Genomic DNA, 144179 nt, shown 5'->3' on the forward strand with positions numbered 1-144179 from the left:
GCAACAAGGAAATACAGTAATACTGGAAAAACAAATGTGGCAAAGCAATTCACATTTTGTCCTGAATACAAAGTGTTATTTTTGGGGCAAATCTGATACAGCACATTACTGAGTACCACTCTCCATATTTTCAAGCAAGGCTGCATCATGTTATGGGTATGCTTGTAATCATTAAGGACTGGGGAGTTTGGAGCTAACCACAAACAAAATCCTAGAGGAAAACCTGGTTCAGTCTGCTTTCCACCAGACACTGGGAGATTAATTCACATTTCAGCTGGACAATAACCTAAAACACAAGGCCAAATTTTTCCACACTGGAGCTGTTTACCAAGAAGACAGTAAATGTTCCTGAATTGCAGAGTTACAGTTTTTACTTTAATCTGAAAATATATGGCAAGATGTGAAAATGGTTGTCTCTTAGAGACTTACACAAAAAGACTCACAGCTGTAATCACCGCTAAAGGTGATTCTAACATGTACTCAGGGGGTTGATACTGTATTTTAGTGTTTTATTTATCATTAAAAAAAATCATGAATATTTTGTGTAGATTGTTGACAAAAATTACAATTAAATCCATTTGAATCCCACTTTGTAACACAACAAAATGTGGAAAAAGTCAAGGGGTGTGAATACTTTCTGAAGGCACTGTAAGTGGAAAATTTGCCCAAACTAACATGAAAATGAACAAACTGAAAATGAATCTAGCCATTGATCTCTTATCTGAGGACATTTTGAATTGGCACCCTTTTGTAAGACCATTAGCATTTTTGTGACAGACAATTGCATGGCTGTAAAGCAGACAAGCTTGAGGGCAGAGATGTTCGGGGTTCAGAGAGAGTGTTTCCTTCTCCATGTGGCCTTGTATAGGGTCACTAGGCTGGGGTCAACCCTGTTCTGCTTTGATGCCTGTGACATGCTAAAAACTTCATGTTACTGGTCTCCCCCTTTGAGAAGGTGATCAATCACCCCAGCGAGGCGACAGGTGGGTGGACGTGACATACATGTACCTCTCTGCCCGCTGTCTGGGAGACACAGCAGCTGCGCTCTCATCTCAGAGGGAGCGGTGCAAAGGCCTGTCATATGGAGGATGAGGTGGGGAAGAGCCAGACAGATGCACAGGCTAGGGGTTAGCACATCTGCTATGGCAGCGGTGGCGTGGTCAAATATATTTCTCTGTACGGATGCTGGCAGAGGCAATCTGTTTTTTATGATTCACAGATTCATCACCGGCAGCCACTGAACAGAAGAGGTGCTGGTCAGGTGGTCTGTTTACAGATCTCTGGTACAGACTAGAGCAGAATATCATGGAAGACGAGCTGCTGCATTGCCCTTCTGGCATGAGAATATCTTACCTGAAAAGATGTGTTTACTTTTGCTTTCATTTTACATCAGTCATTTAGGAGATATGATGTTTTGTCTGAAGTAACATATTGTAGAATTCTTGTGAAGTAGGCTTGGGGGAAACGTTTTGGGGGACAGGCACATCATTATATGTTTTATTACTTACTGCCAACTAGAACATATGGTATATTATGCATTATAAAAATGTGTCTTTAATATTCCCAGATGGTACACACTACATCCTTAGTTGCTAAAAGTGCTTCACAAGTTTATAAATTTGTGTGTGATAAAATAGATGGAAATGTCATTCCAAATGTATTTTATTTTAATTTTGCTTGCTTACGTACCTAGTCATTTTAGAGACACTTGCTTTTGTGTTTTCGTATTTTGTAGACACAATTTGTTCCAAGAAAAGGACCCGGATCAACTTGATTCATTCATTATTCATAGAAGCTGTGGATTTGGCCTCTACATGTCTCTTTTTCAGCGTGTTGGGGTTTCTCATAGCCTCCAACAAACTGCAGAGGGTGCAGAACAGGTTGAGGTAGGTTGCATTCCTCTGAGAGAGGTTGATGAGAAGTAGGTTCCACACCCCTTACCACAGAAACATATAAATATGTCCCATTGTTGGACATTTCCTCATTTTCCACTTGCTTTCATATGAAAAACTCCCTCTAACAGAAGTCAAGCCCATTAGAAATAGATAAGAAAGGTACTATACATCAGATATCTATGCTGAATAGCAAACCTGCTTTGCTTAGCATTTTTCTCAGAAGGGTTGTGTATCTTGTACAAGCACAACAATATATCTATTTACAAGCCCGGGCTACTTCCTTCCATTCTGAGGCCTGTTATGTCTCCTCTGGTTTCTCCTCCCTCTCATGACTTTGGCAACACAGATTTAATTGGTAATCTAAATTAACTCACAACTTTTCCCCAGCCCATATCTGCACTGCCCCGAGCATTCAGAGAACTCGCTCTCTTTTAATTATGCATGCTCGTTTCTGCAGTAATCATTAAACGCTGATAAAACATCTGGATGATAAACGGAGGGTCTTTACCAAATCCAACTCGTGAATGCCCCCCTCATCGGTTCAACACATTGTTATGATCAATGTTTATAGACTACTGTAATGCATTTATATTCCTTTTTTTGTGGGGTTTTTTGTCAACATGATTGAATACAACAGGGAAACAAATAGAGTTCAGTTGGAGACACAGGTGAACAACAATCACATAAAATGTTTGCGAAAATGTTCGAGAAAACAAAGCTTAGTAGGTGGTTTCTTCTACTCTATTACAATGACGAACGCACGCACGCACACACACACACACACACACACACACACACACACACACACACACACACACACAGTCTACCCTGTCCTGCCAGCTGTGTGAGGGTGTTGTTTTTAACAGTAATCTTTTGAAGACATGTCCCTTGTGTCAGTAAATCCAGTTGTTAAAGAACCTTGACATATTCTAACAGGGACAGCCTAACTCAACCCTCCTCTCTTGACCTCTAGGTGAACCTGTCTGTCCATTCAGCACCCATCTTCGCAAGCACTCTGCACTTTCAAATGACTTTCAAATGACTTTCAAATGTAACGGCCATTAGGAAAAATGTTATTATTAGCAAGGACAATAGCGATACATACAATCTACTAACTTTACGGTAGGTTTCGTTTGTTAATCTGATTGGCCCGATTTACTCTTCGAACGGGTTGTTCAAAGGACAATTTAAGTGCTAAGGACATTAAAGTGTAACACTTGTTTTGGGAATGCAATTGGATATCAGTTCATGCAAACAAAACCAACGATGACGCAAAAACATGTGTCAACAATCTATTTTGCCTGATACCAAGAAAGAAAACGTAACTGTAACAAGGGAGTTTTCATTTTATTTGACGTAAATGTGAAAAGACCAGAAATCCATGTGAGACGAATGGACATTCAGTTTAACATGAAGCTCCTTTTTACCTGTCTTGCCCAATCATAAGCATGCATAGCTTTACAAAATATGTAACTGCAATCCTCTCATTGGAAGAATTAACATATTTCGGTTGCGTGGTATGATTGGGCTAATCTGTCCGGCTCTTCCACACAGCTCCCAGGCGGTTACTTCAATCACTCATCAGTCTTTTGAACTTCTACACAACCAGGACACTTCAATTGTAACTAACCTAAACTAGAAACAGTAATGTTCAACCTCTCTTACTTTCATGTAGGCTGTTTTTGCTTTGATCACATCAGAGGCTCTATTTTTATTCATCTGTGTTTTCGCTCTCCCGGTTTGCAAATGCTAGTGCAGATTGGAAATATTAATGTTTTTTTTGCTGAATATAAGACTAAAGACTACATCTAAAATAATATGATTGTAGATCTAATATGATTGTAGATCCTCATACTATGCATCCCGTACAGTCATTTGGGGCTGCACATTTACTAATATCTATGCAAAACAAATTGTATGTGCTCAAGTGGAAGTGCTAAGAAGAAGCGGTATTGACGTGGAGACCCTGTGTGTCGGTTATTCAGATGCTGTCACTTCAGGCAACACCTCCAACGATCAATAACCCACCCACCTGGGAAGTCTGCTGCTGCAAGAGAAGGCTACAGAGGGAGGGTGGAAGAAAGAGATGGATAGGGATCTTCCAGGAGAATGACGCATCTTTATTAAAGGCAATGGATACCTACTGTAATGGAAACCTTCTCTAATGGATACCTGCTGTAATGGATACGTCCTGTAATGGAAACCTTCTCTAATGGATCCCTACTGTAATGGAAACCTGCTGCAATGGATACCTGCTGCAATGGAAACCTGCTGCAATTGATACCTACTGTAATGGAAACCTTCTCCAATGGATACCTACTGTAATGGAAACCTTCTCCAATGGATACCTACTGTAATGGATACCTTCTCCAATGGATACCTACTGTAATGGATATGTCCTGTAATGGAAACCTTCTCTAATGGATACCTGCTGTAATAGAAACATTCTCTGATGGATACCTACTGTAATGGAAACCTTCTCTAATGAATACCTGCTGTAATAGAAACATTCTCTGATGGATACCTACTGTAATGGAAACCTTCTCTAATGAATACCTGCTGTAATGGAAACATTAACTGATGGATACCTACTGTAATGGAAACCTTCTCTAATGAATACCTGCTGTAATAGAAACACTCTCTGATGGATACCTACTGTAATGGAAACCTTCTCTAATGGATACCTGCTGTAATAGAAACACTCTCTGATGGATACCTACTGTAATGGAAACCTTCTCTAATGAATACCTGCTGTAATAGAAACATTCTCTGATGGATACCTACTGTAATGGAAACCTTCTCTAATGAATACCTGCTGTAATAGAAACATTCTCTGATGGTTACCTACTGTAATGGAAACCTTCTCTAATGAATACCTGCTGTAATAGAAACATTAACTGATGGATACCTACTGTAATGGAAACCTCTAATGGATACCTACTATGAGGTTTCGAGTGGATGCATCTTTGTTTGCATATGTGTTGTTGTTTACTTCAAAGGGAATAAAAGTGTATTTGTTATTATTGATAAGCACCGGAGGGGTAAAAATATGGCTACTGAAAAGCATAAATAACTACAGGAACCCAATAAGTGAATAAATCATTTAAGCCCAATTATTATTTTTTGACTAGGGTGTATAACACATGGAGGTGATGAGGCCTAGTGATCTCAGCCAGGAGTGCTGTGGCACAGGGTCTGCTACCATGGCATTTCAACACTGTGGCGCTTCCATCTCCACAAGGAAACAACTCTCCTTCACAGAGCTCTCTGAAATCATTTACAAAAACCTGTATGCAAAACATTTGGAGACTATGCAAAAAAAAATCTGATAATAGACACTCAAAGGGAGCTGTATACGTCAATCTTCCATCACCCAGCTTTAGTTCTGATATGAATCTTTTATAATCTGAGACTTCATAGTCTTACCAAAGCAGCATTCCAAGATTCTATATGATTGACACCTACGCTCACTCTTTTAGCTCACGTGTACAGAGAGCATAACTTTTAAGCAGGATTGAGTTACCGTATGTACCATGAGCATATTTTGATAAAGCCCTTCTAAAAAAAAAGTGTACAATTATTTTTCAATCATTTAATTGCCTTGTGTTATGCATGATGTGTATGCATGTTTATGTTTCATAACAATCATTCCTCACATGGTGGTGCATTATTACTATTATATATATATATATATATATTGTTTTATTATGAGGACATTAAGATGACGGAAAGCTGTGACAGATGCGTGCGGATAATTTAAATATTAGTCATGTAACTGCAAATTAAATGTAATTTTGATTTCCCACAGTGACCGCCACAGAACCAATATAGGCATAGGGGCAATGATCAAAACACAAGTTAAGCCATTCGCCAAGGGCCATGTCAGAGACCTCAGTTTCAGCACTCTCAGCATCCAAAAGATACTAATTAGTGAACCCTCTGCTTTCAAGATAAAACAGAATCAGATAATGCTCATTATTCTAGAACGGCTATTCCCAAGCAGGGGTACGCGTAATGTCGTCAGGGATGTGCCAAATAAAAATGGGATTCACATTTTCAAACAGTCCATTTAGATTTTCCAACAGGGCTATACATTTGGGTGATGTTTTTTTCTTGCCTGAGTAGCCTCGTTTCACTGCCAAAAATAAAATGAAACCCTCTAGTGTTTAGCGAAATAACAACACAATGTCAAATACGGGTAGCCCAGTCAAATAATTAACATCCAATCAAATTTACCGTTCCTCTCACGCAGGAATTCCACTAACGGTCTGTATCTAGCCAAACGTAGCTGCTGCTCATTCTGTTTGCTCGAAAATTGATAAATGGTTGAAAAAAGTAAGGCCTGCATCCACAGCTCTACTGTCACGCTGGTATAAAGGATTTGGAGACCGGCGTAGGAATGCATCATCTGTGTTTTTAATGCACCCAAAACAAACACGTATACAAGACACTGGGATGTACCCAAACAAAAGAGCGAGGGTAAACCTCGTAGAACGACACGGGACAAGATTGGTAATACACAAAGCACAAAACACGCAGCACAGGCTGAGAAAACGATAGGTACTCACACGACGGTGTCCACGTCCCAGACCACTGGCACGATGATGCAGAATGGAGGGACGATGGGGGTCTCTTCTCCCTGCCTCTCCACAGCATCATAGAGGCGAGACAGGGTGTCCGTCTTCACGTTCCTCGAGCCTGGCCTATAGGAAATCTTGAACTAGAACCTGGTGTAGAATAGAGCCCACCTGGCCTGTCTCTGGTTTAGCCTCTTCGCTGCCCTGATGTACTCCAGGTTGCGGTTTGGACCCCTCCAGCCAGTGCCTCCACACCTTCAGAGCCTTCTTGACCGCCAAGATTTCCCGGTCCTCTATGTCATAATTTCTCTGGGCGTGGCTCAGCTGTTTGGAGTGGAAAGAGCAGGACGGCAGCTTTGAAAGGGTTTTGTTGCGTTGGGATAACACTGCCCCGGCTCCTGCTTTGGAGGCATCCACCTTGACAATGAAAGGGAATGAGGGGTCGGGATGTGCCAACACAGGAGCAGTGTTGAAACATGCCTTCAGAGTCTCGAACGCTCTCTCCGCCTCCACCGTCCAACAAAGCCACTGGGAACCTCCTCTCAGCAGGGAGGTAAGGGGCGCGACCACTGTGCTGAAGCCCCGGATGAACCTCTGAAAATAGTTGGCAAACCCCAGGAATCGCTGGACTGCTTTTACGGCCATGACTTGACTGTGCTGACGCATTGCTCCTCCATCTCCACTCCCTCCGTGGAGATGAGACTCTCCTGTAGGTCTCCATGGCCTCGGTCTCCGCATAGGAGAGGGGATAGACATGTCTTCTTGGGAGTGCTGCATCAGACAACAGGTCACTTTGTTAGAGCAAGGCCCCTGTACTCTTGTGGGTTTGTTTATGCAATGATATGGGCATATATGCAATGATATGCAATGATATGGGACGCTTTTACAACATACAGAAGTACGCTGATTATCAAGGGGCAAAGTATTTACTTTTTTTTTCAAATTGAGAGACAAGCTTAAAGTTTTCTTTACTGACCATAATTGTCACTTGTCTGACTGCTTGCATGATGACAGGTTTCTTTTCTCGCCTGGATGATCTGAATCTAGGATTACACGGACTTTCTGCAACTATATTCAATGTGCGGGACAAAATTGAGGCTATGATTTAGAAGTTGGGGATCTTGTCTGTCTGCATTAACAAGGACCACACACAGGTCTTTCCATCATTGTATGATTTTTTTGTGTGCAAATGAACTCAAACTTACGGACAACGTCAAATGTGATATAGTGAAGCACCTGAGTGAGCTGGGTGCGCAATTGCACAGGTTCTTTCCCGAAACGGACGACACAAACAACTGCCTCCAGTCCACTTACCGATATCGGAACAAGAGAGCCTCATTGAAATTGCAACAAGCGGTTCTGTGAAAATTGCATTTAATCAGAAGCCACTGCCTTGGCAAATTGCGCTATTAAGACACTGATGCCATTTGCAACCACTTACTGTACCTATGTGAGAGTGGATTCTCGGCCCTCACTAGCATGAACTGTGTGGAAAATGATTTAAGACTTAGACTCTCTCCAATACAACCCAACATTGCAGAGTTATGTGCATCCTTTCAAGCACATCATTAACTTAACCTGTGGTGAGTTATTCACCATTTATGATGAACAAACAAGGTTTTATATGTAAGATGGTTAAATAAAGAGCAAAATTATTGATTATTATTATATTATTATTTGTGGCCTGGTCCTATAAGAGCTCTTCGTCACTTCCCACGAGCCGGGTTGTGACAAAACTCACACTCATTCTTATGTTTAATGCCTGTTTGCCCGAGGCTGATGCCGTGCAGGTGTTTGTACACATGCATATACATACACTCTCATTTAAATGCACACACCTGCACATACACCGACATGCACTCAAACATGTTCTGTTGGCCTTGCTGCTATGATTGTTGTTGTCCTTGGTGTTTTTTCTTTTTTGCATGGTTGTTTTCTGTTTTTCCTTTGTCTTTTTTGTCTTTTGTTTATTTTGTTGGTTGTTGGTGCATGGGAGGGGTTCTTGACAGTGGGGAATGGAATTATTTAATTCAAATTTTCCAGGGGGGACTGTGGGGGGGTGGGGGGGTCTCGGATGGGTGAGGGGAACTGTGGGAGGGATCTTGGAATGCTGGTGGCCTGGCGGTTGGGAGCCTGGGCCGGTGACTGATAGGTCGCTGGTACGGGTCCCCGTTTTTTGTGGGAGATCTGTCGACGTGCCCTTGAGTAGCGCGTTGACCCTGGTTGCTTCTGTGGGTCGCTCTGGATGGGAGTCTGTTAGATAGCTAAAATGTTTTAAAAAAATAAAAAAAAAGAGGTTGAGACCAACTTGACCAGTATCAGATTGTACTCTCTCTATGACATTTTCTTTTATTAATCACATATCCCATTTTCAAATCCCGCTTTCTGTAATGTATGCAGCATTATTTGCCTCTGCGGCATGCGGGGGCATATGGCATACTGCCATATTATGGAAAGTTTGTCAAATATCATGAAACAGTTGTCAAAGCAGAAAATCCATGCAGTCTGTCTCAGCAAGGTGTAGGCCTTTGTGTTCTTGTGTTTATGCTTATGCGTGCATGTGTTTGTGTGATTGAGCTTGGAAGAACTGATCCCACAGTGCCTGTCACTCACACCTCATAAATATCCTATCAGATGTGTTCCCTTGTCGGCTTGAACATGTTTTTTTTTTTCGCGTCGAACGTCACGGATTCGCAATGAGGCATTACACAAAAAGACAATTTTGTCTCGGCAGATTTGATGCTTACCACACTGAGATTACACTTTAAGATGAAAACAGATTTTGCCCCACTTAAAAGGGTTTCATATCATAAAGACAAGAACGTCATTGTACGAGACGAGCCATTGTTTTCCAAAGGCAGGAGAGCGCATACAGCAGCTCATAAGGGTTGCACTTACCTGAGCAACATGTGACACAGCACTTTGGGACGGGTTCCAAACCATTTTAACTTTCCAAAACCTGGCAGCAAGTGCATCAGCTTACCACTATGCAGTCACCAAAATAAAACTAAAGGCCCCCCGTCCCCCCGTCCCTCCCAACATATGTGTATAATGTGCAAAGCAAGACAACATCAACATTTTGCTCAATCACCCTCCAGCTAATTCAGCTGCATCCAATTAAAATGTCACTGGTGCACATTGTTTGAAGATGTTTTCCTCGCAAATAGTCACCTGTACAAATGTTGGACTGACATGGTTCTGACAGTGCCAACACGAGCTACAGAGGATCATTTGAGATGCATAGACTGTAGCTGAATCCAAATATACAGACAAAGACTGTCGACTGTCGCCCAAATATACAGACAATGAATGTATGCAAACAACACATTGCCAGGTGCCATACATACAGAGTATGGCGTGTGTGTATCACAGGAGGTTGGTGGCACCTTAATTGGGGAGGACAGGCTTGTGGTAACGGCTGGAACGAGTGGGATGGTATCAAGCACATCCAACAAATGGTTTCCATGCATTTGATGCCATTCCATTCGCTCCTTTCCAGCCATTATTATGAGTCGTCCTCCCCTAAGCAGCCTCCAACTGGTGTGTATGCCTGTACTGAGGACGGGATTGGAAAGTCCCAGGTATGTGTGCGTTATCTTTAGTTGGATGAATCACACGGCCAAAAGAATATGTGCTGATGTAAATGCTATGTCCCCTAAGGTAATGTGTAAAATGTCATTATCTTGTGATGAAGGAACATGCCCCACAGCTAATCTACTAATGCAGTGATTCTTCAATAAGCGTTTCTAATTCAGGAAATATTGTAATATTTTATTTTAAACTTAAAGATGGCAGGGGGGGGGGAGTTCACTCCAGCACTTTCCACTTTGATACTGCGTGAGTAATAATGAACCAATCAATAAGGTAATCCACTTCTCAGCAGGACGTATTTAAAAGTACTTGCTTTGCAAAAGTTATTTCAAAAAGTTAACTTGGATGTCTTTCTTTTGGGGGAAATAAATACCCCAGCCAGAACATATCCTCAATTTACCTAAGAGTATTACACAGGTGGTCGCCCAATCATATCTGTGATACATTTCAACTTATTCCCAATAGCATTGGCAAGGGTACCATTTCCTGTGAGCCGGCAGCAACATCAAAGTCCAATTAAGGTTATGTGGGTATAATGGTATGAAATGTGAGGGTCTTTTTCTATTCTCAAAACTCCCTCATTTGTTCCATTCTTTGTATTATATTTCATTATTCCATGGATGAATGGAGGGTTGTGCAGAGGGGCTTTTTCCAAGGTAGGTCAGGGAGAGGTTTCCACAGCAGGTGGAAACTCTCACTGTGCCTTTGGTGGAGGGGGGTGTAATTAGCGTTTGGTGAGTTATGTCTGAGGCACACAGCACATGCAGGAAAGGAGAGGCTGTTTGCAAATCCGCTTGCACCCTTAGCATAGTAACGAGGTTCAATGAAAACCTTTCTACACTGTACTCCTGACACACACACGCACACACACACACACGCACGCACACACACACACACACACTTAGGGGGGGGGGGGGTCCTGAGTCACAGAATGCATAAAATATGAACAATTCAGATATTTACATAACGTCTCTAACTCTCCTTGGCTATGCCTAGTGAGGAATAAGGTGTACAGGAGCATAACGACCCTAATAGTACTTCAAATAACAATACAAGGTGATTTTCCAAGGGATTAGTTTCCAATGGCTGATACTTCATCGTAACGTTGTTGTGCTCGTTGTATTAAAGCGTGTTTTGCAGTTGTACATTATAAATACATCCAACACATTTAATCGTCACTCTAATTGACCATTCCACTCCCTACAGCAATACGGTAATGAGAAGCATGAATACTACTAGAATAGAATGTAATTACGGTTGAGTTATTTTTGGTTTTACAGTAGTGATAATATGTGATACCACCAGATATGAGTTTTGCAATAGAATGTGGCTATTTAGAACAAGTATGCCTATCTCTACTCTTAGGGCTGAATTCAACCGTATCGCCGAAGAACTGTGGACCATCCGTATTAAAATGTAAAGGTAATTTCCAATTGAGGTGACATATGCAATGTTTACCGCAACTGCGAGAACATTGCCTTCAATTGTACTATCAATGGGATCTTCAGCGCTACGGATTGAATAGAGCCCTTACTGTGCTATCTGTTACTCATTATGTAATCTTTGACCACTGAAATGTGTGACAATGGGGTTAAGTAGAGCGTTTTGTTCTTTCAGAATCTCGGCAGATATCTGATGAAATCTTTTCAGGGGAAAAATCTATAGATGGACACTTGTTTAGGCCCGTTTAGAAAGATAGATCACTGTTCCTGATTTGGAAGAAGACCCTGTCTTCCTTTCACATTCTGCTTGCTTTTTTGTTGTTGTCACTCATTAAAGCAATTAGAGACTGTTTCCTTAAAAGCCAAATGCAAGCTGGATGACTCACACATTAGGAAACAAACTGCCTTGGTATGTCGTGCAGTGTCTAAGATGGCCTAATTGATGTAGGAATTACTTTGCAGTGCAATACCATTACCCCAGAGGCTGGTTTGCAGCAGGAGCATTTGAGGCATCTAACCATCCCCAGTGAAGTATCAGTAAATCCCAGTGTGAGCTCATCTATACTGTGTTAATACACTGTGTCTTTCCTTGACCCTGGGTCACACTGAGGTCAGTGTTACTGCTCCACAGGTCAGAGGTGAGGAAAAACTGCACTTATATAAAAAGAAACAATATTCCGACATTTCCAAGCATGACGCCTATTCCACACTGCTTAATCAATACCAACCTGTTTACTATCAGCATGGCTAATCTTTTTTTTTAATCACCATCACACCACTGTGAACATATAAAACAATTTAGTGGGAACTGAGACCTTTGGTAATAGAAAGCCATGCTTGATGGTATGACTGCTTTGTATACCACTGTGCATTCCTCCACATGGAAATTACACTGAATGGTTAATCATCATTATCCTGTGTGCTATGAATCAAAGTACTTTGAAAAGAACAGAATGAAGCCCCATGGTGGCTCACATCATTCAAAAAGCAGTTTTTTTCCTTCAAAATAATCATGGACTGGGCCAAAAACATTTTTAAGAATAGAAAGAACACCATTACAGTGAATCACACACAGCGAATAAAGATCTGAACATTTCTATAAAAGGTATGACGACTAAGTCACTTCTCCCATGAGGCCCCGTTAAGAGTGGCTAGGTGGGTCTTTCATTAATGCCATTCAAAGACAACAACGCTGGCAATCAGCTTAGTCAGGTGTCCACTGTGAAGCTTCTTTTGTGCACTGTGAATGCTGTTTTGTGCATACCACAGAATAAGAGTGAACCACACATCTCTGGCCTTTGTTGATTTGAAATACAATGTTTAATTCAGTGTTATCTGTAGCTGTTTTGTGTGTTATTGTGGTCCAGCCATGGTTCTGCTGTGACGTTCGCTCTCTGATGCATCCGTTCTCATCACCGTGACTCCACTCCACTTAGGGTGGCATACATAAAATAGCCAGGCCTTTGTGGACTCATGGGGAAAAGGGCTGTGTGGTTTTGATGCCCCTGCCACTGGGATAAACAGAAGCCCAAGGGGCCACACAGATCTCTTCCGAGCCTCAATATCCCCCAGCTTTTACTCTGCAGGGCCAGTTTTGAACAACAGGGGCTCAGATCTCCAGCCAGATGTTTACCAGCGAGCTAAGATTGATTTCATTAGTTAATGTAAATGATATCTTTAAGCCCATATGCATTTCCCAAGCCCCCACTGACCATCCGTATGCCTTCCGCAGGCCAGAACAACTCAGAATCAACAACAAAACAACGGGATGAAAAACATGAGGAAAAGAAACATAATGACAGATGGGTACATGGCAACTGCAGAATTCACACTGGCCGTTTCACCGCTCTCGGCAGAAGGCCCAGCTGAATGTTGACAGATTCTGGAGAAGTCAAAGACAGAATAACAACCGATGCCACGTACTCAGCAAGACCTTCTGAGTTCTGTAAAATAATACACGAGGACGCTGATGAAGGAGAACCTTAGGATCCCTCTCCTCTCCTCGCTCTCTCAGTATATCTACTGGCACATAATCATTCATTATGACCTTGATGTGTTACAACCACAAAGTTGAGATGGCAGATCAAACTGTAGTAACCGCCCACTGTTCATGTTTGGCCCAGATGAAGCACACTGTGATGTTCTTTATTGTCATGGTCGGGCAGTGGGAACTGCACGACACTCTCATTGATCAGTTGATCATAGATCTCATGCTATGGTGAGTCCTGATTTGTATTGTTGAAGCACAGAAAGTTGTATGGTTGTGAAACTCAAGATTAAACACTGATGCATTAATAATAGGCAGGGCAAATGTCATTTGGTGATTTCTGATATATCATCAAGATCAATCCATCACAGTTTTTACCTGATTAAGTGCAATACCACTAGCACAGCTGATAAAACACACGGCGTCTGGGAATAATATGTATATCGCTGGTAGAGGACAACTTGTAGAAGACAGCCAGCCACATTTTGAAGTGTTGCATTTTGATTGAAGTGGGTCGCCAACAAGGTAAGTGTAGCACAACACTGTTTTGCTCATCACTCATATAATACATATGATACAGGGCGAGACCCGGAGGCAGTCTCTGATATTTATTATAAAACAAGGGGCAGGCAAGAGATCATCAACCACGTCAGAGTCCAGGAAGTACAGAGTGGCAGACAGGCTCAATGTCAGAACCGGCAAGACAAGAAGAACAGCGACTTGGAAAAATCAGGAGCACGGAAAAACACGCTGGTTGACTTGACAAGACAAAACGAACTGGCAGCAGAAAACAGAGAACACAGGTATAAATACACCGAGGGTAAAAGGGAAGATGGGTGACACCCGGAGGGGGTGGAGACAATCACAAGGACAAGTGAAACAGATCGAGGTGTGACACATATAATTACACATTGAAATCAATAGAACGGGGGGGCAGAACGTTTGGGTTGTATGCTCTCTTTAAACATGGTCAAACCGTCAGCTTGTGTAATGTAGTAACACAAATTGTCCACATCAAGGACAGTAGCGTAACATAAATGAATTAGATATAGCAAAATTATTTGACATCTTAATTTAGGATGATAGTAAACGAAGCAAACTCACAGAGGTTTTCAATAATCAGATATTTCTCACTAGTTTAACCATTTCGAGAATATTTGTTGGTTGCTTATGCACAATTTAACCGGGTGCTCTACAAAGAGCTTCCATCGTGACTGCCCACTGGGCACACACTGGTTGAATCAACGTTGTTTCCACATCATCACAATGAAACCAACTAACCAACGTGGAATAGATGTTGAATTGACGTTTGTGCCCAGTGGGTGTGCAGCAGCTCATTCATTCGACTTTCTTATTAATAGGTCAAGCTTAGTACGGAGCAGAATTTAGGTTTTGTGTTTTGAACCAAACTACAAAGCAATCAGTTAAAATGACCCATATATTGAAACATTCTTAGCTACTGTTATATGCTAAAGAGCAATGCAAGACCATGCTAAACCATGCTAAAACATGGAGTGAACTCTGGGGTGTATCTTTATCCACAATCTCATTTCAAATGTAATCGAGATGATTCCAGTTGTAACGAAGCTCATGCTCTGGAGCCTGTCAGGCTAGGTTGCAGGTATAGGGTAAGATGACAGCTGTCGAGACTAATCTCTGGCTGCATTTCATACTTGCATCTGCTAATTTAATTTGAGCATTCTGTTTCCTTGTGCTCCCAATGGACATGAGCGGTTTGAATGGCCGTTCTCAAATAGCTTGTCACCATGGGAAATGGATGGGCAGAGCAATAAAATATAGATTTTTCAATATTCTTTAAATAAATAAAAAAAGTTGATCCTAATGACCATTGAAATATGTAGATGACATACATTATAATGTCAAGAGAAACCTATTAATAGGATTAGGCTATGAGGAGAATCATTTTAGTCAGTTAGGGCAAAGTTGTTGTCAAACAAAGTTTGTTGGAATAAAGCTAATGGATTCATTTTTTTGGCTGTGTGTGTCAGTTCTCAGGCAGTTCTCAGGTGGGTAGCCAAGGCAACACCCCTGGTTCACAGATACTGTAGTTTGGAGTTGGCATTTACATTAGGGTGGTAGGAAGAAACCTCTGGCACCAAACCTAGCCGTGCAAATACTGTCATCCTCCAGGAATACATTTACATCAAAAGCTCGACCCACTTCTATCAGTATGGATGTTTAGATGTACAATGATAATGGGAGGATGTGGAGATGGCCAGCCTTATGTAAAAAATTATGCTGTAAAGTAAATGTATGACTGAAGTCTGAACTCATGCATACGGCGATGATTTATGTATTTTGAAAGTCATATATCTTGAAAATTTGATTGGTGACAAACAAAACATGTTGGGAGTATGTCAACAATGGACTAATGAGTCCTGCCAGATCAGAGGCAGTAGGGATGACCAGGGATGTTCTCTTGATAAGTGATTGAATTGGATCATTTTCCTGTGCTGCTAATCATACAAAATGTTAAGAGTAGTTTTGGGTGTCAGGGAAAATGCATGGAGTAAAAAGTACATCATTGTTTTAGGAATATAGTGAAGTAAAAGTAAACGTTGTCAAACGCATAAATAGTAATGACAGATATCCCCCAAAAACTACTTTTAAGTAGTACTTTAAAGTATTTTTTACTTAAGTGCTTTACACCACTGCTTTATCCAGTTTAGGGTATTGTGTCTTACTAAGTTTAAATGTTTTATTTGAGTCTACAATCCCAAGTTGAAAAAAACAACAACAGGTAATTGCTGTTTTTTTGAGAGAACATTAAATTAGGTGATGTAATGTTACGCTGTAATCATGTTTTTTTATTTGACCTTTATTTAACTAGGCAAGTCAGTTAAGAACAAATTCTTATTTTCAAGACAGCCTAGGAACAGTGGGTTAATTGCATTGTTCAGGGGCAGAACAACAGAACCTTGTCAGCTCAGGGATTTAATCTTGCAACCTTTCGGTTACAAGTCCAACGCTCTAACCACTAGGTTACCTGCTGCCCCATGTGCTCCGTTTCCTTCTTAATATGACACAGGCTTAGCTTTTAAGACGATGTCAACCATGGACTAATGAAACTAATACCAAAATACAGTTTTAAGATGTAATATTATATTTTAGCAAATACTTTTGATACTTAACTAAATTTAAAAGCAAATCATTCTAGACTTTTACTCAAGTAGTATTTTACTGGGTGACTTTCACATTTACTTCTGAGTCATTTTCTATTATGGTATTATTACATTTACTCAAGTAAAAGTTGGTTACTTGGTTACTTTTTCCACCACTGCCCTCAAGTACAGAAATCATGTACACAGATTATTAGAACATTTAATTGGCTTGGTCTACATTACAAATAGGAAGAGGATATTTCATATATCAATATTTCATAATTTTTTTAAGCACACCGCTCACTTGATTTTTTCTGACAAAACAACAGATACTACATCAATTAATGTACAACCTCGGATGGCTTTATGATGCAAATAATTCTGACTTGATCAGTACTGAAGTGAATAAAGGTAACTTGTGTTTCTGCTGGACAGGTACATATTATTTTCACATGTCCCTTACCTTAGCCCTTACTCTGTAACCTGTGTTTTAGGATGTGGGTTGCTCATGAGACTCCAGTCTGCCCCTGCAGAGAAGCTTCTATTTTAGTTTAGCCCAGAGTGACAAGCAAAACAGAGATATAACCAGAGCTGATGTCAAGGCTATGTTGCTTTTCTTGCCATAAAGCCCACACTGTGATATCAGCCACACGTGACAAACAAGACATGCCCGTTATCAATGCTAGCAGCTGGGAGTCAGGGGAATATTTTTGCGAGATTATAGTTTCAGAGCTCAGGTTGGCTTCTACCCTCTCTTCCATCTCCCTCGGTAACTTGTAGTGTCGATCAAAAATGTAATCAGGAATTATGGGCGAGCTATGTGCGAGCATCCAAGGGATTGTTTCAACCTTTATGAAGTTCAAAAACGTATAGAGTTCGTGTATAGAGCCTTCAAATTCAAATCTGGTCCTCGAAGCCTGTTCAGTTGTTTTGTTTCCTTTAATTTCCCCCCCTCTAATCAACGACTGATTTAGACCTGGGACACCATGTGGGTGCAATTAATTATTAGGTAGAACAGAAAACCAGCAGGCTCTGGACCTCGTAGGGTAATATTTGAATACCCCTGATATACATGATACCAACAAATACAGATGCTGTATCTTAATTTGATCATCCTGTGTTGCAGGAATTTTCCTGCACAGCAGGAAATGCAAACTTGTAGTGTATCCAAGGTATAAAGAGGCTTCTAAAGTTTGTAATTTCCTCTTTAAATTGTCAGACTTGATTTGCCCTAACGAAAAAATACGAACCCTACAAAGAAAATGTCCATTAATTATAATCCACGTAACAATTCACATTTGCTGTTGCTGCGGGATTTATTTTCCTGCTGTGTGAAACTGGCTTAAATTAAGATATGGCATCTGTAATTGTAGTAATTGGCATGCCATGATTAATAATTTCTATAAATAGTGTGCTGCCAAAGCTGACTGTTACATTCTCATTAGATGTTTAATAGTTACTACAAACTTGACTCACTTTGATGAAAATTAAAGTTGACAAAACAGTTGGTGCTTGACCTTTCTGTTTCCCAAAGCTGTCTGGTGGTTTGCTATTTTATGTTTGAACTGTCATCATTTGCCATCACAATTAAATTGCCTAGAAATGTTTTAACACGTTATACAAAAAAAAATATCCAGGAATGAGTAGGTTTGTCCAAACGTTTGACAGATATTGTATATATATATATATATATATATATATATATAATTTTTTATATATATTTTTACAGTAGGCCAGTACAGTAGACAGTCATGCCTATTCCAAAATATTCCATTTCAAGACCGAACTAAACACTGAGATGTCTGCACTGTCTGCAAAGTCTCAAATTTTCTTAGATTGACGTTTATTGTCAGGATTCTTGTCCTGGAGGCAGAACCGAGCGATTTCCCCATAGATAGGCCAGCTGCAAAGTCAAAATAGACTATATTGTAAAAATGTATGAAAACAAAAATGTGCTTTTTGGTCATAATATAAGGTTAGGGTAAGGATTTAGGGTTAGCAGAGTGGTTAAAGGTAAGGTTAAGGTTTTGATGACTTTGTGGCTGTGCCAGCTACAGTAGAGACCACTTTGCAGACCTACCTGCAGAACAAGATTCATGACGAAAACTCTTGTACTGCCTACTTTACTTTTCATCTCTTACATGACCATGTGTATATAATAATCTATAATCAAAGGAACACATGAACAGCCGTCTTAGCATACAACCATCTGATTTGAACCGTGGAGCATTTGCTCCATACTATGGCTGACATTTCTCCTTACAATAGCTCAACAAAGCAGGAGACCTAACAGAAGGCAAGGATTATGTGCCAATAAAGTAAACATTACATACATACAGTGCCTTGCAAAAGTATTCTTCCCCCTTGGCGTTTTTCCTATTTTGTTGCATTACAATCTGTAATTTAAAAATATTTTTATTTGGATCTCATGTAATGAACATCCACAAAATAGTCCAAATTGGTGAAGACAAATGAAAAAAAAATGAAAAGTGGTGTGTTCATATGTATTCATCCCCTTTACTATGAAGCCTCTAAATAAGATCTGGTGCAACCAATTACCTTCAGAAGTCACATACTTGGTAAAATAAAGTCCACCTGTGCTCAATCTATGATCTCAGTATATATACACCTGTTCTGAAAGGCCCCAGAGTCTGCAACACCACTAAGCAAGGGGCACCACCAAGCAAGCGGCACCATGAAGACCAATGTGCTCTCCAAACAGGTCAAGGGACAAAGTTTTGGGGAAGTACAGATCAGGGTTGGGTTATAAAAAAAGATACGAAACTTTGAACATCCCATGGTACACCATTAAATACATTATTAAAAACATGGAAAGATTATTTCACCACAGCAAACCTGCCAAGAGAGGGCAGCCCACCAAAACTCACAGACCAGGCAAGGAGGGCATTAGAGAGGTAACAAAGAGACCAAAGATAACCCTGAAGGAGCTGCAAAGCGCCACAGCGGAGATTGAATTATCTGTCCATAGGACCACATTAAGCTGTACACTCCACAGAGATGAGCTTTACAGAAGAGCGGCCAGAAAAAGCCATTGCTTCAAGAAAATAATTGGTGTTCGCCAAAAGGCATATGGGAGACTCCTTAAACATATGGAAGAATGTACTCTGGCCAAAATTTAGTTTTTTGGCCATCAAGGAAAATGTCTAGCACAAACCCAACATCTCGCATCACCCCAAGAACACCATCCCCACAGTTAAGCATGGTGGTGGCAGCAACATGCTGTGGGGATGTTTTTCATCAGCAGGGACTTCAAAACTGTTCAGAATTGAAGGAATGATGGATGGCGCTAAATACAGGGAATTTCTTGAGGGAAACCTGTTTCAATCTTCCAGAGATTTGAGACTGGTACGGAGGTTCACCTTCCAGCAGGACAATGACCCTAAGCATTCTGCTAAAGCAACACTCAAGTGATTTAAGGGGAAACATTTACATGTCTTGGAATGGCCTATTCAAAGCCCAGACCTCAATCCAATTGAGAATCTGTGGTATGACTTAAAGATTGCTGTACACCAGGGGAACCCATCCAACTTGAAGGAGCGGGAGCAGTTTTGCCTTGAAGAGTGGGCAAAATTTCCAGTGGCCAGATGTGCCAAGCTTATAGAGACATACCCCAAGAGACTTGCAGCTGTAATTGCTGCAAAAGGTGGCTCTACAAAGTATTGATTTTGGGGTTCGTGAATAGTTATGCACGCTCAAGTTTTCTGTTTTTTTTGTCTTACTTCTTGTTTGTTTGACAAAAAATATATATTTAGCATCTTCAAAGTGATTGGCATGTTGTGTAAATCAAATGATACAAACACCCCAAAAATGTTTTTTAATTCCAGGTTGTAAGGCAACAAAATAGGAAAAAATGCCAAGGGGGTGAATACTTTTGCAAGCCACTGTAACTTTCCGTGTTTACACAGTACATCACAAATAGTTGTTTTCCACTGGGCAAAAACTGATTGAATCAACGTTGTTTCTACGTCTTTTTAACAAGAACATTCTATGCGATGACATTGAATCAAAATGGAAAACTGATTTGAATTGCAAAAAGTCGTTAATGTAAAAGAATTTCATCCTTTTTTCACCCAGCTTTGAACTTAAAACCAATGACGTCACATGGTGATTTTTTTTGTTGATTTCATGTTGAATTCACATTAGTTGACAACTCAACCAATGTAAATCAAAACTCAAAGTTGAACTGATGTCTTTGCCTAGCGGGTTGTTATTCAGTAAATTGATACGTCTTGCTGAAAGATAAGAAGTAGAAGTGGTACAAAATCTGTTGGGACTTCTGGCTCCAACCATTACTAATTGGTACATATTCATGAGATCCTTGATGTTGCAAACACATTAATAACATGTGTACTACAATCACAGGGGTGGCACCAATGGTGTTACTACTGGAACAAGATGTTATCAGCTATGACTATTTCCCGCTGCATTTCTGACAGATCATTGCACATCTGCTCTCTAATGTTATTGTAGAGGAAACAGATCAATAGCAATCTATTTCCAAAAGACATAGGTCTGATTACCACAGCCTGCCTGTGGCACACTCTCCAATTCCTCAGCAGAGGCAAGTTGCCATGGTTGCCTACTACAAAGAAAATAACATCTTAATCAAAGCAAGTTCGATGGAATCTTGGCCTCAACCACACCAAAGTTTTGATTGAAATTAAGCAGTGATGATTGGTGATTGACGTGGGTAGCTGACACTAAGAAAACCATAAAGTACTTCTACATTTTACAAGAGTAATTCTAAAAGTCACCTCGACATACACCACACATTATGCCCAAAACAATACTCATCTAGTTAAAGCCAGTGGTGGAAAAAGTATCAAATTGTCATACTTTAGTAAAAGTAACAGAAAATGACTCTAGTAAAAGTGAAAGTCACCCAGTACAATACTACTTGAGTAAAAGTAGTTGGTTTAAAATACGCTTAAGTATCAAAAGTAAATGTAATTGCTAAAAGTAAATGTATAAATCTTTTCAAATTCCCTATATTAAGCAAACCAGATGGCACAATGTTCTTGTTTTTTATTTAAGGATAGCCAGGGGCACTCGCTAACACTCAGACATAATTTGCAAACGAAGCATTTGTGTTTAGTGAGTCCACCAGATCAGAGGCAACAGTGCATGAATTTGACCATTTTCTTGTCCTGCTAGCCTTTCAAAAAAGTACTTTTGGGTGTCAAGGAAAATATATGGAGTAAAAAGTACACATTGGTCAACGTTATTCAGTCTGTGAGAGACCAAGTTTATATTCTGGAAACTAGTCAATGTGTTGGCAGTTAGTCGAGTAAGACCCCGTTGAAGAGTAACATAGAAACGTGTTCATAATGTTAGCAAATGTACCTTGCAAATCCTGATACAAATTCTATCCTTATTTTGTATCAAATTTATAATCAATATGTCATTTCTGCTGGACTGTGACCAGGTGCTCACTTATTTTGCTGCATTTATGTACCATGGCAATCGGCCCATTTGATTATTTACACCAAAAGGAAAATGCAATATTGAACAATAATGATGTTTAGGACCATTTTCGGCCAAATACTGTAGAATGATCTTCTATTATATTAATGTATCACTGTTACTTGAATATAGAGAGGGAAAGGAAATGTAATAAGTACATTTCACTACATTTCATCTTTACTTCATTGTCATAAAGAAATTAAAGTATTTCCTAAAGAGATGAAGTGCTGTGCAGATGGAGTGGAAGGGCTTAGCAAACACTAAACTTGGTAGAGGATTTCTTGATTAAGTGCAACAAGAGACCAGGTTGCCGCGATGATTGCATTGAAGGATGAGCAGAGATTTCACAGTTAAGATCTGAGGGTTATCCAAGGATACAAAGCAATGTCACACAAGTGAGGGATTCATGTAAATGTGTCACTTCCCAAAAATGTGTCACTTCCCAAAAGATGCATTTACCCACTTTTCATTTTGGGTCACGGCTTCCCGTGGGTTGGTTCTATATGTCCCCAAAATATTTTTAAATAGTTTTATTGGTTTGGGGAACACATTCAATCAACAACCAAAACCATATTGTCTTCATCCTTACCTTGATGATTGCAAAAATGATGAAAAATCTTCAGAAATAGCAGTAAAAAATTACAATTTCACTTGCAAAGTGGAGTATTAAACACTTGATTACCCTTTGCACTCTAAAAAAGGGATACACTGTAAGTGTTCCCTGAAACCTACTAGTTACAATGATATATAATATATTATACAACAAGTGAGTCTATTCCTGAATGCTGATTGGTTAAAACCGCATTCCAGCCGGTGTCTGTTCCACATGGCAATATCTATGACATTAAAATGTCTATTTACTCTGTTCCATCTGACTGCGCAATCCACTGTCTCTTCAGCCCAGCCAAGCAATTCATAAACTTGATCTCCTCTATAAAATGCATCTACACATTATCCCACATTTCTTTCAGACTAACATTTCATTTTCAACAGTGGGGATTTGTATAAACATGGCTGTCTGTCTCTCCAACATTTGGAACATTATTTCAGTATTCAAATTTGAACTCCATAGTAATGCAGGCACCATAGTAATGAACGTGTCGGGACAAGACAGACAGGCAGGCAGCGTTTCTCAACCAGTGGAAATAATGAATCGGCTGGCATCATTTTTATACAATATATATACAAAGTATATACATATATATACAAAGAAATGTCAATTGAAAAAAGGTCACAGCAGACTTGGACCAGCTCCGCAACGCCATCTCCTCCCAAGGATCCACCATTAGTAGGCATGAGGAGATGCTTCGCGGTCTGAGGGAAGGGTTCCAGGCAGGTGCCGAACGTCACGACCTAGCATTGGATGCATTGCGGGAGCAATTCTGTGGGTTGCCTACAAGGCAGCCTACCACAACGGTAACCTCCCAAACCCTGTAACCTGGCTGGTAGCAGTGCCGTCACCCCGGTTTCCTGGGAACCACGCTTATCTCCCCTGGAGCGCTCACTCCCAGTGCTCCCTCGTTTTCGGGCTGCAGCCTTCTTCGTTCCCCTCGGACCTCTCGGGGGCCGACGTGAGTCTCATGGACATTACCCTGGCGTCTGAGCTAGGCATGCCCACTCAACCCCTCTCCATTCTCATCGGTGTTAGAGCGCTGAACGGGCGCTCTGTAGGCCGGGTCATCCACCAGATGGGGCGGCAGGGTAGCCTAGTGGTTAGAGCGTTGGTCTAGTAACCGGAAGTTTGCAAGTTCAAACCCCCGAGCTGACAAGGTACAAATCTGTCGTTCTGCCCCTGAACAGGCAGTTAACCCACTGTTCCTAGGCCGTCATTGAAAATAAGAATTTGTTCTTAACTGACTTGGCTAGTTAAATAAAGGTAAAATAAATCAAAATAAAGACTACCCTGATCAACCTACGAGTGTCGGGGAACCACAGCGAGACGATGCAATTCCTGCAGGTTGAGTCTCCTCAGGTTCCTGTGGTATTGGGATTCTCTTGGCTCAAGCAACACAAACCCTCCATTGACTGAGCTACTGGTGCCATCGTGGGCTGGAGCCCGCACTGCCACAGTCATTGCCCAAAGTCAGCTCTGCCTGCCCCGGGACGTCTGCCTGGGGGCTCTTGAAAATTGCCCTGGACCTCTCTGCCAGCTCTGCAGAGTACCAGGAACTCTGGGAGGGGTTCAGTAAGGCCTGGGCCACTTCACAGCACCGACCGGTATCCAAGAAGGTCAAGTCTGATGCGCTGGCACGTTGCTATAATTCCGCAGCTCCAACCCCGGAAGCCGAGACCTTTTCCCCCCGTTCCAAGATTATTAACCCCTCTGCTGTTTGTCCTCTGTTACCCTGTACTCTCTGTATTGGTCCTACCTTTTCTGTGTCTAGAGTTAAAAACCATGTCTGACTGTCCCTTGTCTCCTGTTTCCAGGCCCACCCTTCTCCCCTGTCTCATTGATGGCCGACCGGCATACATGCTGAGACGTCTACTGAAGGTTCAACCTCGGGACAGGGGATAACAGTACCTGGTTGAATGGGAAGGTTATTGCCCAGAGGAGAGGGACTGGGTCTCCGATAGTGACATCCTGGACCCAGGCTTCATCTCTGAGTTCCAGCGCCGGCACACCGCTCAACCAGGTATGGGCCCAGGTAGGACGCCAGGTGGCATCCCTAGAGGGGTAGGGCACTGTCACGCCCTGATCTGCTTCACCTGTCCTTGTGCTTGTCTCCACCCCCCTCCAGGTGTCGCCCATCTTCCCCGCTTATCCACTTGGTGTTTATACCTGTGTTTTCTGTCTGTCCGTGCCAGTTTTTCTTGTTTGTCAAGTCAACCAACGTTTTTTTGTATCAGCTCCTGCTTTTTCCCAGTCCCTTTTCATGTCCTCCTGATTTTGACCCTTGCCTGTCCTGACCCTGAGCCCGCCCGCCTGACCACTCTGTCTGCCCCTGACCCTGAGCCTGCCTGCCTTCCTGTACCTTTGCCCAACCTCTGGATTACCGACCTCTGCCTGACCTGACCCTGAGCCTGTTGCTGTAATAAACATTGCTACTTCTACACGGTCTGCATCTGGTGCTTACCTTTATCCTGATAGTTAGGATAATTTTGTTAAGGTTAGGAAAATTGTCCCTGAAGTGACTTAAACATATCTCGCTACAACCAGGGCTGCCCAGAGAACAGCCTTGGTTTCCAGTGATGCGATGCTGTGCTTCCTGGGACCAAATTGGAGCAGTTTCAACTGGCCAAAACCGTTTCAGTGATAGGTATGATACAGCCCAATGATGTCTTAATGCTTGAGATGGTATGGAAGACCAAATTAAATGAAACTGGTATGCTACTTACTGCATATACCATACATGTTTTCAAAAATGCGGATATGAATCCGATTTTTTGTTGTAGACATTTTGACCTGTTAGTCGCGTTAACGGGGCAATCTGTCGTCCAAATAATAACACAGTTGACTCCATCAACTGTTTTGGTTAACGGCTGAGAGATGGGGCTGGAGAAATGTAACCACTCTCGAATTCATAGACAGACGCTATAAATACAAGAACTGACCAGCCATGATATCCAAATTATAGTTGTAACTACGTTTTGAGGATATACAGTGTGTGTTTACAATTACATTGAGTAAAACAAGTTTAGATTTTGGGTTATGTTGGGACAATACATTTGAATTAAGCTCATCAGGCATTTAAAACTGATTTGTTATCTTGTTATTTTATTAGGATCCCCATTACTCTTCCTGGGGTCCGCACAAAACTGTAAACTTGACCCAATACAGAACAATAATAGACAAGAACAGCTCAAGGACAGAACTAAATGCATTTTAAATAAGAATATAGAAATTTAAATTCTTCATTTATTTAAAAGTTAAAAATATATATGTACCCATTGCATTTAAGCCCTGCATATTGATCGCAAAAATATTGAGAGATACTTGTGGAGAAGAATGATCTACAACATGTTCCAAAACATTTCTTTCATATTAGCAATATGATAAATGTGGCTTTTCAAATATGTATCCCTGTTGATTTAAAAAGAATATACAGTGTGGGAGAAAATACTTACAATGTTGCAAAACATTTTGGGAAGCATTATACAGTGCCTTGCGAAAGTATTCGGCCCCCTTGAACTTTGCAACCTTTTGCCACATTTCAGGCTTCAAACATAAAGATATAAAACTGTATTTTTTTGTGAAGAATCAACAACAAGTGGGACACAATCATGAAGTGGAACGACATTTATTGGATATTTCAAACTTTTTTAACAAATCAAAAACTGAAAAATTGGGCGTGCAAAATTATTCAGCCCCTTTACTTTCAGTGCAGCAAACTCTCTCCAGAAGTTCAGTGAGGATCTCTGAATGATCCAATGTTGACCTAAATGACTAATGATGATAAATACAATCCACCTGTGTGTAATCAAGTCTCCGTATAAATGTACCTGCACTGTGATAGTCTTAGAGGTCCGTTATTAAAAGCGCAGAGAGCATCATGAAGAACAAGGAACACACCAGGCAGGTCCGAGATACTGTTGTGAAGAAGTTTAAAGCCGGATTTGGATACAAAAAGATTTCCCAAGCTTTAAACATCCCAAGGAGCACTGTGCAAGCGATAATATTGAAATGGAAGGAGTATCAGACCACTGCAAATCTACCAAGACCTGGCCGTCCCTCTAAACTTTCAGCTCATACAAGGAGAAGACTGATCAGAGATGCAGCCGAGAGCCCCATGTTCACTCTGGATGAACTGCAGAGATCTACAGCTGAGGTGGGAGACTCTGTCCATAGGACAACAATCAGTCGTATATTGCAAAAATCTGGCCTTTATGGAAGTGGCAAGAAGAAAGACATTTCTTAAAGATACCCATAAAAAGTGTTGTTTAAAGTTTGCCACAAGCCACCTGGGAGACACACCAAACATGTGGAAGAAGGTGCTCTGGTCAGATGAAACCAAAATTGAACTTTTTGGCAACAATGCAAAACGTTATGTTTGGCGTAAAAGCAACACAGCTCATCACCCTGACCACACCATCCCCACTGTCAAACATGGTGGTGGTGGCAGCATCATGGTTTGGGCCTGCTTTTCTTCAGCAGGGACAGGGAAGATGGTTAAAATTGATGGGAAGATGGATGGAGTCAAATACAGGACCATTCTGGAAGAAAACCTGATGGAGTCTGCAAAAGACTTGAGACTGGGATGGAGATTTGTCTTCCAACAAGACAATGATCCAAAACATAAAGCAAAATCTACAATGGAATGGTTCAAAAATAAACATATCCAGGTGTTAGAATGGCCAAGTCAAAGTCCAGACCTGATTCCAATCGAGAATCTGTGGAAAGAACTGAAAACTGCTGTTCACAAATGCTCTCCATCCAACCTCACTGAGCTCGAGCTGTTTTGCAAGGAGGAATGGGAAAAAATTTCAGTCTCTCGATGTGCAAAACTGATAGAGACATACCCCAAGCGACTTACAACTGTAATCGCAGCAAAAGGTGGCGATACAAAGTATTAACTTAAGGGGGCTGAATAATTTTGCACGCCCAATTTTTCGGTTTTTGATTTGTTAAAAAAGTTTGAAATATCCAATAAATGTCGTTCCACTTCATGATTGTGTCCCACTTGTTGTTGATTCTTCACAAAAAAATACAGTTTTATATCTTTATGTTTGAAGCCTGAAATGTGGCAAAAGGTCGCAAAGTTCAAGGGGGCCGAATACTTTCGCAAGGCACTGTATATCATTAAAATCCACACATATAATTTAACATTTTGAGATCACTATGAGAGGAAGGAATGTGATGTGTTAATGTGAGTATTTTTGTGAGTATTTAAAAAAAATGAATAGAATACCTGTTTCACTGTATTTGTTCTTCCCTCAAACATTAAGGCATTATTGGGATTTATACATTTTACTTATATTGTTTTGGCAAGGTGAAACCGCTCCTAATTCAGCCCATGGAGCTGGGAGGCAGCCATATTGGAAAACTCTGGGCCCTAGTTTGCGTCAGGTAAAATCTGCTGTAATTAGACATATCCTGTATTATTGTAATAGTTGTGTGGTCTCATCATAAAGGAATTTAGTTCAAATGGGTTACCTATCTCCCTGCTGGATGTAATGCATTCCTATGGGACTTTACCTAGAGTGATGTGTTCGGGGCAGGTTTGCTGTAACATTTCTTAAAGTGACACAGTATATAATGTCATACTGTATTATATGTCATTGTAACCAGTAGACTTCAGGTAACACTGTAAGTCTTTTAAATGTGAAACCATTTGAAACTAGGGTGAAAACATTCACAAAAAACAGTAGACTGGGTACATTTCAGAGGGGTGTTTCACCACTTTTTATTTGAGACATTTTACTGTGTTTTCAACACCAACTCAAACATTTTAAGCCATCATTGGGCATTATTTAGAAATCATTCACTGAAACACTGCCATGTGTTTCATGGCAGTGCTGGACTGGATGCATTCCTATGGGATTTTACATAGAGTGACATGTACAGGGCAGGTTTCTTGTAACTTTTCTTAAAAGTGACAGTATGTAATATCATATTATATATAATTGTAAGGAGTAGACTTCAGGGAATACATATCACTTTTTTATTCAACACACCACTTTGAAAGTGAAAATATTACAATTTTTATGGCAAATTCTGTTTTTTTCACTATTTTTAGGATCATAAAGGACAAAACAAAGGCCGTATGGCTTTGATTGTTGATTGAATTGGTTCCCCAAACCAATACAAACATTTGAAGCTATTGGGGGTACACAGGGGAAGCCATTACACAAAACGTCAATACAGGTACAGTGGGGCAAAAAAGTATTTAGTCAGCCACCAATTGTGCAAGTTCTCCCACTTAAAAAGATGAGAGAGGCTTGTAATTTTCATCATAGGTACACTTCAACTATGACAGACAAAATGAGAAAAAAAATCCAGAAAATGACATTGTAGGATTTTTTATGAATTTATTTGCAAATTATGGTGGAATTATGGTGGAAAATAAGTATTGATTTTTTTATTTCACTTGTGGGCATCAATTCTGGGACAATAAGCTTAAGTTATTCAATACATGCCACCACAACTTTTCTTTTCACTGACAAAACCTTTTGTGCCTTCAGAAAGTATTCATCACTCTGCTTGACTTCTTCCACATTTTGTTGTATCACTTCATTTTCTTTGTCATTGGCCATCACACAATTCCAAAGTGGAATTATGTTAATTGAAAGCTGATGTCTTGAGTCAGTAACTATTCAACCCCGTTGTTATTTTAAACCAGGTAAGTTGATTGAGAGCGCATTCTCATTTACAGCAACAACCTGGGTAATAGTTACAGGTGAGATTGTCACACCCTGATCTGTTTCACCTGTCCTTGTGTTTGTCTCCACCCCCTCCAGGTGTCACCCATTTTCCCCATTATCCCCTGGGTACTTATACCTGTGTTCTCTGTTGCCAGTTTGTTTTGTTTCGTCAAGCCTACCAGAGTTCTTCCTCTCTGTTCCTGTCTATAAATTGTTCCCTTTTTAATTGTTCCCTTTCCCTGTCTATTCATTGTTCCCTTTTTTCCTGTTTGACCCCTGCCTGCCTTGACCTGTTGTTTGCCTGCCTATGTTGCTGTAATAAACATTGTTACTTCAACACAGTTGCATTTGGGTCTTACCTGAAACGTGATAGAGATGAATGAGCCAATTGAAAGCTGGGGATGATTAGGTGGCCATGATGACCAGATGGGGCATTTAGCCAGGGCACCAGGGTTAACATCCCTACTCTTACAATAAGTGCCATGGGACCACAGAGTGTCAGGACACCCGTTTAACGGTCCATCCAAAAGACACAACCCTACACAGGGCAATGTCCCAAATCACTGCTCTGCGGCATTGGGATATTTTTTTTAGACCAGAGGAAAGAATGCTTCCTGCTGGCCCTCCAGCAGTATCTGGTCTCCCATCCAGGGACTGACCAGGACTAACCCTGCTTACAGTAGCTTCTGAGGAAAGCCAGTGGTGGGATACAGGGTGGTATGCTTCTTCCCATGCCTTGGTTATGATAAACCTAAATAAGTGCTTAAAATGTGCTTAAAAAGTCACATAACTTGCATGCTCTCACTCTGTGTTTATCATGATTCTGAATGACTACTTTATCTCTGTACCCCACACATACAATTATCTGTAAGGTCCTTCATCGAGCACTGAATTTCAAGTACAGATTTAACCACCAAGACCAGGGAGGTTTTCCAGTGCCTCGCAAAGAAGGGCACCTATAGTTAGATTGGTAAAAAGCAGATATTGAATATCCCTTTCAGCATGGTGAAGTTATTAATAACACTTTGGATAGTGTATCGATACACCCAGTCACTGCAAAGATGCAGGCGTCCTTCTAAACTCAGCTTCTGGAGAGGACGAAAAACGCTCAGGGATTTCACCATGAGGCCAAAGGTGACTCATTTACATGGCTGTGATAGGTGAAAAATGAGGAATGATCAACAACATTGTACTGTAGTTACTCCACAATATTAACCTAGTTGACAGAGTGAAAAGAAGGTAGCCTGAACAAAAAAAATATTCCAAAACGTGCTTTCTGTTTGCAACAAGGCACTAAAGTAATACTGCAAAGAAACATAGTGTTATGTTTGGGGTCAAATCAATACAACACGTTACTGAGCACCACTCTCCATATTTTCAAGCATAGAGTTTGCTTCATCAAGGACTGGGGATTTTTTTAAAGATAAAAAATAAACAGAATGGAGCTAAGCACAAGCAAATCTCTAAAGGATTATCTGGTTCAGTCTGCTTTACACCAGACACTGGGAGATGAATCCAGCTTTCAGCAGGACAATAACCTAAAACACAAGGCTAAATCCACACTGGAATTGCTTACCAAGAAGACAGTGAATGTTCCTGAGTGGATGTGTTACAGTTTTGACTTAAATCTACTTGAAAATCTATGGCAAGACCTAAAAATGGTTGTCTAGCAATGATCAACAACCAATGACAGAGCTTGAAGAATTTTTCTAAGAATAATGGGCAAATGTTACACAATACAGGTGTGGAAAGCTCTTAGAGACTTACCCACAAATATTCACAGCTGTAATCGCTGTCGAAGATTATTCTACAAGTATTGACTCGGGGATTTGAATACTTACAGTATGTAAATGTGATATTTCTGTATTTCATTTTCAAGAAATCTGCACACAAAAAAAAAACATGTTTTCACTTTGTCATTATGGGGTATTGTGTGTAGGTGGGTGAGCATTTGTTTTAAACATTTAATAAATGTTGAATTCAGGCTGTGACACAACAAAAAATGTGGAATTAGTCAAGTGGTATGAATAGTTTCTGAAGACACTGTAGGAAGTCTGTTTGATATTGCTTGACAATGCTGTCTACCTTCTGCATGGCTATGGGTTTTAGCATGAAGACAATGTAAGTGAACTGCAGAGAAGTGTGACTCGGCGAGTGCTTCGGCTTGGGAGTCTTTTGTTTAAAACACATTGTGCATCTCAAAGGAGATAGGTTCACTGAGCTTTAAGTCAGTCATTCATTACCCTCATCTGCCGGGAAATCCAGAGCCTCCAGCTATCTCTGAAGCCATGCTTATTTAAATGTATATGAAACCTCTTTGCATGCCAGGAAGCAATTTTGTCTTGCCATCTGTAGATTGATTACAAAATGATGTACTGAATGTAAGAAACAAAGAATATAGATTCGGCAGGATGCTATTTGCACATTTAGATGAGGACAGCATAGAGAGAACCAACTGAGTAGATATACAATGGGAGAGGATTTGTCATGAGAGTGTGTAGTAGCAAATCTATGGAGTGATGCAATTGGCCTCAGCACATTTAAAAAGCACAGGTACAAAAATAAGTTGTATAACGTAACACAGAAAGACAACTTGTTTAATACGTGAAAGCAACAACTTACCATGAACGATTACGACAGTAGATCTTTGAACATGTTAGCTGAGACAGACAGTGTACAAATTCCCTAGAGAATCCAAATCCTTCCGTTACTGTACGAATGCGTATGACCTGACAACTGCTACTGTTCCCTTTTCAACATGGCACCACTACTACAAAAATTCATGTTTTCCCATCACTCAAAATGATACACCAGTTTATACAAATTGCATTCTACTTCTACCTGAATTCTATTATGTTCCACTTCTTTGTTTTCTTCTTCAATTATAAACCTTGGGCAAAAACATCAATTATCCTTACCCCCTATTGCGTAATGAATTGCCGACGCCTCCAATCATGAAGGGTGGAAATAATAGCAACTGTCACTGGGTTCAGCTGCGACTGAGTCATCTGGACGGCGGTTAGGGCTTGGATGGGTAAAACTCTGTCCAGATCTGCCAGGCCCTGCCGCGCTGGGGTTACCCTCTGTGGGATAGGATCTGCACATATCATTAGGATGAGTCCAGACAGTTATGGTGCTTGTCCTTTGGCTAATGTACAGATATTAGTGGTCAGACGGGGACAAACGATCCAAACAAGTAATCATGACCAACCTGGCCACCAGTGAAAGAGCCAGCTTCCAAATTCACGACCCACAACATTTTTCACAAATGTGAAAATGAAGTTGAATATTGTCCAAGTTGAAATATATCAAAACAGATAATTGACTAGCTTTATACATGATATTTTGTAACAAACATATCTAGTCCACTGATTAGGACCGGAAGGCGCTGGCAGATTTGTCCTTATCAGTGGCCCGCTTAAACATAGTAGAGATTGCTTCCCAATGAGCTACTCCCTGCTTGATTCTTTAGGTATTTGCATTAAACACTTAATATCTAATGGGATATAAGGTTACACTCGAGCTCAGTCCTCAGAATGTGACGGCAAAGACAATGTTCCTGCAAGGGAGATGAGCATGATTTCTGCGACCTGTGATTGTTGAGCTGAAAATGTCAGTGAGCTTACTTTGCAAGGTGCCTGGAAGAGGAAGGCATGAAGAGCTCCTGTCAACGAATGACAGCAGGCTCCCTCGTACCTGAGGCTCAGCAGCCACTCATTCTGTCCCTTTCAGTCGCATCTGTATCACTGTGAGCTACATTCAGAGACATTTCAAATATTTCATTCCATGAATGACTAATTAGCCTTGTGCAGGAATAAAGATGTCATTCAATTAAACACCTGCAATGGCTCCATTAGTATTTCGTGCTATCGTTCACTGTTCTGTCTCGTGTCCAATAACACATAACAGCTGTGCTCACTAACAGTCATCTGGTACATGCACATTGTGTATAGGTACATGACGCACTGGTGTTTAACCACTTGTCGTGGCTTAAATCCCCTTGAAATGCAAAGTAAAACTCATCATCGAGAACTAAGGCAGAGAACAACACACCTGGCACATCTTATCCTTAGGTCAGACCCCAAATCTGACTGAAAATGGACTGGTATTAGAGGTGACAAGTTGGAGATGCCATGCCTGCAGATCACAGACGGGTGACAGCAGTCAGTCACCCCTCTCCCAGAGGAAACTGTCACCACTGATTCAGTTCATGACCATCCTCCCAACTGGCTTCCAAATGATATCAACTGCTCATTCACCTCAAGACAACTCTGCTCTACTTTTCAAGGTTAGCCCTCAGTGGATGGCAGGAATGGCCAGAAGTGTAGTACTTGAAGTTCAGTTCTCCCACAGAGTACCGGGGTGCCAAGCACACGCGAGCATAATGTGATTAAAGCTCAGCTTTATCGCATCGAAACCGTACCTACAAGCTGTTCCAGGACCAAGCAAATTCAGTGAAAACACCCAGCTTTTCTCGGGAATTGCATTACTGACAGTAGACGTTTGGTCTCAATTGGCATGGATGGAAGTGTTACGCTGTTGCTGTTTTCATCTGCTCCAGCTATCCAATAAACTCAAGAACAGCTCAGTCTGCCCTTGAACTTCTAAAGAAGTCAAGAGGGTTTGGTGTGAAGCACTAGTAACTGCTTAGATTTTCTTGGAAAAGGAGAATGCATAACGTGAAGGCATGATGAAGGAAATCCTGTTCTAGCCAACTTATTCGTTTAGTAGCGTGAGTAGAGTCTGAAGATTTGTGAAAGGTGCAAACCATAACATGTGCCATTCAAGCCAATGACATCTGCATACACACATAATGAATACAGATATAGTTACTTCTATGACACAGTGGATAAGGAATTCAATTCCATCGGAGCGATAGAATACAAAGGAAATCGTTATTTGAAGCTACAGGAAAGGTGTATCTTTTAACTATAGTCATTACAAATCGGTAAGGAGTCATGTGAGCCGATTCCAACTCCCTCCTGCATATGTGGAAGCTCGACACTGTCAGGAACTCGGAAGTATCAGTCGTTGATCTTTCTTCACAGCTCATGTCCCTAATCGATCGAACCAAGCTGTTTAAGTAGTACTTTAAAAGTATTTCTACTTATGCACTTCACACCACTGCTTGAGGGCCAGTTTGGGGAATTGTGTCTTAATAAGTTTTAGTAGCGAGATAAAGTAAGTCAAATGCTTACAAATGTTATCATACACGTAAAACCAAGAGACAAACCCACTGATTGTATTTATCTGTCTTTTTGTTATGGGGGCCTCTGTTGTTAACATAGGTCTATCTAATATCCTGCACCGATGCAATTATCTACAGTACACAACAGTGTAATAGATCGTGCATAAAGATGCCATGTTTACGTCTGGATGTCACACAAGGCGGACATCAGTTGACTTCAAGGAGATGCGTATGTAGTAGACTGTACAGACCGTTTCTGTTAAGGTTGTGAGATAAAAAAAAAAACACTAAAAAAAACGAGATAAACAGCATATATTCTCATCAAATACATGCTTGTGTGAAATGACTGTTTTCGATCTCAGCTAAATCACTTGGGGCCTACAGTATGGGACGCCAACAGCATGTCAGCCTCGACAAACATTTAATCTGCCTCGAGCTATACAGGCATTTCCATGACATTCCACGTGCATAATCACATGCATTTCCATGACATTCCACGTGCATAATCACATGCATTTATTATCTGACGTTTGAGATGCATCTGCTGTCCGAATCTGTGTCGGTTGGTAGTATTGTAACAGCACATACATGTAGACAACCTAACATTGAGAAGACTGATGTTTTTTCCCCCACAGAAATCTTCAAATAAATGTATCATAGATACAACATACACAGCAACAGGAACATACATGCAAATGTGACCAAAGCTGTGAGGCCTCCTCTACTTCCTTTTCTATGTCACCTGGTAGGAGGTCTTAGCCAGTTCAATAAATGAGTTGCGAGCTCCACGAAAAAGCTCTCCTCTCAAAAAGCATTCCAAGAATATGGTGCAGATGTTTAGTCATTCATATTTAAACACATTTCCATTTGAGATAGAACAAGAAATGTTTGTCCCGAGTGGTGCTTATTATAGAACAACAGTTGACGGCTCATCCTCCTGCTTTGAGTTGACTTGAGCTTTCATTTTTGAAGTGGTGCTGCAATGCAAATGATCTGTTGCATTAACATTTATGTAAGGGCAGCAGGAGCAGCAGTATAGATAGAGGGTTCTTTTATTAAAGAGCCCAGTTGAAACGGCAGACTGCGTCTGTAGAAATTACACAGGAGGTTGGCTGAGACATTTTCCAGTTGGATGGCAGTGAAAAGAGCACCTTGTACCCCCAAGCAGCAGTATGGATTGCAGGAGCAGGCGAGCGACTCCTACACCTGCCTTAAAAGCTTTTTGAAATCGATTTTTTCCCACTGAGGGGACACACTAACTTAATTTGGCCTGATACCAGAAAGATGCAAGGGCAAGGTGATTGGCCAGAAAGCTCTAAACGGATGCTGTTTTGAAGTCTTGTGGTCTGTGCCCATGTGTATGTATGTGTGTGCATTCATAGTTAAGTTTAAAATATGTATAGACCATTGTATTTTGAAATCAGAGTGAGCAGAAATACAACAAAAAATTGGACAGCCAATATTCCATTCAACAATCAACAAATGAAAAAAAAATGTTGGTGTCCATTTTATTGTTTTATAATTGGTGTTTGTGTTATAAAGGGACCTGGAACTCAAACCCTCTTTGCCAATTTAAGTTATGATGGTATGTAAACAACCTTTTAGCATCCTTCAAAATGGACTATTACCCCCCCCCCCCCTCTTTTCTCTTTTGTTATTACCAATGCAATGCAACATGAGATATTTCCAATGAATCTTAAACATGCCCAGAGCAGAGAGAAACATTTCCATTTGAACGGTGGCTCCTCGAAGCTGGGCCCCTGACAAGAGGAGAAAAATCTAGGATTGCTCATTATGGAGCTGAGGCTGTGGGCACTTCACCGCTTCTCAGAAGTTTTGCTTGACTGAAGTCATGAGGAGCACTTAGCGTAGGTCCAGAAAGGTTAATGACTATCCCCGCTTTTCTTTCTTTCATTTTTTTACCCAGCCCCTGAATGTATAATTTTTTTTTATTTCCTGTCACAACCAAGTTTGTTCTCAATAACGTATATTCAGCAACATTGTCTTTGAACTGTTCATGTAGATATCACATCTTATTGAATTTTGTTGTTTCATTATAGCACACAAGGAGATAAACCCATATTTGATCTGTACAAGAGAGACATTTGTACCATTTTAAGCCATGATATTGTCATAGTATTTAACATGTTTTACCGATCCTGAGAAAACCAATTAACTCACTGATTTGATTAAGTCAAATTTATATCCATTATCACAATTAAAAATCTAAGATGACACAACAATGAAAGGATATCCAATTTTCAAAGATGCACAATCTCTTGCCTGTTTTACAAGCAACAATGCAGCTTCACTTTTTATTTTATTATCTCAGGCACATCACAGAGATATGCAAAACACAACCATAATTCCACTAGATTTTTATTTGAAGCGATAGGATGCCGTGTATTCTGTATGCTCAGTGTTTGCGAGTGTGGAAAGGAGAGTCACATGAATCTCATTCATCAGCAGGAAGAATCCACTTGAGGCTTTTCCTTTCCATCCTCTTTCCCTCTGTGAGACTGACTGAACTCCAATGAAGGGGAGAGAGTCAGGAGTCATGCTTTATATAGAGTACTGCAATAGTAACACGACGGATGAAAAGAAGAGGAAATCTGCCAATAACAAAAGCACATAAAAGAGTCATCTTAGAAAGTTAAAATCCCTTGGATCGGTTTGTACATCCTCATCTATGGGTTTTACATGTATTGCACATTGAATAAGCATCGACTACACTATAGTAAAGCCTTTTTATGCATCTAGAGGGCGAAAAGGAACTTGAGCACACTAGATGAAGGAGATAGACACGGAAAGTCTACATGACATTTTCAATCGGCTGCCATTTTTTGTGACAATAAAACTCTGTAAAGGCCTAATCAATTCAAATGCAGGGTACAGTACAGGAGGGAACATTATGTTACTCTGCCTCAACTCAAGATATGCACACAGACACCCACACACACATGCAGTCAACGATCTATTAATCGATAAACATTCATTTTGGATATACCTACTATCTCTGAATGCAATGTAATGCCTGAATAGTGTACTGCACAGACCCACACGTTTTTTAGGCCTGTGTGGAGGATATACTGGATGTAAAACCAGTCTCCCTGAAATGACCACCTAGCAGCCCATTGATTGAATCAATAGTGACACATCATGTCCTGGTGAGTGTGCAATAATCTATGAGGGTCAACATGCGATAAGGTCTGCGATCTTCCTAAGTCAAGGAGATGAGCATCACTCCACTCCGTCAAGTGTCAATATGGCGATGCTGGGATTTCAATAAGGTGTGTGCTTTAAATGTTTACACTGTATGTGTGTGCTGAGAAGTGCAGAGTGAGATGAAGGCTGGCAGCTCATCTTCTTTCATGGACAGAAGTTTCAGGCAACCGTTTAGATACCCTCCCCTGTCTCTCTGTACAACTTTTCATTGTTGTTCTTTTTCCCAAAACGATGCAGAACAGCACTTCCCTCAGCTCAAAGGGACCATGCAGTGTTCACATACAGCCCCCTCGATGTGTTTGCATATGGTCCCCTTGAATGGGATTCACAATCTCAAACTAACAGCGTGGGAGGGGAGAGACATGCCTGCGGGGTGAGACAAAAGACAGATTTGTCAACTGGAGAGAGACGTGCAGAGTTCAATATCGTTATCGCTTTCGGCAGCCCCGTCTCTGTCACAAGCTTTTGCCACACGCAGAAAGCCACACTCAATCACAGAAACATACAAGCACATACAGTATCCACCACAGGAGGCTGGTGAGGGGAGGATGGCTCATAATAATGACTAGAATGGAGTGAATGGAATGGTATAAAACATAAGGAAACCATGTACTTGATGTGTCGATACCATTCCATGTATTCTATTCTAGCCATTACTATGAGCCCTGTCTTCCCCAATTAATGGTATGCACATAGGCCTACAGTGCCTTGCAAAAGTATCCATCCCCTTGGCGGTTTTCCTATTTTCTTGCATTGCAACCTGTAATTAAAATAGATTTAAATTTTAATTTATTGTAATGGACATACACAAAATAGTCCAAATTGGTGAAGTAAAATGAAAACAATTACTTGTTAAAAAAAAATCCAAAAAATTAAACGGAAAAGTGGTGCAACCAATTACCTTCAGAAGCCACATAATTAGTTCAAAAAAGTCCACCTGTGTGCACTCTAAGTCTCACATGAACTGTCACATGATCTCAGTATATATACACACCTGTTCTGAAAGGCCCCAGAGTCTGCAACACCACTAAGCAAGGGGCACCACCAAGCAAGTGGCACCATGAAGACCAAGGAGCTCTCCAAACAGGTAAGGGACAAAGTTGTGGAGAAGTACAGATAAGGGTTGTGTTATAAAAACATATCAGAAACTTTGAATATCCCACGGAGCACCATTAAATCCATTATTAAAAAATTGAAAGAATATGGCACAACAGCAAACCTGCCAAGAGAGGGCCACCCGCCAAAACTCACAGACCATGAACGGAAGGCATTAATCAGAGAGGCAACAAAGAGACCAAAGATAACCCCGAAGGAGCTGCAAAGCTCCACAGTGGAGATTGGAGTATCTGTCCAGAGGACCACTTTAATCCGTACATTCCACAGAGCTGGGATTTACAGAAGAGTGGCCAGAAAAAGCCATTGCTTAAAGAAAAAAAAATGGTGTTCGCCAAAAGGCATGTGGGAGACTCCCCAAACATATGGAAGAAGGTACTCTGGTCAGATGAGACTAAAATTGAGCTTTTTGGCCATCAAGGATAGCTATGTCTACATCTGGCGCAAACCCAACACCTCTCATCACCTGAGAACATCATCCTGGCAGCATCATGCTGTGGGGATGTTTTTCATCGGCAGGGACTGGGAAACTGGTCACAATTGAAGGAGTGATGGATGGTGCTAAATACAGGGAAATTCTTAAGGAAAACCTGATTCAGTCTTCCAGAGATTTGAGACTGGGACGGAGGTTCACCTTCCAGCAAGTCAATGACACTAAGCATTCTGCTAAAGTAACACTTGAGTGGTTTAAGGGGAAACATTAAATGTCTTGGAATGGCCTAGTCAAAACCCAGACCTCAATCCAATTGAGAATCTGTGGTATGACTTAAAGATTGCTGTACACCAGCGGAACCCATCCAACTTGAAGGAGCTGGAGCAATTTTGCCTTGAAGAATGGGCAAAAATTCCAGTGGCTAGATGTGCCAATCTTGTAGAGACATACCCAGAGAGACTTGCAGCTGTAATTGCTGCAAAAGGTGGCTCTACAAAGTTTTGACTTTGGGGGTGTGAATAGTTATGCACGCTCAAGTTTTCAGTTTTTTTGTCTTCTTGTTTTTTTCACAATAAAAAATATTTAGCATCTTCAAAGTGGTAGGCATGTTGTGTAAATCAAATGATACAATCCCCCCCCCCCCCCCAAAATCAATGCAATTCCAGGTTGTAAGGTAACAAAATAGGAAAAATGCCAAGGGGGTGAATACTTTCGCAAGCAACTGTACTCTCATTGCCGTCTCTTCTGTCTCAGTCTCTCTCTTTCTTTCTCTTTGTCTCTCGCTGTCACTCTCTGTCTCTCTCTGTCACCATCTCTGTCTCTGTTTCTCTATCTCCACAGAGCCTTTACTGTATAGTACATACAGTACATGGCTGTCTTAAATTATTCTAGTTAAAATATTTTTGTCGTGCAGAGAAGTGCCTTCTTATGTTTATGCATATATAGTTTTTGCTGAAGCTCTCAATTCTCAGGGTCATATACATTTTGATGCATACGCTTCAATCCATATCTCCTATCAAATGGATATGTCTACGCTGGGTATAATTTTGTAAAGATTTCTATTGCTTTCTCCAGATTTCCATATTTTCAATTTTCACTTTAGCTGCTCTTCAAACTTTCCCAACTTGAAAGAAAATGCATTCCTGACCTAGGAATGCGCTGCCACACATTCCAATCTATCACCTTTGTGTAAGCTACAAAAAGGTGGGACAGGATGACTTCCATCTCTCGGGCCAGGTGTCGGGGCGACGGGAGGGATTGTTGAGGGGCGGTGGAAATGAGGCTTGCAGACTCATCACACATTTTTGTTTTAAATAGCGAGAGAAAAATATATATATTTCACTGCGCTCACAGGATAAGCTCCACAGCCCTATGGCAACCAACAAACAATGCGTCTGGGAATGAATATGTGTTGAAGTGATACATTTTCTTCATAGCATGGGGCTTGCCATGTTGTTTTAGTCTCTGTCCATTTGTTAAGCGCTATCTGTGGAAAAAGTCCAAATCTCTTTCTCGCCCCTGTTACGGTAAATCCGTCCCAAGAAGCCAGTATTTCTCTTTTCTGCTTCAATATTTATTTATTTTACTCCCCATCTTGTACTGCTTGTGCATCGTAAAACTGTCATTATACTTCAAGTTGTTTGCAATGGGAACCAGCAGCTGGTGATCAACACAAGCACCCCAGCCCCCCCCCCCCCCCAATTCAGGGTTAATTCATTAGATTATGGGCTTCCCTCTCCGCTGCAGTGGATTTAATGGGGAATTGTGAAAGCGATAGCACTTCTTTCCCCTTATCGTTTCAGTCAAGATCAAGAGTTTCTGGACTTAGGGGTGTCTTGTTCAAGTGTTCATCATCTTCCATTTGGCTCCAGTTCAGACCACGTTTGAAACCACAGATGTTATTCTTTAGGGGTTTTATCTAACCTCCCACCACTTCCTCTGTGGATCTTATATACAGTATTATAAGAAGAGACAGTTTGCGTGATCAGGAAAAAAATATATGGCCCTATGCCATGTAACGCACACATCCCCAGCCCCTTATTGGCATCAGTGTTTGTAATGAGACAATGGATTCAAATAATCTAATCAAATCAAATGTATTTATATAGCCCTTCTTACTTATATAGCCCCGCAAACAGCAAGCAATACAGGTGTAGGAGCACGGTGGCTAGGAAAAACTCCCTAGAAAGGCCTAAACCTAGGAAGAAACCTAGAGAGGAACCAGGCTATGAGGGGTGGCCAGTCCTCTTCTGGCTGTGCCGGGTGGAGATTATAACAGAACATGGCCAAGATGTTCAAATGTTCATAAATGACCAGCATGGTCAAATAATAATAATCACAGTAGTTGTCGAGGGTGCAGTAGTCAGCACCTCAGGAGCAAATGTCAGCTGGCTTTTCATAGCCGATCATTAAGAGTATCTCTACCGCTCCTGCTGTCTCTAGAGAGTTGAAAACAGCAGGTCTGGGACAGGTAGCACGTCCGGTGAACAGGTCAGGGTTCCATAGCCGCATGCAGAACAGTTGAAACTGGAGGAGCAGCACGGCCAGGTGGACTGGGGACAGCAAGGAGTCATCATGCCAAGTAGTCCTGAGGCATGGTCCTAGGACTCAGGTCCTCCGAAAGAGAGAAAGAGAGAATTAGAGAGAGCATACTTAAATTCACACAGGAGACCGGATAAGACAGGAGAAGTACTCCAGATATAACAGACTGACCCTAGCCCCCCGACACAAACTACTGCAGCATAAATACTGGAGGCTGAGAGTGGAGCGGTCAGGAGACACTGTGGCCCCATCCGATGATACCCCCGGACAGGGCCAAACACTTTGCCAAAGCACATCCCCCACACCACTAGAGCGATATCTTCCACCACCAACTTACCATCCTGAGACAAGGCCGAGTATAGCCCACAAAGATCTCCGCCATGGCACAACCCAAGGGGGAGCGCCAACCCAGACAGGAAGATCACGTCAGTGACTCAACCCACTCAAGTGACGCACCCCTCCTTGGGACGGCATGGAATAGCACCAGTAAGCCAGTGACTCAGCCCCTGTAATGGGGTTAGAGGCAGAGATTCCCAGTGGAGAGAGGGGAACCGGCCAGGCAGAGACAGCAAGGGTGGTTGGTTGCTCCAGAGCTTTTCCGTTCAGCTTCACACTCCTGGGCCAGACTACATTCAATCATATGACCCACTGAAGAGATGAGTCTTCAGTAAAGACTTAAAGGTTGAGACCGAGTCTGCGTCTCTCACCTGGGTAGCCAGACCATTCCATAAAAATGGATCTCTATAGGAGAAAGCCCTGCCTGTTTGCTTAGAAATTCTAGGGACAATTAGGAGGCCTGCGTCTCGTGACCATAGCGTACGTGTAGGTATGTACGGCAGGACCAAATTGTAAAGATGGGTAGGAGCAATCCCATGTAATGCTTTGTAGGTTAGCAGCAAGACCTTGATATCAGCCCAGGAAGCCAGGGTAGGGACGCTAGCACTGGAGTAATATGATCACATTTTTGGGTTCTAGTCAGGATTCTAGCAGCCGTATTTAGCACTAACTGAAGTTTATTTGGTGCTTTATCCGGGTAGCCGGGAAGGTAGTCTAACCTAGAAGTATCAAAAGCATGGATTCATTTTTCTGCATAATTTCTGGACAGGAAGTTTCAGATTTTTGCAATGTTACGTAGATGGGAAAAAGCTGTCCTTGAAACAGTCTTGATATGTTTGTCAAAAGAGAGATCAGGGTCCAGAGTAACGCCGAGGTCCTTCACAGTTTTATTTTAGACGACTGTACAACCATCAAGATTAATTGTCAGATTCAACAGAAGATCTCTTTGTTTCTTGTGACCTAGAACAAGCATCTCTGTTTTGTCCGAGTTTAAAAGTAGAAAGTTTGCAGCCATCCACTTCCTTATGTCTGAAACACAGGCTTCTAGTGAGGGCAATTTGGGGGCTTCACCATGTTTCATTGAAATGTACAGCTGTGTGTCATCTGCATAGCAGTGAAAGTTAACATTATGTTTTCGAATGACATCCCCAAGAGGTAAAATATATACTGAAAACAACAGTTGTCCTAAAACGGAACCTTGAGGAAAACCGAAATTTACAGTTGATTTATCAGAGGAAAAACCATTCACAGAGACAAACTGATATCTTTCTGACAGATAAGATCTAAACCAGCTCAGAACTTGTCTGTGTAGAGTAATTTGGGTTTCCAATCTCTCCAAAAGAATGTGGTGATCGATGGTATCAAAAGCAACACTAAGGTCTAGGAGCATGAGGACAGATGCAGAGCCTCGGTCTGATGGCATTAAAAGGTAATTTACCACCTTCACAAGTGCAGTCTCAGTGCTATGATGGGGTCTAAAACCAGACTGAAGCATTTCGTATACATTGTTTGTCTTCAGGAAGGCAGTGAGTTGCTGCGCAACAGCTTTTTCTCAAATTTTTGAGAGGAATGGAAGATTTGATATAGGCTGATAGTTTTTTGTATTTTCTGGGTCAAGGTTTGGCTTTTTCAAGAGGGGCTTTATTACTGCCACTTTTAGTGAGTTTGGTACACATCCGGTGGATAGAGAGCCATTTATTATGTTCAACATAGGAGGGCCAAGCACAGGAAGCAGCTCTTTCAGTAGCTTAGTTGGAATAGGGTCCAGTATGCAGCTTGAAGGTTTAGAGGCCATGATTATTTTCATCATTGTGTCAAGAGATATAGTACTAAAACACTTGAGTGTCTCTCTTGATCCTAGGTCTTGGCAGAGTTGTGCAGACTCAGGACAACTGAGCTTTGGAGGAATACGCAGATTTAAAGAGGAGTCCGTAATTTGATTTCTAATGATCATGATCTTTTCCTCAAAGAAGTTCATAAATGTATTACTGCTGAAGTAAAAGTCATCCTCTCTTGGGGAATGCTGCTTTTTAGTTAGCTTGCGACAGTATTAAAAATACATTTCGGATTGTTCTTATTTTCCTCAATTAAGTTGGAAAAATAGGATGATCGAGCAGCAGTGAGGGCTCATCGATACTGCACGGTACTGTCTTTCCAAGCTAGTCGGAAGACTTCCAGTTTGGTGTGGCGCCATTTCCGTTCCAAATTTTCTGGAAGCTTGCTTCAGAGCTCGGGTATTTTCTGTATACCAGGGAGCTAGTTTCTTATGACAAATGTTTTTAGTTTTAAGGGGTGCAACTGCATCTAGGATATTGCGCAAGGTTAAATTGAGTTCCTCAGTTAGGTGGTTCACTGATTTTTGTCCTCTGACGTCCTTTGGTAGGCAGAGGGAGTCTGGAAGGGCATCAAGGAATCTTTGGGTTGTCTGAGAATTTATAGCATGACTTTTGATAATCCTTGGTTGGGGTCTGAGCAGATTATTTTTTTGCGATTGCAAACATAATAAAATGGTGGTCCGATTGTCCAGGATTATGAGGAAAAACATTAAGATCCATAACATTTATTCCATGAGACAAAACTAGGTCCAGAATATGACTGTGACAGTGTAGGTACAGAGACATGTTGGACAAAACCCACTGAGTCGATGATGGCTCCGAAAGCCTTTTGGAGTGGGTCTGTGGACTTTTCCATGTGAATATTAAAGTCACCAAAAATGTGAATATTATCTGCTATGACTACAAGGTCCGATATAAATTCAGGGAACTCAGTGAGGAACGCTGTATATGGCCCAGGAGGCCTGTAAACTGTAGCTATAAAAAGTGATTGAGTAATCTTCTTATCTTCCCTTGTTACCTTTGATTACCATGCTGGTAGCCATGATAAGAGGACTGTTTGATTTTGTCGATAAACAAAAAGAAAGAAAAATAATTGAATGTCTTTTGACTGATAGATTCAACATTCATATACAGTAGGTCATACAATACTCTGAAAAATACTGTATATATGTGGTATAACAGCCAGTACTGTTAATTGCTATATTATATTGTGCTTCATGGTGCTAGCAATTCAGGAAACAATATTATGGCACATCAATCCAGGGGTGTAACGCAAACATGAATCTCCTGCAAATGTCAAATGCCACGATAAACGTGTGCTTATGAAAGAAATAACCATGCCACGCTAACAATCTACTGTGGTTTCATGTGAACTTCAATGATCCACCATTTTGTTTGGAGCCACATTATTCTTCCTTACCATCTGCATGCTAACCTTTCCCTTCTCTAATGATAAATAAAATAAACGCTGAATTCGTTAAGGTTAGAAAAATGGATCTCAATCAAATGAGCACTGCATGATGGCCATTTGGAATTCTATTGGGTCGGGAGAAATGGAAAAACAACAGAAATCTCTAATTGGTCAATTAGATTATCAGATTAAGACCTAAATAGCTAATATACCCCATAGATACATCCCTCAGCAAAGGAGAGTGATATAAAACAGTATTGTCCTGAGGTAAAATTATACTTTGTTCCAATGTACAGAGGGTGAAGGGGCAAGACAAGATATTTAGGGGCCTTTGAACGGGGTATGGTAGTAGATGCTGGGTGCAGCTGTTTGAGTGTGTCAAGAACTGTAACACTGCTGGGTTTTTCACGCTCAACATTTTCCTGTGTATACAAAGAATGGTCCACCACCCAAATGACATTCAGCCAACTTGACACAGCTGTGGGAAGCTTTTGAGTCAACATGGGCCAGCATCCCTTTGGAACGTTTTCAACACCTTGTAGAGTCCATGCCCCAATGATTTGAGGCTGTTCTGAGGGCAAAAGGGGTGCAACTCAATATTAGGAAGGTGTTCCTACTGTTTTGTACACTCAGTGTATATAATTAGTGTCACACCCTGACCTTAGAGATCCTTATTTATTCTCTATGTTTGGTTAGGTCAGTGTGACTCGGGTGGGATAATCTATGTTTTCTATTTCTTTGTTGTTTTTGCCTAGTGTGGTTCCCAATCAGAGGCAGCTGTCTATCGTTGTCTCTGATTGGGGATCATATATAAGTTGTCATTTTCCGCTTGGGTTTTGTGGGGTGCTATTTTCCGTTTAGTATCTGTGCCTGACGGAACTATTTGCTTTCGTCATTTTTGTTTGAGTGATTCTTGACAGTAAAGATCATGAACACTTTCCACACTGCGCTTTGGTCCACTCTTCCTTCAAACGAGAGCCGTTACAATTAGGCTGTGGGATGTTGTACTTACAGACAGTATTTTATGAAATACTGCATGAATTACTAGAGTGTATGCACTTCTATAAAGCTAGACTATTAGTGGTTACCAGTTATCAACTCATCTTCCTGTCTCTGCACAAAGGAGAGAGCCACATATACATTTCTGGGCTATGAAAGTCATTGTATTTTCATGAGGGATGGGAAACGGCTTAATTAATCTTTCACTTTGAGTCTTTAGATGGTATTGGTTAGTTTCTTTTTGGCAGCTGAGAATATTTCGAATAGAAACTGATGGCCTTTGAACTTGAATGTGTACATTTGAATCATCTCATGGTAAGTATAAAGAGTTACTGAGATATTTAAGGGAGAGTGGATGCTTGTGCCATCATGATTACAAAGTGAAGTTAAAAAGTTAATCTCCCCCTATTCATCTAGCAGCAAGTAGCAATGCATACTGTAGTGTATTGCCTCAATGTGTCTGTACACTGATAGCGCTACCCTAGTTACCGGTTGAAGACAATAAGCCAATTAATTGTGTTGACTATCTCATCACTACTCTAGAATCAAATTAATTTGTAAGGATAATCACATTATAAGTGCTCTGTTGCTTTGTTGGATGACAACTGGACAAGGGGTCGCATGAGCACGTTACAAGGTGCTAAGCAGTTGTGCTTGACTTTTCCAAAATATTATATTCAAAATACAGTATATACATGTTTAAGAGTTGTAGAATCCCCTTGAATCCTTAATGGAAGTAGGCCTTTTCTATGCATTTTTGTCAACAGGCTTTTCTATGTGAATAATTTCTTCACATACAGTTTTTTTGCAGGAGCAATAATAATATAGTAAAACGAGAACTATATTTGGCCATATAATTTTGAAACAAGTGAAAGTAATTTATTGATTGAGTGCACACAGTCCTTTGGGCATAGTTTTACACCTCTCCTAACTTAAGTGTCATTCCTAAGCCTGCAGTTTGGGCTACGATGCTGATTTGAAACCATCATGGACACTGCGCAATACCCCATGTTCAAGTCATGTTGATTTGATGAGTAACTCGTTTGAGGTGTCCTGAACTGAACTTGTTCAAATACACATACCACCTCAATTGAGAGACTGTCAGTGGCTGACATAACAAGAGAAAAACCACTGATCCACATCCAAATGTCAAAATTCCATCTTGTGTATTCTATTATTCGAACTCTCAACAGTGAGTTGAGACCCCAACTGAGTTCCTTTTTTGGGGGGGTCCGGTGCCCCTAGCGGCCGTGGGCCCTAAGCAACTGCTTACTGCATGTTGCTTATGCATGGTGCCGGCCCTGATTCCAAGCTATGATTAAAAAGGACAGTTGAGTATATAATCATTGTGTTTCTGTCTGTTTTGACAAGGTCACGGACATTGTCCTCTCTAACTAATTGAACAGGTAAGTGTTGTGTGTATTAGCAGAAGCACAGGATGAAAAATATCATCCTGCAAAAGATGTCTTCTAGGCCAAAAGGAAAGGTGGCAAAAGTGTAAACAACATTTTATCATTTGCAATTAAGGCACAGCCACAGTAAATCATACCGGCTCTACATGTCACATGTATTAATGACTCCTGTTCCCTGTGCTGAAATGAATGATTTACTGTACGACCAGTGATTCAAATTCAATAGGAGTAAATTGGTTTCCAAGTTATATCCCAACTGAGTACACTTGATAATACTCACACCGGACATACTGTATTTTGAGTTGTATTTCATTTCATACTTTGCCCCAGTTTCTGAAAAATAGATATCCAGACTAAAAAAAAACAAAGATACTGATTGACTGCAAAAACATGTAGGATTGCCAGCCGTGTGGAGACGTTATATGGTATCACAGACACATTCATCAATTGAGATAACACCTTCAACCAAAGAGAGAAAGCTGTGAATTTGTCAAGATGTTTTCTTCTAGAGCAGTATGTATTTTTCCTTAGAGAAGGGGAGGCAACACGTTAGTAGATACACAACGCATTTTCAAAAGACAAGACACTATCTTCAGACACCAACGTCCTTTTAAAGTCAATGTCATTCTTATAAAGATACAAGTATCAACGGCAACACTACGTGACAAAACTTGTGACTTAATTCAGCAGACTGTAGAATTTTGCCTATGGGTTTGCCGAGACAGCACTTACATTTGTCATCATTACTTTCGTGGCCAAAGATATCCCAGCCAATATGTTTGCCTATTTTGCTCGATTAACAAGGGTTTCGGGACTTTGATTTATGGAGGCAGATGGGCAATTTATTGGCTTGCTCTTTTCTTTTTTATGGTCATTTTATGTGAGAATATAAATGGGCCTGGAGTGACAGTGGGCTGTTTTTTGGTGGGGGGGGTCTCTGTATCCTGGCCATACTTAATTTGTGTTTTACGGGAGAGGCTGTAAAGAAGGTGGATTTTACCAGACAAAAAATCCTCTCAGACGAAGTAGCTTTGACTGATGCGCTTATTGATTGTGCCCAGGGAAAACATGAGCTCTGTGCACGTTATGCATAACACCAAGTACGTATCTTGGCAAATCGAGGAAGATTTGATTTTCACATTTTCATAAAAATGTAAAGATAATTCAGGGCTCTACTTTCAATCTTATTTAAGTTGAAAAGTCTAAGGTGCTGTTGGGGAGACTAAGAGGAAAATGTGAAGGGAGATTGATATTTTGGTGGAGAAGAGGCTATACTCCAAGGCACATACCGGAGCTGCTCATTGAAATGTACTCTAACATGAACCCTCCATAAAGCTCCATTAGGTTGTTCTTTCAGATTCTTCTTTTAATATTATCCCCCAACTCTGTTTTTTTGTTGTTGTTTTTTTGCAATTTGTTTATCTGCTCTTAGATGACAGAATGCAGGACAACATTCACAAATATTCTTCCAAGTTGGTCCCAACACAACCACAATATCTATTATACACATCAATCAAATCAAAACAAATCACATTTTTATTTGTCACATGTGCCGAATACAACCTTACAGTGAAATGCTTATTTGCAAGTCCTTAACTAACCATGCAGTTTTAAGAAAAAGGGTGGCTGCAATGTAAATAGTCTGGGTAGCCAGACTACTTGCGGTCGGAGGATGAGCAGTTGCCATACCAGGCAGTGATCCAACCCGTCAGGATGCTCTCGATGCTGCAGCTGTAAAACCTTTTTGTTGTATTATGACAATAAGCAATAACTTAAAAAGGCAGTTGACAAGAATTACAGTATATTTAGGTTGATAGATGGCTAAGTCTGACAATATGTCTTCGCTATTTGTTCAGAGTAGATTGTGATGATGTCACACCCTGGCCATAGTTTACTTTGTATGTTTCTATGTTTTGTTTGGTCAGGGTGTGATCTGAGTGGGCATTCTATGTTGGATGTCTTGTTTGTCTATTTCTGTGTTTGGCCTGATATGGTTCTCAATCAGGGGCAAGTGTTAGTCATTGTCTCTGATTGGGAACCATATTTTGGTAGCCTGGGTTTCACTGTGTGTTTGTGGGTGATTGTTCCTGTCTCTGTGTTTTGCACCAGATAGTGCTGTTTAGGTTTTCGCACGTTTGTTATTTGTTAGTTTATTGTGTATAGTTTCTTTATTATAATAAAATGAATAACAACCACGCTGCATTTTGGTCCGCTCCTCCTTCTACAGACAAAAGCCGTGACAGAATCACCCACCACAACAGGACCAAGCGGCGTGGTAACAGGCAAAAGCAACAGCAGGAGCAACAAAGAGAGGAATGGACATGGGAGGACGAATTAGACGGAGAAGGACCCTGGGCTCAGCCTGGAGAATATCGCCGCCCCAAGGAAGAACTGGAGGCGATGAAAGCGGAGAGGCGCCGGTATAAGGAGGCAGCACGGCAAAGCAGATGGAAGCCCGAGAGTCAGCCCCAAAAATCTCTTGGGGGGGGGGCTCAGGGAGAGTGTGGCAGAGTCAGGAGTCAGACCTGAGCCCACTCTCCCTGTTTATCGTGAGGAGCCAAGGAGGAGACCAGAACCAGAGCCGGTGTTGGAGGTGAGCGAAACAGAGACTGTGAAGGAGTTAATGGGGAAATTGGAGGAGAGAGTAATGAGGGAGTTGCTATGTTGGTGCTTTAAGTATGGAATTCGCCCGACGGAGCGTGTCGGGGATTTGATGGCACCTGGGTCAGCGCTCCATACTCGTCCTGAGGTGCGTGTTAGTCGGCTGGTGAAGTTGGTGCCAGCCTCACGCACCAGGCCTCCTGTGCACCTCCCTAGCCTTGCATGTCCTGTGCCAGCACTGCTCTCAAGATCTCCAGTACGTCTTCACGGTCTAGCCCATCCTGTGCCACCTCCACACACCAGCCCTCCGATGGCAGCTCCCCGCACCAGGCTTCCTGTGCCTGTCCTCGGCCCAGTACCACCAGTGCCAGCACCACGCATCAGGCCTACAGTGCGCCCCGCCTCTTCAGCGCTGCCGGAGCCTTCCTCCTCTCCTGCGCTGCCGGAGTCTCCCGCCTGTTCAGCGCAGCCAGAGCCTTCCTCCTCTACAGCGCTGCCAGAGTCTCCCGCCTGTTCAGCGCTGCTAGAGCCTTCCGCCTCTACAGCGTTGCCGGAGTCTCCTACCTGTTTAGTGCAGCCAGAGCTGCCAGTCTGCATGGAGCAGCCAGAGCTTCCAGTCTGCATGCAGCAGCCAGAGCTGTCAGTCTTCATGGAACAGCCAGAGTTGTCAGTCTGCATGGAGCAGCCGGAGCTGCCAGTCTGCATGGAGCTGCCAGTCTGCATGAAGCTGCCAGTCTGCATGGAGCTGCCAGTCTGCATGGAGCTGCCAGTCTGCAAGGATCTGCCAGTCTGCAAGGACCTTCCAGATCTGCCAGTCAGCCAGACTCTTCCAGATCTGCCAGTCAGCCAGACTCTTCCAGATCTGCCAGTCAGCCAGACTCTTCCAGATCTGCCAGTCAACCAGACTCTTCCAGATCTGCCAGTCAACCAGACTCTTCCAGATCTGCCAGTCAGCCAGACTCTTCCAGATCTGCAGACTCTTCCAGATCTGCCAGTCAACCAGACTCTTCCAGATCTGCCAGTCAGCCAGATCTGCCAGTCAGCCAGACTCTTCCAGATCTGCCAGTCAGCCAGACTCTTCCAGATCTGCCAGTCAGCCAGACTCTTCCAGATCCGCCAGTCAGACAGACTCTTCCAGATCCGCCAGTCAGCCAGACTCTTCCAGATCCGCCAGTCAGCCAGACTCTTCCAGATCCGCCAGTCAGCCAGATTCTTCCAGATCCGCCAGTCAGCCAGGATCTGCCAGAGCCTTCCTCCTCTCCTGTGCTGCCGGAGTCTCCCGCCTGTCCGGCGCTGCTGCCGGGGTCTCCCGCCTGTCCGGCGCTGCTGCCGGGGTCTCCCGCCTGTCCGGCGCTGCTGCCGGAGTCTCCCGCCTGTCCGGCGCTGCTGCCGGAGTCTGAAGAGCCCCTCTGTCCCGAGCTGCCCCTCTGTCCCGTGTTGTTAAGTAGGGTTGCCGTGGCTGGGAGGTCACGGAAGCGGACAAGGTGGGGGAAGACTGCGGTGAAGTGGGGGCCACGTCCAGCACCAGATCCGCCACCGCGGACAGATGCCCACCCAGACCCTCCCCGATAAGTTCAGGTTTTGCGGCCGGAGTCCGCACCTTGGGGGGGGTACTGTCACGCCCTGGCCATAGTTTACTTTGTATGTTTCTATGTTTTGGTTGGTCAGGGTGTGATCTGAGTGGGCATTCTATGTTGGATGTCTTGTTTGTCTATTTCTGTGTTTGGCCTGATATGGTTCTCAATCAGGGGCAGGTGTTAGTCATTGTCTCTGATTGGGAACCATATTTAGGTAGCCTGGGTTTCACTGTGTGTTTGTGGGTGATTGTTCCTGTCTCTGTGTTTTGCACCAGATAGTGCGGTTTAGGTTTTCGCACGTTTGTTATTTTGTTAGTTTATCGTGTATAGTTTCTTTATTATAATAAAATGAGTAGCAACCACACTGCATTTTGGTCCGCTCCTCCTTCTAAAGACGAAAGCCGTGACAGATGAAGTGTGTGGCTAGTATATTTTAGCTTGCCTTAGAGGGTAGGAGCAATTGGGTGAACCAATAGAGCTTCCTCCTCTCTACCTCCAATTTGATGGGGAGTTCTTCTTGAATCGAATCTCCACGACTGGCCTTTCATTCATATGAAATTGCTATCCCCAAGCTCTATGATTGTCAACTCTTAGGGCCGTGGTACTGTGCATCTCAATCTGGTGCAAAATATGGTGCAATCAAAGGGAAATTATGAGATGAATCACAACTGGGGAACACACAGGGCATCAATCAGTGTTTCTATTCTTGAGAAAATGTATGATTACACCCAATGATGACAACTGTGACAGTGGGTTGATCTCGCTCCTTGACTTTGCATTTACTGCAGAAAAGCAAAAGCCATTTTATATTTGGATGCCTCCAAATTACAGCTCTCCACTCAGAGCCGGATTACCAAACGGGGACGCAGGGTATGTGAACCCCCCCTCCCCCAACCTCCAGGGGAATAACAGGAAATTTGCTTTAAAACTGCATAATTTTCTCTCAGCCTTGTGGCAAAATGTGAACAAAAGCATGAGATGAGCTATAAAACAGCAAATTGTTTTCCCTGCCCCATGGCAAAAAGTGTACAATTGCAGGAAATTAGGGTAACACTTTATTATTTTCTAATATATCAGGTGGACTGTTTCTGCATGCTGGGCAAAAGCTTTCCCAGCATGACTCTTACAGCAAAATAACAACGCAGCAACAGGATTTGAATGTTCAGTCCATAATGTTGCTTGATTGGTGGTCAGGCTGATTAGCTGGCCAAAAGGTAGTTGCATGAAAAGTGCAATAGTGTTGAACTGTGTGTTAGTGTGGATTTTCAGTGAATTTATGTCAAACACGGAAGCTCATCTGCATTAAAATGAAAATTCTCAGCAACAAAAGATTGATCAAAGTGAAACCACATGATTTCACATATGGAAAATCACATGATTCCAAGTGAAATGTCCATGTTTTGCACATGTAAAAAAATAAAAATAAAAAGTCAGTACTAAGTGATCATGTTAAATGTAATCATATTGTCATTGACTAAATATTTGTAAACTATTTTAGCTGAACAGTGTACCACTTACATTAAAACCCCCCATACCATTTCATAACTTTCCTTACAAAAGAAACACATTTCACAATACGCATTTTCACATGTTGAGCAGAAATTCTCCTGTGAGAACAAAAGAGACACGTGAGGTCCGTTGTTCCGTGGAACCATATGTTCACATACATTCAATAACACTAACAGACGTGTTTTCATCTCACATTCATGTGCATTTTCACATGTGAAAACATATATTTCACATATGGAAAAATGTTTGCACGTGAAAATCAGTAGGGGTTGGTTGGGGCTTTTTAACCTAGCTGTGTCCACTCCAAACCAGATCCACAGAGCCACAGGGGCTCTGGAACCCAGACATTAATTAGGGAGAGTGAATTTATGAGGCTCACTTAAATCCCCCTAATTACCTACTGTGTAAGTGTAGTAACTACCTAACAAAATGATGATTAGAACAGGAGGAAAATTACATAAACAGCTTTCATTACATCTTGAAGTTAAAAAAAAGTCTGTGCTCTCAGTGCTTTTGTTGGCCATCCACTTCTTCTATAGCTGGCAATAATTCAGGCAACATGTGGAGCTTCACGGATTGAAATCATTGTAGCTAATTAATAACCATGTGATATACTGGTGGCAAAGGAAAGTCATCATCGTGAGACGCTTTTATTTGCTCTCTACTGAGTCGTGGAGCCGAGCGCTACTGCTGCTGCTGGCTGGCTGCTCTGGTTCATGCACTCTCAAAGTAACACGGTTTAATATTCCATGGTCAATATGTAACCCAGGTAAGACTCCATGTGGACACCCAAGCCATATATTAGGCTGTGTATAAAGTTATTTGCCCAGAGTAATGAGTTGTATTGTAGCATCACACAGGCCATTATTGGGTTGAAGATGTTGTGGGCCAGCTAGTAAAGTTAGGAGAACTTTGAGATGTGCGGAGTTTAAATCTACGTTGGTGTATGATTCAGGGTCGGATATTGGAGTTATGGAATCAAGTTATTTGATAACAACTCATAAAATGCTGTCTCATTATTGTAGAGCTACTGGTTGAAGTATGAATGATTTCTGCACATCTGTCTTTTTGTCCCCTATTTATGTGCATAAAAATAACATAAAGATAGTAAATACACAGACCAAACAGGTTGAGTTTTGTGTTTCTGCCTATAATAAAGTCCTGATATTGTCCATGTAAAATATGAGGACAGAGTTGAAATGGAGAAGACAATGCATTAATGCCTTGACATTAAGTTGTCAATCACGGTAAGCCTCGCCATCATTGTTGTCTGATATAATTGATTCAACCAGATGTTTTAGGATATTTTCTTCAGGCGGACTCAAATTGGAAGGTGACGTGCTGTTCCAGTGGTCAGGGTTTTGACAGGACCTCAGGGATGTAGATTCCAGCAGGAAGGGGGGGGGCTGGGATGGAGTCCCAGCAGGTGCACCTGTCTGGGTGTCAAATAGAAACACAGCTAGGCTGAGAGCTGTATCACACACATGAGACCGACTGAATCCACCAGTCACCTTCCACTGCTGCTGCTGCTCTCTGAGACATCAGACCGCTCCAGACACCCACGCCTACGTGCTATTCTCGTTCCTCTCTACTGTGGTGCCAGACAACTCCTTGAGTTCTGGTTGTCTGGGATGACTCCTGACCTCTCACGAGGCTGGAGACGTGCAGAGATATTGATGTGTCTCTGTTGCAGAGGGACAGAGCATCAGTAACTGGGTTCCAGGTGGGGATGACACATTGGCCATCTCTATGGGAGAACACGTCACAGAACGGAAGCCCACATGGCACCGAGGAACCTGAGCAGTGACAGTGAGAGGATAGGAGAGATGTGGTCCTGGTGAAGCACATCATCTCCTGTGAATAGATGAAAAGATGCTTTCTTTCAACAATATGCCCCATAAAACCTAAGAGCCATCCCGTAGCAAAGGATGTGTGTCAAGTTCGTACTATAATAGCCTGCACGCATTGTATTCTTAAATGTCAAATGAAGCCATTTTTTTATCTCTATATCAAATATTTTTGGGGTGACAATTAAGTACCTTACAGTGATTGTTTTCAATTAAAATAGTCAAAAATAACAAAAACAGCAAGAATGTTGCCAGGACTTTCTGTGAGTGGTCTGAGTTGGGAGGGGAAAACTAGCTATTATTGGCAGAGCAGTTTGGAACTCTCTTTCTTATTGGTCTATTAACTCATTTACCGCCTGGTGATGTCACAAGGCAGACCAAAACTCTATCCTACCAAAACAGGCAGACATTTCAGGCTTTTCAAACAGCTCTCACACTAAAATAGCATTATTATCATTTTCACAATTTCACAGTATTATTCCAACTTCATAGTGTGGATATATATATATATATATATATATATATATATATATATATATATATTTGAAAAAGTATCGACCCAAGTGCAGTCAAAAACTAGATTTTCCTGTGTTGTGTGTGTGTATATATATATATACTGTATATATGTATATACACACACAACACAGGAAAATCTAGTTTTTCTAGATTTTTCTAGATTTTTCTAGATTTTCCTGTGTTCCTGTGTTGTGTGTGTATATATATATATATACTGTATATATGTATATATACTGTATATATGTATATACACACACAACACAGGAAAATCTAGTTTTTGACTGCACTTGGGTCGATACGTTTTCAAATCACACTGAGAAAGCCAGAGATGTCAGAGATTACACATCTATCAGGATTCAAAGTGAATTGGGAGAAAACTGAAATAACGTCCATTTCTAATTATGACTTCGCAGACTTAAATGTACGCTCCAAATGGAAACAGAGAAAGACACATGAAGTACCTGGGTGTACTGACTCCTTGCAATCTGGAGGAGGCATATAACATCGATTATTTTCCCAATAATAGATACGATTGAATCCAATGTTCAGAGATGGAGATCTCTCCCTATTTCCATGTTAGGTAGGGTCAACATAATCAAAATGAACATATTACCAAGGCTGATGTATTTATTCCAGGCTTTGCCCGTTTCAATTCCATCCAACTTTTTAAATAACATTGAGGCCTGCTCTCCAACTTTAGGGTCAAGGGTCAAATGGACAGTTTTACACTTCCCCCTATCAAGCTGGAGGTGTTGGACTGCCTCATATGAAGATGTATCACTGGCTTGCGCAACTGCGTTCACTTCAACAATGGACAGCAGACTATCCCTGTACATGGAGGAGTATCGAAGTCATACATTTAATAATACCATAAGATCTATAAAAATATATATATTCACTACTTCGGGTCCAAGGCATTGAAGAAAAAGCAGACAATCCAACGATTCTCAATTCCATTGAGGAGAACCGTTGGTCACAGATACGTGAACATGTTCATCATACATGCTCCTACAACCTGAGACATAAACAACTGCAATTTAAGAGAATTAATTATACTTTTTAAAACTTATTTAACATTTATTTAACTAGCCAAGTCAGTTAAGAAGAAATTCTTATTTTACAATGACGGCCTACTCCGGCCAAACCCTAACCCGGATGACGCTGGGCCAATAGTGCGCCGCCCTATGGGACTCCCAATCGCAGCCAGTTGTGATGCAGCCTGGTATCGAACCACGGTCTGTAGTGACGCCTCTAGCACTGAGATGCAGTGCCTTCGACCGCTGCGCCGCTCGGGAGCCCAAAATATAGATAGACTTACTACACTCCTGCTAGAATTGATGCAAAAAAAATGTGTAGCCATCAATTGGCAAGCCTCATACTCACCCTCAATAACACACTGGAGGACTGAACTGTCTAGCTTCATACCGTTGGATTTTGTATATTATAAAATTAAACTAAAAATGGAAGTGTTTGACAGAATTTGTAAACCACATGTTGATCACCTTGGGGAATGTGCTGTAAAGTGAACGTTTTGCTTTTGTGTTTCTGTGTTGTGTTGTTTGTGGGGTGCTGTAGAAAACAATTTTAAAAAACTATTGTCAAAAAAAAGAGAGAAAAGGAGAAGGAGAGAAGTCACGCACCAAATTGACCCCGAACCCACTTTTTTAACTGCAGAAGAAAAAATGGAATCTTATTACACTTATTATTTCATGCCATCTGCAAATAAACAACATGCTTTATTAGAGCAGAATGGAGAAGGCCAACGCTGGCAAGGAATCTCACCCAGGATGTCTCCATCTGCCTCCATCCGCCATCGTCCTGCTCGTGCACAGACCCTGCTAATGTTCCTATTCATTCGGCCATTTGTTGTACTTAATGTGGCTTGATGTGCCAGATGCATGGTACAATTAAGTGCAGGGAATAGTAACACACAAACATGAACACACTAACAGACATAAACAATGAAAGCAAATACAGACACACAAACACAAAGCCATTCGACGCAAACCCAGCTGAATCCCTCTCCCTCCCCTCTCCCTCTCCCTCTCCCTCTCCCTCTCCCTCTCCCTCTCCCCCTCTCCCTCCCCCTCTCTCTCCCTCTCTCTCTCCTTCTCTCTCTCTCTCTCTCTCTCTCTCTCTCTCTCTCTCTCTCTCTCTCTCTCTCTCTCTCTCTCTCTCATCTAAGGTTACATACATCCCATCGTCAAGCCCTGCACATGTCTTGCAGACACACACAGAAAAACAGAACGGATTGTATCTATTTGATTCATATAGTGGGCAGGGATGTTGACTTTACAGGGTGATGGTAAATATGTTGTTTCTCCAAAAGCTCGGTATACGTTTACATTTTCTCCGTGGAGCCGAGCTTACAATGATCGAGGGGCTTTTATGTCTTTGTTAGTTTATCACAGTTTGTGTTCTGTGGCAGAGGAGATCTTTAGGAAGTCATTCTGCGAGAGCAGAAAGATGTGGAGGGGAAAATACGAATGGCACGTTATCCCAGTGAAAACCCACGTCTGTTGAAATCTGCTCAAGAAAAGTATGTGTCCATAAAAAAAAAGGAAACACTAGCATATACTGATGTTGCTGTGAAAAATCAAGCCCGTTAGGTAAATGTGTTGTGCAAATTCCCCCCAAAAATGTCACTTCACTTTACAGTAAGTTGCTTGCTCCTGGGTATCCCTGGTCACAACATTGGAATTACAGAGTTGCTTGTTTAAGATTGTTACATTGTAAGTACAATGTAACTGAAAGGGTTCAACCTAATGTTCTCCTGTCTCCTAATTTCTCCTGTTTAGCCTATTGTCTGCAAAGATTGTTACATTGTAACTACATAGTAATTATAAAGTTTATACCTTACTGGCGTAGGTGCATGATAATTACAAGTATATCCTATGTAACTGCATTGTTCTTACATTACACTTGATTCAGAAGAAATAACGTAGATGTAAAAAAAATGAAAATGACCGGTTGTGCTTGTTACAGGTCTATTTATCAACCCTGGTATTACATTTGGATTCAATGGTAGTGGCACCTTGTAGTTAGGTCAGATTTTGGTTTGAGTTATTAACATTGTAATTCAGATGTGACTTTCAAAAATGTAATTACAAAACATTAGTTACATATGTGAAATAACTTTCAGCAAGTGAATGTATAATTACACATTCTTTGTTCCAATTGTGTACCAACTGGCTGCGCTACAACCTCATTACCATGTAATTACACAGTAACACCTATGTAACTACTATGTTGTTGCTAGTTACGCACGTGTAGTTATATAGTAATAGGGGCAACAATTAAAAGTGTTACCAAAATGTCAATATATCTGAATAACGGTTAGGTACTTTCTTCACAAATAATTGTCCGTTTGAAAGCCAAACGTCACATCCACAAATGCATATCCATAATGCTTTGTCTCCTAAACGTCTCAGAAACGTCTAAACACCATGGCCATGTTAAATGATCCTTTTCAAAGCTCCTATCACTTCCTCTGTGTGACTATCCCACTGCGGTAGGACCATCTAGTCCTCTGTCTGATTTCAACTCTATTATGAGTACACGGTAGGAGTCTGAGAGGTGATGGTTGAAATATAGCTCTTATCAAACAATATCCTTGCACACTGTTTATCTTGTGGTATCAGCACAAGGAAAATGTGTAATTGCTGAAAAGTCCTTTTCAGAACCATTGGCACTGGACAGCTCCTCTTAAGGAGAAAAAAAGGTGAATTGTTCGACAAGATCTACCACCAACTAACAAATCTTCAACAAAAAAATATAATACACAGTACAGTAGGCCTAGGGCATACTTTGCCCCCTGATCATTTTGGAACAATGATGACCAAATTCTAATTTGATTGGTGAAAGAGCAGTCGTAACAATATTTAGTTTTTTTGTTGTCAATTTGTCGTATGGTTTCATTTGAGATAAGGTTGGATATTAAAAATAGATATATAATTCTTGCCATTTTGAAAACAGCATTTCACTCCATTGACCCCACCTAACCCAACTCTCTTAGTGTATTAAGCTATGCTTAAATTATTCACAATTGATCTATATATAGCTATCAGCAAAGAATGGTTACCACTTAAATGATAACAATTCATTTTGTATCAGTGTTAATGAACTCTGCCTTGGTACTATAGAAGTGGTTAAGGACCTGGAGCACCTTGCATTGTAGTGAGTTCAGCCCTGAAGGAGATGAAAGGAAATACTCAATGATGAGGATAATTGCTTTTTCTGTTAAATCACTTGTCAAGATACGAATGAGAAGAAAACGCACTTAGGTAAGTCTCCAAGAGATTAGGAAAGAGAGACTGGAAATAATAAAGCTGTATGCAATCACATCTCATATCTAATATCAGACTTGTACTGTTCAAACTCACTGAAAAGTAGCAGTGTTCACAGCTACTTATACCTCTCAGAACTCAGAGCTCCGTAAGACAGAGAGAGGTCTAAAACAAGTGGTCTCTTTGTAATGTATCTTAGTTCCTGTTAACGGCAGGACTAGTATAGCTGGCTCTCTGTTTCTCGGAAGAAACTGGCATGCACATGACAGAGACATTGCCCTTGGACGCTGACATCCGATTTCCATCCCTCTGCATGACGTGTCCGAATATGACGCATATAATGGGAAAGGTAAATGGCTATCTGAAACATCCGTCACTGCCATGCCATGTGCACTCATGGAGACGGTCCGGGGACATCGACGAGGGATGATCGGAGTGAAATGGCATGTTGTGACATCTCTTTCAGATTACTCTCTAGGTGACAGCCAGGCTCATGTGATTGGGGGATCATTTGAGCTGGAGACGTTCATGTTTGTATGTCCTTTTGTGTGTCCTGGCTCACTGATATAATGCATCACACACTCCTTCCATTAATTTACCATGTAAAGTATCCTGCTGTGACATCTGTCCTGAATCAATCACATTGTCTTTGTATATTTTAGGGACACTGGTGCTAAGTAAACCGGGAAGAATCTGTATGAATTTAACTACATATTTAATTAAAAGTGTGTGTTGATAAATATTCGTACACTAATTTTCCCCAGGTTTACATATTGATAGTAGCTTGCCATACATGCTGAAATTACGAATAAGGGTTATATGTTATGGCTCTCCAGACTGGCTCCTTCCAGGTGAGTTGTTGCCATGGCAATGCTGCATATCACTCCATACTAATAGACATGTTTTTGTGCAGTAACCATGTTGCGATTATGGATTCTTTCAGTGGATGTGTGGAGGTGGCTTTTTGTGTAGAATGTATCTATTTAGGCAGGCCAAATCAATACAATCATTTGTGGAATGACAACAATGTCCTGATCGTTATCTGGGAAAAAGTGGAAAATGTACATTTTTAAGCTGTGTGAAATGCTTATTTTAAGAGAACCATAGAGACATAGAAGGAGCAAGACATACTGCCATTCATTATCTGATCCCACCATTACAGATTTCCGGCCTCCTCGCTCCGGAATGTGGCTGAAGCATTACAGATTTCCGGCCTCCTCGCTCCGAAATATGGCTGAAGCATTACAGATTTCTGGCCTCCTCCGTCCGAAATGTGGCTGAAGCATTACAGATTTCTGGCCTCCTCCGTCCGAAATGTGGCTGAAGCATTACAGATTTCCGGCCTCCACGCTCCGGAATGTGGCTGAAGCATTACAGATTTCCGGCCTCCTCGCTCCAAAATGTGTCTGAAGCATTACAGATTTCCGGCCTCCTCGCTCCGAAATGTGTCTGAAGCATTACAGATTTCCGGCCTCCTCGCTCCGAAATGTGTCTGAAGCATTACAGATTTCCGGCCTCCTCGCTCCGAAATGTGTCTGAAGCATTACAGATTTCTGGCCTCCTCGCTCCGAAATGTGGCTGAAGCATTACAGATTTCCAGCCTCCTCGCTCCGAAATATGGCTGAAGCATTACAGATTTCTGGCCTCCTCGCTCTGAAATGTGGCTGAAGCATTACAGATTTCCGGCCTCCTCGCTCTGAAATGTGGCTGAAGCATTACAGATTTCTGGCCTCCTCGCTCCGAAATGTGTCTGAAGCATTACAGATTTCTGGCCTCCTCGCTAAGAAATGTGGCTGAAGCATTACAGATTTCTGGCCTCCTCGCTAAGAAATGTGGCTGAAGCATTACAGATTTCTGGCCTCCTCGCTCCGAAATGTGTCTGAAGCATTACAGATTTCTGGCCTCCTCGCTCTGAAATGTGTCTGAAGCATTACAGATTTCTGGCCTCCTCGCTAAGAAATGTGGCTGAAGCATTACAGATTTCTGGCCTCCTCGCTAAGAAATGTGGCTGAAGCATTACAGATTTCTGGCCTCCTCGCTAAGAAATGTGGCTGAAGCATTACAGATTGCGCATTAGAAATGTCAAGGTCACTTCCGACATATGCAGCGTTTAAAATGAATGCAGTGTCCTCTAACATTGCCTTTAGATTTTTAATTACGCTCTAACACTGAACTTCTGCGACACAGATTGAATAGAGCCCTTTGTCTATACATGGATGCAAGCGTTGTGTGTGTAAAATATAGGCTCTGGAGAAATCACAATTTTTTTCAGAGACATTACTAAGCATTAAGCTGACAAAAAGACAGGAACCTCAATAAGTAGATTCCTGTATGACACACTGAGCAACAGTTCATTCCAGATGCTATTTTTCCGTTGGTGCCAATAGCAATGGGCGTATTTATGGATATACCGTATGCTGTGGGTGGGTTGAGCAGAATGTAAGTCCCTAAAGTGTGCTTAAAACTCACCCATCTCAGTGAAACATTTAGCAGTGTGCACCGCTGAACGTTCAGCATAGCTGCAGGGGGAGCGAGTGTGGGAGGAGAGGGGAATCCACGTGAGAGAATGATTAAAACGGTAATTGTACACGTCTCTTATATTCAACAAAAGAGACTCTCATTTTTCATGGGCGAGGGCACAGTGAGTAGTGGACACTGGGATTGCTTCTGACTCAGGCTGTCTGTTTCCCGCTGCTGCAGGCCCCTCAGAGACACATTAATCAAAGATGGTTGCCACTGCTCCTCCTATACACATTAGATACAGTGAAACAGCAGTGAAACGACATGGCACGGAGACATGACGACCCTGCTCTAATTATAAGTACCTCTGCAACAGTAGCTCCCCAATAAGTATATAGCACTGTTCAATTGTCAAAGTTGTATGTTTTGTTTCATTCAGTACAATTCACGTGGAGGGTTCCTCTAGATACACCCGAGTAATACACTTCGGTTCCCCTGACAAGCTGTAGGAACATTATTTTATTACATCAATTTTTTCTAACGGAAACCAGAATTCAATCAAACCTGCACTTGAGTGAAACAAAAACCAAAAATGATCCTTGCGGTGACAAATATTCATGCTGCAATTAAGATAAACAGTTTTGTGTTCTCAGCATTTACCTCATATAAACTCTAAATGAACTACTACATGCATGGCAAGGTTACCAAAGTGGCAGAGCTATCTTGTTGAATGATGTGGAGCTAGATGTTGTTGTTGTTTCTCTGTGGTAAACACTAAGTTAACAATATGTCTGCATAAAGAATTGGGTGTCAGCTATGACATGGCATCTTGAGTTAGAAAACACTTATTGAACTACAAGTGAAATGAATTTACACCCAGTAACAGAGTAACGGTAATGGAATTACATCATGGATCCCTAATCTGTACTACATAGAAATGCATAATTATGGATATGAATGTCATTATCCTCATGTTTCACAAGTTTGGACACCCCAGTGCAGCACAGCAGAGCACAGTAGAGTGCAGTACAATAGAGCAGAGTATAGTTCAGTACAGTAGAGTAGGGTTTCCCAAACTTGGTCCTGGGGCCTTTCTGGTTGCACGTTTTGGTTTTTGCCTTAGCACTACACAGCTGATTCAAATAACCGATTCATCATCTAGCTTTAACTATGTCAAAGCAGCTGTGTAGTGCCCGGGCAAAAACCAAAACGTGCACCCAGGGGGGCCCCAGTACAGCACAGTACAATCTAAACTTTTTTACAATTTGTAATAGAGGTAATATGAGGTATTATGTACCTGTAGGCAGAGTTATTAAAGTGACTAAAATAACGGAGAGTATCAGAGAGTAGCAGCAGCATAAAAGAGGGGGGGGGGGGCAATGCAAATAGTCTGGGTAGCCATTTGATTAGATGTTCAGAAGTTTTATGGCCCAAATCAAATAACAAATCAAATCAAATTTTAGAGGGAGTGCAAATCAAATCACTACAGAAGGTAGTGCAAATGGCCCAGTACATCACTGGGGACAAGCTTCCTGCCATCCAGGACAGAGGTGTCAGAGGAAGGCCCTAAAATTGTCAAAGACTCCAGCCACCCTAGTCATAGACTGTTCTCTCTGCTACCGCATGACAAGGGGTACCGGAGTGCCAAGTCTAGGTCCAAGAGGCTTCTAAACAGCTTCTACCCCAACCCGTAAGACTCCTTATCATCTAATCAAATGGCCACCCAGACTATTTGCATTTACTGCTGTTCTTAAAATACTTGTTACTTTATTTCTTATTCTTAGTCATATTTTTTTAAACTGCATTGTTGGTCAGGGGCTCTTAAGTAAGCTTTTCACTGTAAGGTCGACACACCTGTTGTATTCGGCCGATATGACTAATAACATTTGATTTGATTTGATATGATTTATTGCGGATGTAGCGAAATGCTTATGCTTCTAGATCCGACAGTGCAACAGGTAATATCTAACCAATTCCACAACAAAACCTAATACACACAATCTAGTAAAGGAATGGAGGAGACTATATAAGTATAAAACATAGTAAAGAATAGATAGTGAAGGATACAGGAAACAGTACAGTATATACATTTGAGATGAGTAATGTGAGATATGTGAACATTTTTAAAGTGGCATTATTAAAGTGACTAGTGTTCCATTTATTAAAGTTAGGGAAGGTTTTAATAGTCACAGTGGGTACACCAGCTCATTTACACTTCCTTATAAACTTGCTCACCGAATAAGCGTATATGTTAATGTTATTGTCTGAGGCTACCCGGAACATATCCAAGTCCACGTGATCGAAAGCAATCTTGAAGCCGTGGAATCCAATTGGTCAGACCAGCGTTGGATAGCCCTAAGCACGGGCGCTTCCTATTTTTGCCTATTATAGGAGGGGAGCAACAAGATGCAGTCACAGTCAGATTTCCAAAAGGAGGGCAGGGGAGGGCCTTATATGCATCGCGGTAGTTAGAGTAGCAGTGGTCGAGTGTGCTATTCACTCGTGTACTGCGATTGATATGCTGACAAAATTTAGGTAACCTTATTCTCAGATTAGCCATGTTAAAATCCCCAGCTACATTAAATGCAGCCTCAGGATATACGGTTTCCAGTTTTCATAAATTCCAGTGAAGGTCATTGATGCCCGCCTTGGTATCCACTTGCGGGGGGATATACACAGCTGTGACGATAACAGAGGAGAGTTCTCTTGGGAGATAATACGGTCGGCATTTGACTGTGAGGAATTCTAGATCAGGTGAACAAAAGGACTTGAGTTCTTATATGTTGTTACAATAACACCATGAGTCATTAATCATGAAACCTACACCCCCGCCCTTCTTCTTACCAGAGAGATGATTGTTCCTGCGCACACAAGGATCCACTTCATTCCTGGTTGTAGTGCTGGTTGTGCTGGTTAGTTGACGTCTCTCTGATATTCAATAGTTCTTCCCGGATGTATGTAATAACACTTAAGTTATTTTGGGCTAACAATGTAAGACATAGTACATAATACATGTTTCAGGGAAAAGGTGTACATTTGACCTCCAACAAAGTTGACAATGTTTAAAAAAGACCAATTTCTGCCCATGCATATACAGTCTTGCAACTGTATCTTTATGCCGTCCTAAATCAAGACCTTTCTTGAGTTGGCCTCTGGGATGGTGCAACTGTTGAGAATGTGAGCCTATGGTTGTGTGGGGGGAAAGGGTTGAGTGTGTATGAGTGTGTGGGTGTATGTGCGTATCCCACAACTGTTGCGAAGGAGTAAAAGATGTTAGGGACAATATAGGATGATTCACAATAATTGTTTGCTAACATAATAATTGCTTGTAATAATGCCATTTTGGTAATGGCGAGACTGGTGAGAGGTCAAATCCTTTGCATAAATTGCCAGCATTACTACAAATATTAATAGCTAATTATGGAAAATAAGAAACATGATTTTTAAAATATGTATATATATATTGATGGCTATATATAACACAAATCGAGGTGAGGGCGATGGAAATGCATTTGGAGGTTGATCTACTTCTGTTCTGTAAATGGCACTGTGTGCTCTTTTCGAAGGATGGATCCCAGGCTCTTTAGGGCTATGGGATACGGGGGGTCGGGGGTGGTCTACCGGGCATTGGGAATACAATCCAACTTGTGATGAGGAGGGCTTTTAGCGGGTGTAATAGTGGGGACCAACTGGAGGTTTACTTAGTAGCAATGCAAATACCATGGTACAGCTATATAGACACTCATCATCTATATACTTTTTAATGGTACGTTTACAAACATATATTTTGATAAATAGAATTGAAAGTTATGTCTCATTATGGTAAGTGGTGAAATAAGTATAGCAAGGTACAATTGTAATGGCCTAGCAGATAATAAGAAATAAATACGATCAGTATTTACCTGGCTGAAAGAGAAGGAATATAATATCTATTATTTTCAGGAAACTCATTCAACAATTTTAGATGACGTTTTGTGGAAAATGGACTGGGGGTGCAAAATATATTTCTCCCATGGGCAAAAAAATCAAAAGGGGTGATGGTTTAAATTAACAGTAATTTTGATCCAAATGTGCAAATTGTCCAAACAGATCATCAAGATAGATGGATTATTTAAATATGTTATTGGACAATAAACATATATGGATTATTAACCTATACAATCAAAATAATGATGACCCAAGCTTCTTTGAAAATATATATAAGAATTTATCAACTCTACAAGCAACACTATACTCTATTATTATGGTGGGAAATTTTAATACGGTCTTAAAATACCTCATGGACCGGAAAGGAAATCACACTACAAACTATCACCCTCAGGCACTTAAGGAAATCATGAATGTCATGGATATATTGGAATTAGTGGATATATGGAGACTTAAATACCCTGACCTAGTGAGATTTACATGGCGGAGGCTTAATCAAGCTAGTCGTCTTGACTACTTTCTTATGCCATTCTTCCTGGCACCAAAAGTTTAAAAAGTGTTGATAGGGGACAGAATGCGGTCGGATCATCACATAATTGGTATATATATTACTCCGAATTTCCACGTGGGCGAGGATATTGGAATTTAATCAAAGCCTATTGGATTATAAATTGTTTGGAACTAGGACAGAATAATATAGAACTGACTTTTTCAGACATAACATAGGTACGGCAGATCCCCTTATTGTATGGGACACATTTAAATGTGCCTTTAGAGGCCATGCAATTCAGCACTCATCTATAAAACAAAAGCAATTTAGATCAAAAGAGTCCATATTAACAAAGGAAATTGAAGGACTAACAGTACAGTTAGATAAACTGTACCATAGAGGCACAGAATAAGTTAGAGGGAAAAAAATGTTGAGGAACTTAATTCAAGAAAGATCCAGTGTAACATATAAAAATAAAGCGAACTGGATGGAATATGGGGAAAAATACACCATATTATTTTTATCTTCAATATAGAAATGCTACAACAACAAAAAAAGTATTGAAATTCACCAAATGATATTTTGAAAGAGGAAGTAAAGTACTTCTTTATTTTATTTTTTATTTTACCCCATTTTCATGGTATCCAATTGACCCATCACGACAACTCCCGTACGGGCTCGGGAGAGACGAAGGTCAAAAGCCATGCGTCCTCCGAAACACAACCCAACCAAGCCGCACTGCCTCTTTAATGCAGCGCGCATCCAACCCAGAAGCCAGCTGCACCAATGTGTCGGAGGAAACACCTTGCACCTGGTGACATGGTTAGCGTGCACTGCTCCCAGCCCTACACAGGAGTCGTTGGTGCGCAATGAGACAAGGATATCCCTACTGGCCAAACCATCCCTAACCCGGACGATACTAGGCCAATTGTGCACTAGACCACTGCGCCACCCAGGAGGCATTGAAGTAAAGTACTTTAAGAATATGTTTTCGTTTCAGTCTCCTCCATCTCCACTAACTGAAACTAATTGTATGGATTTTTTTTCCTAATAATAATGTAAAATTGACATCTGTACAGAAAGTCTCATGTGAAGGCCAAATTGGAGAGAAGGAACCCTGATGAACTCTTTAGTCATATCACAGTTTACCTATTTGCTCATGGATTTGTCTACACCCAGTCACCTGCTTTTTAAATTCTATGAACAAAAAATATTAAATTTTATTTGGAACGGCAAGCCAGACAAAATGAAAAGGGCCTATTTATATAACGAATATGAATTCGGAGGGCAGAAATTATTATATATTAAAGCATTATACCACTCGCTAAAGGCATCAGTCATACAAAAGTTATACTTAAATCCAAACTGGTTCTCTAGTAAATTGGTGGGAATGTCTCATCCTATGTTCAAGAATGGCCTTTTCACCTTTATTCAGATTACACCTGCTCACTTTCGGTTGTTTGAAAAGGAAATAATAAAAAAATCGTTATTTTTTAAACAAGCCTTAGAAAATTGGTTTGCGATTTCAATTTAATCCACCTGAAAAGGCAGAACAAATTAAACAACAAATATTGTGGTTAAACTCAAATATCAAGTGGGGCAAAAAAGTATTTAGTCAGCCACCAATAGTGCAAGTTCTCCCACTTAAAAAGACGAGAGAGGCCTGTAATTTTCATCATAGGTACACTTCAACTATGACAGACAAAATGAGGAAAGAAAATCCAGAAAATCACATTTTAGGAATTTTAATTAATTTATTTGCAAATTGTGGTGGAAAATAAGTATTTGGTCACCTACAAACAAGCAAGATTTCTGGCTCCCACAGACCTGTAACTTCATCTATAAGAGGCTCCTCTGTCCTCCACTTGTGACCTGTATTAATGGCACCTATTTAAACTTGTTATCAGTATAAAAGACACAAATCCTGCAGTGCCAGACGTGTCCCCCTGCTTAAGCCAGTACATGTCCAGGCCCATCTGAAGTTTGCTAGAGAGCATTTGGATCATCCAGAAAAAGATTGGGAGAATGTCATATGGTCAGATGAAACCCAAATAGAATTTTTGGTAAAAACTCAACTCGTCGTGTTTGGAGGACAAAGAATGCTGAGTTGCATCCAAAGAACACCATACCTACTGTGAAGTATGGGGGTGGAAACATCATGCTTTGGGGCTGTTTTTCTGCAAAGGGACCAGGACGACTGATCTGTGTAAAGGAAAGAATGAATGGGGCCATGTATCGTGAGATTTTGAGTGAAAACCTCCTTCCATCAGCCAGGGCATTGAAGATGAAACGTGGCTGGGTCTTTCAGCATGACAATGATCCCAAACACACCACCCGAGCAACGAATGAGTGGCTTTGTAAGAAGTATTTCAAGGTCCTGGAGTGGCCTAGCCAGTCTCCAGATCTCAACCCCATAGAAAATCTTTGGAGGGAGTTGAAAGTCCGTGTTGCCCAGCAACAGCCCCAAAACATCACTACTCTAGAGGAGATCTGCATGGAGAAATGGGCCAAAATACCAGCAACAGTGTGTGAAAACCTTGTGAAGACTTACAGAAAACGTTTGACCTCTGTCATTGCCAACAAAGGGTATATAACAAAGTATTGAGATAAACTTTTGTTATTGACCAAATACTTATTTTCCACCATAATTTGCAAATAAATTCATAAAAAATCATACAATGTGATTTTCTGGATTTTTTTCCCTCATTTTGTCTGTCTTAGTTGAATTGTACCTATGATGAAAATTACAGGCTTCTCTCATCTTTTTAAGTGGGAGAACTTGCACAATTGGTGGTTGACTATATACTTTTTTGCCCCACTGTACTGATTGATAAAAAAACATGTATTTTTCGAATATTTTTTTTAAAAGGGAATGATTAGTGAATGATATCATAAATAGGACTGGTAGAATTATGTCACACATGCAGATATATGGAAATGTCTGCTCTACCCAGAATTACAACCAATGAATTGCAGCACTACAACAAAAATGGAAGAGGCAAGTAGAAGAGGGAAATGTAAGGAACTTGTATGTCGGCCCTGTATTAAATAACATAAATATTTAAAGAAAAGTGTGATAAGTAAAAACATATACCAATTTCATTTAAGGACAACAAAACTGACAGCTGTGCCATATAAATTGCAAAAGAGTTGGGAAGAGATTTTCGATGTGCCCATTCCATGGCACATGGTTTATGAATTGATACGCAAAACAACGCCGGATACAAAACTTCAAATTTTTCAATTTAAGTTAACAATAACAAAATTCTTGCAACCAATAGAATGTTATATATATGGGGATACAATCTTCCCAGCTCTGCAGATTCTGCTGTGAGGAGGCAGAGTCGTTAGATCATTTATTTTGGTATTGTCCATATGTAGCTCGTTTTTGGTCACAGGCCCAGGAATGGCTAAAGAATTGCAAAACTTGAAAAGCCATAGTCAATCAATCAATAATATACAAATTATTTCAGCAAAAAAAAAGTTTTTAATTTACAATCTGTAGAAGCTATGAGAATAGAAAGGTTCAGTACTTTTGTGAAGCACCGCAGCACAGTTGAAAAATATATGGCAAATAGAAATCCAAATGGATGATGTTGAGAGAAAGACGGGAGGGGTTGAATGGAGCTGAAGGGTGGGACTAATAACAAGATAACCAATGTAAAACATACAGGGTCTGTAAAATGTATAAAGGTTCAGAAATTTTGTGAAATAGCACAAATAGAAATCAAACCGGATTGCAAACAGAAATAGAAGAAGGACTAAAAACAAACAAAATATAACTATTGTAAAATAGATTGTGTCTGTAGAATGTGTATAAGATGTATAAACTGATGGTAGAAGCCTAAGTGTTTATTAGTTTACTACAATTGGGAGAAGGGTGGTAGGGTTTGCGGGGAATAATAAAGGTATATTCTTTAAAAAGTATGTACATCTATATAGGTATGTGTATGTATATATGTGTATATGTATGCATATGTGTATGTACAGGGATATATATATTTACCTCAAAAATATATGGGGGATTGGAAATGATGAGGACAATTACATTGATGGAAGCAACAATCTTTCCGCAATATTAAGCTGATCCACCACTTTTTTTTAAAGAAGAAAGAAATAATACATTAAAAAAATGACTTGGACTTGAAGCGAAACTGCCATCTCTATTGGCGACATCTTGGAGATACTGTTTAGAAGCCTCTTGGACCTAGACATGGCGCTCCGGCACCGCTTGCCTTTCGGTAGCAGAGACAACCGTCTATGACTAGGGTGGCTGGAGTCTGACAATTTTTAGGGCCTTCCTCTGAACACCGCATGGTAGCCTTGGCGGTCAGCGGCCGAGCAGGTGCCATACCAGGCAGTGATGCAACCCGTCAGAAGGATCTCGATGATGCAGTTGTTGAATCTTTTTCGTATTTGAGGACCCATGTCAAATCTATTCAATCTGTAGAGGGCAATTAGGTTTCGTTGTGCCCTCTTCACAACTGTCTTGGTGTGCTTGGACCATGTTAGTTTGTTGGTGATGTGGACACCAAGGAACTTGAAGCTCTCAACCTGCTCCACTACAGCCCTGTCAATGAGAATGGGGGTGTGCTGGGTCTTCCTTTTCCCGTAGTCCACAATCATCTCCATTGTCTTGATCACGTTGAGGGAGAGGTTGTTGTTCTAGCACAACATGGCCAGGTCTCTGACCTCCTCCCTATAATCTGTCTCATCATTGTCGGTGAGCTGGCCTACCACTGTTGTGTCATCAGCAAACTTAATGATGGTATTGGAGTCATGCCTGGCCGTGCAGTCATGAGTGAACAGGGAGTACAGGAGGGGACTGAGCACGCACCCCTGAGGGGCCACCTAGGGGCTGCCCGTCAGGAAATCCAGGATCCAGTTGCAGTGGGAGGTGGTTAGTCCCAGGATCCTTAGCTTAGTGATGAGCTTTGAGGGCACTATGGTGTTGAACGCTGAGCTGTAGTCAATGAATAGTATTCTCACATTGGTGTTCCTTTTGTCCAGTTGGGAAAGGGCACTGTAGAATGCGATAGAGATTGCATCACCTGTGAATATGTTGGTGCGGTTTGCAAACTGGAGTGGGTTTAGGGTTTCTGGGATAATGGTGTGGATGGGAGTCATGACCAGCCTTTCAAAGCATTTCATGGCTATAGATGTGAGTCCCACAGGTCGGTAGTCATTTAGGCAGGGTACCTTGGACTGTAGCCATGAAATGCTAATAAATACAAATGTTGCCTTTTTTGGGCAGCATACTCTACTTTTCTTTTCTTTACTATACTGTATTGTACTATACTGTGTTCCACTCACTTTTCAGTATTGTACTGTACTCTGTACTGTGTTGGAGGCTACTGTTCCCTACACTGCTCTACTCACTGTACTGTATTGTAGTATTCAAAGTAATTTTGTCTATGATAGGTTCAGATTTGGTCCAGCCTGGTCCGTCAGTGGCATTAACATCAAGGGCAGGGTGGACTGACCAAATGTCAATGACTATTCAACATCCATGGACGTCTGGTGTCGGTCAGTGCTCAGTGGGTGAGAATGCTGCTTACAGTAAATGAAAAGAGAGGGGGCTCATGTGTAGATGTCAGTAAGGAGAGGTGACATTAACTGGAGAGTGAGTGACAGAGGCAGAGAGAGAGAAATGCAGGGGTTGTCCAGACTCAGACTGTTTTAGCATTCGTGGTGACCACCAGACAACAGAAAGACTATGAAAACCGTTATGAGCTGAACATAACAGTATGTCAGTAGAAGGGAGGACAGTAGCAGGTGAACCAACTGCAGGTTGTAACCATTATGATTTCCCATCGTAGCCAATTCAGTTGCAGTAATTCCATTACCGATTTTTTGGTAATACTGACACCTACCAATTTATTAAAGGAATTATGAGTTCTAATCACATAATAATTCATAAACAAAATTGATATCATTAAAATCACTAAAATAAATTGGTAGGTCTACCTTTTGCCATGCGGAGCGGAACAGGTGAACCCAAGAGCAGACTCAGACGAGGAGACTGGGATGAGGTAACCAAGGTATTTATTGAAACACAGGGGGAAGATGAGGTGCAGGCCATAGGAAGCTCGGACAGGTTGCAGGAAACCAGGTGCGGAGGCTGAGGCTGGAGCGAGGGCAGTTGGGACTGTTGGGACAGTTGGGTAAGCAGGTTCGGACGGGAATCCAAGGACGCAATGAATTGGGGGGTCCAGGACAGACTAGCAGGACTGACAAGATGTAGGGCTGGAGACCAGGGCCAATGTCAAAGCGGGCAGAATGAGCAGAGGTTACGATCTGGCAGCGTGGAAGTGACAGGGCTGAGTATCTGTAGAGGTCTTGATTATGGAACAGGTTGCAGCTGGTGGGAATCGGCTCTGCCTCCAGCCCACCTGTCTCCAACCACACAATCACACACATACGCACAAACACAAAGAGGGAGAGAGCACTGGGGGAGTGTCGGCAGGTTAGGGAGACACACGGTGAGAAGTAGAGGGCATGGCAGGAGCAGATATAACACCATTACTTGGTACTTCTGTGAACTTTCATTCTCCTCCTTCTTCATGAGGGAGAAATATTTTAAAGATATTGTCACGCCCTGGTCGAAATATATTATGTTTATTCTTCATTTATTCGGTCAGGCCAGGGTGTGACATGGGTTATTGTGGTGTGTTTTTGTCTTGGGGTTTTGTGGGATGTCTAGCGTTAGTCTATGGCTGCCTGAGGTGGTTCTCAATCAGAGTCAGGTGATTATCGTTGTCTCTAATTGGGAACCATATTTAGGCAGCCATATTCTTTGTGTGTTTCGTGTATCTGTATCTGTGTTAGTTTACACTAGTATAGGCTTTTTCGGTTTTCGTTACGTTCTTTGTTTTGTAGTATTTGTATTGTTTCGTGTTTACGTTTGTTCATTAAACATGGATCGCAATCTACACACTGCATTTTGGTCCGACTCTCCTTCACCGCATGAAAACTGTTACAGATATGTTGGTTTTTGTAACAGAATTACATGGCACAAGGCAATGTTTCTTAAACTTACAACAGTTAAACCATTTTTCCAAAACGAAATACAAGATATTAGTTGTTAGGGGTCTTCACATGAATATTATTGTGTTTTGATGTATTTCTGATACCTTTAAATACGTTTAAATACTTTTCCATCCAGAAATCAAATCCTTTACTCTATGTAACAGTACATGCCACAGACAAACAATTCAACAGCTAACTGAACTGAAATAGCAATTTTTTATAAAGAAAATTTGAATTCCAAGCATACCCATTAATATTTTAACATTTTGAAGGCAATGCAGAAAATGAAATTCCAAAGAAAATGACTCGGAAACTGACAGGAATTAGAATTGAAGCAAATAAACAAAGCAGAGAAAGAAAGACATCCCTCAGGCAGCATCTGGTGTAGTGGTCAACAAAGGAAAGCATGCTACAATAATAATAAGTCAATATTGGAGGAGAAATTGCTTCAATCTAATGAATAAATGAACTGTTGTATACATGGGTATGGGAGAAAGGATTATGAGAAAAAGATGACAAAGAAATGGGACACTGTGGAAAATCAGAGAGCTATATTCAACACCTTCCGCATCTGCTGCATACCAAGGGGCTCATCATAGTCATAACTTAACTAGGCTAATCAGGGCATTAATAATTGAAGTGCACGGCGGACCCAAAAATATGTGTTACATAAACAATGGTAGAGAAGGAGCTATATTTTACACCACAACTAATTCATTGGGAGTATATTTACCCAACCCCTTTCCCCTCACTGTTATAAGTGAGTGTGTTCTGTCCATTTATTATTCATGGCAACAAAGTTCAACCGTCGAAGAGAGATCAGGTGGTTCAAATGGGCACATGTCCAAGTTTCAAAAGTCACCTATTTTTAAATATTTTTTAAACATGATTTTACAGCTGGATGAAGAAAATTAGGCCACCCATTACCTCGTGATTTGTTGACAAATGAAGGCAATCTCTGTTACTATGGTAATGTTTTAAACCATACACTATGGCTTGTATCTTCAAATTCTCCCATCCCGTTCTGGGTCAGGAAGAAGGGAGTGAATTGACTGTGGCAGCGGTTCATCTTGGCCAACATGCACTTGGTCTGGACGCCCTGCAGCCTCTTCACATTTCTGGGGCACTTTGCTCTCCTGTAGCATTGGCTCAATCAGAGCTTGAATCATAACCTGTTCCTTCACATAGTAAATGCCTACAGTTTTTTAGATCAAACAATATCTACACATTTGATGTAAAAAACGATATTAAGGCGACACTATACAAATTAAAGGCCCCAGTTTCCAATACATAATTTACTATGTGCCTATTACAGCTGTAAATGGTATTTAACGATGTGTAAAAACAATGTAATACACTTTATTTGACCACATAAGGACAATCTACTATAAAGTGGAACCCAGCTGGACAAATGTGCATGCACTTAACAGCCATGAAACACACACACGCACACACACGCACACGCACACACACGCACACGCACACGCACACACACACACACACACACACACACACACACACACACACACACACACACACACACACACACACACACACACACACACACACACACACACATCTCTCTAAAGCCTAGTTAAAGGTTATGTGGAGTGTAAATCACTGCATGTACCGTAACCTATGTCTGTCACACAGAGATTGATGTAAAAACGCAGATGGGAGCCCAGATGAAAGTAAGCAAACTGGAGGCTTACATAAAATATTGATGTCAAAGCACTTGCTTTCTCTTTAAAAAAATGACAAACTCTACAGAATCCAAAATGATGTTTACTTAGCATTTCATTCTGGTTAAGATGTCAATTAGGCAGAGACCAGGGTACACATTTTCGCACAGCAGCATATTAGTGGGGAATAACAGCAATCCTGTCACGCCCTGGTCGAAGTATATTGTGTTTGTCTGCATCTAGTTGGTCAGGCCAGGGTGTGACATGGGTTTATTGTGGTGTGTTTTGTCTTGGGGTTTTTGTTAGGTATTGGGTTTGTGGCTTAGTGGGGGTATCTAGCAAAGTCTATGGCTGTCTGGAGTGGTTCTAAATCAGAGGCAGGTGTCTCTGATTGGGAACCATATTTAGGCAGCCATATTCTTTGAGTGTTTCGTGGGTGATTGTTCCTGTCGCTGTGTTTATTGTCACCAGATAGGCTGTATAGGTTTTCACACATTTATTGTTTTGTTTAGTTATTTCATGTCGAGTTTCTTTTAATTAAAGAACATGAATAACCACCACGCTGCATTTTGGTCCGCGTCCCTTCCACCAGACGAAAGCCGTTACAAATCCTGCATGGTGTCTACTGTTGCTACTGAATAAAGATAACTTGGACCCACTCATTGTTGTCACTCACTGTGGTTGAATACTCTCCCAATACTTTGACCTCTTCTGACAATCCACACAGTGGTTGTTTCCACAGTCCTCTCCACCTAGATCTCCACACACACACACACGTGCGCACACACCCTGTATTCTAGGAGATAAAGTCTCCAGAGTGGTCTCGTGGGCCTTGAGAGAACATAGGGTGGAGTCCGAAATGATTAAATCTTTTGATAAAGATGAGCAAAAATGACTGTATAAAATAAATAATTCAAACTCTGACATATATTGTATGCCCCCCAGAAAATGGGAAATTACGAGATTTTATCATTTTAAAAATCTAAAAACAGGTAGGAGTCAAAGTTATTGACACCTCTGTTTTCAATATGATTGTGCATCTGTAGAAGTTTTTGAGTGCTTTTGGTGACGAGCTGAATTTCTTCAGCCTCCTGAGGTTGAAGAGGCGCTGCTGCGCCTTCTTCACGGTGCTGTCTGTGTGGGTGGACCAATTCAGTTTGTCTGTGATGTGTATGCCGAGGAACTTAAAACTTACTACCCTCTCCACTACTGTTCCATCGATGTGGATAGGGGGGTGTTCCCTCTGCTGTTCCTGAAGTCCACAATCATCAGCTTAGTTTTGTTGACGTTGAATGTGAGGTTATTTTCCTGACACCACACTCCGAGGGCCCTCACCTCCTCCCTGTAGGCCGTCTCGTCGTTGTTGGTAATCAAGCCTACCACTGTTGTGTCGTCCGCAAACTTGATGATTGAGTTGGAGGCGTGCGTGGCCACGCAGTCGTGGGGGAACAGGGAGTACAGGAGAGGGCTCAGAACGCACCCTTGTGGGGCCCCAGTGTTGAGGATCAGCGGGGTGGAGATGTTGTTGCCTACCCTCACCACCTGGGGGCAGCCCGTCAGGAAGTCCAGTACCCAGTTGCACAGGGCAGGGTCGAGACCCAGGGTCTTGAGCTTGATGACGAGCTTGGAGGGTACTATGGTGTTAAATGCCGAGCTGTAGTCGATGAACAGCATTCTCACATAGGTATTCCTCTTGTCCAGATGGGTTAGGGCAGTGTGCAGTGTGGTTGAGATTGCATTGTCTGTGGATCTATTTGGGCGGTAAGCAAATTGGAGTGGGTCTAGGGTGTCAGGTAGGGTGGAGGTGATATGGTCCTTGACTAGTCTCTCAAAGCACTTCATGATGACGGAAGTGAGTGCTACGGGGCGGTAGTCGTTTAGCTCAGTTTAGCTCCGTAAGGCATACGCCCCCGCCCCTCTTCTTACCAGAAAGATGTTTGTTTCTGTCGGCGCGATGCGTGGAGAAACCCGCTGGCTGCACCGACTCCGATAGCGTCTCTCCAGTGAGCCATGTTTCCGTGAAGCAAAGAACGTTACAGTCTCTGATGTCCCTCTGGAATGCTACCCTTGCTCGGATTTCATCAACCTTGTTGTCAAGAGACTGGACATTGGCGAGAAGAATGCTTGGGAGTGGTGCACGATGTGCCCGTCTCCGGAGTCTCACCAGAAGACCGCCTCGTTTCCCACTTTTACGGAGTCGTTTTTTTGGGTCGCCGGCTGGGATCCATTCCGTTATCCTGGGTGAAAGGCAGAACACAGGATCCTCTTCGCGAAAGTCATATTCTTGGTCATACTGATCGTTGACGCTGATGTTATATTCAGTAGTTCTTCTCGACTGTATGTAATGAAACCTAGGATGACCTGGGGTACTAATGTAAGAAATAACACGTAAAAAAACAAAAAACTGCATAGTTTCCTAGGAACGCGAAGCGAGGCGGCCATCTCGGTCGGCGCCAGAAGTAACTCCCTACTGTTTCTTTATACATTTCTGTGATTACTTAGTTCGTAAATAAAGGATTTAAAACAATTGATGTATGGATGACTCATAGTGAAGACTGGGTTCATGCAGATAACCAACAATTTACGACATTTGGAATGAGACTAACGTGAGGTAAAGAATAATTCATTAATTCGAAGACTAATTGATCAGATATTAACATACCTGAAAGTTATATTAGGAAAATTATAACTTTGTAATCTGAATACTTTCCTTGGTGCCCCGACTTCCTAGTTAATTATAGTTACATGATTAATTTGTTTAATCGCGTAATAATAATTACAGAGAGTTGTTTGATAAAAATAAGTATTCAGTTTTAATGATGTCAAAGACAACTAGTTTTTTTTGTCTTGTTTCTACCAATGTAATTCATATAGCAAATGTCCAAGCTGCTTGCTATAGCTAGATACCTAACTAGTTAGCCTGTCAGGCAAGAAAAGTTGTGCTGTAGTAAATTAGGGCAGCACTCATGAAGTGTGAGCTTCAACCAGCTAACTAGCCACTGAAATGAAGGCTAGAGTAATTTGTTTTATCTGTTTGGTTTAGGTTATGGTTTGTCATGTTTGCTAGGTGCAGATAGTCATAGGCTATACATTGCTTCATTTTCCTATTATTTGACAGCTTAGCGGTTGTGTTAGGGTAGGAGATGCCTGGGAAAATACCCAGCTCATATGATGAGTTGGATATTTGTTTACATAGCCAACTAACACATTGCTTGTTTAGTCCAATTTCTACCGATGCAATTCACTACTCAGCTTACATTGGCGAACTCTGTAGTTAGTCTGTCAGGCAAGAAGGCAAGAGTTGATTGGGTGAGAGAGAGAGCGAGAGAGGGGGGGGGGGTCGGAGGTGTGTAACTGTATCACACAATTTATTATGGGAACCACTTATTAGGAAGACAGTATGTGTATGGTTGAGAGAGAAATAGTGTGAGAGGGAGAGGGAGAGATTATATACCTGACCACAATTGTATCCTCTTTGTTGATCCTCTCCTCTCTGTCTGTTCCTCTAGGTCAGTGAAAGTGAGGGAAGTGATTTGTACAGTCAGGGCTCAGCAGCAAAAAGCAGGGAGGAAGAGGAGTTAGAGATGATAGGAGGGATAGAAATGTGAAGCAAGGAAGGAGGGGAGCGAGAGGAGAGTGGAGGGAGAGAGGAGAGGAGACAGATGAACATGGACAGGAGGAGTAAGAGGGAGAGGAGGAGGGAGAGAAGGGGAAGAGGATGAGTAGAGGGAGAGTATGAAGATGAGGGAGAGGAGGAAGCAGAGGGAGGGGAAGAGAAAGAGAGAGGGAAAGCACACCTGAGAGGGGAGCCTACTTTTCCATGAAGTGTGTCTGCCCCAAGTCCCACCATTTACCCTTGTTCCACACAGCACTGGCAGGGGTTTTGGAATTGTTTTTAATAGTGGTAGGAACTTATATGTGTTCCAGAGCTTATAATGGATTACAACAATAAAATGGGCGGGGTTGACCATCTTGAACAACCGAGGAGCTATTACAATGTTGGACACACAGGCAGAAAATGGTGGAAGTATGTGTTTTGGGGATGCTTAAGATTGCCATCATAAATGCACACATTGTATCGGGGACCGTGGGCCCCTTCCCAGAAACAGAAGGCGTTGGTCCCTGAAGACATTGAAAATGCAGCTTGTGCATTCACTTTGTGAAATGGCTACAGTGGCAGGAAGAGGGGAGTCAAGAGTGTGGCACCAGGCCGTGTGGACTGAGTTTAACTCATTTGAAAGCCGGTGAAGTTTGGTTTCTCTACGTGTTCTGTGCCACTTTGCAGGATGGGGTAGTACTTCCAGATGTTCCACGTTGTGAGCTAAATGCAAACACTATGTGTGAAATATGAATATGTCCTACAAATATTTTATTGTCTCTGAAAAGCTGTTGTGTTTTGTATCTTCTTTCTTTATCTGTCTCGATCTAATTCTTGCATTCACTGAATTGTTGTCAAAGTAGGCTACTTTTTATACATTTTCTGTCAGGCCTGGTCTGTACTAATTTTAATTTTACCTTTATTTTACCTTTAACTTCATTTTATTTTATTTTATTTTACTATTTTACTTACATTGTTACAGACGTAAGAATAATTGTCAATAAAATAGTCTACTTTGTGTGAGTTTTGAAAAACTTTCTGAATATGGTCACATTTTGGATAATTGTATTTATTTATACAGTATGTACATAACATTTATAAGTATAATATACTTGGTACATTTTGAGTGCGTAATTTAGTCAAATTTACTACAAAAAAAATTGTGTTGAGTGTTAATGTTTTGATAGTGAGTGTCTTTACACAATGGAAGACAATATGAGTGTTATTCCTATTGAGATGAATGTTGTGTCATATTAAAGGTTGTGCTCTTTAAAAGTAAGTTAACTGTCAATTGCCATTTGTTATTTGTTTTTGAGCTATGTTTGATGGTTTGAAATGTGTGAGAAAATGAGCTTCATCTTGAAAATTTGCGGTAATCTACAGCAACAATCCAGAATTATATTGGAGTCTAAAGGGTTAGGTAACAATTTAGGTTGTCACATTGCATAATTAACCCATGACACAGGATCAATTTGTAATAGGCAGCGCAAGTGCGCAACTACACAACCGCTTCCAACAACATCGCTGACAAAACAGGCCAACTGTCTAAGTCCAAAAGTAAACAAACATAATGAAATACACAACATGTCCACCACCTACATATTCAGAAAGTGAGAGATGGAGAGAGAAACAGAGAGAGAGTCCACAGCAGAAGACAAGTGCAGTGATGAAATTGGACTCAAAATACAGCTAATGGATGAAGTGTTCAGTCCGACAGTCCAACCTCATGAAATAATCAGCATATTATCAGATCCAATCGACGACTCCCACTCAAAGGAGCGATCTTCAGCACAGGCACAACAGGTGGATTCAGGACCATGGTCAGCGCATCCGACAGACACCAGCTCGCCTCTGGATTGGAATATACGCAAACAGCTTATTGCACAAAGAAGCAAGGAAGCATAGAAAGCCCATACTTTTTTTTGCCATGCAATGCAATAGAAACATGTCAGGCCTATATCTTGAACTGTTCGGGGGGTATGAAATGAATATCTCACTTTGAATAAGCAAACGCTACTGGTTAGGCATTCAGGCATGAAAACATGAAATCGTTATACATAATACCAAGGCGGGTATGAATACACTGGCTCACTTGAATCAGCTAACATAAACCTGGCATACCAAGGCAGTCATGAAAAGATGAAATCTTCAAACATAGCCAAATATCACAGCTGGTATGAATATCACACATATTTTTGAAAAGTGAACTTTGTTTCACCATAACTTGTGACTAGCTAGATAACGCCAGTTTGCATTAGCAAAGAATTGCAGAGGGTCAAAACAATTTGCACACAGTTAGCTATCTAGTAGTTACATGTGTGGGGGAGTGGGAGGTGGTAGTGGTACCAATGATTGCTATATAACCAATTATATCCAAGGAATCAAATGTATTTTTTTTAATTAAAATGTATTTTAAATCATTGGGTGGGCCAGTGTTCAATCTGGCAGGATCTCTGCCCAGCCTGGCCCTGCTGTGGCTTCGTCTCTACTCCTGGCAGGGGCATCCAGGTGTTTGGCTAAAATGACCTGGAACTGGCTAAAGTTCAAGATGTTGTTGACCTTTTAACAAGGGCCCCATGACCAGTGTAAGCAAAATAACCCCATAAGATCAAAATCAAGGTTCTTTCTGCTCATGCATTCTCATTTTGACACCAAACCCACTACTGGTGTGCGTGGCCAATGAGCTCTAAGTTTCATGTCATCTGTCCAAAGCACCGGTTCTAATCCAAGTGCAAATGCTGTTTAGCTAACTCCAGGCGTTGATATTTGTTGGATGAACTCATTGGGAGGGATATTTCATTAAAGAGATCACAGGGGCAGGCGAAAGAGATTGGTGCCCCTGATAACTCACTTGGGTAAAGACACAGCATGAAAACCATCACTACGTTTAACTCCCACGCCGCCATACAATCGATATCCAACCCCCTACTGCTTAAAAAATGAGGGTGAACAAAAATATATATACATTTTCCTCTCCCCCATGCTCTTATTGTATGCATGACCAGAGAGCAAAGGCACGTCAATAAAGGCGTTAGCTGCTGAGTTGAGTTGTGACCAATTGCCAGGTGATCTCTCCATATTGTGTTTATTTGCTACACCATCAGGTATATTTCTAAAGATTCACTCCAATAAAATAATTTACTCAATGCATATTTACTTCTTGAGCATATTTTTTCTTGTTATATCCTTAACACTTTACTGCTAAAGATTATGTGTGAATTTATTGTGTGGACATATTGCCACACCATTTTGTTCTAGCTTTTTCATGCAATTGATCAAGAGAAAGAGAACCTTGCTAATGATCAGTGGTTGTTTGGAATGACCACAAACAAAAACAAGGTCAAATGAACCCAAGGGTGCTTCCAACTTTCAGCAGTTAATTAATGGGACTATTCTGAAGATGTCAGAAATCCATTTCCTTCTCCAGGCAGATCTAAAAAATGGACATGCATTTTTTATTTGAGTGTTTCGAGTGCATCTCACCAGATAATGGCACAAAGATAGGTTCTTGAGAGTACCAATTTCTCTACTCTATGCAGTTACTTCATTTCCAAACCGCTATGTCCACCAATTTTTCATCAATTAATGATTGCTTATGGGTACCATAATGTGTGTGTAAAATATCTGACACCTTGGGACAATCTGTGAGGACAGACGCTGGGAGACGAGAAGCAAGTGCAGGGAGTGAATATTTCATATCTAACTGAGATGAAACCAAACAAGGACAGCGTCTGGACAGGGGGAACAAAACAACATTAATGCTGACACAGGGATGAAACTGAGGAACAGATAGATATAGGGGAGGCAATCAATAAGTGAAGGAGTCCAGGTGAGTCCAATAAAGCGCTGATGTGCATAACGATGGTGACAGGTGTGCATAATGATTGACGGGAGCAGGTGTGGCAGTACACCACCCCCCTACATATGATGTGATATTTGTTCCTGAAAGCCATGACTGAGGTGATGGTAAGGGCTTCACCTCAGTCACTCGGTCAATGAGAGCTTGAAAATGTCAGTGAGGACACTTGCCAGTTGGTCTCGCATGCTTTGAGTACATGTCCTGGCAATCTATCTGGTGTCCGGATTATTGTCCCGCTCCATGAAAGCGGCAGTTCTACCCTTTAGTACAGTGCGGATGTTTTCTGTAATCCATGGCTTCTGGTTGGGATATGTGCGTACGGTCACTGTGGGGACGATGTCGTTGATGCACTTATTGATGAAGCTGATGACTGAGGTGGTGTACTCCTCAATGCCATTGGATGAATCCCAGAACATATTCCAGTCTGTGATAGCAAAACAGTCCTGTAGCGTAGCATCCGAGTCATCTGACCACTTCTGTATTTAGTGAGTCACTGGTACTCCGTGCTTTAGTTTTTACTTGTAAGCAGGAATCAGGAAGATAGAATTATGGTCAGATTTTCCAAAGGAGAGCCAGCTTTGTATGCATCTCTGTGTGTGGAGTAAAGGTGGTCTAGAGTTTTTTTTTCCTCTAGTTGCACATGTGACATGGTGGTAGAAATGAGGTAAAACGGATTTAAGTTTGCCAACGTTAAAGTCCCCGGCCACTAGGAGCTCCGCTTCTGGATGAGCATTTTCTTATTTGCTTATGGCCTTGTACAGCTCGTTCAGGGTTGGGGAGTAACAGATTACATGTAATCCGTTACATGTAAGGGATTACCAAAAAACGGTAACAGTAATCTGTTATGTTACCAACAAAAACATTAGATTACAGATACTTTTGAAAAACTTGATTATTACTTCGAGGATTACGTTCAAATTCAGCAAGGATGTTCGCAGAATTTTTTAAATCTGTTTTCTCAATGACATTCAAATCAGCATTGAAAAAAGGCGCAAATTTAAGTTTGTTCCACCTGAGCGAGTCTGACTACAAGTCAGAGACCACTATAATAACACACCAAATGTGTTTGAAGAGTCCAAGCTACAGTATGTAGTAGAAAGTGATGGCTTAGAAGAAGTCTACATAACCAACCCATAAAGTAAAATGTAACATCCATATATAGCCAGCTATGTAAACTTTAACATTGATTCATCCTGCAATAGAGGTTGTTTAATTGGTAACATACATTTTTGTCTTCTTCTAATGCCTCTTAAGGGGAAAGTAATCTAAAAGTATCGAATCAAATCAAATTTTATTTGTCACATACACATGGTTAGCAGCTGTTAATGCGAGTGTAGCGAAATGCTTGTGCTTCTAGTTCCGACAATGCAGTAATAACCAACAAGTAATCTAACTAACAATTCCAAAACTACTGTCTTATACACACAAGTGTAAGGGGATAAAGAATATGTACATAAAGATATATGAATGAGTGATGGTACAGTATATACATATGAGATGAGTATGTAAACAAAGTGGCATAGTTAAAGTGGCTAGTGATACATGTATTACATAAAGATGCAGTAGATGATATAGAGTACAGTATATACGTATACATATGAGATGAATAATGTAGGGTATGTAAACATTATATTAGGTAGCATTGTTTAAAGTGGCGAGTGATATATTTTACATAATTTCCCATCAATTCCCATTATTAAAGTGGCTGGAGTTGAGTCAGTGTGATGGCAGCAGCCACTCAATGTTAGTGGTTGCTGTTTAACAGTCTGATGGCCTTGAGATAGAAGCTGTTTTTCAGTCTCTCGGTCCCAGCTTTGATGCACCTGTACTGACCTCGCCTTTTGGATGATAGCGGGGTGAACAGGCAGTGGCTCGGGTGGTTGTTGTCCTTGATGATCTTTATGGCCTTCCTGGAACATCGGGTGGTGTAGGTGTCCTGGAGGGCAGGTAGTTTGCCCCCGGTGATGCGTTGTGCAGACCTCACTACCCTCTGGAGAGCCTTACGGTTGTGGGCGGAGCAGTTGCCGTACCAGGCGGTGATACAGCCCGCCAGGATGCTCTCGATTGTGCATCTGTAGAAGTTTGTGAGTGCTTTTGGTGATAAGCCAAATTTCTTCAGCCTCCTGAGGTTGAAGAGGCGCTGCTGCGCCTTCTTCACGATGCTGTCTGTGTGAGTGGACAAATTCAGTTTGTCTGTGATGTGTATGCCAAGGAACTTAAAACTTACTACCCTCTCCACTACTGTTCCATCGATGTGGATAGGGGGGTGTTCCCTCTGCTGTTTCCTGAAGTCCACAATCATCTCCTTAGTTTTGTTGACGTTGAGTGTGAGGTTATTTTCCTGACACCACACTCCGAGGGCCCTCACCTCCTCCCTGTAGGCCGTCTCGTCGTTGTTGGTAATCAAGCCTACCACTGTTGTGTCATCCGCAAACTTGATGATTGAGTTGGAGGTGTGTGTGGCCACGCAGTCGTGGGTGAACAGGGAGTACAGGAGAGGGCTCAGAACGCACCCTTGTGAGGCCCCAGTGTTGAGGATCAGCGGGATGGAGATGTTGTTGCCTACCCTCACCACCTGGGGGTGGCCCGTCAGGAAGTCCAGTACCCAGTTGCACAGGGCGGGGTCGAGACCCAGGGTCTCGAGCTTGATGACGAGCTTGGAGGGTACTATGGTGTTAAATGCCGAGCTGTAGTCGATGAACAGCATTCTCACATAGGTATTCCTCTTGTCCAGATGGGTTAGGGCAGTGTGCAGTGTGGTTGAGATTGCATCGTCTGTGGACCTATTTGGGCGGTAAGCAAATTGGAGTGGGTCTAGGGTGTCAGGTAGGGTGGAGGTGATATGGTCCTTGACTAGTCTCTCAAAGCACTTCATGATGATGGAAGTGAGTGCTACGGGGCGGTAGTCGTTTATCTCAGTTACCTTAGCTTTCTTGGGAACAGGAACAATGATGGCCCTCTTGAAGCATGTGGGAACAGCAGACTGGTATAGGGATTGATTGAATATGTCCGTAAACACACCAGCCAGCTGGTCTGCGCATGCTCTGAGGGCGCGGCTGGGGATGCCGTCTGGGCCTGCAGCCTTGCGAGGGTTAACACGTTTAAATGTTTTACTCACCTCGGCTGCAGTGAAGGAGAGTCCGCATGTTTTCGTTGCAGGCCGTGTCAGTGGCACTGTATTGTCCTCAAAGCGGGCAAAAAAGTTATTTAGTCTGCCTGGGAGCAAGACATCCTGGTCCGTGACTGGGCTGGTTTCCTTTTTGTAGTCTGTGATTGACTGTAGACCCTGCCACATACCTCTTGTGTCTGAGCCATTGAATTGAGATTCTACTTTGTCTCTATACTGACGCTTAGCTTGTTTGATAGCCTTGCAGAGTGAATAGCTGCACTGTTTGTATTCGGTCATGTTACCAGTCACCTTGCCCTGATTAAAAGCAGTGGTTCGCACTTTCAGTTTCACGCGAATGCTGCCATCAATCCACGGTTTCTGGTTTGGGAATGTTTTAATCGTTGCTATGGGAATGACATCTTCAACGCACGTTCTAATGATCTCGCACACCGAATCAGCGTATTCGTCAATGTTGTTGTCTGACGCAATACGAAACATATCCCAGTCCACGTGATGGAAGCAGTCTTGGAGTGTGGAATCAGCTTGGTCGGACCAGCGTTGGACAGACCTCAGCGTGGGAGCTTCTTGTTTTAGTTTCTGTCTGTAGGCAGGGATCAGCAAAATGGAGTCGTGGTCAGCTTTTCCGAAAGGAGTGCGGGGCAGGGCCTTATATGCGTCGCGGAAGTTAGAATAACAATGATCCAAGGTTTTGCCAGCCCTGGTTGCGCAATCGATATGCTGATACAATTTAGGGAGTCTTGTTTTCAGATTAGCCTTGTTAAAATCCCCAGCTACAATGAATGCAGCCTCAGGATGTATGGATTCCAGTTTGCAAAGAGTCAAATAAAGTTTGTTCAGAGCCATCGATGTGTCTACTTGGGGGGGAATATATACGGCTGTGATTATAATCGAAGAGAATTCTCTTGGTAGATAATGCGGTCGACATTTGATTGTGAGAAATTCTAAATCAGGTGAACAGAAGGATTTGAGTTCCTGTATGTTTCTGTGATCACACCACGTCTCGTTAGCCATAAGGCATACGTCCCCACCCCTCTTCTTACCAGAAAGATGTTTGTTTCTGTAGGCGCGATGCGTGGAGAAACCCGCTGGCTGCACCGACTCCGATAGCGTCTCTCCAGTGAGCCATGTTTTCCGTGAAGCAAAGAACGTTACAGTCTCTGTTGTCCCTCTGGAATGCTACCCTTGCTCGGATTTCATCAACCTTGTTGTCAAGAGACTGGACATTTGCGAGAAGAATGCTAGGGAGTGGTGCACGATGAATCCACATAGAATTGAGTTTCCTTGTAATCTTGCAGACACTGCTAATCCTGTATGGAGGCTATTCTACACATAAATATACTGAACAAAAACATAAACGCAGCATGCAACAATTTCATAGATGTTACTGAGTTACAGTTCATTTATGGAAATCAGTCAATTTAAATAAATAAATTAGGTAATAATATATGGATTTCACATAACTGGGAATACAGATATGCATCTGTTGGTCACAGATACCTTAAAGAAGGTAGAGGCTTTGATCAGAAAAACCAGTCAGTATCTAGTGTGCATCATGCAGCGCAACACATCTCCTTCACATGGCCTGTAGAATGTTGTCCCACTCTTCAATGGCTGTGTAAAGTTGCTGGATGTTGGTGGGAACTGGAACACGCCTGCTCATACTATAACCCCTCCGCCACTATGGGGCATTCTGTTCACAACGTTAACATCAGCAAACCACTCGGCCACATGACGCTATACTGTACATGTGGTCTGCAGTTGTGAGGCCGGTTGGAATATACTGCCAATTAAGTTGGAGGTGGCTTTTGGTAGGGAAATTAACATTAAATTCTCTAGCAACAGCTCTGGTGGACATTCTTGCAGTCAGCATTCCAATTGCACGCTCCCTCAAAACTTAAGCCATCTGTTGTATTGTGTGACAAAACCGCACATTTTTAGAGTGGCCTTTTATTGTCCCCAGCACAAGGTGCACCTGTGTAAGGATCACGCTGTGTTGTCAGCTTCTTGATATGCCACACTTGTCAGGTGGATGGATTATCGTGGCAAAGGATAAATGCTCACTAACAGGGATGTAAACATATTTGTGCACAAAATTTGATAGAAATAAGCTTTTTTTGTGCTTCTGTAACATTTCTGTGATCTTTTATTTCAGCTCATGAAACATGAGACCAACACTTTACATGTTGCGTTCATATTTTTGCTCAGTCTACATCAAAATGCTCTTGTTATTTATAGCCTGCATGGCCAAATGTCTCTTATGATGTCTGTCTCATCAGCACATTTGTTGTTTAAAAATATAATTTTAGGGGGATAATCACTCTATCCTCAATAGACATGATAGCATTGTAATGATGTTTAATTAACAATGTACATTGATGTTTGCTCAAGGGTTATATCAATAAAACATAAATCGTTTTTTAACCAATTGACAGCTGTTATTAGATAGCCATGCATGTGGGCTCATTGACTATGATGAAAGTAAGAAGCAGTATGTTTCTGCAATGACTTGCAGTGCAAGGAAATGGTGCAAGACATGAAAATTAAGAGGAAATGGGAGAGTCTCTGTGATGGACTGTCCCTGTATATTTGTAATGGCCTCTTGTGTCTTAACAATTGTCACTTCATCTTCATCTTTGACAAATCATGACCTTGGGACTATAAGTTTCTATCTGACAATTTGGTCAAAAATGTGTCCTTTAAGGGGTCTTTTACATGTGAGATACTGTATGTCAGATTTAAACGGGAACATCTGAAAGTTCAATCTGCGCAAACACCTTTTAACTTGGTGCTATACGATTCTATCTGCAATCCAATCACACAATGATACATTTTGCAGATAGAAACTTACAGTTTAACGCCCCCCCGGCACTCGACGGCATCAGGCTCCCCAGCATTACGCACTCCTGCCACCATCAGCACGCATACCTGCCTTTCCCCGTCACGCATCAGCGTATTATTGGACTCGTCTGGACTCAATCACCTGTTTATTACCTCCCCTATATTTGTCAGTTCCCCATCTCTGTTCCCGCTGCTGAAGTGATTGTTGATTGTCGTTGTTTTGGCCATGTGCTGAAGCTGTGCCTGTCTTGTTTCATGTTTGTTCCTTACTAAATGTTGACTCCCCGTACCTGCTTCTCATCCCCGGCTCCGGTCCTTACAATAGCCTGAAGTCTTTGATTATTCTTATCATAGGTTCTGGTCCTCTTTTTCAATTACTTAAGATTTTTTCCCCACCACTTTTTCCGAAGAATGTAAAAACAAATAATTGCAGGTGCCTTAGAGCATGTTTTAGGCCCTTAGGAGAGGCATTGCTGTTTTTGTCTTGTTCTATATCAATACGAAAACTTTCCTTGGAAAGGGTATTTCGCTAAAATTACAAACTTACCACATTTCATGGATTAATATCAAGTAGGATGTCAGAGACCAGAAGAAAATACCAGTTTACTCAACCAGAGCTAAGCTTCAGTAATGTTACTAGTTATCCAAAGGATATACTGTATTTGTCATTTTAGGGGACTTTCGCTTTAACAAATGTGTGATGAACATGAATTAATATATTTGATGATGTGATTAGAAAGAAGGAAGGGTATTCCCTTTATGTAATAATTACATGTCTGTACTTTTCTGTTTAGTCAATTGTTACATTCTGTGCCAGATAGGACCTTAAGGTTCTATCTGCAATTGCACCCCCCTGGGACCGTATTAATGGGTTATCAAAGAAGAATTCACTACGAAACAGTTCTGAAATTTAAAAAATGTTATGCTCAGTATCTCAGAACTATGCTTTACGCAGATAGAACCTTCCCAATGGGCACAGACGTCCATTCGACACCTATTCCACAATGGTTCAAAGGAATTTCATTGAAATCACGTGAAAACAATGCTGATTCAACCAGTGTGTGCCCAGTGGGTTATAGTCCCAACGTCTCATGCTTTGGCTCTCTAGTTCTCCCTTTCCTCCAGGTGTAGTAAATGTTGATGGTGAGAAACTGGAGCTACTCAGTCAATGTGTCATTGGAATGATAAAGCATGACACCAACATCATACACTGAGCAATAAAACTATGACAAAAATGTCAGCACATGAAGGCTTGGGAACACATTGGCATGTTAGCCACAGAGGGCAGTCAGGGTTGATGTTACAGTATGTGTCTATATTCTGTTAGAGATGTTGCATCTCTTTGCTTGACAGACACTGGGTTATTGATAGACAGGTTTAACAAAGTTTCACAAAATCCGTTTTATACTGCACAAACTTTGAGAAAAATGGAAACACATTCCCGTCTCTAGAAGAGAACCTTTTATTAACAGCAGAAAAGTAGTTCCGGTATTCCCTATAGAGCTGACCTGTCAGAGAGCACTCTCCCTCATCCAGTGTATTTACAGCAGCTTCAGAGTTTCAGTGGCAGATACCTCATGGAGAGCAAGTACTCAAGAGCAGTGGTTCCCAAACTTTTTACAGTCCCATACACCTTCAAACATTCAACATCCAGCTGCGCACCCCCTCTAGCAACAGGGTCAGCACACTCTCAAATGTTTGTTTTTTGCCATCATTGTAAGCCTACCACACACGCACAATATATGTATTAAACATAAGAATGAGTGTGAGTTTTTGTCACAATCTGTCTCGTGGGAAGTGACAAAGTGCTCTTATAGGACCAGGGCACAAATAATAATAATATAGTAATAATCAATAATGTTGCTCTTTATTTAACCATCTTACATATAAAACCTTGTTTGTTCATTGAAAATGGTGAATAACTCACCACAGGTTAATGATGTGCTTAAAAGGATGCACATAGCTCTGCAATGTTGGGTTGTATTGGAGAGAGTCTCAGTCTTAAATCATTTTCCACACAGTCTGTGCCTGTGTTTAGTTTTCATGCTAGTGAGGGCCGAGAATCCACTCTCACATAGGTACGTGGTTGCAAAGGGCATCAGTGTCTTAACAGTGCGATTTGCCAAGGCAGGATACTCTGAGCGCAGCTAAATCCAGAAATCTGGCAGTGGCTTCTGATTAAATTCAATTTTCACAGAACCGCTTGTTGCAATTTTGATAAGCCTCTCTGGTTCAGATATCGGTAAGTGGACTGGAGGCAGGGCATGAAAGGGATAAGGAATCCAGATGAGTGTGTCATCCGTTTTGGGAAAGTACCTGCGTAATTGCACACCCAACTCACTCAGGTGCTTCACTCTATTACATTTGACATTGTCCATAAGCTTGAGTTCATTTGCACACAAATAATCATACAATGATGGAAAGACCTATGTGCTGTCCTTGTTAATGCAGACAGAGAAGAGCTCCAACTTCTTAATCATAGCCTCAATTTTGTCCCGCACATTGAATATAGTTGCGGAGAGTCCCTGTAACCCTTGATTCAGATCATTCAGGTGAGAAAAAACGTCCCCCAGATAGGCCAGTCGTGTGAGAAACTCGCCATCATGCAAGCGGTCAGACAAGTGAAAATGATGGTCAGTAAAGAAGACTTTAGGCTCGTCTCTCAATTTAAAAACATGTAAAAAAAAAAACATACTTCGCTCCTCGATAACCAGCGCATTTTTGTATGTTGTAAATGCATTACATGGTCACTGCCCATATCATTGCATAGTGCAGAAAATACACACTAGTTCAGGGGCCTTGCTTTAACAGAGTTAACCATTTTCACTGTCGTGTCCAACACATCTTTCAAGCTGTCAGGCATTCCCTTGGCAGCAAGAGCCTCTCAGTGGATGCTGCAGTGTACCCAAGTGGCGTCGGGAGCAACTGCTTGCACTCGTGTTACCATTCCACTATGTCTCCCTGTCATGGCTTTTGCGCCATCAGTACAGATTCCAACATGAGCAGCAGCTACGTTTGGCTACATATGGACTGTTAGTGTTATTCTCACGAGAAAGTCCCCGACGCGCACCTATACAACAAGCAACTACACTGACAATAGAACAATCTCTGACAAAGACATGAGGGGAAACAGAGGGTTAAATACACAACAGGTAATGAATGGGATTGAAAACAGGTGTGTGGGAAGACAAGACAAAACCAATGGAAAATTAAAAAAGGATCAATGATGGCTAGAAGACCGGTGACGTCGAACGCCGAGCACCGCCCAAACAAGGAGAGACAACGACTTCGGCAGAAGTCGTGACAGTACCCCCCCCCCCCCGAGGCGCAGCTCCAGCTGTGCGTCGACACCGGCCTCGGGGACGACCCGGAGGGCGAGGTGCAGGGCGATCCGGATGGAGATGGTGGAATTCTGATAACATGGAAGGATCTAACACGTCCTCCACCGGAACCCAGCATCTCTCCTCCGGCCCGTACCCCTCCCAGTCCACGAGGTACTGAAGGCCCCTCGCCCGACGTCTCGAATCCAAAATGGATCGAACAGAGTACGCCGGAACCCCCTCGATGTCTAGAGGAGGCGAAGGAACATCACGCACTTCAGCCTCCTGAAGCGGGCCAGCCACCATCGGCCTGAGGAGAGACACATGGAACGAGGGGTTAATACGGTAATGAGTGGGTAGTTGTAACCTATAATATACCTCGTTCACTATCCTCAGGACTTTAAACGGCCCCACAAACCGCGGACCCAGCTTCCCGAGAGCAGGCGAAGGGGCAGGTTTTGAGTCGAGAGCCAGACCCTGTCCCCTGGAGCGAACACTGGGCCTCACTGCGGCGACGGTCTGCGCCAATTTTCTGGCGCCTTATGGCACGCTGAAGGTGGACGTGGGCTGCCTCCCAGGTTTCCTCAGCGTGCCGAAACCAATTGTCCACCGCAGGGGCCTCGGTCTGGCTCTGATGCCAAGGAGCCAGAACCGGCTGATACCCTAATACACATTGAAAGGGAGTAAGGTTAGTGGAGGAGTGACGTAGCGAGTTCTGAGCCATCTCTGCCCAGGGCACGAACTTCGCCCACTCCTCCGGCCGATCCTGGCAATAAGACCGCAGAAACCTACCCACATCCTGGTTAACTCTCTCCACCTGCCCATTACTCTCAGGGTGAAAACCTGAGGTAAGACTAACCGAGATCCCCAGACGCTCCATGAACGCCTTCCAGACCCTTGATGTGAACTGGGGACCCCGATCAGACACTATATCCTCAGGCACCCCATAGTGCCGGAAAACGTGTGTAAACAGGGCCTCTGCAGTTTGTAAGGCCGTAGGGAGACCGGGCAAAGGGAGGAGACGACAGGACTTTGAAGGATCCATTTATCCCTACCCATGGGATACAACGGAGATACTGCCGGCTGCCAGGGTTTCCTCCTCAAGCTGAACTTACAGTGCCTTGCGAAAGTATTCGGCCCCCTTGAACTTTGCAACCTTTTTGCCACATTTCAGGCTTCAAACATAATGATATAAAACTGTATTTTTTTGTGAAGATTCAACAACAAGTGGGACACAATCATGAAGTGGAACGACATTTATTGGATATTTCAAACTTTTTTAACAAATCAAAAACTGAAAAATTGGGCGTGCAAAATTATTCAGCCCCTTTACTTTCAGTGCAGCAAACTCTCTCCAGAAGTTCAGTGAGGATCTCTGAATGATCCAATGTTGACCTAAATGACTAATGATGATAAATACAATCCACCTGTGTGTAATCAAGTCTCCGTATAAATGCACCTGCACTGTGATAGTCTCAGAGGTCCGTTAAAAGCGCAGAGAGCATCATGAAGAACAAGGAACACACCAGGCAGGTCCGAGATACTGTTGTGAAGAAGTTTAAAGCCGGATTTCGATACAAAAAGATTTCCCAAGCTGTAAACATCCCAAGGAGCACTGTGCAAGCGATAATATTGAAATGGAAGGAGTATCAGACCACTGCAAATCTACCAAGACCTGGCCATCCCTCTAAACTTTCAGCTCATACAAGGAGAAGACTGATCAGAGATGCAGCCAAGAGGCCCATGATCACTCTGGATGAACTGCAGAGATCTACAGCTGTGGGAGACTCTGTCCATAGGACAACAATCAGTCGTATATTGCACAAATCTGGCCTTTATGGAAGAGTGGCAAGAAGAAAGCCATTTCTTAAAGATATGCATTAAAAGTGTCATTTAAAGTTTGCCACAAGCCACCTGGGAGACACACCAAACATGTGGAAGAAGGTGCTCTGGTCAGATGAAACCAAAATTGAACTTTTTGGCAACAATGCAAAACGTTATGTTTGGCGTAAAAGCAACACAGCTCATCACCCTGAACACACCATACCCACTGTCAAACATGGTGGTGGCAGCATCATGGTTTAGGCCTGCTTTTCTTCAGCAGGGACAGGGAAGATGGTTAAAATTGATGGGAAGATGGATGGAGCCAAATACAGGACCATTCTGGAAGAAACCCTGATGGAGTCTGCAAAAGACCTGAGACTGGGACGGAGATTTGTCTTCCAACAAGACAATGATCCAAAACATAAAGCAAAATCTACAATGGAATTGTTCAAAAATAAACATATCCAGGTGTTAGAATGGCCAAGTCAAAGTCCAGACCTGAATCCAATCGAGAATCTGTGGAAAGAACTGAAAACTGCTGTTCACAAATGCTCTCCATCCAACCTCACTGAGTTCGAGCTGTTTTGCAAGGAGGAATGGGAAAACATTTCAGTCTCTCGATGTGCAAAACTGATAGAGACATACCCCAAGCGACTTACAGCTGTAATGGCAGCAAAAGGTGGCGCTACAAAGTATTAACTTAATATGGGGGCTGAATAATTTTGCACACCCAATTTTTCAGTTTCTGATTTGTTAAAAAAGTTTGAAATATCCAATAAATGTCATTCCACTTCATGATTGTGTCCCACTTGTTGTTGATTCTTCACAAACAAATACAGTTTTATATCTTTATGTTTGAAGCCTGAAATTTGGCAAAATGTCGCAAAGTTCAAGGGGGCCGAATACTTTCGCAAGGCACTGTATATACTGTATATACATAAAAAAATTGTTATGTGAATCACATTTTTATTTGGCGTACCCCCGACGGCATTGCGCCTACCCCAGTTTGGGAATACCTGCTCTAGAGAAATCATTTCCTTACATCCTTATTTTCCTCTGAGAGAGATAAACTCCCATTGCATGGACTCGGAAGTTGCCATTTGATCAACGCTAAATTGTGAAATGTGTCTATAATAATGAAACAGTGAGTAGACAAGTTACATCAGAAATGATTTATTTGAGGGTGTTCATGTGAGCTGTCCCAAACTGATTCACTATCAGTTCTTCGTCAATACTCCCTCCAGCTAAATGCTGTCACCTTACCTACAGTACTGTACCATGGTTTTGGAGTTGGTTTTCCAGCCAACATTATTAATTGGCCAAAGTGCACATCAATCAATAGGTACAGCTTACAGTACTTCAAGTGAAGACAGGGCTCTTGGTGAAGAGAGCTCTTTAAAAACCGTAAGTTATATCATGTCATCTGTGTCTTTCAAACGACTGTTTGTCTGGAGCAATGACAGCACCATTCCACATAAATCATGTTCTAACGCTACCTATAGAGACAAAGTCAACAAAGTGAAACACATTAAATGCATGCCATGCACACATGGGGAATTATGAAGTGTGCTTTGCTGAATCATAATGTCAAAGTGTCACCGTCTGATTTATCGTCCCTCGCAATTTCTTGTTTAATTAAGAAATCTTACATAGATTATTCATGATATTAAATGTCCCAAACAGAAATGTAAAACCTCATTAGTTTCGAAAGAATGACATGACACACATTCAATGTATTTGTAATGAAAAATAATGGTAGACATAAATTACCCACGGAGGTATGCATGGCTCCAGACTGCCATGTCTGCGTACAGCACCCTATCCCAGCACCTAATATGATTGCAGCACCCGTCAGGTGTTCAACTTGGTATTTGATCACATAAGCCAGACAGTGAAAGAAACCCAACCTGTATTATCTCTTAGCCTCCGTCTCTGTACAACATGGAATTGTTTCTCCTTTCCACACCATGTCAACTTCAGGATCACACCCGCACACACACACAGACACACACACACTGTGGAGGGGCTTAGTGAAACCCTAGGGGCATAGCCAGTAAAAATAGCCCTGACCGATTCCTGCTCCAGTAGCTCAGGTCTGTCAGGAGCTATGCCCTCCATTCCATCCCCTCCAGCTCTGGACATGCATGGAAGGATGGAAGTGGTGGAAAGACGGGTGGGGGTTTCTCCCCTAAATTAATCTCGCTCCCTGGGGGCGGAATCTGGCCACTGTGAGGCAAACAGACAGAGACCTTTTTCTCAGAACCCCTTATCCTTTCGTTTCCCCTCTAGCAAAGGGAAACGCCAATCAACATGACTTCGTTAATATTTGACGCTTGTCTGTAGAAGATGGAGGGACATGCAGGCAGAGTGAAGTGAAAGGCTTTTTCTCAACAGGTGACAGTGTCTGGGTTAGTAATTGAAGGAAATGTTGTCATAATGATTCACTGAAAATAATTTACAATGAAACAAGGGGGAGGAAGTAGAGGGTTGTCTAATTACTGGGTTACTGCGTGAGAATTAGACTTGACATGTTGTTGAGATACGTTCTACTTGTGGTAAAAGGTCCACGTATCTCTATTTTAACTCATCCTAATTTGAGTAATTATCTAAAAGCTATCCTCAACCTCAAGTTTGAGCAAAGTCCTTCCAAACAGCTCAAATTATGCAGAAAATGATATAATTTCATTTAAGCGTATTTTGTGAAACAGATTTAGCGTTGATAAACAGTACTTTCAGTACAACCTTACAGTGTATCTCTAAGGCAGTATGCCTAATTAGACAATGTAGCTAACTGTGCTAAAAGCAGACAGAGGCAATACAAATGTGTACAAATATTTCCTGAATTTGTCCTCAGTGCCCAAATGTGTTAGGTGACTCTATTGTACATTCATCCAAAAACATTTTTACCAAAAACAACCACACCACATTTTGAGTTGACAGTAGTAGTGCTATTCAAAGAAAGTCCAGCTGTGTGGTGTTCTGTGCAATATGTACACAAACATGTAAAACTGTCATCCAGGAGAGGAGGAGGGGAGAGTTGTTTTGGCAATTAATTACAAACACATTTGCATAATGATGATAAGCGTGATTAGCAATTCAGTTTTCTTTCAGGATACAATGGCTGCATTTACACAGGCAGCTCAATTGACCCTTCGCTAAGCCCAACCCCAGAATGTTGGGCAACCAATCGCAGCGCTCCAATGGACAGCAACTGTCATCGAGTCCGACACCTCAGACAAACTCATGTTTAAACTGCATAAAAGCTGATGAGGTCTATAACAGTTTAAATGGCAAAATAATTGAGCAGTGCACCAGGAGTAATTGCTACTGTGATTTCTGAACTGCAGAGCCTGTTTATGGAGTATTTTTTAAATCTGAAATTATACTTTTGTAACAATGTTTGCTAGCTCAACTGGTTAGCTAGCTGTCAGTCTCATTGACCACCAAACATTGCTAATGCTAGCTATCCACTTAATCTAACTTGTTTTCTCAAAATGTATGTTAGCTAGCTAATTTAGCAATGTTATGAATACAACTCCCATTTGCTGTCAACATCAGCAGGGTATGATTTGAGAGCACTAGTTAGCTCCAAACTATGTTATACTGTATAGCTGTGATTGCATGTTGACAGGGAATTCAGAGCCATTCAGTGGCTATTTACACTACACACATCAAGACCACAGAGGACGGCAGCCCCGGTTACTACAACCACCAATAGGACGCAATATGTTGTGGTCTAAGAATGAATTGAACCGCGTTGGAATTTGCAGAGCACAGTTCTACCCCCTGCCTTAGACATAGTATTCTCCTGGAGAGTGACTCTACAAAGTATTAATGATGTGTGTCAGTCTGGCCAGCACAAAGAGGAGTGTAACCTGGGGGGAATATAAAACAGTGCTCTGAGTAATAGAAAACATACAAACGTTCTGCATCTCTCCAACATCCCACACCTCCTCCTCTTAAACCTAAGAGACAACTATAGGCAGACAAAGATCAGTAGATAGCGCGCACCATGCCCCCCCTCTATAGTTCCAGCCCGCCCAAGGATGGAGGCCTCGGCAAAGAGAAGTCTTTAAAATGTAATGAGCTAATAATGTTGGGTGAAAGGATGGTAAATGGGTGGCAGCAGGGAGAGCGAGGGTCACTGCGGCAAGGCAAGGTACGGCAGACAGGGCTGGCTCTGAATATCACTGGGAGAGGTCAGGAGATTGCCGTCACTCCTCGCCTCACGACACTGCAGGTTTGGGGGATGAGTGCAGCAGACTGTGCAGGGCTCCAGTAATGTGTTCTCTCCTCTCGTTTCCGTGGCGATACCCACTGAGTCTTCTATGGAATTTGTAATGGCCTATAGCCTGGAGTTGGTTTATCTGATTTCACTTATTTCGTTAACTCTTTCATTACTTTTTCTCCTCTTGAGAGGGCTCAGTGTTGCAAAGTGATGATAGACATTTTTAATTAAGAACAAAGTGGGCTAACATTCTTTATCATCGGGGGCTACTAAAAGAACTAAATGATACGCCGTACATAGAGAGTGGTCTTATTTCAGGAAACAGACAGCGAAATATTGAGATGTGAAGATTGAATGAGATTTAAACAGCTAACTTAGCTTTTATTCTAGATACTGGTTCTCATACTTGAAACTGTTGCTTGAATAAATACCAGTACACAGCCAATATGACCATGCCTCTGGGGTATGGTGGCATGAAGGCTTTTGAACGAAGGCACCCGAGCATTTATTCCTGAATTTGTAATTTTTCTGAATGTCAATATTATCCAATTAATTATAGGTCACTCTGCAATTAAAATACAAATGAGAAATGTTAGCTTACATATAGGCTACTGATGTGTAGGAAAGGAAGCACTTTCAACATTGACATATTTTGAAAACCACATTGGGTGTGTTGGTTCCAGTGATGTGCAGGTTTACTCATAATCCGCAATCCCCGCGGTTATATCCGCGGGCGGGTGGGTTTAGGGTCGCGAAACATTGTGTAAATGAAGGCCAGGTGGGTGGCGGGGCGCATTGAATATAGTGGAAACAATACCTTCAAAAATACACATTGTGAAATTTACACTGAGTATGGGAAATATTAAGAACACCTGCTCTTTCCATGACATAGACTGACCAGGTGAATCCAGGTGGAAGCAATTATCCCTTATTGACGTCACTTGTTAAATCCACTTCAATCAGTGTAGATGAAAGCGAGGAGAATCCTTAAGAGTCTAATGATGTCAATCGAAGTAACACAATAAAAACATCCCTATCAAAATCCATCAGCTTAAGCTAGAGGTATCTTTTGCATGGGCTGTATCTCAATCCACCACATCGCCTATGTTGGCCTTCCGCATCTGTGGTGGAAGGTGGCCGAGCTACAGTGGCAGACCGTGAGACATCCGAAAAAGCGATCCTCTCACAGGATATACTGTAGCATCTGAACGGACACTTTCTATGGAAAGATGAGACTCTCACAAACACAATGGGATCCTCCGTTTTGGTCTATGACCCCACGTTACCCCCAGGGGACTCGTCTGAAGCCGGGTAAACGCTGATGTGCCAACTTCTATCTGTAGTGTCTGAACCGTTTGGGCTACAAACGAATATGACCCCATTGTAGAAAGGGGAGACTCTCACGAACATGATGGTATCTTGGGAATCGCATGAGGGTAAACCATACAAATGAAAGGAAGTATGGAGTTAGTTTTGTGCCATCAAAACTAAGGGGATGTGTCCAAAGGCTTAGACATTTAGAAGTTTAAAGAAGGATTCAGAATTTTATCCTCGGTACCTAACAGTCTTTTCTCAGCGAAAGAAGCAGAAACTTTATCAATGTCAACTAGATTGAAGCATTCATCCTATCTATTTATGACATTCTTCTGGTGAGCACGTTTTCATGCGCATTTTTCATTGACCTCAGATAGATGTAAAATTGCGTAACTAAAATTTCCCCTCAAAAAACATCAATACCATTCATGTGTGGCCTACCCAATTAGATCAGGGAATTTTTATTCAATTAATTTTTCTGTTCATTTATTCAAACCAGATATTCCCAAACTGGGGTACGCACAATGCTGTCGGAGGGGTACACCAAATAAAAATGTGATTCACATTTAAAACAGTACATTTCTGTTTTCCAACGAGGCTATACATTTGGGTGAGGGTTCTTCACCCCTGAGTAGCATCGTTTCACTGCCAAAAATACAATTAAACGGTCAAGTGTTCAGTTAAATAACAACACAATGTCAAATACAGGTAGCCTAGTCAAATAATTAACATCCAATCATATTAACCATTACTCTCTCGCGAGAAACTTGGGCAGACATTTAGAAACGAAACAGGACAATTTGAAAAATAAGCCAAGGAGTTTTCTGAGCGAAAACAAAGAAGACTTTCGAGTAGTAAATCAGGAATAAAAGCAACAGATACCATTAATAAGAAGGGGCTAGAAGCGTCTTATATGGTGAGCTACTGAGTGGCTAGGACAGACAAGCCCCATACTATTGTGGAGGACTTAATTCTTCCTGCTGCCGCAGATATGGCTGGGACAATGATAGGGGAAAAGGCCCTAAAAAACTACACCGATAATGAATGTCTTCATCAAACAATACTGTTACACTACGCATTAGTGACATGGCAGGAGATGTTTAGAAGCAAATACTGCTTCGCATACAAGCCAGTGAATTATATGCGTTACAGCTGGATGAGTCAACAGACATGGCGGGCCTGGCACAGCTCCTGGTATATGTCCATTACGTTTATGGGGGGGGGGTCAACATCCTCTTTTGCAAACCACTGGAAACCAGAACAACATGAGAGGATATTTTTAAACACTGGACAGCTTTGTGACATCAAATTGTCTTTAGTGGTCAAGATGTGTTGGTATCTGTACTGAGGGTGCAAAAGCCATGACAGGGAGACATAGTGGAGTGGTAACGTGCATGCAAGCAGTTTCTCCCGAAGCTGCTTTGGTACACTGCAGCATCCACCGAGAGGCTTTTGCTGCCAAAGGAATGCCTGACAGCTTGAAAGATGTGTTGGACATGACAGTGAAATTGGTTAACTTTGTAAAGCAAGACCCCTGAACTCATGTGTATTTTCTGCATTATACAATGATATGGGCAGTGACCATGTAATGCTTTTACAACATACAGAAAGAAGTGGGCTGGTTATCAAGGGGCAAAGTATTGACACGTTTTTTTTAAATTGAGAGACGAGCTTAAAGTTTTCTTTACTGGCCTTAATTTCACTTGTCTGACCGCTTGCATGATGACAAGTTTATCACATGACTGGCGTATCTGGGTGATGTTCTTTTTCACCTGAATGATCTGAATCTAGGATTCCACGGACTCTCCGCAACTATATTCAATGTGCGGGACAAAATTAAGGCTATGATTAAGAAGTTGGAGCTCATCTCTGTCTGCATTAACAAGGACAACACATAGGTCTTTCCATCATTGTATGATTATTTGTGTGCAAATGAACTCAAGCTTATGGACAATGTCAAATGTAATAGAGTGAAGCACCTGAGTGAGTTGGGTGTGCAATTATGCAGGTACTTTCCCAAAACGGATGACACAAACAACTGGATTCGTTATCCCTTTCATGCCCTGCCTCCAGTCCACTTACCGATATCTGAACAAGAGAGCCTCATCGAAATTGCAACAAGCGGTTCTGTGAAATTGAATTTAATCAGAAGCCACTGCCAGATTTCTGGATAGGGCTGCGCTCAGAGTTTCTTGCCTTGGCCAATTACGCTAAGACACTGATGCCCTTTGCAACCACATACCTATGTGAGAGTGGATTCTCTGCCCTCACTAGCATGAAAACTAAACACAGGCACCGACTGTGTGTGGAAAACAATTTAAGACTGAGACTCTCTCCAACTCAACATTGCAGAGTTATGTGCATCCTTTCAAGCACACCCTTCTCATTAACCTGTGGTGAGTTATTTGTTCATCAAAAATTGTGAATAAGGTTTTATATGTAAGATGGCTAAATAAAGAGCAACATTATTGATTATTATATTATTTGTGCCCTGGTCCTATAAGAGCTCTTTGTCACTTCCCATGAGCCGGGTTGTGACAAAAACTCACACGTATTCTTATGTTTAATAAATGTATCGTATATTGTGTGTGTGGCAGGCTTACAATGATGGCAAAAAAACAACATTTGAGAGTGCACTGACCCTAGTGCTAGAGGGGGTACACAGCTGGCGGTTGAATGTTTGAAGGGGAACGGGACTATAAAATGTTTGGGAACCACTGATCTAAACCAATCCCTTTAATTACTGTGCACCTTTAATTGGAAGTGGAATGTGGAGACTATGGAGAATGCATTCAGAATATGGAAAGATAACCATGAAAACATATACATATTTTTCTCCATTTCAGAACCCATTGGTAGATGTAAAAACACTCTGATTTTAACCATTATTTATGTTTAGGGAATATTCATGAATCCTACTTCATGAAAAAGTAATTGAAGGAAAAGTTTATGATTAAAACACACTAGAGAGCACAAAGGTTACATTTGGCGCAACTCTTTGCCTTCTCATCCCATTTGGCTTGCATCTCCAAATTGAATCCCTGCAAGTTATAAAACCATACAATAAAAATGCTGAATAAAGGCACAGCATTTCATACTTTACTGTGAGAAAGGGGCATAAATACCTGTCATATCGATATGCTTTTCAGTTTCCTGCCATTTGACTGGTTTCACATTAGTCTCCAGTGATTATAAATTAAAACACGTCTGAAACAATTTAGCCTATATTTACAATCCCAACAATTTACTCGCTCGTATCAATAGCTCTTATCAATTTATAGCTAACAGTGCATGGTGAATGCTGTTAATAAAGTAGATGCTTTTTCCACTTGGATCCGCTTCGTTCAACCTTATTCATGGTAGACACACCTCTGCCACACCTCCATTTGTTTTATCGCCACCTCAAACGAATGCCTTGCTGGCACTTATGTTTCCCCAGATCAGAATACCTGTCGAGAGAAAAGCTCATTGGAATATAGTTCAATTAACACATGCGTAACTCAGATCTAAATCCCCCCTTACTGAATTGTGTACAGTTGAAGTCAGAAGTTTACATACAGCTTAGCCAAATACATTTAAACTCAGTTTTTCACAACTCCTGACATTTAATCCTAGTAAAAATTCACTGTCTTAGGTCAGGTAGGATCACCACTTTATTTTAAGAATGTGAAATGTCAGAATAATAGAAGAGAGAAAGATTTATGTTAGCTTTTATTTCTTTCATCACATTCCCAGTGGGTCAGAAGTTTACATACACTCAATTAGTATTTGGTAGCATTGCCTTTAAATTGTTTGAATAACTTGGGTCAAACATTTTGGGTAGCCTTCCAAAAGCTTCCCACAATAAGTTGGGTGAATTTTGGGCCGATTCCTCCTGACAGAGCTGGTGTAACTGAGTCAGGTTTGTAGGCCTCCCTGCTCTCACATGCTTTTTCAGTTCTGCCAACATATTTTCTATGGGATTAAGGTCAGGGCTTTGTGATGGCCACTCCAATACCTTGCATTTGTTGTCCATTTTGCCACAACTTTGGAAATATGCTTGGGGTCATTGTCCATTTGGAAGACCCATTTGCGACCAAGCTTTAACATCCTGACTGATGTCTTGAGATGTTGCTTCAATATATCCACCTAATTTTCCCATCTATTTTTGTGAGTGCACCAGCACCTCCTGCAGCAAAGCACCCCCACAACATGATGCTGCCACCCCCGTGCTTCATGGTTGGGATGGTGTTCTTTGGCTTGCAAGTCTCCCCCTTTCTCTTCCAAACATAATGATGGTCATTATGGCCAAACAGTTCTATTTTTGTTTCATCAGACCATAGGACATTTCTCCAAAAAGTACGATCTTTGTTCCCATGTGCAGTTGCAAAACGTAGTCTGGCTTTTTTATGGTGGTTTTGGAGCAGTGGCTTCCTGCTTGCTGAGCGGCCTTTCAGGTTATGTCGATATAGGACTCGTTTTACTGTGGATATTGATACCTTTGTACCTGTTTCCTCCAGAATCTTCATAAGGTCCTTTGCTGTTGTTCTGGGATTGATTTGCACTTTTCGCACCAAAGTACGTTCATCTCTAGGAGACAGAATGCGTCTCCTTCCTGAGTGGTATGACGGCTGAGTGGTCCCATGGTGTTTATATTTGCGTACTATTGTTTGTACAGGTGTACGTGGTACCTTCAGGCATTTGGAAATTGCTCCCAAGAATGAACCAGACTTGTGGAAGTCTACAATTTCTTTCTGAGGTCTTGGCTGATTTCTTTTGATTTTCCCATGATGTCAAGCAAGGAGGCACTGAGTTTAAGGTAGGCCTTGAAATGCATCCACAGGTGCACCTCCAATTGACTAAAATTATGTCAATTAGCCTATCAGGAGCTTCTAAAGCCATGACATGATTTTCTGGAATTTTCCAAGCTGTTTAAAGGCACAGTCAACTTAGTGTATGTGAATATCTGACCAACTGGAATTGTGATACAGAGAATTATAAGTGAAATAATCTGTAAACAATTTTTGGAAAAAATTACTTGTGTCATGCACAAAGTAGATGTCCTAACCGACTTGCCAAAACAATAGTTTGTTAACAAGAAACTTGTGGAGTGGTTGAAAAATGAGTTTTAATGACTCCAACCTAAGTGTATGTAAACTTCCGACTTCAAATGTACGTTTATATTTAGTGAATTGTATATATTAATGAATTATAGTTGCATTATCTTTTTTATCTTTAGTGCAAGATGGGGTACCTTTTCCGAACTCCGTTGAAGAGAGCAGACGTTGATCTCTCTAGGACATAGCACATTGGGTACAATCACCGACCCCGGAGCGGGGCATCATGGACCTGGTGTAGGTTCAAACGGGATGATGAGGACAGAGCCTATGCATGTCTTAACTGTCACCGCTGTGACACTTTGTTTGACGATGTGAATTACAGCACAAAACATGGTTAAGATATCCCACTGAGCCCAGAGCTCTGTGTGGTTGAAACCTCAAGGAGGCCTCCTCAGACAGGAGTAGCTTTAATAAAGCATTCATGTCATCTTACATTCACCACCTGTTTAATAAATGAAAAGAGATGGGATCTGAAACAGATGAAAGGGCTCAGGTCATTTAAATATCTGCTGTCAAATGTGTCGTCTGTCCAGCTACCATAGTCTACCAGTGCTTTTTGAACAGAACTTCTCAGTTTCTTGAAAGTAAATGTTTGATGTATGTCTAAAACTCAACTATTTTCAATTCTTGCGTTTAAACCTATGGGTCCAAAGTATGTTGCATAATGAACATGCTGGAACCAATGGCTTGGCTTAGGGGCTTTTACTTCTTTAAATAAATCAAAGTAAACCTGCCTATTTAATGGGCAGAAAGTGTTGAAAATGTTATGTTTATGAATCCCATAGTAGCACATTAGAGCGATTGGATATTTCCCATAGCCGCTCTAGTTACACCATAATTGCTGCTATTATGTAATAACCTGTTTGATTATGTAGCCAAATCTTAAATGTGAGTGTTGTGTACTGTATGTCATCCCTTGTGTACAGTATGCCAACTAAACACCTAACAGCAACAAAAATATCGGTAGCACTTTATAATAATAAACTCAACATAATAAAGCATTTATAAAGGATTAGTAAATAGTTCCTTCATTTAAATCCTCCATTTATAAGATGTTTATTATAGGTCCTTATAAACCCTCTGATAATCATTAGTTAAGTATTTTTGCGTGACCTCGTCTAAAGTGTGGGCTATCTATGCTTTGTTAAACATCCTCTGTATTGTGTGCTTATTGTTTAACCATTGATATGTTCTAGGGGCCGTTTTAGACCTTAAGGCGCATCGGGTATGGGATGTTTTCTCATGGCATTTCCACCTTTTTGTGAGAGATTACACTGGTCACTCAAAACATTTAAAAATTTATAAAGTATAAATAGCCCACACTTTAGATGAGGTCACGTAAAAAGACTTAACTAATGATTAGTAAATTGTTAATAAGGACCTGTATAGAACATATCATGAATGAAGTAATGATTAACACATGATGAATAAACTATTTACTAATCCTTTATAAATGACGTATTATAAAGTGCTCTGTTATGTTTGTTCTTCAATATCATAGGTGTTTGGTTGTCATCCTGGATGAAGGGACGTCAACACTTAAAGATTTACCTAATAAAACAGGTTATTACATAATAGCAGCAATTATGGTGTAACTAGAGCGGCTATCGGAAATATCCAATCGCTCTAATGTGCTACTATGGGATTCATTAGCGAAACATTCTCAACACTTTCCGACCATTAAATGAGCAGGTTTACTTGTATTTACTCAGAGACTGAAAATCCCCTAAACCAAGCCGTTGATTCCAGTATGCTTACTATACAGCGTACTTTGGACCCATAGGTTTAAATACAGTAATTGAAAATACATGGTTGCGGTTTAGACATATTTGAAACATTAACGTTCAAGCAACTAAGATTTTTTTTTAAATAAATGAAAAGGCATGAAACACATGATACATATTGCTTCCTCCCAAACTCTCCCCGCTGTTCAAAAAGCACTGGCAGACTATGGTCAAAAACAATCTCTCAGCATAGGTGAGTTACACAAAGCATCATGCATCACACTGAAATACTCACCACATTTGTAGAGGTAAAGGTGTAAATCAAATCAGACTAAATAGGAAGCATCGGACAAACAAGTCATACAGTAACCACATATATACTAGGAAAGCCATTGGTCAACATGCAAAAGCCACATATGAGCCACATATCAACCCAAACAAATGATGTTATTTGCAAAGTTTCAATGCAACGTCCTAAATTATTTTGTCAATTCATTCAAAAGGTGAGTCCCTTTAATATCTCATCTTAAATTTTGAAAGATAGAAACGTTATATCGAAACAAGAAAGGTCTCACTTTCCTGTTGTGATTAACGCCTTCTTACCATCTTTTACCTTTGACCTTTTCTATCAGAACTTCAATCAAATGTTATAGTACTGTAATATTGTTCAAAAAAGTTTGAAGTTTGAGGTTTTCTCCAAATCAGCTTTAAATTCGGAAAACAATCCCAGAACACCCCGCAGTCAGCGTCACACAGTCAGGAACAAAAAAAAATATCTACTCATAGCTAGCATTGCATTTTTATTCATCGAGATAGCCAAGCTTTGTGTGGTAGCAGAACGTAGCGACACTTGCTTTGCAAATGTGAGAATGCCTCTATGGCCACGCAAATTAGAAGTGGTGTGAGAATGAGGCAAGAGAATGGGTCATCTACTCATCAATCCGTGGGGCACATTTCATCCTTGATAACTTCCATGGCTTTAACAATGGAAGGGAGGGCTTCGGCAAAACATTGCTTTTCAGAGTGGATGCTGTCCCTACCAACAACATGGTTTGTAAAGTATCACAAACAGCCAGAAGCACCAGCAGGGACAGAGCACTTTTTCCACATTTTGTTGTGTTACAGCACGAATTGAAAATGGTGTAGGCCAGTATTTTTTGGGTCACTGGCCTGCACAAAACACTCCATCATTTCAAAGTGGAATCATGCCTTTAGATATGTTTACAAAATAATGAGACACCTAAAGCTGAAATGTCTTGAGTCAATAATTATTTAACCCTTTATGGCAAGCCTAAATAAGTTCAAGAGTAAAAATGTGCTTAACATGTCACCTAATAAGCTGCATGGACTCACTCTATGTGTGATAATAGTGTATAACATGTTTTTTTTAATGACTACCTCATCGCTGTACCTCACACACTTACAATTATCTGGATGGACCCACAGTCGAGGTAGGTTTTATGGAACGGCACCAATTGGTAGATGTGTAAAAAATAAACATGCAGACACTGAATATCCCTTTGAGCATGGTGAAGTTATTAATTACACTTTGGATGGTTTATCAATACACCCAGTCACTACAAAGCTCCAGGCATATTTCCTAACTCAGTTGCCGATCAGGGATTTCACCATGAGTTTAATGGCTGTGATAGGATAAAGCTGAGGATGGATCAACAATATTGCAGTTACTCCACAATACTAACCTAAATGACTGTAAAGCCTGTAAAGAATACAAATATCACAACAAAATGTATCCTGTTTGCAATAAGGCACTAAATAAAACTGGAAAGAATTTGGCAAATAAATTAACTGTATGTCCTGAATACAAAGTCTTATGTTTGGGGAAAATCCAACACAACAAATCACTGAGTACCATTCTTCATATTGTCAAGCATGGTGGTGGCAGCATCATGTTATGTTTATGCTTGTCATCGGCAAGGACTAGGGAGTTTCTTTAGGGATCAAATCAAATCAAAGTGTATTTGTCAGGTGCGTCGAATTCAACAGCACTTGCTAGAAAATTTCCCTTCACTCCGCACTCCAACTCATCCCAAACCATCTCAATTTGGTTGAGATCAGGTGAAGTTGTAGGCCAGGCCATCTGATGCAGCACTCCATCACTCTCCTTCTTGGTCAAATAGCCCTCACACAGCCTGAAGGTGTGTTCGGTCATTGTCCTGTTGAAAAACAAATGATGGTCCCACTAAGAGCAAACCAAATGGGATGGCGTATCGCTGCAGAATAGAGTGGTAGCCATGCTGGTTCAGCGTCAAATCAAATCAAAGTTTATTTGTCACATGCGCCAAATACAACAGGTGTAGACCTTACAGTGAAATGCTTACTTACAGGCTCTAACCAATAGTGCGAAATAAGGTGTGTGTGTGTGTGTGTGTGTGTGTGTGTGTGTGTGTGTGTGTGTGTGTGTGTGTGTGTGTGTGTGTGTGTGTGTGTGTGTGTGTGTGTGTGTGTGTGTGTGTGTGTGTGTGTGTGTGTGTAGGTAAGTAAAGAAATAAAACAACAGTAAAAAGACATTTGAAAATAACAGTAGCAAGGCTATATACAGACACCGGTTAGTCAGGCTTATTGACGTAGTATGTACATGTAGATGTGGTTAAAGTGACTATGCATACAGTGGGGCAAAAAAGTATTTAGTCAACCACCAATTGTGCAAGTTCTCCCACATAAAAGATGAGAGAGGCCTGTAATTTTCATCATAGGTACACTTCAACTGTGACAGACAAAATGAGAAGAAAAAAAAATCCAGAAAATCACATTGTAGGATTTTGTTATTAATTTATTTGCAAATTATGGTGTCGCTTGCCATGAGGTAGTAGAGAGAACAGTCTATGACTGGCGTGGCTGGGGTCTTTGACAATTTTTGGTGTAGAGGTCCTGGATGGCAGGCAGCTTTGCCCTAGTGATGTACTGGGCCGTACGCACTACCCTCTGAAGTGCCTTGCGGTCGGAGGCCGAGCAATTGCCGTACCAGGCAGTGATGCAACCGGTCAGGATGCTCTCGATTTTGCAGCTGTAGAACCCTTTGAGGAACTCAGGACCCATGCCAAATCTTTTTAGTTTCCCGAGGGTAAAAACAAAAACGAAATAGTGCTAAGCACAGGCAAAATCCTAGAGGAAAACCTGGTTCAGTCTGCTTTCCACCAGACAATGGGAGACAAATTCACCTTTCAGCAGGACAGCAATCTAAAACACAAGTCCAAAATTCAGTCAATTTGAGTTGTTTACCAAGACGACATTGAATGTTTCTCAGTGGCCTAGTTACAGTTTTGAGTTAAATCGGCTTGAAAGTCTATGGCAAGACTTGAAAATGTCTGTATAGCAATGATCAACAACAAACTTGACAGAGCTTGAAGACTTTTTAAAAGAATAATGTGCAAATATTTCACAATCCAGGTTCGCAAAGCTTTTAGCGAGTTAACAAGACTCGCTGCCTAATGTGATTCTAAGGTGGATTTACTCAGGGGGTTGAATACTTAAGTAATTAAGATATATGTTTTAGTTTCATAACATTTTTACAAATGTTCAAATTGTTCTTCCACTTTGGCATTACAGAGTTTTTTGTTGATTGTTGGCAAAAAAACAACAATAATTAAATACATTTTAATCCCACCTTGTAACACAACAAAATGTGGAAAAGTCAACGAGTGTGAATACTTTCTGAAGGGACTGGAAGTGAAAGAGCTAGCTGACTTACCTCTATGCTAGCTAGCTAGCTATAGAGATACTGCATTCAGCTCATGTCTTCAATCTAAATAGAACTGATTAATGCTAAAGTTCCATGTCTGCCAGCTAATGGTAGCTAACAGCTGGTTCTGTCACACTATAGATAGCACAAGCCTGTGGGAAAAGAGTCGTTTTGGTCGTGATGGAGGACAGAGTTTCTGTATAGATCCCCGTTGCTTGGTCCAAAACTGTGTGTGTGTCTATGTGTGTGGATGACCTGCTAAACCGGAATGCGACACTTCGGTCATGTATTTGATTGTGGATCTGATGGCATTTCGGAGAAAGGAACCAGGTTTTCTTTAGAGGGGTGGATTGTAGAATGGGAAAGTTCATTTCTGGAGCTTGCCACACGAGTTGTGTTTTGGGAGCCGCTGGCTGTCTGCACTTGGGATCTCTGTGTGTGTGGATGGCTTGTTGGATGGTGTCTGTGGCACCGGGTGAATTTTCTATTGAGCTTGCCAATGGGTTAAATTGAAATGCATGCTTTGGTCATGGATTCGATCGTGGATCTAGGGTCATTTTGAAGATGTCCTGGAGACAGGCTTTGTGGATTTTGTCAATGGGAAAGTTTTTATCTTAGGATCAATGTCACAGTTGCTTCTTGTTAAAGAGGCATCAGCTAACGTTAGCTTGCTATAGCTAGCTATCCTCTTCCTCTGTTTCTGAAATAATTTGTTGCTGTTTCTTTCTAGCTGTGCAAAATAAGTGAGAGATTTTGTTTGTGTACTGCCATATATTGATAACATAGACACGTTTGTCACTGGTAGGTGCTAGTAAATATCCTAAAGCTAGCCAGTTAGACGGAGATAGTCGCAAGCTAAAACCGGGGAGAGAGGTGGGAGAGATTTCACATTCTGTTTCATCTGCTGCTGGCTTGATAATGTTAACTCAAATAAGTTTTTCCACATGTAATTGATGAAAATAGATTTTTATTCTAGAAAGTTTGTAATTGTGTAAAAATGTTGGGAATGTTGCAGTAAAATCCTCAGATGCTTTCAATATTAAAACGTGAAGTACAACTTGGTCTGCATCAGCTTACCATGTACAATAGACAACAGTAGGCTCAGTAGTCGTTAAAATTACGATCTTGCATTCGGGTATTTCTGGCAGTGGTTAAGGTTAGGGTTAATTGTTTGGGATAGAGTTAAAACAGAAAAACTACAATAACAAAACAAATGCCTAGCACTGGGTTTGAACCCACAATGCAGTTTTAGCCCATCCTCAACCCCATCCCGTCACAAGCCTAGTAAATGGTAACAGGAGAAATTAAATGCCACACCAAGCCATAAATTCAACATTCTGTTATAAATACGTCTGGACATAATCCACTGGAGTTTGGGCTGTAGAACTCATATCTTGTTGAGAGACTTTCAAAATGTATCAAACAGAAATGTCTGAACGAAAAACTGTTATGGAACCACTTGCAGTAAATATAGGGGTTGAAAGAGAAAAGAAAATCGAGACCTATATCCAATTTGCCACTCTGCTGCATTAGTGATAGAATTATAAAGTGCCAATTTCCATGGATAAGTTATAATGCCTTTTCAAATCAAATCACATTTATTGGTCACGTACACATATTTAGCAGATGTTATTGCAGGTGTAGCGAAATGCTTGTGTAGCGAAATGCCTTTGAACCGTATATAATCTTCAGATGTGACACAACACCTTATTGCCCTCTAGGAGAGTTCAGTCAGGCCACTTTGGTTTAGATGCTGTCGATGCACAGAGCTGACCTGTTGCCAATATAACTGTCTTACACAATCAGCCTCAATCTCTCAGTCCCCCTTGAGACCCAGGCCAGAGTTAATTAACATCAGTGACGCCATTGTGGAATAGCATGATGATACCCTGTAACATATCTTTATGATACCTTCCTGGCCCTTTCAAACATACCATTTGCCCGTTCTCTATAAAACTACCCATAAAGCTATGAGACAGAACACTGGTATAACACTGCGGTTAAATAATGGACAGCAGCTGTTGATGAAGGAAACCGTTCCATATTTACAAAGACCAAACTTGTAATTACATTTGAATATCATATTAATATGAAACAGCAGAGCAGTTGTGCATTCCAAGCAAAATAGTGTACATTTCTCTCTCTGCCACCACCTCATCAATTATGTGCTACAACATTAAGTGCAAGGTAATGACCCACAATATGATGTGCTTTTTACCCATTTTATTCATGGGGGCTCAAGACCTTATTGAACATGGTGTTAATTCTACATTACAAACCGCTGTCACAGAGAAAGGCATGCCATTGCTCATTCACCAGCAGAGCAACTTTCCTGCGGAGAGTTAAAAGGTGTCCACCAAAGCATATCTTCTATCACGTGGACAGCTCACCTTCACTCTTCAAGTACGGAAACGCAGGGATGAGTGTATAATTACAACTTCTTCTCTTCCTCTTATCTGATAGACATATGAAGCCTGTTAGATGTTAGCATAGTTAGATGTTAGATGTTAGCATAGTTATTTTGTTTGTGGTTAATCCTTTACTGTGAAAATAGTTACAATATACATTTCACACCTTTAGTGCAAATACTCAATGAATGTAGCCCAAGTGTACATTTAATTTGACTTAGATTTGAATTTCCCAATACATTAACAATGATGTCGATGCTGCAAATGTTTGTTGGTAATTTTTTGTTCCAGTGTGACTTGCCACAGTAGAAATATTGTCATTTAATATGCTTGGCTACGTCTGATGATGTGTTCATCACCACCAGTGAGTCAGCTCCTGGCCCGGCTTTATAGAATCATCTATGTGGTTAACATAAACATTTATGTAACACAACTACTGACAAACAGTATCTTTAAAAAAAGGTAAAATGGAGGGAAAACAGGGAGCATGGAAAGTTTGTCCATGTTCCCCACAAGCTCTTATTTTAATACTCTTCCCTCAGGCAGCTGTTTATAGAACAAACACCCACACAAATGAGGTGCCCAGACAAGTGGCAGAATGTTTCACTGTTACTCCAGAATTAAACAGAGGGAGAAAGAGAAAAACAATTTTATTCTGGGGCCAGGTCCCGCTGAAGCTGCTCATCCAGAAAAGGTAATTTGGTAAACTGAATAAAGGAGCTTTGTGCACACATGGGTGAGTAAGATGCAAATTTAATGCCTGGGGTTGGCCATTAAGACCAAGGCCTTCGTGCATATTCCTAATTTCTCAATATGCTTGGCAGGCTCAGGGGTCACCTCAGAACTGGTCTCTGGACCCCTCCACCCCTCGTCTCTGGCCCTGCTGCCCTGTTGTCCTGCAATAGACGCGACCTGTCACGTAAAACAAATGCCACCTCTACAGAGCTGAGATGGGGTGTAGAGGTCAAGGGACGCCTGGAATTCCATTCTGTCTTGGAGAAGTGAAAACTCTGGTTTCAAGCCATGCTTGAGGGCTTCCTGATCCCAGCACAATTAGAAGACATGTAATGTTTGTTTGGATGTTATTGTTATACAAGCCAATGTGGACGCCTACAGTCTGATTCTAGTTATACATGGTTAGGCTGATTTGGTGTACATGGTTAGGCACATGTTACGGTAATAGTCACAAACGTTATTGTAATAGTCACACATGCTACTGTAAATAGTCGACACAAGCCTGAAAGAGGACTATATGATTCTCCTGATTTGTGCAGTAAAAGGATGAAAGGAAAAGTATCTGGGGCACTCCGTCGGGTGGCTTGAACTCTTTGTCACAAATTACTGCTGCTGAATGATGTATTGTACAAACAAGCAGCAGCTGCCTGCTATCTTCTCAGTCAGTCAGATTGTTTACTTCTTAATCCATCTATATGGTATATATACTATGATATTGATAACCAAAGGTCACCGTGTGCTGCCTACATTGTGTGTAGGACGATGCTGATTTGACAGAAGAAAACAATCATGTTTACAGGAAGAAGGCTTCTTCACAGAATGATTTTAACCGTAGTTGTTGAATGCAGCATCCAAAATATGCAGTATTACAGAACATGTGTAGGATGTTTTCAACATTAAAGCATAATCTAAAATGAAAGAATAATCCCTTTCTTTGATATAAAAAAAGACCTCCCTGGAGTGGTATGTCTTATTGTTCAAACTTTTGAATTTCTTACCTTTAACTTTAATTTACATAAGCAATATATCCATAGGCTGTTACAGACATGCTGACATTTCAAATACATAGAATGGAAATGAATGTGTGGTACCATTTTGTATTATTGGAAATGCGCTGACCTATGTGCAGGTGGACCGTTTCAGCAATGGAACAAAACAAGGCTGTTAAGAAATGCCTGTGAGCTTTCTAAAAGTCCCACTCTATTCCCCGCTACAAGCTGCAACGTGAGACCTGTGCCAAAAGCCTAATAAAAACACATCGGGTTCAATTGCAAGGGGATTTTCCTCACATCTAATTCTGTTTTGTTCCCAAAGATTTGAGCATTTTTTTTACTTCACCCTAGGTTGCCTCTAGTGGTTGCAGACTGGTTGCATAGCTTTGCTGACGTGACCCACGTGAGGAGGACCTCAGAGTTTGGTATCAATAAGTCTAGATTTTACTGTAGTAATCTGAAGAAAACAATCAACACTATATTAATCAGTATTGTGACATTGGATATCTGCAAGGTCATTGTGGAACGTCTTCTCTTTAACTGAAAGACTATTGGTAGCCACATATCACTTTCCAACGGTTTATTCTGTGCCTGTGAGTTTGACTGAATGACATTGACTCATTCCCTATGGGATGAAATCCTGTTGCCAGAGCAACGGAAATCAATCAAAGATAAGTATTTCTCATGGCTGCCTCTGCCTTTGTTTACAGCTTGACAACCTAAACACGTCTGAAGAGCAGACCTACATCTTCATTAGCGTTGCATTTCTCACACGATGTAGCCTACGGAACACCTAGCTGTACTAAATAATATGGGTGGATCTTAATTGAGATCTGTATGTATACATATTTATGGGCCACCCGCTAATTAGTCTGAGTATATAAAAACATCTTTAGACTTCTGTATGACTTTGAACAACTTCACTGTAGAATGTATCAGATTCGTTCAAAGATCTGTATATGGGGTATGTATAAAAAAAATGGAATCAGAGGACATTGAATTAGAGGACATGACTAAAAACACCGGTTGAAACTGAAATAAAACTAAAACAAATAGCCTAAACTATTTTATATGTAAATGCTCTTCCTTTGACATCCTTTTACACATTGACACAGAGGTAAAAAAATAAATAATGATACTTTCCTGGAAAAATGTTTCCCCCCTGTGTGGAACTACACCATCGCCATGCCATTGTTACAGGCATATTAACCTTCTCGTCTTCTCATAATGTGTAATTTAGTCTGAGGAAGGTCTGACTGTCTGACAACCCATCTTATTAAGTGTAGCATTGCACTTGTTTATTCGCCCACGGCACCCGTTGTGATAGACTAATAGCCACATTTCACGTTTAAGGCTTTGGGAGTCTCATACACTCAGCACAATATTGCCCAAGTTAAAGCTGTCACAAAGGTAATATTGGCTGTACCAACATTCAATGTGTTTCATGTCGAAGACAGACAAAAAAAGTGCATAGGAAATGAATGGACAGCACTTATAAAGCATATCAGGGCTTCACTCACAGTTGCAGCAAATACTTGTTGCTTTTAGAAGAATCAAATGCTGTTTACTGATCAAATTCCCAGACACGGTAGCAGCAAAAGATAATGTTTAGCCAGATACGCTCTCCCACCAATAATATAACTAATTTTCCCTCTCCAGATGGTAAATAAAACACAAATAATTGCCACAGGCTTTCTTATCATTTGTTTAATTATAATTAGGGTAAAAAGCATTATGAATACATCCATTCCACCTCGGATAACCCTCAGGCATCGAATATCTTCAACTACTGCAATGGGTTTGAGTTTTTGAAGCAATTTCCTACTATTTGACTTTCAAATTGTAACTCATTTTGTGCTGTGAAGAGAAAACACCCTGTTTCTATTGTTGGTTTAGTTTGATTGGTTCCCTTCATACTTGAGCAGTCTCTTAGAGTCGGCAAACAGAGAGTATGCTTAAATTGGCTGACAAATAAAGACCCTAATATGTATATTTTTTTCCAGTCCCTTCAGGTCTCCCTAATGAAACAGAAAATGTACACTCAAAATGATGTGCTCTGAGTGAGAAGGTAAGAGTATTCCACTCAATGTTTGCGCTCTCTCTCCTTTGTCAGTTTTTGTCATTATTGTGCTAGCTTGCTTGTGTGGTTCAAGAAGTCGTTATCATTCAACGACTACAATATTAGTTGACTTTTGCCATAAACTCTCCTGCAATTCAAGGCTACTGTACCCACTTAGAGCTAGATCGTTTCACAAATAGAGCACATTTTGGGTAGTGTAACTTGGTCAAGAAAGAATATTCATTTCTCCCCCAAAATTGTAACACATTTTTTGGAACTTCATAAAGAAACATGTTTCCCCATATCAAGGGGTTAAATAAAAAAATAATGAATTCAAAGTGGCAATAAAGTGCCATCAAAGTAACATGGTTGAGGTTGTCATCTTAAATCAGCCATGAATCCCATTGTGACAGGGGCAATTGAATGCATGCTTCACAATTTTGGGGGAAATAATCTTAAAACACTTCTAGCCTATCTAACTATGGGTAACAGGATTGACATGTTATGCTAGACATGCTCAGTTCTCCACCACAAAATACCAAAAAACTTCCAAAGAGAGTAGAACCAGCTCACCTGCATTTATACTATGATTTGACTATTATATGTTCAATATTATACAGTATGTCCTTCCATTACAACGGTTGGATTTTCAAATCCAAACAATGAGAGGTCTCAACCTCAGAGAAAAACAACAACATTTGAGACAACCAATCAAACCCGTTGCACAGTTTCTGAGCCAATATTATATTAACAAACGGCCTCTTTTCCAGTGTCGTCACAGCTGTCCCTGCACTGTGAGGCACGTGGGTCGTATCAGCCAGGTTAATGAAACCATGCATGCACAATTGCAAAACGAATATTGGAAAATCAATCAATAGCTTACAATATCAACATTAAGAACATTATGAGATGGAAGCAGTTGCAGAGCCCCACCTGTCTTGAGCCCCACATTTCTTGCAACAAATAAAACAGGGGCTTGTTATTTTGGCATTAATACGTGTCACATATCAGTTTGCAAAAAAATATTTAAAAAAATATGTATAAATGTCATTGAGTTAAAAAAAAAAATACAAACATACATACAAACATGATCTCTTTTTTGGTTTCTTGAGTAAGGCAGCTCCAAAATGCAGTAGTTTCAGCCTACCTCAGGGCTTTCTGTGGTGGTGGGGCAAGCCGGCAGAAAATACAGAGCGTTGCACCGTGATTGGCTCAGTGTTCTGTCACTCATGTGGACACTACGTCACCGCCAAGTCCAAGAGGAGAGCTAGAAAATTCTAGCACCTTGGGTGCTGCCATAGACTTACATTAGAAGTGCCCATCCAAGGAGGCTCAAGGTCCTTGGCCACAAATAAAATGACGTCATACACGTTATATGTACAGTAGCTTTGATTGGACTGATCATGTCAACATCATACTTTTAAAATCTTAGCTAGCAGTCATCATCATGAATCAAGTCGGCAATCTACTGGCAAATCCTTTTTAATCCTTGTCATATAAAGAGAAATCATGAAGAGAAATTATAGACAAAACGTATCGGTGCTCATCGGCCATTGGACATAAACATTACCCAACAAGTTGGAAATCACAAATTCAACAATGAGTGGTTAGGGAGGAATCAGTGACATTGGCTAATGCTAACTGCAAGCATTGCAAAGCAGGTACTAGCCTGCTATTCAGTGGAGTGGAGTGACTATGTGGCCATAAATCTGGGATTAAGGGGCTCTTTTCCATGTTTAAAATGATAAACATTCAACATTGGCCATGCTGTCAATGAAGCATGATTTGTGCCACGCTCAAAACAACTGTTAACTCGGAACTGCGAAAACTTGACTTCCGTGAGTTCAAGACACTGGGAGGTTGGGAATAAACAAGCTCCAACTGGGAAAATAAGTTTTGAACTGTAATCCAACTCGGAATTGTAAATGCAGCCTCTTTCTAGAGCTACGACCTGAAGATCATTGACATCATCATGATTTAACCTTGTTTTTTTCAGAGTTCCCAGCTGTTTTGAAAGCACTATAAATCCAGAGAATGCCAGACTTTGATGACAAAATTTGACCACGAATGACCGACGTGCCACCTTCCTGTTCAAGTGAGCACAGCACAACAATGTGAGTCGAAGAATGTATTGTATGCTGCTGCATAAATCATGTAATATGCCAGTGAGATATGTATACTGTGGCTAAGAAAGTAATACTAAATGTATGTTGTGTAGTAAGATGTTAGTGCCTCACCCTAATACTTTGGTCAATCTATCCCCCTTAATTTAGCCTATTTGTCTGACTTGGTGGTGCACATGTAGCCTATAACCTGTTTTAGAAAAATATAATAATCAAATATTGTAAGAGCTTTCATTGTCTGCTTATATGCCCCCTTTATTTATCCTACGGTTCTGACTTAGTATACAGGGAGAGCACTGTAAGAATAGCCCATGTTCTGAATTCTGTCACTGTACATTTCAAAAGTGCTAAACAAATAGTAATATTGACTATGTCCGTCCTAGCTCGCTCATTAATGTCTTTATCGAAATTACGGATTGCCTCTTATCCGCACATCGTTCCCTTATGCCATAGTTTGTACATCTCAATTGTCATTAGAAACCACATTTGTTCAAGCAAGTCAGCCATATCAGCTATGTTTTTTTAAAGGCAGTAAATGAGGCTGAATGAACTGTTTCGCTGTCAGACAAGGCTCCGCTGATAGCCAGGTGTAGCAGTGGTAAGATGTTGGGACTGCTGTTGGGACAGCTTTATGTAGGCCGTTTGTGGGCACCGTTTGTCACCGTTATAGTGCAATTAATGTATTGTTTGGTGTTGTGTTGTGTAGTGGCTTTGCTGGCATGCATCTCACCTTTTTATTTTTCTTGCCACACCAAGATTTACATGCTAAAATCGCCATTGGATGGAAGGACATAAAAAGGATGCTTTGGATTACCGAAAGATTGTAACCTTTATCAAGTGTTTTTGTCATGACATTGGACCTCAAGTTATCAAGGTTACTGAAGGATTTTTATGCTGGGAAAATATTGTACACTTCAATACAAATGTCTTCTTATTTCTTTAGCTTTATCTCTATCAATAGCTTTATCTCTAAACGTTTCTCTCTCGTCTGTCTCCTTTTCGCTCAGTGTGCTTGTTGAATGTGCGTCAAGACTATGACATCATTCATCAGACACCGTAGAGGCAAATGACAAAGGAAAACCTAACAATCCATGACCTGATCCACGGCTGATTTAAAGCAGGGCAGATGATCCTTTTTTCTGGACTCCACTCAACTCTACGTTATACGCAGATCAAATGTTGACTGATCCACTCATTGGTATGAGAGAGCACATCCATCTATAAATATTTTTGACCTAAATCCATGTGCAGAACACTGAGATTACCCAGACAGGTATCTCCAGATTTAATAACAAAGAGCCACTGCAACTTGATAAACAGTTGGTATCATGAGCTACAAGCTGCACATGTTATTTTATTGCAGTTCAGTTTGTACAACATGTTTACTTGCATATGGTGGCCAAACGGAAATTACATTTCACAATCAAGGGCCATTTGCATGTGGAAGTATGACATAATGCATGTTCAAGAAGAAGAGGAAAACATTTGATGAATGTTATGGACAATTCCAGTCAGCTCAGGAAGTAAATGAAAATGTAGGAATTGACTTGCATTCAAATGCACTTGACCCAAGCCATTGCTAGATACAAACATGGAGTCATCACCATAACCATTATAGGTTTGTGGTGATATGTAGTGAGTATACTACGGAATAAAGAGCACATTCTTCAATGTATTTTATTTTTCAACCGTAAGAGGCTAAATTGTCTGTTACACAAACACACACCAGCACACAGACATTCTGCACGGCTAATGCATTTGTCATTCCGCTTCCATGTTTCTGACTGCTAGCCTTTGATGTGATTTTCAGCAGCAATTGTATATCTTGGCTTTGGTTTTAGTTACTCAAGAGAGAGAGGAAATGGAAGTACATATCCAAGCGGAGGAAGTCAGTCGAAGAGTGTAAGAGTCCATTTCTGTGGCAATCGAGATATCACCATGAGACCTGAAGAAAATATTTGAGGCAGCATTTCTTAGTGATATCTGTCCACGGGTGAGATGGATCGATTCAGGTGGTCAGTCGGAGTGATGAGTTCTGGTTGTCAAGTGGAATCAAATCAAATCAAATCTTATTTGTCACATGCGCCGAATACTTACAGTGAAATGCTTACTTACAAGCCCTTAACCAACAATGCAGTTTTAATAAAATACCTTTTAAAAAAGCATGAAATTAAAGTAACAAATAATTGAAGAGCAGCAGTAAAATAACAGTAGTGGGAGTACTGGTACAGAGTCAATGTGCAGGGGCACCGGTTAGTCAAGGTAATTGAGGTGCATATAGGTAGAGTTATTAAAGGAACTATGCATAGATAATGCTTGGGGGTAGAAGCAGTTTAGAAGCCTCTTGGACCTAGACTTGGCGCTCCGGTACAGCTTGCTGTGCAGTAGCAGAAAGAACAGTCTATGATTAGGCTGGTTGGAGTCTTTGTCCATTTTTAGGGCCTTCCTCTGACACTGCCTGGTATAGAGGTTGTGGATGGCAGGAAGCTTTTTGGTCATAAGAGACGGTAGCAGCAACATTATGTACAAAATAAGTTACAAACAATGCGAAAAAAACTAACAAAATAGCACAGTTGGTTAAAAGCCAATAAAAGGCAGCCATCCTTTCCGGCGCCATTCCACACACTGCCAGAAGATTAGTTATGCTTGTCCATAGATGCCTTCTCTGATTGGTTATGCCTGTTAGTAGGTGACTGGAGTCAATCGCCCACCTGCCCTTCATTGGTTCACCTTAGTGTGTCTGTCTGTAAAAGGCCATGAACAGAGAGAACAGATGCATCCAAGATTAGGACAATTTAATTGGTTTTGGGTGTACTTTCTCAAATGTTCATGAGTTCATCAACCACCTACAGTACAAGTGGACTGTGTTACTGTATGTAATGCGATTTACTTAGTCTTATGCATGTATTACTCTCTGTGTTGTTAGTAGTGTATTTCTGCAGAAGGTTTTGATTTACAGAAGGCATAACAGTAGAGAATAGGAATGGGCGTAGGACCTGAGCCCTAGGACCATGCCTCAGGACTACCTGGCATCAAATCAAATGTATTTATATAGCCCTTCGTACATCAGCTGATATCTCAAAGTGCTGTACAGAAACCCAGCCTAAAACCCCAAACAGCAAGCAATGCAGGTGTAGAAGCACGGTGGCTAGGAAAAACTCCCTAGAAAGGCCAAAACCTAGAAACCTAGAGAGGAACCAGGTTATGAGGGTTGGCCAGTCCTCTTCTGGCTGTGCCATGTGGTGATTATAACAGAACATGGCCAAGATGTTCAAATGTTCATAAATGACTAGCATGGTCAAATAATAATAATCACAGGCAGAACAGTTGAAACTGGAGGTGGACTGGGGACAGCAAGGAGTCATCATGTCAGGTAGTCCTGAGGCCTGGTCCGAGGGCTCAGGTCCTCCGAGAGAGAGAAAGAAAGAGAGAAAGAGAGAGAGAATTAGAGAGAGCATACTTAAATTCACACAGGACGATGACACACCCGGACAGGGCCAAACAGGAAGGATATAACCCCACCCACTTTGGCAAAGCACAGCCCCCACACCACTAGAGGGATATCTTCAACCAACAACGTACCATCCTGAGACAAGGCCGAGTATAGCCCACAAAGATCTCCGCCACGGCACAACCCAAGGGGGGGGCGCCAACCCAGACAGGAAGATCACATCAGTGACTCAACCCACTCAAGTGACGCACCCCTCCTAGGGATGGTATGAAAGAGCCCTAGTAAGCCAGTGACTCAGCCCCTGTAATAGGGTTAGAGGCAGAGAATCCCAGTAGAAAGAGGGGAACCGGCCAGGCAGAGACAGCAAGGGTGGTTCGTTGCTCCAGAGCCTTTCCGTTCACCTTCACACTCCTGGGCCAGACTACACTCAATCATATGACCCACTGAAGAAATGAGTCTTCAGTAAAGACTTAAAGGTTGAGACTGAGTTTGCGTCTCTCACATGGGTAGGCAGACCATTCCATAAAAATGGAGCTCTATAGGAGAAAGCCCTGCCTCCAACTGTTTGCTTAGAAATTCTAGGGACAATTAGGAGGCCTGCGTCTTGTGACCGTAGCGTACGTGTAGGTATGTACGGCAGGACCAAATCAGAGAGATAGGTAGAGCAAGCCCATGTAATGCTTTGTAGGTTAGCAGTAAAACCTTGAAATCAGCCCTTGCCTTGACAGGAAGCCAGTGTAGGGAGGCTAGCACTGGAGTAATATGATCACATTTTTTGGTTCTAGTCAGGAATCTAGCAGCCATATTTAGCACTAACTGAAGTTTATTTAGTGCTTTATCCGGGTTGAAAGAAAGTAGAGCATTGCAGTAGTCTAACCTAGAAGTGACAAAAGCATGGATTAATTTTTCTGCATCATTTTTTACAAAAAGTTTCTGATTTTTGCAATGTTACATAGATGGAAAAAAGCTGTCCTTGAAACAGTCTTGATATGTTCTTCAAAAGAGAGATCAGGGTCCAGAGTAACGCCGAGGTCCTTCACATGATGACTCCTTGCTGTCCCCAGTCCACCTGGCCATGCTGCTGCTCCAGTTTCAACTGTTCTGCCTGCGGCTATGGAATCCTGACCTGTTCACCGGATGTGCTACCTGTCCCAGACCTGCTGTTTTCAACTCTCTGGATACAGCAGAAGTGGTAGAGATACTCTTAATGATCGGCTATGAAAAGCCAACTGACATTTACTCCTGAGGTGCTGGCATGCTGCACCCTCAACAACTACTGTGATTATTATTATTTGACCATGCTGGTCATTTATGAACATTTGAACATCTTGGCCATGTTCTGTTATAATCTCCACATGGCACAGCCAGAAGAGGACTGGCCACCCCTCATAGCCAGGTTCCTAGGTTTTGGTCTTTCTATGGAGTTTTTCCTAGCCACCGTGCTTCTACACCTGCGATATTTGCTGTTTGGGGTTTTAGGCTGGGTTTCTGTACAGCACTTTGAGATATCAGCTGATATACGAAGAGCTATATAAATACATTTGATTTGATTTTGATTTGAATTGGCCCCCGGTGTGGATCATCTGCCTCTGAACTCAGTTACTGGACCTGAAGCACACTGACCACATCCACCACCTCCTACAAGCCCTCCTGTGCAGCCTGGCTGGCTACTGCATGCTATGAGGCTTTACAGAGATATCATTATGACACTGTTTCTTGTGATCTGGATTTGGCTCTTGACTGTTTTTTGCCATTGCCCCTGCAGTGTGAAAGGGGAGACCACACGTTTTTTAGTTTGTCCAGACATGCTATCTACATTCACACACGCCGGCAAGAGAGATTATAGCCCCAAGTTGCTGGATAGATGCTTCAGGCAGAAGCTTTTTTGGGTTTTGAACTTCTGCATCTTGTAGTCATTGCCTGACATTTCTCCTTTATTCCTATTGGTGTTTTGATCGTTCTTTCCTTGTGTCTGTTTTGGTCCTTCAGTTTACTGACGTTGGAAAATAGATGAGGGCTCCACAGAGACAGCAGAGAGGCATAAGGAAACATAATTGTCACGCCTTGGTCATTGTATTTTGTGTTTTCGTTATATATTTGGTCAGGCCAGGGTGTGACATGGGTTTATATATTGTATTTTCGTATTGGGGTTTGTAGTATTTGGGATTGCGGCTGAGTAGGGGTGTTGTTTAGGTTTGGCTGCCTGAGGCGGTTCTCAATCAGAGTCAGGTGATTCTCGTTGTCTCTGATTGGGAACCGTATTTAGGTAGCCTGGGTTTCACTTTGTATTTCGTGGGTGATTGTTCCTGTCTCTGTGTTAGTGTTCACCAGACAGGCTGTATAGGTTTTTCACGTTCCGTTTGTTTTTTTTTTGTATTTATAAGTTATTTCGTGTATCGTCATTTGTTCCATTAAAAACATGAGTAACCAACACGCTGCATTTCGGTCCGACTTTCTTTTGACAAACGAAGAACGCTGTTACAGAATCACCCACCACACACGGACCGAGCAGCGTGTTAACAGGCAGCTGGAGCAGCGAAGGGAGGACGTTATGGACAGCAGAGGATTGGAGTATACGACGTGGGAAGAAATACACAGGTGGGCGGCCGACCCAGAGAGAGTGCCGGAGCCCGCCTGGGATTTGCTGGAGCAGTGCGAAGAGGGCTATAGGAGAATGGAGTCGAAAAGAGTGACACGGCGGCGCAGAGCGAAACCAGAAAATCAGCCCCAAAAATTTCTTGGGGGGGGGGGCTCAGAGGGAGAGTGGCTGAGTCAGGAGACAGACCTGAGCCAACTCTTCCTGTTTATCGTGAGGAGCCAAGGAGGAGACCAGAACCGGTGTTGGAGGTGAGCGAAGCAGAGACTGTGAATGAGTTAATGGGGAAATTGGAGGAGAGAGTAATGAGGGAGTTGCTAGTTTGGTGCTTTAGGTATAAGATTCGTCCGACGGAGCGTGTCGGGGATTTAATGGCACCTGGGTCAGCGCTCCATACTAGTCCTGAGGTGCGTGTTAGTCGGCTGGTGAAAAATGTGCCAGCCTCACGCACTAGGCCTCCTGTGTACCTAGCTAGCCTTGCACGTCCTGTGCCAGTCCTGCTCTCAGGCTCTCCGGTCCAGTCCATCCTGTGCCACCTTCACACACCAGTCCTCCGATGGTAACTCCCCGCACCAGGCTTCCTGTGCGTGTCCTCGATCCAGTACCACCAGTTCCAGTACCACGCACCAGGCCTTCATTGCACCTCGCCTGTTCAGCGCAGCCAGCACTTTCTCCCTCTCCTGCGCTGTCGGAGTCTCCCGCCTGTTCAGCGTTTCTAGAGCCTTCCTCCTCTACAGCGCTGCCGGAGCCTCCTGCCTGTTCGGAGCAGCCTGAGATGCCAGTCTGCATGGAGCAGCTAGAGCTGCCAGTCTGCATGGAGCAGCTAGAGCTGCCAGTCTGCATGGAGCAGCCAGAGCTGCCAGTCTGCATGGAGCAGCCAGAGCTGCCAGTCTGCATGGAGCAGCCAGAGCTGCCAGTCTGCATGGAGCAGCCAGAGCTGCCAGTCTGCATGGAGCAGCTAGAGCTGCTAGTCTGCATGGAGCAGCTAGAGCTGCTAGTCTGCATGGAGCAGCCAGAGTTACCAGTCTGCATGGAGCAGCTAGAGCTGCCAATCTGCATGGGGCAGCCAGAGCTGTCCGTCTGCTTGGAGCAGCCAGAGTTGCCAGTCTGCATGGAGTTGCCAGTCTGCATGGAGTTGCCAGTCTGCATGGAGCTGCCAGTCTGCAAGGAGCTGCCAGTCTGCAAGGAGCTGCCAGTCTGCAAGGAGCTGCCAGTCTGCAAGGAGCTGCCAGTCGGCAAGGAGCTGCCAAAGCTGTTAGTCTGCATGGAACAGTCAGAGCTGTCAGTCTGCAAGAAGCCGCCAGAGCTGTCAATCTGCATGGAGCAGCCAGAGCCGCCAGTCAGCATGGAGCAGCCAGAGCCGTCAGTCTGCCAGACTCTTCCAGATCTGCCAGTCAGCCAGACTCTTCCAGATCTGCCAGTCAGCCAGACTCTTCCAGATCTGCCAGTCAGCCAGACTCTTCCAGATCTGCCAGTCAGCCAGACTCTTCCAGATCTGCCAGTCAGCCAGACTCTTCCAGATCTGCCAGTCAGCCAGACTCTTCCAGATCTGCCAGTCATCCAGACTCTTCCAGATCTGACTGTCAACCAGACTCTTCCAGATCTGCCAGTCAACCAGACTCTTCCAGATCCGCCAGTCAACCAGACTCTTCCAGATCCGCCAGTCAGCCAGGATCTGCCGGATTCAACTGCCTGGCTGGGCTTCATCTCAGTACTGGGCTTCCTCTCAGGGTGTGACATGGGTTTATATATTGTATTTTCGTATTGGGGTTTGTAGTATTTGGGATTGCGGCTGAGTAGGGGTGTTGTTTAGGTTTGGCTGCCTGAGGCGGTTCTCAATCAGAGTCAGGTGATTCTCGTTGTCTCTGATTGGGAACCGTATTTAGGTAGCCTGGGTTTCACTTTGTATTTCGTGGGTGATTGTTCCTGTCTCTGTGTTAGTGTTCACCAGACAGGCTGTATAGGTTTTTCACGTTCCATTTGTTGTTTTTTTGTATTTATAAGTTATTTCGTGTATCGTCATTTGTTCCATTAAAAACATGAGTAACCAACACGCTGCATTTCGGTCTGACTTTCTTTTGACAAACGAAGAACGCCGTTACAATAATTGCCTGCACTAACTCAAATCTATTCTTCACAGCACCACCAGGGCCATGTGCAGGTCATTACCATGTAAAGTTCATAGGAGCATGTTAATTTGGCTTCAATTAACAGCTAAGAGTTTTTAAGAAATTAAGGCAAATATATTTTCAACTGTTATCCTTTAAAAACATTTAGAATAAGCAAACCATTTGATTTATTGTCAAAAAGATGGAAAAGGGCTCTCAGAAAACATGCACCATAAACAGTCTTAAAATGTGTTAGAAATACATCAAAACACAATCATGTTGAAGTGAAGACCCCTGACAAGTATTCTTTTTTTTATATTTCTGCCATCTGTAAATTTAAGAAACATTGCCTTGTGCCTCGTAATTCAATTACCAAAGACCCACATATCTTTAAGACATTTTTAAATATCTTTCCCTCATGAGGAGGATAATGAAAGTTCACAGATGTACCAAGTAAAGATAGACTTACAAATGATTTCAAGTGTTTTGACTGATATACATTTTTATTATGAGAATCGGAAACAGAATTTCCCAAAAATCTGTAACCAAATTTCTGCAATCATAACAGTCACAAACCACATATGGGTCACATGTTACTGTCGTACCTTCCACTGGCATACTGTTATATTCAGCTTATAACAGTTTTCTTTATCATCCCCAATTATCGCTTGCACAGTGCTCCTTGGGATGTTTAAAGCTTGGGAAATCTTTTTGTATCCAAATCCGGCTCTAAACTTCTTCACAACAGTATCTCGGACCTGCCTGGTGTGTTCCTTGTTCTTCATGATGCTCTCTGCGCTTTTAACGGACCTCTGAGACTATCACAGTGCAGGTGCATTTATACGGAGACTTGATTACACACAGGTGGATTGTATTTATCATCATTAGTCATTTAGGTCAACATTGGATCATTCAGAGATCCTCACTGAACTTCTGGAGAGAGTTTGCTGCACTGAAAGTAAAGGGGCTGAATAATTTTGCACGCCCAATTTTTTAGTTTTTGATTTGTTAAAAAAGTTTGAAATATCCAATAAATGTCGTTCCACTTCATGATTGTGTCCCACTTGTTGTTGATTCTTCACAAAAAAATACAGTTTTATATCTTTATGTTTGAAGCCTGAAATGTGGCAAAAGGTCGCAAAGTTCAAGGGGGCCGAATACTTTCGCAAGGCACTGTAAACCATTAATCACCTAGATGACCCACCCTAGTCACTATCATGCCCCAACCAACCGAGATTAAACAGCTCTCCATGGTCAGGGCTTGTCAGTGAAACCCCTGCCTTTCTCTCTCAATTTCTCTCTCTCTCTAAAATGGAGGACATGCATAAAGATGGCAGCCACCATGTACGTACCACAAATGTCGCTTTTGCTCGGTTCACCGTATTACACAGTGGTGTGGATTACTCTTGTTTTAAATCTGCATTAGCACAGTAAACTTGATCTCAATTCTAGCTCTACGATGGCAATTTGAAAAAAACGAAAAAGTAGATTGGGCTGATTTAACCATGTTGCGTGTCTTAGTTTTTTTGTAACTCTGTGGGTAGTGCTAAAACAATGAGTTCATATCAGAATTCCTCCTTTTTTGGTCCGGAACAGCCTTGATTTCAATGTCCACCGGACCAAATCTGTACCACTCATGGACGAGTTTGGACAGTACAGTACAGTAGAGAACAGTACAATACAGTAAAAAAGAGTACAGTCATGGCCAAAAGTTTTGAGAATGACACATATTTAATTTTCACAAAGTCTACTGCCTCAGTTTGTATGATGGCAATTTGCATATACTCCAGAATGTTATGAAGAGTGATCAGATAAATTGCAATTAATTGTGTGATTAATTGTGTAATTCTCTCAAGACAAGTGTGAGTGTTGACGAGGACAAGGCTGGAGATCACTCTGTCATGCTGATTGAGTTCGAATAACAGACTGGAAGCTTCAAAAGGAGGGTGGTGCTTGGAATCATTGTTCTTCCTCTGTCAATCATGGTTACCTGCAAGGAAACACATGCCGTCATCATTGCTTTGCACAAAAAGGGCTTCACGGGCAAGAATGGCGGTTCAATTTTTGTGAAGAAGGCTTCAGGGTGCCCAAGAAAGTCCAGCAAGCGCCAGAACTGTCTCCTAAAGTTGATTCAGCTGCGGGATCGGGGCACCACAAGTACAGAGCTTGCTCAGGAATGGCAGCAGGCAGGTGTGAGTGAATCTGCACGCACAGTGAGGCGAAGGCTTTTGGAGGAAGAAGCAAAGAAACCACTTCTCTACAGGAAAAACATCAGGGACAGACTGATATTCTGCAAAAGGTACAGGGATTGCAATGCTGAGGACTGGGGCAAAGTTATTTTCTCTGATGAATCCCCTTTGATTGTTTGGGGCATCAGGAAAAAAGAAGACAAGGTGAGCTCTACCATCAGTCCTGTGTCATGCCAACAATAAAGCATCCTGAGACCATTCATGTGTGCGGTTGCTTCTCATTCAAGGGAGTGGGCTCACTCACAATTTGCCCAAGAACACAGTCATGAATAAAGAATGGTACCAACACATCCTCCGAGAGCAACTTCTCCCAACCATCCAGGAACAGTTTGGTGACGAACAATGCCTTTTCCAGCATGATGGAGCACCTTGCCCTAAGGCAAAATGATAACTACGTGGCTGAGGGAACAAAACATTGATATGATGGGTCCATGGCCAAGAAACCCCCCAGACCTTAATCCCATTGAGAACTTGTGGTCAATCCTCAAGAGGCGGGTGGACAAACAAAAACCCATAAATTCTGACAAACTCCCAGCATTGATTAAGCAATAATGGGCTGTCATCAGTCAGGATGTGGCCCAGAAGTTAATTGACAGAATGCCAGGGCGGAATGCAGAGGTCTTGAAAAAGAAGGGTCAACACTGCAAATATTGACTCTTTGCATCAACTTCATGTAATTGTCAATAAAAGCCTTTGACACTTGTGAAATGTTTGTAATTATACTTCAGTATTCCATAGTAACATCTGACAAAAATATCTAAAGACACTGAGGCAGCAGACTTTGTGAAAATTAATATTTGTGTCATTCTCAAAACTTTTGGCCAAAACTGTATAACTGTATAGTCCAGTACAGCATAGTCCTGTACTGTACAGTAGAGTAGAATAGATTGGAGTAGAGTTCAGTACTGTTCACAATAGAGCACACTGGTGTTAAGAACACTATAATGTGCTGTACTGAACCATACTGTACTGTACTGTGTTGAACTATATTCCACTTGACTATACTCTACTGTTCTGTGCTGTACTGTGCTGTACTCTACACTGCTTTACAGTACTGTACTTTGATGTCCAAACTTGTGAAACATACTGTAGACGTCTATGATTGACTGGTTCAGATTTGGTCCGGTCCAGACCCACCAAATGTGGTCTTATTTGGTGGCAGAACTTATTAAAATAATAGTGTAGAATAATACCGAAATATGCGAAGGAGGATGTTGCATATTTATACCTTTGTGTACCTAAGTTAGATACATCAACATGAGTAGAATGACATTCATATTCATAATTATGCATTTCCGTGTAGTACAGATCAGGGACCCATAATGAAATTATGTTACAGCAATTCTGTACTGGGTGTAAATCCACTTCACTTACTGTAGTTCAATAACCAAAATAAAAAAATCAAACTCATGGTGTCATGTCATAGCTGACACCCCCTTCTTTCTGCAGACATCTTTGAACAGTTTTAACAGTTTTTGGAAAGCATGGTCCCATTTCACCGCAACTCTGTTACAAAACGTTTCATCTGCACAGTTCTTCCAGGAAATGTGTTTTTTTTGTCAAATAGTCAGTGTAAGTTGTAGTAGTCCTTCTTCATGGAGTTGTATGGTTTTTGCTTGGCAAACATTTTCAGTGAAAGATCTTATAAGCTTAAATTCTTGTTAATATAACGGCACTGTCCAATTTACAGTAGCTATTATTGTGAAAAAATACCATGCTATTGTTTGAAGAGAGCTCCGATAGGTTTGATAAATTCACCTTTGAAGGTGAAATGTGTACTTACATTCTGAAATCTTGCTCAGATTTATCATCCAAAGGGCCCCAGAGATAACATGAAGTGTTGTTTTGTTAGATAAAATAATTTTTCATGTCCTAAAAATGTCCGTATAGTATGCACGATCGATTTAGTATTTCAACTCGTTCAATTTGCAAAGAAAGCAATCTGTGAAACGTTAACCCTAAACGTTGTTTCAACCAGTCAAATCACGTTCATATCTATTCCTCAGAGATCCTAGAAGGTAACAAGACTTCACTATTTCATTAGGGGTAGTATTTCCTATAGGACACCATATTTGGTCAGAGAGTGACGCCTTCATGGCATGCCGATGGCGCGAGCGGCCATCACTTGAACGACTGTATCTTTGTCAAATAAGCACCAATCTAGCTAGCTAGCTAAAAAGCCAATGAGCTGGGCTTTACAGGAGTATCCGGAAACCATGTATATTTCGTCAAATGTAGCTTTTAACCTTGCACGACAGCATGCCTTTTCATTTTGGGCAAAAATTATAAGGATATTCAGAGTTATGAAGTTATGAAACACTTAACTTAACACTTAAACACTTAAATCGTTGGATGCTACTTATCATTGCACACATAGGTTTGTTGCGGGTGCTAGCTACAGAACCCATCACTATGTTTTATATCAAAATGTGGGTTGGACTTTGCTGTCCGTGAGACGAGAACAACATTCTCTCGTGTTTGTCTATAAAGCACTTCTGAATAAGCTACCTTCTTATTTATCATCACTCATCAATATTAGAATTAGAATTCCTAAAACCAGGTCTCAAGCATGGATCACACTTGAGGCACATGCGATTTCCATGGGCCTCAAGTTGGGTATGGCTGCCTTTTCCTGTTATGCTCCTTGCCTATGGAATAGCCTGCAGACTAAACTTAAACTTGAGACTCTTGTCCCCCTGTCGCCCATTTAAACATTTATTGGAGGATTTTTATGTTTGTATTGCTTGTAACTGTTTGGGTAATGCAAGTTCTTGTGCTGTTAGGGGAATAACTTGTGTGTAAATGTAATCTGTTGCTGGATTTTTTTGTGTTTTCTGTGATCGTTTTGTTTGTCTTGTGTAGTTTCTTAATCATTGTACCTAAACTGTATGTGTAAACATGCATAGGCAGGGCCCAGCTGTAAAAGAGACCTTGGTCTCAGTCTGTGTTCCTTGGTGAAATAAAGGTATAATAATGAAAACTGGTTGTTTTGCAAATGTTGAACTTATAGTATGGCTACTAATGATTGGAAAGCTAAATCAAATCCAAGTATACAGATTTCACGATATTCTTGCAGAAAAATGGAATATGAATGCGAATGTCTCCTTCATGATTGGCCCAAATGTACCTGCGGACTTCACACTAAAAGTCTTGAGGATCAGTCATACTCCAAGTTGTCTTGCCATCTTGTGGACACTATCGGAATTACAACATGATTGATGGCTGTAACAGTGACCTTTCTCTTGCATTTCAAAGATCACACTGGTTGTTTTTTTCTTTGTATTTTCTTCTTCCAGATCTATTGTGTTATATTCTCCCACGTTAAATTCACATTTCCACAAACCTCAAAGTGTTTCCTTTCAATTGGCACCAAGAATATGCATATCCTTACTTCAGGGCCTGAGTTACAGGCAGTTAGATTTGGGCATGTCATTTAGGTGAAAAAAAAAAAAAAAAAGGGGGGCTATCCCTAATAGTTTTTACTAAATGATCAGAACCGTGTTGTTGACAGAGTACAGAAGTGTATACAGTGGCATTCAGGCCTACAGTACCAGTCTAAAGTTTGGACACACCTACTCATTCAAGGGTTTTTCTTTATTTGACTATTTTCTACATTGTATAATAATAGTGAAAACAACAAAACTATGAAATAGCACATATGGAATCACATAGTAACCGAAAAAGTGTTAATTAAGCAAATCAAAATATTTGAGATTATTCAAAGTAGTCACCCTTTGACCTTGATGACAGCTTTGAACACTCTTGGCATTTTCTCAACCAGCTTCATGAGGTAGTAACCTGGAATGTATTTCAATTAACAGGTGTGTCTTGTTAAAGTTAATTTGTGGAATTTCTTTACTTCTTAATGTGTTTGAATCAGTTGTGTTGTGACAAGGTAGGGTGGTATACAGAAGATAGCCCTATTTGGTAAAAGACCATGTCCTTATTATGGCAAGAACAGCTCAAATAAGCAAATAGAAACCACAGTCCATCATTACTTTAAGACATTATGGTCAGGCAATGTGGGACATTTCAAGAACTTTGAAGGTTTCTTCAAGTGCAGTCGCAAAAACCATCAAGCGCTATGATGAAACTGGCTCTCATGGGGACCGCCACAGGAAAGGAAGACCCAGAGTCACCTCTACTGCAAAGGATAAGCTCATTAGAGTTAATTGCACCTCAGATTGCATACCAAATAAATGCTTCACCGAGTTTAAGTAACAGACATCCCAACATCAATTGTTCAGAGGAGACTGCGTGAATCAGGCCTTCATGGTCAAATTACTGCAAAGAAACCACTACTAAATGACATCAATACGAAGAAGAGACTTGCTTGGGCCAAGAAACACAAACAGTCGACATTAGACCGGTGAAAATCTGTCCTTTGGTTCCAAGCCCCGTGTCGTTGTGAAACAGAAAGTAGGTGAACGAATGACCCCGCCTGTGTGGTTCCCACCGTGAAGCATGGAGGAGTAGGTGGGATGGTGTGGGTGCATTGCTGGTGACAGTGTCAGTGATTTATTTAGAATTCAAGGTGCACTTAATTAGCATGGCTACCACAGCATTATGCAGCGAAATGCTATCCCACCTTTTTTATCTTAGTGGGACTATCATTTGTTTTTCAACAGGAAAAGGACCCAACGCACCTCCAGGCTGTGTAACGGCTATTTGACCAAGAAGGAGATTGATGGAGTGCTGCATCAGATGACCTGGCCTCCACAATCACCCGACCTCAACCCAATTGAGATGGTTTGGGATTAGTTGGACCGCAGAGTGAAGGAAAATCAGCCAACAAGTGCTCAGCATATGTGGGAACTCCGTCAAGACTGTTGGAAAAGCATTCCAGCTGAATCTGGTTGAGAGAATGTTGAGAATGAGTGTGCAAAGCTGCCATCAAGGAAAAAGGTGGCTACTTTGAAGAATCTCAAATCTCAAATATACTGTATTTAGTTTTGTTAAACAGTTTTTTGGTTACTACATGATTCCATATGTGTTACTTCATAGTTTTGATGTCTTCACTATTATTCTAGAATGTAGAAAATAGTAAAAAGTAAAGAAAAACCCTTGAATGATTAGGTGTGTCCAAACTTTTGACTGGTACTGTATAACCACTGATTCGTAAGAATGGAGGGTTATCTGCAGAATTGACTAGTAAAGGAACTCAAGGTTTAATACCCATTGCCTACGTTGACAGGAGAATAAGCGAGGAGAGATGTATTCAGGAGAGAGGGGCACAATGTGTGGTCCTGACCTTTCCCATTTCAAAAAAAGTCTAAAACAAAGTTTAGAGAAGTGAGGCAGCCGAGAAAAGAATTTGCAACAATGATGAAAACCTCTAATATCATATAACTCTACATTCCCAGCTCGTGGCTTTCAAATCACGATCAGTTAATATTTGAAATGCACGGACACATCTGGAAAGCTCCATGCACATCAATAAGGTAGCATGTGTGTTACTTCAGCATACTGCTAATCTACAGTGAGTGTGCTGAACATGCCAACCGGGGAACACACATGCACCGTGTACCCCAGAACCTTGGTAAGTTAGCTCATCGATAATGATACAAATTAAATTAATTTTTCTAGGAACTTAAAAAGGAAATTCTCCACAGAATGACGACAACATGCTAACATGGCCTGAGATGTTACCGCTTGGAATATGCAGGTGATGATAAGAACATAAGAGAGACTTACAGTTTGTGAACATGCAGTATCCATGATTACAGCAGGAAGAAGACATGGATACGAAAAAAGGAAAGAATGGAACCCCAAGTTGGAAACCAGAGGCTACATGGAATCCCCCAACAGTTCAGTATGGAACGTTCACAGACACTCAGATAATGTAGATCGTGTCCATAGATAGGAACTAGACATAGAACCCTCTGATTACATCTAGCGTTGGGCATCTATCCCACCACACTCTTACAGTCACCCACAGTTGTAGCAACATACGCCATTACATTATCTTTGGTTTCTTGAGAGCAGGGGGACAGAATACTGATATGAAGCCAACAGTTGAGAAAAGGGCAGGAAGCAGGTGGCCCCAACTCAAACATGCTCCAAACAAACCCATTCACTGAACAGAATGGCAAAAACACAGCAAGCAGGACCATAAGCATGCAACATTATCAGAACTGACAACCAACGGGTGCACTTGACGAGCAATATGCTCTCTCATTTTGATTTTTTTGTGTAATTCATGCCCGAGCTGGTAGCATACATCTCTGCTTAACATTCTGTCTAGTACGTTCTCCAGACCGATGACTGATAGAGAAAAGCCAGTAATCGAACTGCTGAGCTTTTAAAAGGTTTTTCACAAATCAATGTGAAGGGTTGTTGAGATGTGGGAGAGCACCTTGTTGAGGAAAATGTAACTTTTCTTGGCTGATGTTACTGATATGGAGGTATTTTCTCACCAATCGATTCCAATGAGGAAGAAAAATGATGAAAACACAATTGCTGAGCTTCCCTTTAAATGCATGAATTTCCAAAAGAAATCCATAAAGCCAATCCGTTTGTCATACTTCCCCTCTCTCTGGTCAAAGACACTATGTGATCTACACTGAACACCTTCCTAATATTGAGTGACACCCCCTTTTGCCCTCAGAACAGCCTCTATTCGTTGGGCATGGACTCTACAAGGTGTCAAAAGCGTTACACATGGATGCTGGCCCACGTTGACTCCAATGCGTCCCACAGTTGGCTGGATGTCCTTCGGGTGGATGACCACTCTTGAGACACACAGGAAACTGTTTAGCATGAAAAACCCAGCAGCGTTTAAGTTCTTGACACACTCAAACCGGTGCGTGCGCCTTGCACCTACTACCATACCCTGTTTAAAGGCACTTAAATATTTTGTCTTTCTTATTCACCCTCTGAATGGCACACATACATACACAAGTCATGTCTCAATTGTCTCAAGGCTTAAAAATCCTTCTTTATCCCATCTCCTCCCCTTCATCTACACTGATTGAAGTGGATTTAACAAGTGAGATCAATAAAGGATCATAGATTTCACCTGGTCAGTCTACTTCATGGAAAGAGCAGGTGTCCCTAATGTTTAGTACACTCAGTACAGTGGGTCAAAAATGTCACCACAAATGGCCTCAACTCTCTTTCTACTCGGCAGTGGATGATGATCATTAACTGGATCTGTCATTTAGAGTTGTGCTATTTCACTGTCAACTAATCTGTTTTGCACCCAAACAATCACTTGTTAAGTTAGCTGCATTACACTTGACAATTAATATTGTAATGACACACTTGTCCATTTCAAGGTCATAGGAATGCAACTGTGCCGAATGAACAGAAGTGAAAGAGAGAGAACTTCCATGTCACCTTGCTATGTTGGACCTGTTATTAGTTTCATATCCATAGCTACATACTGTCAAAATAATATGTAGCCCATGATAAGAGAGCTTTAATTAAATAAAGGAGCCGGATATTGAAAATATGCCGTAGGTCTAAGCCACACAGAAGGTGATCTGGATTCAAGATTAGATTCGACCCTGCGTGTTTTGAATAATGAGACAAACATTTGGGTCGTTGTCCCCTAAATGACCCCTTGTATCCTCTTATCGCACAAAAAAATGCCACACAGACTTGCCAGGTCATGTGACATTGGCAGGGTCATCAGTCTGATTGTTTGTGGTGATAAATCATTCATTTTGTAGAATTCTGATTTAATTGGAATAGGTCATTGGTTATTAGTAGGGCCAGGCGTGTTTTTTACTGACTGCGTGATCTGACCATGAAAGCCTCCTGGCTGTAGTTTTTGCCTGCAGTGTCAATGGAAATCAGTTGCTGTGGGTGGTGGTAATATTTCCAGTCCATACTCTTCTAGCCTTATTTGAATACCTGCCCCCCCACATAGATGAAACCTCAGATGCACACCCCCTTGTGCTGTCCATCCCTGAATATGGTGTTTAATATATACACTACCATTCAGAAGTTTGGGGTCACTTATAAATGTCCATGTTTTTGAAAGAAAAGCACATTTGTTGTCCATTAAAATAACATGAAATTGATCAGAAATGCAGTGTAGACATTGTTAAAGTTGTAAATGACTATTGTAGCTGGAAACGGCAGATTCTTTTATGGAATATCTACGTACATAGGCATACAGAGGCCCATTATCAGCAACCATCACTCCTGTGTTCCAATGGTACGTTGTGTTAGCTAATCCAAGTTTATAATTATAAAAGGCTAATTGATCCTTAGAAAACCATTTTGCAATTATGTTAGCACAGCTGAAAACTGGCCTTCTGTAGACAAGTTAAGTATCTAGAGCATCAGCATTTGTGGGATCGATTACGGGCTCAAAATGGCCAGAAACAAAGAACTTTCTTCTGAAACTCGTCAGTCTATTCTTGTTCTGAGAAATGAAGGCTATTTCACTGAGCAAGAGGACAAGTACATTAGAGTGTCTAGTTTGAGAAACCGACACCTCACAAGTCCTCAAATGGCAGCTTCATTAAATAGTACCTGCAAAACACCAATCTAAACCTCAACAGTGAAGAGGCGACTCCGGGATTCTGGCCTTCTAGGCAGAGTTGCAAAGAAAAAGCCATATCTCAGACTGGCCAATAAAAAGAAAAGATTAAGATGGGCAAATGGACCCTGGACTGAGGAACTCTGCCTAGAAGGCCAGCATCCCGGAGTCGCCTCTTCATGTTGACGTGGAGACTGGTGTTTTGCGGGTACTATTAAATGAAGCTGCCAGTTGAGGACTTGTGAGGCATCTGTTTCTCAAACTAGACACTCTATTGTACTTGTCCTCTTGCTCAGTTGTGCACTGGGGCCTCCCGCTCCTCTTTCTATTCTGGTTAGAGACAGTTTGTGCTGTTCTGTGAAGGGAGTGGAATAGCATGGAATAGCCTTCGTTTCTCAGAACAAGAATAGACTGATGAGTTTCAGAAGAAAGTACTTTGTTTCTGGCCATTATGAGCCTGTAATCGAACCCACAAATATTAATGCTCCAGATACTCAACTAGTCTAAAGAAGGACAGTTTTATTGCTTCAGTTTTCAGCTGTGCTAACATAAACACAAAAGGGTTTTCTAATGGTCAATTAGCCTTTTAAAATTATAAACTTGGATAAGCTAACACAATGTACCATTGGAACACAGGAGTGATCGTTGCTGATAATGGGCCTCTGTACGCCTAAGCAGATCTTCCATAAAAAAAATCAGCCGTTTCCAGCTACAATAGTCATTTACAACATTAACAATGTCTACACTGTATTTCTGATCAATTTGATGTTACTTTAATGGACAACAAAAATGTGCTTTTCTTTCAAAAATAAGGACATTTCAAAGTGATCCCAAACTTTTTATTGGTACTGTATGTTTTAATTTGCGTGGGCAATTACAATTTTGGTCCTTCTCCTGCTCCTTACTTATTTCCGTCATTCCTTCACTATCTCTGATCAGAACTCCACCAACACCAGTGCTCCATGATAACAAGGCTTGAAGGATTTGGTTTTCTTGGGCAGCGAAGGATTGCCTATCTGTACACAGCGTCTCGATGATACACTGCCAGCAGGCATTTGTTTAAAGCAGGGCTGTCTGTGGCATGTCAGTGGCTATGCAGAGTCTAGCAGAGAGAAAACAACCCCAAGGCAAGAATGAAGGAAAGTAGAATTGTAGGGAGTAGTAAGGCAAGGGAAGTTGAGTCAGCGATTCTATGTCAGTTTATTAACTTATGGCATTCTTATAGTTTTGTTTGTTTTGCATAACCTTGAAAATATCTAGTTCTCACATTCCCCAAAGGCAAAAAGCAGTCACGGAGCAGGAACCCATTTCCAGGAATTCTTGGCCAGTCTTAACCCTAGTTCAAACACTGCTCTATCACCGCACCCCACAAAGAAAGATGTAACTTTCTATTTGGAAGAGTGGGGATAGAGTGCCGTCTGAAACAATTAAGTGCGTCTCGTCTGACTTTTGACGATAGTTCGGCACCCTGTAGCGCTCTTTCGGCAGTGTGCGGGTGAAGTACGTCTCTGATTCATGCAGCATGCCAGAGCAGTTCTTCCACTGTTGGGTTGAAATGGTAATGCATATTAATATATTTCAATTGCATGCAAATAAAGGTTGTTTTGCTACCACGCCCACAAGTGAAACACATCTCGGATTCGCAGGTCAATGTCATGACTGTCCTGATCAGGTCAGGTTACAGGAGACCACAACCCTACAGATTATCTCTCAACCCCAACAGAGGAGGAGATGATGTGGGGGGGTTTTATGGCCCCACACGCCCCTGGTAAATCTCAGGCCACATACAAATGTCCTTTGTCCTGTTACTATGGAGAACCAGCCTCAGAACATTAAACATGAAATAAAGGGACTTTGGAACAAATGGTTTCCGTCAGCCACAATGGTGGTCATGACGATAGATGGAATCTGAAAATGTATGTCATTTTTGTTTTGTTATTAAAGGTTAATAGATGACGTTATTACGTAAACATTGTAATGTGAAGGGTTTTCCTAGTATGTTTATACATTGTACGTTGTATGGAAAATATCCAAATCAAAGATCATGTTTTGGGGAAGATCAAATGTTAAGTTAGTTGTCTAAAATTGGATTTGAGAAAAATCTGTACCTTGCTCATTAACTTGGTACGCCCAGAGAATTACCCTAAAGGTGCCTATGCCCACTTCTGACCCAATGGTATAAAACCTGTGGGTATATTATTTACAGGAGGACTACGTGACCCCAACTGCAGCGGGGTCTAAAAAAGTCAACGAACCCAGAACGGGAGTTCAAGGCACAGGTGGAGAGGACCAGGGAGCTGGCATCGAAAGCCGAAAGGGATAAGCTACTGCTAGCCGAGGAACTGTGTGTGAGGACAGATAAATTGGAAGATCTGTCTAACACTTATAACAAATAACGCAAACAAACTCTTGACCGAGTCCGTATTCTAAAGGAACAACTCGTTTTAGTCAAAACTAAATAAAATGAAGTCCACGCAAAACTAGATGAATCTAACGAGCTAGCTAGAAACTGGGGTAAGCAACTTGATGCCCTGCAAGCGGTTGTGAATGAAACCACTCAAAGCAATAATGCTCTATTCCAAAAGCTGCAGACCAAAGACGATCAGTTAATGAACATAATGACCAAGTTGGAGGACAAAACAGCAGAACTCATTGAAGTCGCTGATGATGAAGGATGAGAATGAAGGATGAGAAAGACCAGGTGAGAAAGTTGGAAAAGGTGACCTCTAAACCAAAGGAGGACATCGCTTCACTGGATCTCTCACTCCACACTCGAGACCTCTCACTGCAAACCATGACAGATAAGCATGAGGCAGAGCGGAGCAAGGGCGACACTTAAGTGTCTAAAATAAACACCGTCAACTCCCAGGTGGACTCTGTGATGCAGCAGAACACCACCCATAGGTATCATCTGGAGGAACACCAGAACAGTCACGCGCTATCGCGGGACAACCAAACCAAGCAACCTAGCTCACATCCGCAGCTCAGAGACTGAGGGAATGTAGATGACAGGAGATTTCAGCCTCTTTCTCTTGGCCATTCAGCCCACAGTGAATTAGGGCCTCCTCGCCAACACATCCACAGTTTGACTTTCGGCCCACAATTCCCCACGGGAGAGTGCAGATGTTCCCTGCACACTTGGCGGGGATCGCCTTGACAAATAACCAAGTAACCACCACCCCGACAACCACCGCCGTAACAATAGCTACGATGAACGTCCCCAATCTAACAGGTCCCGTAGAGATCAACCTAGCCGATATGCCCCTGTGCCTAACTCTCACAAAGGGTCAGAACCTAAGGGTAACAAGCGTAACAAGGGCAACAAAGTGTTCAACAATGATCTAAACGCTAACCGAAATTATCTAGAAGCTCTAATAAGAGATGTGCTGCATCGTAAGAAATCTGAGAAGGATGACAAGGATAAGTCATCATGACTAGGCGTAAAATCGTTGAAAACCAAGTCCGCCGAAACTCATGCAATTCGAGAGGACGCAAACATTTCCATTACCCACTTCCCCACTCAAATCCTTGTCCAGGAACCGCTCGTTCTAGACACAAGCCTGCAGGTTTTGTCTACAGAGTTGGATACGGATGTGGAGATGCACAAGATAAGCAGCTTTGCAACAGATGATTCCTCTCCCATTCCGATAGAGGACCCACTGGGTCACGTAGGTGACTTATGTCCTATTCTCGCTATACACCAAGTCACTTGGCTCTGTCATAACCTCACATGGTCTCTCCTATCATTGCTATGCAGACGACACACAATTAATCTTCTCCTTTCCCCCTTCTGATGACCAGGTGGCGAATCGCATCTCTGCATGTCTGGCAGACATATCAGTGTGGATGACGGATCACCACCTCAAGCTGAACCTCGGCAAGACGGAGCTGCTCTTCCTCCCGGGGAAGGACTGCCCGTTCCATGATCTCGCCATCACGGTTGACAACTCCATTGTGTCCTCCTCCCAGAGCGCTAAGAACCTTGGCGTGATCCTGGACAACACCCTGTCGTTCTCAACTAACATCAAGGCGGTGGCCCGTTCCTGTAGGTTCATGCTCTACAACATCCGCAGAGTACGACCCTGCCTCACACAGGAAGCGGCGCAGGTCCTAATCCAGGCACTTGTCATCTCCCGTCTGGATTACTGCAACTCGCTGTTGGCTGGGCTCCCTGCCTGTGCCATTAAACCCCTACAACTCATCCAGAACGCCGCAGCCCGTCTGGTGTTCAACCTTCCCAAGTTCTCTCACGTCACCCCGCTCCTCCGCTCTCTCCACTGGCTTCCAGTTGAAGCTCGCATCCGCTACAAGACCATGGTGCTTGCCTACGGAGCTGTGAGGGGAACGGCACCGCAGTACCTCCAAGCTCTGATCAGGCCCTACACCCAAACAAGGGCACTGCGTTCATCCACCTCTGGCCTGCTCGCCTCCCTACCACTGAGGAAGTACAGTTCCCGCTCAGCCCAGTCAAAACTGTTCGCTGCTCTGGCCCCCCAATGGTGGAACAAACTCCCTCACGACGCCAGGACAGCGGAGTCAATCACCACCTTCCGGAGACACCTGAAACCCCACCTCTTCAAGGAATACCTAGGATAGGATAAAGTAATCCTTCTCACCCCCCCCCCTTAAATGATTTAGATGCACTATTGTAAAGTGGCTGTTCCACTGGATGTCAGAAGGTGAATTCACCAATTTGTAAGTCGCTCTGGATAAGAGCGTCTGCTAAATGACTTAAATGTAAAAAAAAATGTTATGTGTCTTGGAAATCGACACAGATTACAAACCGCTCCGTTCTCCCAACCCACTCCATTTTGTTGGGGATATGACGAGGAAACCCAACTCGAACAGGCCATACCTTAGAACAGTCCTGGAGAACTGTTTGACCTGTCACGCTCTGATAGATTCAGGTTCAACATTTTCCCTCATATCCGAAACCTTGCTGGGTGAACTAAAAAGGGCAGTGGACCCTGCAAAACATTGGTGGAAAACAGAACATTGCGATACGAATCTTCGAGACTTCACTCAAGCTACCTCGCCCCTAACCAAGCGTCTCCTACTTAAACTCAACTTCAAAAGCGTGTCACTGATCCACCCGTGTATGTGACTAGCATCAAAATGGAATGGATGCTGATTGGGATCAATTTAATTGACCGTTTGGTACCACTAATGGATTGGAAAACCAATCAAATCTGGTCAAAAATACCTATGCCAACTCCGTTGACTTCACCGCACTCTTCCAAGGCTACCTGCCATACATTGTGCAATGACGTGGGTTCGACGTCAGCATTTGACGCAAAACCAGTGAACTTGTCCATGAGCCCGCCATTGTTGGCAAATGACAAGGTGAGTTCAACTTGGAACTTAACTGAACATGAGGTTTTCCTGTGTGGTTTGGGTAACTCACCAGCCGACACTTACCGCCCTCCTCTGATAGGGGACGTGTGACATAACAGCACTGGTTTAGGATGCAAGACTGGCAACCTGGTCATAAAAATCCGCAATCAGTTTGGAAATGTTCAACGAAATTTTGAAAATGGCTAACTGCCATCCCCTTGTGCCGAAAACGTTTGTCTTCCACAGGGAACGACTCCCCAGACGACGCTCACCGCAATAGGGGTGTGTGCTCTATCGGTCCGCATTGGAACCAAGGAAGTGTCCCAATATTTACTGGTTGTCGTGGACCTCCCACATACAGTCTATGTGGGAGCGAACATTTTGGTAAGATTGGGTGTGAAACTTGATACCATACACCAAGTTCTTTGGTCTTTGTTTGCAGCCAAACCAACATGCCTTGTCTTTCGACCCGGTGCAAATGGCATCTGGGCAGACTATTCCTGAAGCTTGCAAGGTGATAACTGAGTCCGCTATGTTGATTCCGGCAAGAACCACTGAGGTTTCTGTGAGACTGAAACTGGCGCCCGGATACCGGATGGAAGGCACCACTGCATTCTTCCAACCCTCTCCGCAACTATTTGACTTGGGGCTAACTATCAATGGCAACCCGCTGTTGGAACTAACCGCCAGATCCACTTACCTCCTGGTACAAAATCTGACTCAAGCGGATATTTCCATTTCTCGGCACACTCAGCGAGGAACATTGATCGATTACTCCTTCCATGATTTTGAACTGGTTGTTCCCTTGATTGGGCCTCTTCCGTCCTCCCTAGACCTAGATGGAGGGGAGGTACGCTGTTTACTAGTCAGTCAAAAGCAATCGCACTAACTCCCGTATTGCCACTTGACGACACATCAACGTTCAGGCTGGATGTCGATTCTGACAGCAACCTATTAATATATTCCATCGTCACAGAGGATAATATCGCGTCCCCTCCTGCATGCGAATTACACTCTTGTGAGGTAACAACCGATGACTCTCCCAAAAATGACATGCCATCACCACCCGATGAAGAGCTGTACAATGTCACCGAACCATATCCTGGTTTCCATGCACAGGTAATACAACTACTGTCAGAGGCTGATGCTCTTGTCAATGACACTGAACGCCATCAGTTGCAA

The sequence above is a fragment of the Oncorhynchus masou genome, chromosome 2 (assembly GCF_036934945.1).
Source record: "Oncorhynchus masou masou isolate Uvic2021 chromosome 2, UVic_Omas_1.1, whole genome shotgun sequence".
NCBI classification, from domain to species: domain Eukaryota; kingdom Metazoa; phylum Chordata; class Actinopteri; order Salmoniformes; family Salmonidae; genus Oncorhynchus; species Oncorhynchus masou.